The sequence below is a fragment of the Mus caroli genome, unplaced genomic scaffold (assembly GCF_978045245.1).
Source record: "Mus caroli unplaced genomic scaffold, Mus_caroli_1 scaffold_2, whole genome shotgun sequence".
Classification (NCBI taxonomy): domain Eukaryota; kingdom Metazoa; phylum Chordata; class Mammalia; order Rodentia; family Muridae; genus Mus; species Mus caroli.
In genome coordinates this window covers 70,243,583-70,387,761 of record NW_028227257.1, presented here as the reverse complement: position 1 = coordinate 70,387,761, position 144,179 = coordinate 70,243,583, and the positions used below count along the sequence as shown (strand labels likewise).

The following is a 144,179-nucleotide window of genomic DNA, read 5'->3' as shown; positions in this document are numbered from 1 at the left end:
TTTCATCACAGCTACGAACTTTGTCTCTGTAACTCCTTCCCTGGGTGTTTTGTTCCCAATTCTAAGAAGGGGCACAGTGTCCACACTTTGGTCTTCATTCTTCTTGAGTTTCATGCGTTTAGCAAATTGTATCTTATATCTTGGGTATCCTAAGTTTTGGGCTAATATCCACTTATCAGTGAATACATATTGTGTGAGTTCTTTTGTGATTGTGTTACTTCACTCAAGATGATGCCCTCCAGGTCCATCCATTTGGCTAGGAATTTCATAAATTCATTCTTTTTAATAGCTGAGTAGTACTCCATTGTGTAAATGTACCTTAATTTCTGTATCCATTCCTCTGTTGAGGGACATCTGGGTTCTTTCCAGCTTCTGGCTATTATAAATAGGGCTGCTATGAACATAGTGGAGCATGTGTCCTTTTTACCGGTTGGGACATCTTCTGGATATATGCCCAGGAGAGGTATTGCTGGATCCTCCGGTAGTACTATGTCCAATTTTCTGAGGAACCGCCAGACTGATTTCCAGAGTGGTTGTACAAGCTTGCAATCCCACCAACAATGGAGGAGTGTTCCTCTTTCTCCACATCTTCGCCAGCATCTGCTGTCACCTGAATTTTTGATCTTAGCCATTCTGACTGGTGTGAGGTGGAATCTCAGGGTTGTTTTGATTTGCATTTCCCTGATGATTAAGGATGTTGAACATTTTTTCAGGTGCTTCTCTGCCATTCGGTATTCCTCAGGTGAGAATTCTTTGTTCAGTTCTGAGCCCCATTTTTTAATGGGGTTATTTGACTTTCTGGAGTCCACCTTCTTGAGTTCTTTATATATATTGGATATTAGTCCCTTATCTGATTTAGGATAGGTGAAGATCCTTTCCCAATCTGTTGGTGGTTTTTTTGTCTTATTGATGGTGTCTTTAGCCTTGCAGAAGCTTTGCAGTTTCATGAGGTCCCACTTGTCAATTCTCGATCTTACAGCACAAGCCATTACTGTTCTATTCAAGAATTTTTCCCCTGTGCCCATATCTTCAAGGCTTTTCCCCACTTTCTCCTCTATAAGTTTCAGTGTCTCTGGTTTTATGTGAAGTTCCTTGATCCACTTAGACTTGACCTTAGTACAAGGAGATAGGTATGGATCGATTCGCATTCTTCTACATGTTAACAACCAGTTGTGCCAGCACCATTTGTTGAAAATGCTGTCTTTCTTCCACTGGATGTTTTTAGCTCCCTTGTCGAAGATCAAGTGACCATAGGTGTGTGGGTTCATTTCTGGGTCTTCAATTCTATTCCATTGGTCTATTTGTCTGTCACTATACCAGTACCATGCAGTTTTTATCACAATTGCTCTGTAGTAAAGCAGAATTGAGTTGGAATTTTGATGGGGATTGCATTGAATCTGTAGATTGCTTTTGGCAAGATAGCCATTTTTACAATGTTGATCCTGCCAATCCATGAGCATGGGAGATCTTTCCATCTTCTGAGATCTTCTATAATTTCTTTCTTCAGAGACTTGAAGTTTTTATTATACAGATCTTTCACTTCCTTAGTTAGAGTCACGCCAAGATATTTTATATTATTTGTGACTATTGAGAAGGGTGTTGTTTCCCTAATTTCTTTCTCAGCCTGTTTATTCTTTGTGTAGAGAAAGGCCATTGATTTGTTTGAGTTCATTTTATATCCAGCTACTTCACTGAAGCTGTTTATCAGGCTTAGGAGTTCTCTGGTGGAATTTTTAGGGTCACTTATATATACTATCATATCATCTGCAAAAAGTGATATTTTGACTTCATCTTTTCCAATTTGTATCCCTTTGATCTCCTTTTGTTGTCGAATTGCTCTGGCTAGGACTTCAAGTACAAAGTTGAATAGGTATGGAGAAAGTGGACAGCCTTGTCTAGTCCCTGATTTTAGAGGGATTGCTTCAAGCTTCTCACCATTTACTTTGATGTTGGCTACTGGTTTGCTGTAGATTGCTTTTATCATGTTTAGGTATGGGCCTTGAATTCCTGATCTTTCCAAGACTTTTATCATGAATGGGTGTTGGATCTTGTCAAATGCTTTTTCCGCATCTAACGAGATGACCATGTGGTTTTTGTCTTTGAGTTTGTTTATATACTGGATTACATTGATGGATTTCTGTATATTGAACCATCCCTGCATCCCTGGGATGAAACCTACTTGGTCAGGATGGATGATTGTTTTGATGTGTTCTTGGATTCGGTTAGCAAGAACTTTACTGAGGATTTTTGCATTAATATTCATAAGGGATATTGGTCTGAAGTTTTCTATCTTTGTTGGGTCTTTTTGCGGTTAGGTATCAGAGTAATTGTGGCTTCATAGAATGAGTTGGGTAGAGTACCTTCTGTTTCTATTTTGTGGAATAGTTTGTGAAGAACTGGGATTAGATCTTCTTTGAAGGTCTGATAGAACTCTGCACTAAACCCATCTGGTCCTGGGCTTTTTTTAGTTGGGAGACTATTAATGACTGCTTCTATTTCTTTGGGGGATATAGGGCTGTTTAGATCATTAACCTGATCTTGATTCAACTTTGGTACCTGGTATCTGTCTAGGAACTTGTCCATTTCATCCAGGTTCTCCAGTTTTGTTGAGTATAGCCTTTGGTAGAAGGATCTGATGGTGTTTTGGATGTCTTCAGGATCTGTTGTTATGTCTCCTTTTTCATTTCTGATTTTGTTAATTAGGATGCTTTCCCTGTGCCCTCTAGTGAGTCTGGCTAAGGGTTTATCTATCTTGTTGATTTTCTCAAAGAACCAGCTCCTTGATTGGTTGATTCTTTGAATAGTTCTTCTTGTTTCCACTTGGTTGATTTCACCCCTGAGTTTGATTATTTCCTGCTGTCTACTCCTCTTGGGTGAATTTGCTTCCTTTTGTTCTAGTGCTTTTAGGTATGTTGTTAAGCTGCTAATGTGTGCTCTCTCTAGTTTCCTTTTGGAGGCACTCAGAGCTATGAGTTTTCCTCTTAGAAATGCTTTCATTGTGTCCCATAAGTTTGGGTATATTGTGGCTTCATTTTCATTGAACTCTAAAAAGTCCTTAATTTCTTTCTTTATTCCTTCCTTGACCAAGGTATCATTGAGAAGAGTGTTGTTCAGTTTCCACGTGAAGGTTGGCTTTCTATTATTTATTTTGTTATTGAAGATCAGCCTTAGTCCATGGTGATCTGATAGGATGCATGGGACAATTTCAATATTTTTGTATCTGTTGAGGCCTATTTTGTGACCAATTATGTGGTCAATTTTGGAGAAGGTACCATTAGGTGCTGAGAAGAAGGTATATCCTTTTGTTTTAGGATAGAATGTTCTGTAGATATCTGCCAGATCCATTTGATTCATAACTTCTGTTAGTTTCACTGTGTCCCTGTTTAGTTTCTGTTTCCACGATCTGTCCGTTGGTGAAAGTCGTGTGTTGAAGTCTCCCACTATCATTGTATGAGGTGCAATGTGTGCTTTGAGATTTACTAAAGTTTCTTTAATGAATGTGGCTGCCTTTGTATTTGGAGCATAGATATTCAGGATTGATATTTCCTCTTGGAGGATTTTACCTTTGATGAGTATGAAGTGTCCCTCCCTGTCTTTTTTAATGACTTTGGGTTGGAAGTCAATCTTACCAGATATTAGAATGGCTACTCCAGCCTGTTTCTTCATACCATTTGCTTGGAAAATTGTTTTCCAGCCTTTCATTCTGAGGTAGTGTCTATCTTTCTCTCTGAGATGAGTTTCCTGTAAGCAGCAAAATGTTGGGTCTTGTTTGTGTAGCCAGTTTGTTAGTCTATGTCTTTTTATTGGGGAGTTGAGTCCATTGATATTAAGAGATATTAAGGAAAAGTAATTGTTGTTTCCTGTTATTTTTGTTGTTAAAGTTGGCATTCTGTTCTTGTGGCTGTCTTCTTTTAGGTTTGTTGAGGGATTACCTTCTTGTTGTTTCTAGGGCGTGGTTCCTGTCCTTGTATTGGTTTTTTTCTGTTATTATCCTTTGAAGGGCTGGATTCGTGGAGAGATAATGTGTGAATTTGGTTTTGTCGTGGAATACTTTGGTTTCTCCATCTATGTTAATTGAGAGTTTGGCTGGGTATAGTTGCCTGGGCTGGAATTTGTGTTCTTTTAGTGTCTGTATAACATCCGTCCAGGATCTTCTGGCTTTCATAGTCTCTGGTGAAAAATCTGGTGTAATTCTGATAGGCTTGCCTTTATGTTACTTGGCCTTTTTCTCTTACTGCTTTTAGTATTCTATCTTTATTTAGAGCATTTGTTGTTCTGATTATTATGTGTCGGGAGGTATTTCTTTTCTGGTCCAGTCTATTTGGAGTTCTGTAGGCTTCTTGTATGTTCATGGGCATCTCTTTCTTTAGATTTGGGAAGTTTTCTTCTATAATTTTGTTGAAGATGTTTGCTGGTCCTTTGAGTTGAAAATCTTCATTCTCATCCACTCCTATTATCCGTAGGTTTGGTCTTCTCATTGTGTCCTGTATTTCTTGGATGTTTTGAGTTAGGATCTTTTTGCATTTTACATTTTCCTTGATTGTTGTGCCGATGTTCTCTATGGAATCTTCTGCACCTGAGATTCTCTCTTCCATCTCTTGTATTCTGTTGCTGATGCTGGTATCTATGGTTCCAGATTTCTTTCCTAGGGTTTCTATCTCCAGTGTTGCCTCATTTTGGGTTTTCTTTATTGTGTCTACTTCCCTTTTTAGGTCTAGTATTGTTTTGTTCATTTCCATCATCTGTTTGGATGTGTTTTCCTGTTTTTCATTAAGGACTTCTACCTGTTTGATTATGTTATCCTGTTTTTCTTTAAGGATTTGTAACTCTTTAGCAGTGTTCTCCTGCAATTCTTTAAGGGATTTTTGTGCTTCCTCTTTAATGTCTTCTACCTGTTTAGCAGTGTTCTCCTGTATTTCTTTAAGTGTGTTATTAAAGTCCTTCTTGAAGTCCTCTACCATCATCAGGAGATATGCTTTTAGATCCGGGTCTAGCTTTTCCGGTGTGTTGGGGTGCCCTGGATTGGGCGAAGTGGGAGTGCTGGGTTCTGGTGATGGTGAGTGGTCTTGGTTTCTGTTAGTAAGATTATTACGTTTACCTTTCGCCATCTGGTAATCTCTGGGGTTAGTTGTCGTTGTCACTTTTTAAAGATTGGAGCAGAAGCTGTGTTCCACTCACCAGCAGTCTCAAAATCCTGTGGTGGGGGTCGTGGGTAGCTGGCGGGTGTCAGCCGACCCTGCGCTCTAGCTACCCTGGTGCTGGTTCGGCCGGAAGAGGCCTGTGGTCCTACTCAGGCCGGTTTTCTGCTTCCCTAACTAATGCAGTCTCAGGTCCTGCCCGCAATTGGATTGGAGCAGAAGCTGTGTTCCACTCACCAAAAGTCTTAAGATCCTGTGGCGGGTGTTGTGGGTAGCTGGCGAGTGTCAGCCGACCCTGCTCCCTAGCTACCCAGGTGCTTTTCTGATCGGAAGAGGCTTGTGGCCCTACGTAGGCCGGATTTCTGCCTCCCCACCCAAAGCAGTCTCAGGTCCCGCGTGATTGGACTGGAGCAGAAGCTGTGTCCCACTCACCAGCAGTCTCAAAATCCTGTGGCGGGCGTCGTGGGTAGCTGGTGGGTGTCAGCCGACCCTGCGCTCTAGCTATCCCCTTGTATTTATTTTTATTTTATCTTTATTTTCTTTCTGGAGAGGAGATTGCAAGGACTAAGGGTAGATACAAAGGACAGGGACATAAGTGTGATTCAGGAGCATGATGTGAACTTCAAAAAGAATCAATAAAAAGTAAAAATAAAAGTCTGACCATCTTGATACTACGGTGTTGAGAAGCCTAAATTAGCTTTAGAGAGAAAGTCTTAGAGAAATAGACATGGGAGGTGCCCCATGGATAAGTGAAGCCATTTTGAATAATCTAACTGAATATAGCCAAGGAGTGACTCTACCCTATACAATGTGGGCCTCTCAGTTGAGCCTCACCTGAACTTTAGGCTGCGGAATTACAAGGAAGTATGTTAATGGTTGGCAAGGTGAAGGTTTAGGGATATTCTGTGTTGCTATTGTAGATAATTGAAGCATCAGGGGACAACAATGGCAGCTCAGATGAGCCACAGTTTTTTTTTTTGTTGTTGTTGTTTTTTTTCTCCCTGGGCTGGGGATGTTGGAAAACATGGATCATCTCAACATTTGAAAATTGATGGCTTTTTCTGTGATACTGTTTGATATAGTCAGAGGACTTTTGGTTTCCAAACAACATCTTCACTGGTTTATCCCAAGCTAGAAATAAACATTATTCATGTATTTATTAAGACAGCACCATTCAAAAGAAGTATGTCTAGTGGCAGTAGCAACAATTTTTAGAGGTCCTCTACTAAGGAAAAGGTCATGTTAAGTCTGTTCATTGGTGAACAGATGCAATCAGTCAAGATGCTTAGTTATAAATAGCAGAATCTACTGAAGGAAAAGGATGTATTAAAAGACATCCACATTTAAGAGAGCATATACAAACCACGACACTGAGAGTTCTACATTTGGATTGCAAGGCAACAGGGAGAGAGAGAGAGAGAGAGAGAGAGAGAGAGAGAGAGAGAGAGAGAGAGAGCAGGATAGTGACACTTGGCCTGACTTCAGCATCTGAAACTTCAAAGCCCACCCCCCAGTGACACACTAACACACTTACTCTAACACAGCCACACTTACTCCAACAAGGTCATACCTCTTTTTTTTTTTTTTTTTTACTGCAAAGTCAATTTTGACAGCTTTTAATGACCATTGTCTTTTATACTTCACAGAGACTTTGTGATAAACTTAGAAGGTAATAAATATAAAAGCACTTTGAAAAGCTTTTTTAAGTGAAAGGTCCTTGTTAATATTATTAATTACTATTAAGGAAAAGTCAAACTGAAGCTATAAATCTAAAACTGCACTCTTTACAGCCAATGAATCAAAGTTACATTAAGTAATAATAACTACAGTTTTTACATTTTATAATCACCCAAGTAATTATACTTTCATTTTCTAATCTGATTTTCTAAAAACGGATGCTGTACTAGGACTATTTCCATTTTTTTTAAATTTTTAATATTTTTATTACATATTTTCCTCAGTTACATTTCCAATGCTATCCCAAAAGTCCCCCATAGCACCCCCCACTTCCCTACCCACCCATTCCCATTCTTTTGGCCCTGGCATTCCCCTATATTGGGGCATATAAAGTTTGCAAGTCCAATGGGCCTCTCTTTCCAGTGATGGCCGACTAGGCCATCTTTCGATACATATGCAGCTAGAGACAAGAGCTCCGGGGTTCTGGTTAGTACATCATGTTGTTCCAACAATAGGGTTGCAGATCCCTTTAGCTCCTTGGGTACTTTCTCTAGCTTCTCCATTGGGAGCCCTGTGATACATCCAATAGCTGACTGTGAACATCCACTCCTGTGTTTGCTAGGCCCCGGCATCGTCTCACAAGAGACAGCTATATTTGGGTCCTTTCAGCAAAATCTTGCTAGTGTATGCAATGGTGTCAGCGTTTAGAAGCTGCTTATGGGACGGATCCCTGGATACGGCAGCCTCTAAATGGTCCATCCTTTCATCACAGCTACGAACTTTGTCTCTGTAACTCCTTCCCTGGGTGTTTTGTTCCCAATTCTAAGAAGGGGCACAGTGTCCACACTTTGGTCTTCATTCTTCTTGAGTTTCATGCGTTTAGCAAATTGTATCTTATATCTTGGGTATCCTAAGTTTTGGGCTAATATCCACTTATCAGTGAATACATATTGTGTGAGTTCTTTTGTGATTGTGTTACTTCACTCAAGATGATGCCCTCCAGGTCCATCCATTTGGCTAGGAATTTCATAAATTCATTCTTTTTAATAGCTGAGTAGTACTCCATTGTGTAAATGTACCTTAATTTCTGTATCCATTCCTCTGTTGAGGGACATCTGGGTTCTTTCCAGCTTCTGGCTATTATAAATAGGGCTGCTATGAACATAGTGGAGCATGTGTCCTTTTTACCGGTTGGGACATCTTCTGGATATATGCCCAGGAGAGGTATTGCTGGATCCTCCGGTAGTACTATGTCCAATTTTCTGAGGAACCGCCAGACTGATTTCCAGAGTGGTTGTACAAGCTTGCAATCCCACCAACAATGGAGGAGTGTTCCTCTTTCTCCACATCTTCGCCAGCATCTGCTGTCACCTGAATTTTTGATCTTAGCCATTCTGACTGGTGTGAGGTGGAATCTCAGGGTTGTTTTGATTTGCATTTCCCTGATGATTAAGGATGTTGAACATTTTTTCAGGTGCTTCTCTGCCATTCGGTATTCCTCAGGTGAGAATTCTTTGTTCAGTTCTGAGCCCCATTTTTTAATGGGGTTATTTGACTTTCTGGAGTCCACCTTCTTGAGTTCTTTATATATATTGGATATTAGTCCCTTATCTGATTTAGGATAGGTGAAGATCCTTTCCCAATCTGTTGGTGGTTTTTTTGTCTTATTGATGGTGTCTTTAGCCTTGCAGAAGCTTTGCAGTTTCATGAGGTCCCACTTGTCAATTCTCGATCTTACAGCACAAGCCATTACTGTTCTATTCAAGAATTTTTCCCCTGTGCCCATATCTTCAAGGCTTTTCCCCACTTTCTCCTCTATAAGTTTCAGTGTCTCTGGTTTTATGTGAAGTTCCTTGATCCACTTAGACTTGACCTTAGTACAAGGAGATAGGTATGGATCGATTCGCATTCTTCTACATGTTAACAACCAGTTGTGCCAGCACCATTTGTTGAAAATGCTGTCTTTCTTCCACTGGATGTTTTTAGCTCCCTTGTCGAAGATCAAGTGACCATAGGTGTGTGGGTTCATTTCTGGGTCTTCAATTCTATTCCATTGGTCTATTTGTCTGTCACTATACCAGTACCATGCAGTTTTTATCACAATTGCTCTGTAGTAAAGCTTTAGGTCCGGCATGGTGATTCCACCAGAGGTTCTTTTATCCTTGAGAAGAGTTTTTGCTATCCTAGGTTTTTTATTATTCCAGATAAATTTGCAGATTGCACTTTCCAATTCGTTGAAGAATTGAGTTGGAATTTTGATGGGGATTGCATTGAATCTGTAGATTGCTTTTGGCAAGATAGCCATTTTTACAATGTTGATCCTGCCAATTCATGAGCATGGGAGATCTTTCCATCTTCTGAGATCTTCTATAATTTCTTTCTTCAGAGACTTGAAATTTTTATTATACAGATCTTTCACTTCCTTAGTTAGAGTCACGCCAAGATATTTTATATTATTTGTGACTATTGAGAAGGGTGTTGTTTCCCTAATTTCTTTCTCAGCCTGTTTATTCTTTGTGTAGAGAAAGGCCATTGATTTCTTTGAGTTAATTTTATATCCAGCTACTTCACCGAAGCTGTTTATCAGGCTTAGGAGTTCTCTGGTGGAATTTTTAGGGTCACTTATATATACTATCATATCATCTGCAAAAAGTGATATTTTGACTTCATCTTTTCCAATTTGTATCCCTTTGATCTCCTTTTGTTGTCGAATTGCTCTGGCTAGGACTTCAAGTACAAAGTTGAATAGGTATGGAGAAAGTGGACAGCCTTGTCTAGTCCCTGATTTTAGTGGGATTGCTTCAAGCTTCTCACCATTTACTTTGATGTTGGCTACTGGTTTGCTGTAGATTGCTTTTATCATGTTTAGGTATGGGCCTTGAATTCCTGATCTTTCCAAGACTTTTATCATGAATGGGTGTTGGATCTTGTCAAATGCTTTTTCCGCATCTAATGAGATGAAGGTCATACCTCTTAATAGTGCCATACTTCCTGGTCACCAAAGCATTCAAATCTAAGAGTCACTGGAGGCCATTACTCTTTAAATCACTGCAGTAGCGATATCTCTACTCTGTAGGACTATTATGAAGATTACATGAGAAAATGCAGAAAAATAGTGTGCACCAAGTAATATAATTACCCTAGTCTCTTTAGTGTTGCTATCACATAGACCTGTCACTGGTTTGTTTATTAAGAACAGAATTTTTTCCCCCTCACTGTTATAAGACCCTGACAAGTTCAATGTCAAGGGACTGCTAGGTCTGGCCTCTGGTTGCTATGTCTTTCACATGGCAGAAGAAAGAGCCCATTCCTACAACTCCCTGTTGTAGCGGAGTCCTTATTAATGTTATTACTAGTTGTGATGGTTTGTATATCCTTGGATCAGGGAGTGGCACCATCTGAAGGTGTGGCCTTGTTGGAATAGGTGTGACCTGGTTGGAATGGATGTGTCACTGTGAGTGTGGGTATAAGATCCTCACCCTAGTTGCCTGGAAGTCAGTCTTCCACTAGCAGCCTTTGGATGAAGACATAGAACTCTCAGCTCCTCCTGTGCCATGCCTGTCTGGATACTGCCATGCTCCCACCTAGATGATAATGGACTGAATCTCTGAACCTGTAAGCCAGCCCCAATTAAATGTTGTTTTTTTAAAAGACTTGCCTTGGTCATGGTGTCTGTTCACAGCAGTAAAACCCTAACTAAGACACTAGTCCTCATTAATATCTCCAAAAACCCTACCACCTGACTTTGTTGCTTTGGGGGATTAAGTTTCAAATGTGTTTGTAGCACACATTGGGAACATAACAGCAGCACTCCACAGTTGAGAGTTTACAGTTGGAGAGATTGGAGACTATGTCAGTGAAGCCCTTTGTCTTCCTGTGTCAGGAGCCCTGCTTTTGTAACTCAGCTTTTTTGGATTGATTCTTTGATCTGTCTATTTCTTGCTATTTAGTCATCTTTCATTAGAAGGATGTATGATCAATTTTCACCTTTAGATTGATCTGTACTTACAAACAGAATTTGGGATTATGTTGGTCCTCACCTGCTCTGCCACAAGGCAGGACAGCTTAGAGAGGTGGAAAGTGAGGAGTTGGACTGCCCTTATGCTGCCACCCTGGCGGGTGCTAGGCTATAGGGAAGAGTCTAGGCACCATTCCGGGGATGGGAAAGTGCAGTCTTAGGTGTGGGAAAGCTTGTGCTGGTTCGGGGGTTCCTGGACCTGTGACAAGGCCAAGTCAGTGGGCTTCTCAGACTCTTCGGCATCCAGGCACACCTGGGACTCATGGAAGAGCAGAGAACATAGTCTGGGGCTCTCAGGCTGGGGACAGCCTCTAGCTCAGGGCGGAGAGGGTGGGGGAAGGGGAGCTCTGGTTTATCTCAGTTGGGTGATTGGCAGGGCAGGTTCGGTGGCTGTTGTGACTGGGAGTGCAGAGAGGCCTTCTAAGGGAGGTTAGGTTGCAACTCTGTAGGCAAAGGCCTTCTTCATGGCTCTCCACTGCAGATCTTGATGAAAAGAGACAGTTTTAAACAGTTTATTGTCATGGTAGAAAATGGATGCATAAAACCATACCCTACTTCTCAGGGTGGGCCTGAGATTAAATGCCTTTTTCAGGGAGGAATATCTGGGAACGGAAGCTTATTGGCTAAGCCCTCTGGACCTCTAGGTGCCTCATTAGCATGGAGAACTCTTGTCTGGGGCCTATGTGACAATAGGACAAGTTTCTTTTATGTGAGAAGCATGGCACGTGTTCTAAGTCAAGAGTCTGAGGGAGCTGGGAGTCACCTAAGCCTCAGGTGTGCCCACCAAGTCTCTGGGTCTTAACCTGCTCTACCTTACCCGGCTTCCTGGCATGGTTTTACATCCCATAGGATGTGTGTTTTTTAGGATCCTGATGTTCTTTCTACATCACTGACTTTATGGGCTAACCTTCCCTTGAGCTCAGGAGTCTGGCCAAATTACTACTCCTAGGCTGTGAATCTACAAAGAAGTGATATGGTCTTTTGTGCCAGGAATAGGTGGGATCAAATATTGCCAATAATCGTTTATTTGGTCATAAGTAAATCATTTTGCTTCTGAAAATCTTGCATTCACATATGAAAGGGAGATCTTAATACTCCATTCAAGAGGCTTGAAAACCAGGTGTTGCAGGGTGTTGCCTTGCATGAGCCTCAGAGCCTAACAGTGTGTATTGTAGCGAATTCCACTCTGTGAGCTGTCTTCTCTGCCAAGGTCAATGCTGCCTTTATTCTTTGTTTTAATAACAGGAGTGGTGGTAGGGGGTGGAGGCTGGATGTTTGAGTTTGTTCTGGCCCCAGAAACCCCCTGGATGTTGTTGTTTCAGTCTCTGTTTTAGGTCAAGGGAAATAAATTTCACCTTGTTCCCTCACGTGCTTGTTTTCTCAGAAGCAGACGCAGCTCAAATTCTTAGAACAGACTGTTTAGCTTAGCAATGTTCTGCTTGAGAGGGTGAGCTGTATCTCTCCATTGAGCAGCTTTGTTCCAGGTCTCTTGCATGGGTAGATACTTAACTTATTGTTAATAGGTTAACAAGTACATTTCCCTCAGTGTGCCAAAAGACTTTGTATAACTTCCAAGATTCTAAATGAAACCCTGTATGGTTGCATAGTTATAGCATAATAATTATTGTAGTGTTGTTTTTTTTTTAGCACAGAAATCCCAAGAAGTCAAATTTTGGTGCCCAGAAAATGAACAGTTTAATACTAAACAGTGGAAAATTGAGACAGTTATATCAGAAGTTTTAAATGTACCTTGAAACAGTTCACTAATGCTCTCAAGTTTTGGGTGTCCAGACAGTGCCTGAATGGCCAGTAACTCCCTCTCATATGGTTTCCTATGGCATTCCTAATGGCAATATGTACAGAATGATATCCTGATTTCTACTTGTACCTTGTCATAAGCCTTGTGCTCTGCATCAGTGGAAAGATAATAACAATAGTATTTGCTATGAAAGTAGAAATAATTGGTATATACAAAAAGTTCACAACAGAATTCATTACCCAGTAGCCCATGTGAGCAACTATTGCTTTCAGCTATAATTTGGATGTAGCTATAATCTACAAAAGGGCATTAGTAGATATTTGTAATCTGGATAATGATCCAATACTATGTTATTTGTTGTTCAGCTTCTCTCGGCTTTGGTTGCTCCGTGCCCCTCCCCCACCCCCAGGGTGACTGCTGCGTATTAAACAGATTGCTTTGCTTTCTGTGTTCTCCCTTATTTTTTTGCATCAAACATAGCTCCAGGCTCACCTTGTATTTTCCCTGCTCTGGCTCTCAAGTCACCACTTTTTAGAAGATATCCTGATTCCCTCTGCAAAGAATACAGTTGGAGATGAAGGCATACGTTCTGGATGAGCTTACTTGTTTCAGAGACATCAGCATTTACTAAATGAATCACTGAGCGGCGCTGGTCTGGAAGGCACCACCCAACAATGTATAGAATAATGGCATCAAGCTTGAGTCAAGCAAAATGCAGGCACTGACTGGAGCTTGAGTATGCCCCAAAGGAAGCCCTAGAGAGCAGAATCGGTAGAAAAGATGGGGGGGTGTATGTACAGATAGTGTGAGACAAAGACTTTATATTGAGTAACAGTCAGATGATTCCTGGCTTGTTTGGAATTAGATGCTTACCACTATAAAACAGATTGTTCCAGAACTGAGTAGTTTGGATGAGGAGGATAATTCTTTTTTTCATTTATTAATTTATTCACTCCACACCCCAATTTCAGCCCCCTCTCTTCTCAGTCCCCCACCCCTACTCCACAGCTTCGTTCCCCATTTCCCCTTCCCCTTCTCCTCCAGGAAAGGGACCCCCCCCCAGCAACCCCCCACCCCTGGTACAACAAATCACTGCAGGATCAGGTGCACCCTCCTACACTGAGGTCAGACAAGGAAGCCTAGCCAGGGGAACAGGATCAGAGACAGATCCCCCATGTCCAGTTGGTGTTAGTCTCTGGGATCCCCTAAGGGTTCAGGTTAGTTAACTCTGTTAGTCTTCCTGTGGAGACCCCAGAGGATGATAACTGTTTATCACTCTTTTGTTTAGAGTGGGTTAATGATGTGGGGAAAGGCTCTACTAGATGGTTCTAGCATCTTTCATGGTGTTTAAGGCATTGCTGGGTACAGTAGGGCCTAGATAGACAACTTTTTCGCTCATTTCCTTCCTGCCTATAGACTTTAAGGCAGGGTTTCTCTGTGTAGCCCTGGTTGTCCTGGAACTCACTCTGTAGACCAGGCTGGCCTTGGACTCAGAAATCCGCCTGCCTCTGTCTCCCAAGTGCTGGGATTAAAGGCGTGCGCCACCACTGCCCGGCCCTGCCTATAGTCTTAAGGCTTCTCTATGTGTCCCCTTCATGTGGACTAGTCGACTTCATCGTCACATGACAGCCTCAGAACATTAGGTCAGTTTACTAGTAACTGAAGGCCTCAGTGCAGGCCTTCCACTGGGCAAACCAGGTGGGAACTTCCCCCTTTTCTGACCTAGCTTTGGAATGTAATTGTATAGGAATCTGTTGGTTAAAAGTGAGTCACAGATAACTGCAAGCCACAGGGAGAAGGCAGAGACTATCAGTTGGTGGACCATCATCTCACACTTGAGCAAGAGGGGTAATCTTGTCTTAGTCATCTCTGGGAGAAAAGTTCTGCCGCAAGCTCACCTACGATTCCAAAACAAGTGCATTTGTGCTTCTTAGACTCATAAAGGCTGAAAGGTGCAGCCTAAAAGTAAACAATTGCCATTCGCCATCCTTCTGCATCCCCTTCCTCTATTTTCATTTTCTGTTCCTTTTCTATTGGAGACATTTCTCTGCTTCTTTGTCAGGCTTTTGTTCTCTTTTGATTCACAGATGAATTTTGGCATAGGCCTTTAAGCTCAGCACCTGGGAGGCAGAGGCAAGTGGATCTCGGCCAGTTCTAGGCCAGCCTGGTCTACATATCACGTTCTAGGCTAGCCAGTGCTACACAGTGAAAGCCTGTCTCAAAACAAAATGCTCAAAATAAAAAAAAAAGTGCTGTTTGCATTTGATATGATTTAAACATTCCAAGTAAAGAGAGAATAAGATGGAAGAAAAGAGTGAACATCTGACAGCACAAGGACAAATGGACAAAATTGGGACAAACAGCCAGGGGTACTGAGTGTGGGAGAGTGCACAGGAAAGACTGGAGAATGTTTAAGTAGAGATATGAGGAACAAGAGTGGGAAGCTTCACCAGCATAAGAGCTGCCACAGTACAGGGGATTTAGGGATGGTGACAGACTTAGGAATATCCTTAAACCACTGAGAGTACATGTAAGGGGGGTGGTGGCCATAGCACTTGCCAGACCTGCAGTGGATCATGTGACTAAAAGGACTCCTGCAGACACATGCTAAAATCCTTTTGGTTCTTGAACACTTGCTCAAAGCTACACGCTGGTATAAGCAAGCAGGACTCTGGAAACTAGTGTCTCTCACACAGGACTGTAAATTATGTGCACTAGACTCGATCTGTAGCCTTTTGTCCACACTCTGGTCCCTGGTCCTTTGAGCTTCTATGCCGTTCCCTTTTCCTGCTACTATTCATTCATTTCCTGTTTTTCCTATGCCCGTATCCATTTTCCACCGCTGTCTATATTTTACCACTGAGCTTTCTCTATGTACACAGACACAGACACAGACAGACAAAGACACAGACAGACACAGACAGACACACAGACAGTCACACACACACACACACACACACACACACACACACACACACACACACACACACACACCTCTCACAGAGAGAAAAAGAGAGAGCACCAGCAGGCTTTGTTCTTTTGGCTCTTACTATCTGAGTTTGTGTAAGGAAGCAGAGCCCTACTTAATAAAGACTGTGGGCTAATATTCTATCTCAGCCACTAGATGGCGTCCCTGCCTAAAGAAGACACTGAGAGACTCCGTTTCTCCAGTCAGTTGTTTCCTCTGCCAGAGCAAACATCAATCGCACTCCAGGCAAACGCCACCCATGTCTATGCAAAAAACCTCTGTAAACTTTGCTGGGGACACGTAGCTTCAGTAATTTCCATTTTCTTACCAAGGGACTACCTCCACTGCCTTCACAGTGAATTCCCCCCAGTACACGGTCCTGCTTAATGCCAGAACGGTTTGTTTCCTCATTATCTTCCATTTCTCCAGCTTTAGGTATTGTCTATTCTTGGAAGAGTTGTTTGATCCTTGATAGGGTTTTTTTTTGTTGCAATAATTCATGATAAACTATAAACAAGTGCTTTTGAAATGCCATAAATTTAATGCTATGGTTTATAATTTAGAATATGTCGCTGTCTTAATAATTTATCATAGACAACTATGAATAAAACATGCAAGGGAATCTTGCAAATCCATGTGATGCTGGTGATATGGGATTTTGAACATAAGCAGGCAGTCTTAAACTTCCTTTCTGGAGGTGGAGTTGTTCTTCTGGCTAATATTTATATACTAGATCAGGTAGCACATTTATTCTGAAGATTACTGGATACCAGTGTCCGCTTACTATGCAACTAAAAGACCATTTATTAAACATAATGTAGATCAATTTAATGAACTATAAACTTACACATATTTATTTGCATCAAGTTCAGCCTCACTCTGGGGACACATGGGCTGGCTAATCATTTGCAGGTTTTGCTTGTCTTCTTTATTTTTGTTTGTACAAAAGCAATAGATTTGCATTTGACAATGAATGACTTGTTTTCCAGCTCAGCTACATGGAACATTGAGCCAGCCAGCTTATGTTAGCCTTGGGAAAGCCAGACACTGAAACAGCCTCTGCTGTTCTGCTCTTTAGACAGGCGAAGGTCACGGAGGCTGAAGGAAAATCAGTGAGTTTTCTCCACACTATCCTGAGCACAAGGTTGTGGTTCCTGCCAGTGATGTTTAGTGTTCCTTTGTCTCTGCACCTCTTGCATCTGAAACAGAGGGATAGAGAACAGTCTGCCTGCCATCTTGGCCATATGCTGTCGTACACCTCAAAACACACTCTTACCTCAAAGGGTAGGAGATAGTTTCATCTAGAGCCAAATAGAAGTGGACACGGGCCAGAAATGCAGATGTAATTTACTTCTAATTCCATATGACAACAGTTTTGTGAAGTTTCGTAGTTAACACAGTAACAACATAAAATAAGACACATTTTAAATGCATTGACAGAAACACCAGGTGACTGGTTACAGTAAATGAGGCAATCTCTGTTATAGGCTGTAAAGACCATTTGAACAGATTCTTAAACTTTTGGTGGAAGCTAGTGTTCTGTGAGGTTGGTATATTTCAAAGATTTTCACCTAATAGTCACAGACACAGAATTGGGCAAAGACTAGCTACTAAGGGGATTAAAGATGGCCCCAGATAAATTGTAAATAGGCCCTGGATCTGGAACATTTCAAACTCCATAATTATTGAGTTTCTAATAGTCAGCCAGCCTGAAGAAGGCTCAATGTAAGGTGCATTTTATTTCTGGGAATTTTGTTCATGCTGTCAAAGACTGGAAAGAGGATATTAAGCTACTGTACGGTTGATTAGTCCAACAGTGCATAGGCTCTGAAGGCTGTGAGATGAACAGTGAGAACCAGCTTAAGTCTATTTTTCCTATTGTCTCATTTTAGGCTTAAATATTTAAGGCACAGTAGATGGTCCCTTAGAAAAAGCACCAAGTCCAATTTCCTTTCTGTAGATCTGTAAAGTGAGATGGATTTTGAAGAAAAATTGATCACTTGTGCTATAGGAAATATAGGTAGGAAATAGGTACAAGAAAGCATGGGGCATGAGACAAAGTGAGGTAGAAATATATTTTGGGGGTTGTAGGTAAGAAAAATGTGGGCAGAACAGAATAGAATAGGTGTAGAAACAGAGAGAAAAAAAATCTTAAAATCCAAACAAGTAATATAAAATGAAGGCAAGAAATATTTGTGCTTCACTGTTTCTTAAAACCTGAAAGTTAGGCAGTGGTAGTGCATGCCCTTAGTCCCAGTAATTGGGCGACAGAGGCAGCTGATCTCTGAGTTTTGATCTCTGCCTCTGAATGAGGCCAGCTTGGTCTACAGAATGAGTTCTAGGATAGTCAAGGCTACAAAGAGAAACCTTGTCTCGAAAAATCACATGAATGAATGAATGAATGAATGAATGAATGAATGAATAGAAAATTCAAAGTTGATTCAATGCAAAATAAAAATAAAATAAAAAGTCTTATTGTGTCAGCTTCTATTTCTTCCTTGTGAGAACCTTGTTTGATTTCCCCCCACCCCCTTCCTGAAAGAGCTTGAGCAAGCTCTTCTGTTTGCTCTCCAGAACAAAGAGATCAGACAGATTTTTAGATGTGTCGAGTCTCTGTAGAGCTGCTGGTTAGGCTGAATTCAGGCATCAGCGGGAATCCAAACCCCTAAGGATTTTCCTAGCACTCTAGGGAAATGAATGTTTCAATTGTTTCCCTGTGTGTCTGAGGGGGTGACTGCCTTTCGTGAATGTCAATCTTCAAGACTCTCACATGGCCATGCCCCTTTTATTTTCCTTTTGCTGAGTAAAGTCAGTGAATCCTTGCTCGGATTGCCCATTTGGTCTCATGTAGGTTTGGTTGTGACGTTCTAGTTCAGGTCAGTTCACCCGAGGTGTTCACACAGTTCTGTGGGGCTCCCAAGAGATCCACATTATCATCTTGTGGGTGGAGGATGAGCTTAGGGCTTTGTGTGGTTGTAGTGAGTTTCTCTCTTTCCCACTCTCTTCCCAGCAGTTTCTCTTGGGTTTTCTCCTAACCACAGTAGTTTCGGTAATGACACAGGATGGCTGCCACTGGGTAATTTCCTCACATCCGTAAACTTTATGAAGCTTGTGGATTTTTCTAGATTGATGTTTAGTTATTTAATTATTTAATTTTTTTTCTGTGTCTTTGCTTCTAGGGTTTCTATTTCTCTTTTGTTTAAAAACTCTGAGCTGTTTGAGTCAGGATTGTCCCAATCTCCTATGATTTTGCTTAGTGTTCTGGGATAGTTTATTGTTTTTCTTTCAAATATAGTATTCTGTATTTCTGTATTCTCTAACTTCCCACAGTCTGCTGATGACTGTCACTCACCTTTCCATGCCTCTCCTCTCTGGTTGGATTTAAAGAGCAAATGGTTTCTTTCAGATTCTTGGTGATACAGAAGAGAGGTGTTTATCTCTCTTCTGTCATCTTTTTCCTCACAGACAAGAGATCTATCTATCTATCTATCTATCTATCTATCTATCTATCATCTATCTATCCATCTATCCATCCCCACCACCATCTATCTATCTATCTATCTATCTATCTATCTATCTATCTATCTATCTATCTATCTATCTATCATCTATCTATCTATCTATCTATCTATCTATCTATCTATCTATCTATCATCTATCTATCCATCCCCACCTCTATCTATCTATCTATCTATCTATCTATCTATCTATCTATCTATCTATCTATCTTTTATTCTACTCTCTCTTATTGTACCCCAACCACAGTTCCTCCTCCCTCTTCTCCTCCCACTCCATTCCCACCAACACCTCCTCTCTCCCCCACATCTATTCCTCCTCCACTTTCCTTTAGAAAAGGTCAAACCTCCTAGGGATATCAAGCACACACAGCATATCAAGTGTCAATAAGACAAGGTACCTCCCTTTATATTAAGGCTAGACGAGGCAATGTTAAAAATAACATCAAGGAAAAAAGAGAAAACACGTGGGACAAAAAGGAAGAGAAAGAAGAAAAAGTGAAAGAAAAAAATTGGTAATAAAAATTGCACACAGGGAATTAGAGGAATGTGTGAAAGTGAATAAAGAAGAAAAATTAACTGTGAAATGCAAAAGTATTGTTAAAATTATATAAAATTCAAGAGTATGTGTGAGATAAAAGGGTAAAAATTGGGAAACAGGTAACAGAAGACTAAAGGATGAGTTGCTGGACCATGTCTTTTCTAGGTCCTTGGAAATCTTGGGGCAGGAGATTACAAGCTTGAAGCGGTAGAGAGATCATCGACATTGCCTGTGGATTACACTAACACTGAGCCTCTACTGGACAAATGGTAGATGTTTACCAGAATTCCTTCCCCTTTAGTAGCTTCCATTCCTTGTACACAGAGGCAACTGCTGGACATTCTTTTTTTTTTCTTCCTGTTTATATTAGATATTTTCTTTATTTACATTTCAAATGTTATCCCCTTTCCTAGTTTCCCCTCTGAAAATTCCCTATTCCCCTCCCCCCACTTCACCCACTCCCAAACCCTCTCACTCCTGCCACCTGGACCTCCTTTCCTAGTTTCCCCTCCGAAAATTCCCTATTCCCCTCCCCCCACTCCCCCCACTCCCAAACCCACTCACTCCTGCCACCTGGACCTGGCAGTCCTCTATACTGGGGCATAGAACCTTCACAGGACCAAGGGCCTCTCCTCCCATTGATGACCGACTAGGCCATTCTCTGCTACATATGCAGCTAGAACCATGAGTCCTACCATGTGTACTCTTTGGTTGGTGGTTTAGTCCCAGGGAGCTCTGTGGGTACTGGTTGGTTCATATTGTTGTTCCTCCTATGGGGCTGCAAACCCCTTCAGCTTCTTGGGTACTTTCTCTAGCTCTGTCACTGGGGACCCTGTGCTCAGTCCAATGGATGGCTGTGAGCATCCACTTCTGTATTAGTCAGGCACTGGCAGAGCCTCTCAGGAGACAGCTTTATCAGGCTCCTGTCAGCTAGCTCTTGTTGGCATTCTTAGCTTTGCAGTCTGTGGACTGGATAGCTTCTTCCATCCTTTCAAGACTTTGTCACAATATGCAGCTCCCTGGAGTGGGGTTGGGGCAAGGTAGTAGTTTAGCTGGAAGGTGTCTCTCACCCTCTCAAGACCTTCCTTACATTGCTATACTTTCTAATTTCTGCAAGTGCTGCACATACTGCTGACAGATGCAGCTATGAATATCAAATAATCCCCTGCAGCATCAGAACTCTGGAGCCCTGCAACAGTGACTGCAGGTAGGTGGCTCCAGAGGTTGATCCAGTGCTAACCTCAGACTCAGCTCTGTAAAACTCCTGGGTGATTATCAGTTGATAGCAGGACTGCCTTTCCCTGTGCACTTGACTGCCTAGGAGACTTGTGCCTGTGGTTTTTAGCTTCTCGGCTTCCTGCCTTTCAACTCACCATTACTGCCCCCAAGGGCTATAGCTAGTTAAATTCAGCCTATCTGATCATGTCCTAAAGATTGACAAAGTAGATTCTTGTCTCCAGTTGTCCTTTGCTGGAGAAATCACTGTTTCTCCAAGATCCACAAATAGATTTGAAGCTTGTGGCTCATTGAGGGATAGACAGTAGAAAGCAGTGTGTCTTTACAGGGACTACATATACACATATATACATACATATATATCATATATACATATATATCATATATATATGACTTGTTGTTAGATATATTTATTTTATATATATGACTGCTCTATATGCATGTACACCTACACACCAGAAACCAGAAGAGGGCATTGGATCTTGTGAGCCACTATGCGGTTGCTGGGGATTGAACCAAGGGCCTCTGGAAGAACAACCAGTGCTCTTAACTGATGAGCCATCTCTCAAGCCCCTACATAGTTTATATTTTCAATGATTCTTCTGCTTTCCCTTCTCTTGATTGGCAGCCTTTTGGCTGGAGCTGTGTTTGGCTTGATTTACTTATTTTCTGTGTCTCGGTATTTTCTTTGTCTTTTACAGGCATCTTATCATAACCTTCCTGCATTAGTAAAGCTCCTTCCCACTCTTTTTGGGATAATCTATTTTTTTTTTCTTATTCTCAATGTCCTTCAATGGGTTACATGAGGACAGCTTTCTATTTGTCATCTTTACCTGTTCAACATGAATCATTGCCAACATTGTAGAGTTCTACCTTCTAGTCTAAGATGAAATGCAAATATGGCTTCCATTCATCGTTTATATTTTATTTCCCACTTCAATTTCCACAATATTCCTATGTACTTGAGAGTTTGGATCTGAAGTACCTTTATTCTATGTCAGGGTGCACCTATGATTACTCTGAATATAGAAAGGAATGGGATTTTTTTCTTACTCTTCTAAAATGTTGCCAGAATGAAAATAGGTCAGTTTGATAAGCATTCCATTCATTACATCAAAATAATTTGTTGTTGTTGGAGTGACACTAGGTCATATTGTATAATCAAAAGTTCACGTAATTTCTAAGTAAAAGCAATATATTTTATTTATTTGGAAGACATTTATTGTGTGTCTGGTACAACTGAGGAATTCTGCTAGAGGAAAGATTTATAAGGACTTGAAAAACATGCCTCCGTATAGACTCTTAGGGGAAAAATATGTATATTGATGAGCCATGCTAATATCGCTCACAGAAGGCAACTCTGGCAGACTGAAGAGGCTAAGGAAGCTGCCCTTTGAGTTAGGTGATGAGGCTAAGAGTAGTTTTGCAAGAAAAGACTGGAAAATAACTCTGTAAATAAAAGACTAGAAGAGTCACGGGAACCAAGGCAGGCTCTGACTTCCAAGTGAAGAAAGCAGACTGTGGCTGTGATGTAAGTTCTGAGGTTGGAATCCTGGGGTGAAATCACTAAAATAACATTATACTTTTGTATTTGGACAAATAAGCTCCCTATTTTGTCTTATTGACCTCAGTAAGTGAGAATCACAACAGTTCTTATTTCATCCAACTTTATGAGGACTAAATGAAACGGTAAACAACCAGCAATGTTTTCCCAAATTCCGCAGATGATAAGTTGCATCCACAGAACTTAGAAAAAGTATAGCTTACAAGACAATTCTTTGAAGACTATGATTCAATAGGTCTGGGATTAGGACCAGACTTTATATTTATGGCAAGAACCCCAGGTAATATGCATCGTTAGGAAAGTTTGGAAAATGCTGATACATAATATTAGCATAGTTCCAGGCTCAAGGTGAGTACTCAAAAGACTTATAATCACAGAGGTTATAGAGCAAGGGAATGCATGAGGCAGAGAGGGGTATATGAGACTAGAGATGGAGACAGGGCCAGGTCATGCAAACACTAAATGTATTCCACATTATAGAATTGGTATTTTATCTTAAAAGCAAGGAGAAATTATTTTAAAGTTGATAGGACTAAAGTGCCTTGACCTGACACTCATTTTAAAAGATTTGTCTGTCTTCATTGAAGAGGAGATTGTATATGAGCAATACCAAAAGCTATAAATCTACTTACAAAGTTGCTTCAGAAGCCAGATTGGAAAAAAAAAAATCAAGGATTGAGTTCAAATGCTGGGAAATGAAATGGAGAGATACTTACACTATAAATGGAGACTTGGCCCACTGAGGCTCTCCCTCAGGTCAGGTTAGAAGAAAGGGGTTGTGCAGAAGGAAAGAATCCAAATAGCAGACTTATGATTGTCCAGTGAGAAATAATTTTGAACAAATTGAGCTTACGTCATTCCTGACTGAGTTCATTTGACAGTTGTAGATTAAACACATGTAACTTGGGACAGAGGTCTGAGTAGGAGATCTACATGTAGAAAACATATAGATTAGATCATAGTTGAAATCGTCAGTTTTCCTCAGGACATTCAATGGTGTGACCATAGTCAAAGCCTTTATGATTTGACAATAAACTGATGTTATTGACTGAGCTTATGGAGTCAGTCAAAGGAAGAGACTATTCAATGTGGGCTCATATTAAAAAGACAAACATCTTATGTATTGCACTGTTTCTCCAGAAGACAATTTCCTAGGCTACCACTCCAAAGCCTTGTGTTTTCCCGCAGGCTAAATGTTCCTGCTCTGGAAAGGAGGGATAAAGAGATAGGATGGAGTTGTTAGCATTTTCAGTGATATATACAGCATGACATATTATGGGCTATATCTGCTGGTTCTGAGTAAAGATGATTAAGTTTCCTGAATATAATCATCCAAAGAATTGACTTCCCTCCAAACTCTTAATATTGTCTTATTGTCAATAGAGATACACACTGTATTCTGTATCTCTGCTTTGATTTGAACAATGTTAACTGCTTGGCTAGTTAATTGAAAAGACTCCACAGGTCATCAACATGACATAACACATGATTCCCTCATCCATCTCTATTCCTTCTTCCAGCTAACCACTAAAAGGTGAACAAATGAATACCGAGAGAGGATATTTAAAAGAAAGAAATTATACACAAAGGTAAGCATTACTGAAAGAAGTTTCTCTTTGTGAAACTATGAAACAGACATATTTATAAACTGAAATATTTCCTGTGTTAAACATTGTTTGGGAGAACAGATTTGAACAAAATGTCCTTAAAATGAAAATATTTTGTGGTTGGACTTTATGGATTAGTGCATACCTCTGAGTCTCTGAAAAAATTTTCAGCTATCTGAAATCCAATTTTATGTCTATAAATTCCTTTTCTTCCTTCAAAATTCAGTTCAAAATTGGCCAACTAGATGGGGGATAAGATCTTCTATTCATTTCAATCAATGTTCAATACTTTGATGCCCAAAGTACTTTCCTTAGAACTTTAGAAACTGTAGAAAATTTTAAATTCCTAATGGAGGTTAAGAACTAACAGACCTATTTTCAGAAGGCAGTAACACCAACTATGGCTCTAGTCAAGACCCACAAAACAAAACAAAACAAAATATCACCTTGTGGACTCAAATATCAACATTTATGACCTTCATCCTGCCATGACTAGTATTTGCTGCTGGATCCAGAATGTGTCATTTCTTTCCCTCTCATGTTGTAAGTAAACCTGTCAAGCTTGAGGATTCTGAAAGGACTTCAGATGTAGCTTCAGCTAAAGTCCAGTGGCATCTTTGCCTATGGAATGATACAACAGGAGACACACTTGCTCTGCTCCTGTGTGTAGACTTGCTGGCTTCAGTCCCATAGTTGATCTTGAAGCAGTTTTCTTACTTACCTCCCTCTCCACCCAGTACAGAAACAATCAATCATTTCAGCAAAAAGGGAAGATACAAATCAGCTAAAAGATCAGTGGTCTGTCTATATACCAACAATAAACACACACTGAGAGATTGTGGACATATCTCCAACTACAATAGCCTGAAATATAATAAAATATCTTGGGATAAACCTAACCAATGATATGAAAAAATCTCTAGTATAGAAACATCAAATCTCAGAGAGGACATTAGAAAATGGAAGGATTTTACATGTTCCACTATGTTCGTAGCAGCCTTATTTATAATAGCCAGAAGCTGGAAAGAACCCAGATGTCCCTCAACAGAGGAATGGATACAGAAAATATGGTACATTTACACAATGGAGTGCAATGAATTCATGATATTCTTAGGCAAATGGATGCATCTGGATAATATCATCCTGAGTGAGGTAACCCAATCACAAAAGAACACACATGATATACACTCACTGATAAGCAGATATTATCCTAGAAACCTAGAATATCCAAGATACAGTTTGCAAAACACATGAAACTCAAGAAGAAAGAAGACCAAAGTGTGGATACTTCTTTCCTTCTTAGAAGGGGGAACAAAATACCTATGAAAGGAGTTACAGAGACAAAGATCAGAGCTGAGATGGAAGGACGGACCATCCAGAGACTGCCCCACTTGGAGATCCATCCCATAAACAACCACCAAGCCCAGACACTATTGCATATGCCAGAAAGATTTTGCTGACAGGACCCTGATATAGCTCTCTCTTGTGAGGCTATGCCAGTGCCTGGCAAATACAGAAGTAGATGTTCACAGTCATCTATTGGATGGAACACTCCTCCTAATGAAGGAGCTAGAGAAAGTACCCAAGGAGCTAAAGGGATCTGCAACCCTATAGGAGGAACAACAATATGAACTAACCAGTACCCCCAAGAGCTGTGTCTCTAGTTGCATATGTAGCAGAGGATGGCCTAGTAGTCATCAATGGGAGGAGAGGCCCTTGGTCTTGTGAAGATCATATGCCCCAGTACAGGGGAATGCCGGGGCCAGGAAGCAGGAGTGGGTGGGTTGGGAAGTAGGGCGAGGGGAAGGTATAGGGGGCTTTGGGGCTAGCATGTAAAATGTAAATGAAGAAAATATCTAGTAAAAAATGAAAAAAAAAAAAGAAAATGGAAGGATCCTCCCACCATGTTCATGAATCAATAGCATTAATATTGTGTAAATGACCATCCTATCAGAAGAACTTTATGTATTCAGTACAGTCTCAATAAAATTGCCACAGAATTTTTACGGAAATAGGACAAAATTTTAAAATTCATATGGAACCAGAGATGACCCTGGATAACCAAAACAATTAGCAAAATTGATAATACTGTCAAAATTACTATCCCAGATTTCAAGATATACTATGAAGCTATGATAATAAGTCCAGTATGGTACTGTTGCTACAAAGTCAGAAATGTGGAACAATGGAGCAAAGGAGAAGAATGTATGTAGCAGTTGTCATCTGATAATCAACAAAAAATGACAAAAACATGCATTGGAGGAAAGAAAACCAGTTTCAACATCAGTACTGGAAAAACTTAATATCTATACACAGAAGAATGAAATTATACCAGTATCTATCACTCTGTACAAAAATTAACTCAAAGTGGAACAAAGATTTCAATTTGAAAACCCAAACACCAAAACTGCTACAAGAAAACATAGGGAGCAACGTAAGAAACAGTTGTAGTACAGGACTTTGAAAATAGAATTCAGTACCCAGGAATTAAGGCCAACAATTGAAAGATGGGAACTTATAAAATTAAAAAGCATCTGTACAGTTAAGGAAACAATAAGTTGTGTAAAGAAGAAATACTGGAATAATTAGAATAGAAAAACTTTGAACCTATGATCACTACATGGAAGAAAAAAATAACATAACATGCAAGAATGAATGAATGAAATGCTGGCTAGTTTTTCTTTCTTCCTTTCTTCCTTTCCCTTTCTTCCTTTCTTCTTTCCTTCCTTCCTTCCTCTCTCTCTCTCTCTCTCTCTTCCTTCCTTCCTTCCTTCCTTCCTTCCTTCCTTCCTTCCTTCCTTTCTCCCTCTCTCCCTCTTTCTTTTTTCCTTTTTTTTTTAAAAAAGATTTATTTATTTACTATATGTAAGTACACTGTAGCTGTCTTCAGACATTCCAGAAGAGACATCAGATCTCGTTACAGATGGTTGTGAGACACCATGTGGTTGCTGGGATTTGAACTCAGGACCTTCAGAAGAGCAACAGATGCTCTTAACTGCTGAGCCATCGGGCCAGCTCTGCTGGCTAGTTTTATGTCAGTTTGACATAAGCTAGAGTCATTTGAAAGAGAGAACCTACATTGAGAAAATATTCCTATGAAATTGGCCTGTGGGCAAACAAACTTGTTGCAGTTTATATGATCACACCGTGAAAATTGAGATTGTGTTATTTACTGAAAACAAACAAACAAACCTGTTTCTAGTTGTGGTGTGGTTAAGCCCTTAGTATACATCTTCTGGCTGGTATATTATAGACATGCCCTTTGTACACATTTTTAATCCCAAGTAATGAAGGTAAAGTTAGTTTGTAGGAGTATCCATGTTTGAGAGTGATATCTAATTGAGTAGCAAAGTGATGAAAAAAAAAAGTGAGAAAGTTTTGAAACAATAGAATATGCCCAAGTCTCATGAGAAGAGAATGGAAAGGGAAGGTACTGGAGGGGCAGTGCAGAGAGAAGGAGGAGGCAGTTTTATTGGGAGAGTTTTACAGAGATAGGTTGAAAAGAGAACAAGATATACACAGGTGAAGATATAACAAGACAGAGAATGAGAAGAAGCCAAAAGGTCAGAACAGATTGCTAGAGTTAGTTTGAGAACAAACAGAGTGATGAAGTCAGAGGCCAGGAGAGAAGCCAGATTGAGTCAGCCAGCTTGAAGAGAACTTTAGACAGAACAGCTGAGTTGAACCAGCCACCCAGAACTTGGAAAGAACTAGGATGGCGTGAGCTTATTCAGAGTTCTATAGTCTGAAAGCATTCTAGGCCTAGATTATAATGTACAAAGGCTAGAGGCTTCCAGGATAAGGCCTACGTTAGCAGAGAGAGGCAGTAAACCTCAGAGATGTGACAATTACTTCAGGTGAGTAAAAGATACTTTTACACAAACCTGTGGTCCATTTTTTTTTAGGCATAGGAAAAACCTTTCATTTGATTAAGTATCCCTTCACAATAAAAGGCACAAATAAATTACATATAGCAGGATTGTATCTGTATGTAACAAAGGCTTTATATAACAAATCCATAAGCCAGCATCATACTGCACAGGGCAAAACTGAAATGTTGAAGTTCATACAAAAGCAAAAAGACTTCACATAGACAAAACAATGCAGTGGAACTGAGCAGAGGATCCAGAAATAAATACACTTTTGGCAAACTGATTCCCAATAAATGTAGCAAAACATCTCTCAGAGAAAGGACATTCTTTTTAACACATTGTTCTGGGAACACAAGTTATCTGCATATACAGGAGACAATCAAGGCTCTTGTACCTCTTGCACAAAAAAAATTATTCTAAAACAATTTGATTTTAAATTTAGGATTTAAAACCTTAAAAGTGCATAAAAATATGAGGGAAATAGTCCAAGAGGGAAATAATTCATGTGTAATGATTTCCCAACTAGAATGTCAATAGCTTAGGATACAAGCAAAAGTTGACAAATAAGATTATAACATATTAAAAACTTCTGCAAAGAAAAGGAACCAACAGAGTTAGGAGGTATGATAATGAATGCTAATTGTCAACTTCATAGAATCCAGAATCAGCTATGAGATGGGGCTTCTGGGCATGCCTTTGGAAGATTTTTTTTTCAAATATAATATTTTCTTAAAATACAGTATTTTAAAATACATGTTCTTAAAATACAATATTCTTAAAATAATAATTTATTTATAATATTAAATAATATTTATTCTTTGAGAATTTAATACATGTATACAATGTATTTCAATCATATTCACTCCCCAGTCCTCCCTTCAAACTCTTCCTAGATCATCTTCCACATCACCTTCCCCATTTTATGTCCTCATCTTTTTAAAGTAAGCACTGGGACAGTCCAGTTTGTGCTGCCTATACACACACACACACACGGAAGGGGGAGGGACTCACTGGAGTATTGTCAGCCTATCAAGGACCATATCCCTAAAGAAAAATTACTTATCCTATACTAGCATCCATAAGCTGTCAGTAGCTCCTCACCTTGTACTGTGGTCTCTCATGGCCCTCCTTCAACTATGCCACAATGCTGACTGGACTGCACACACAACCTGTGAACTCATAAGTGCTGTGACTCTGTCATGTCCAGAAGACACTGTTTCACCTGAATCCTCCCAAACTCTGGCTCTTAAGATCTTTCTGTGCTCTCTTCTTTAATGCTTTCTGAACCTTGGGAAGAGGGTGTGATATACAGATGTTCCAATCCAAGCAAACCACAGACACTTGTTTTCTGCACAGGTGAGGCATGGGATTTTCTTGTTATTTTATTGTGGTGGGAAGATCCAGTCAACGTGGGTGAAAATTGTTCTTGGGCAGGAGTTTTCTGGACTGTATAAGATCCAGAAAGTGAGCTTAATGCTAGCATGTATGCATTTATTGCTCTGTTTCTTGATTGTAGATGCAATGGGAAGAGTTCCCTTAAGCTCCTGCCTTTGTAACTTCCCCACCAGGAAGGATTATAGAATGAACTGAGAGGTAGAATAAACCCTTTCTCCCTTTTGTGGCTTTTGACAGATTATTTTGCCACAGCATCAGGAAAGAAATTATGACAAGGTGCAACCTCCAGAATGGGAGAGTATATTTGCTACCCGTGCATTTGACACAAAATATATAAAAACATAAAAGTTTAGCAAGCCCTGCCACAATAATTAATAGCTGATATTTTCAGTTTTGCTGCTTTAACTTAAAATAGTAGTAGTTGTAAGATTTTTCTGAATCTCCTCAGAAAATTGGACATAGTACTACCGGAAGATCCAGTAATACCTCTTCTGGGCATATACCCAGAAGATGTTCCAACTGGTAATAAGGACACATGCTCCATTATGTTCATAGCAGCCTTATTTATAATAGCCAGAAGCTGGAAAGAACCCAGATGTCCCTCAACAGAGGAATGGATACAGAAAATGTGGTACATTTACACAATGGAATACTACTCAGCTATTAAAAACAATGAATTTATGAGATTCTTGGGCAAATGGATGTATCTGGAGGATATCATCCTTAGTGAGATAACCAAATCACAAAAGAACACACATGATATACCCTCACTGATAAGCAGATATTAGCCCAGAAACTTAGAACACCCAAGATAGGATTTGCAAAGCACATGAAACCCAAGAAGAAGGAAGACCAAAGTGCGAATACTTCATTCTTCCTCAGAATGGGGAACAAAACACCCATGGAAGGAATTACAGAGACAAAGTTTGGAGCTAAGACAAAAGGATGGACCATCCAGAGACTGCCCCACTCGGGGATCCATCCCATAATCAGCCACCAAACCCAGACACTATTGCATATGCCAGCAAGATTTTGCTGAAAGGACACTAATGTAGCTGTCTTGTGTGAGGCTATGCCAGTGCCTGGCAAATACAGAAGTGGATGCTCATGGTCATCTATAGAATGGAACACAGGGCCCCCAAAGGAGGAGCTAGAGAAAGTACCCAAGGAGCTGAAGGGGTCTGCAACCCTATAGGTGGAACAACAATATGAACTAACCAGTAACCCCAGAGCTTGTATCTCTAGCTGCATATGTAGCAGAAGATGGCCTTGTCAACCATCATTGGGAAGAGAGGCCCCTTGGTCTTGCAAACTTTATATGCCCCAGTACAGGGGAATGCCAGGGCCAAGAAGTGGGAGTGGGTGGGTAGGGGAGCAGGGCAGGCGAGGGTATAGGGAACTTTCAGGATAGCATTTGAAATGTAAATAAAAAATATAATAAAAAACCAAAACAAAAAACAAACCAAAACAAACAAACAAAAACAACAACAACAAAAAACTTTTTCTGAATCTAGACACATGGCTCAGTGGATAAGAGTGTGTACAGCTCTTCCTGAGGACAAGAGTTCAGCTCCCAATACTCACATTGGGAGTTTGCAATCTCCTGTAACTGAAGTTCCAGAAGATCCCAAACCAAACCTCCTTCAAGTGTATACACACGCACGCACACACACACACACACACACACACACACACACACAGACCGAGAGAGACAGAGAGACAGAGACAGAGAAACACAGAGAGACACACATAGAGTCATACACAGAGAGAAATGAAAAGTAAAATAAAACTTTAAAACAAATATGATTTTTCTATTGCAATTAGCATTTTCTATTGCATAGACTTGATATTAAGAGGACACTAAGTTTTGTGGGAAGAGAAGAGAGAATGGATCTGGAAGGAGTTAGAAGAGGGGTAAATATGGCCAGAATATATTGTATGAAATTCTTAAGTATGAAATTCTTAACTAATAAAATACTTCTGTAGTGATAGTAAAAAAAAAAAAACAAAACACACACACACACACAACAACAACTAAGGTTATTTATAATGTTAAAATGGAGGGTAGATGATGAAAGAAGAATGGAAACAATAGAAGACAGAAAGATAGATGATTGATAAATACACGTGTCTTAGTTAGGGTTTTACTGCTGTGAACAAACACCATGACCACAGCAAGTCTTATAAAAAACAACATTGCTCTCCGGTCAGTAAAGCGCCGGGGTAGCTAGGGCGCAGGGTCGGCTGACACTCACCAGCTACCCACAACACCCGCCACAGGATCTTAAGACTTCTGGTGAGTGGAACACAGCTTCTGCTCCAATCCAATTGCTCGCGGGACATGAGACTGCATTAGTTAGGGAAGCAGAAAACCGGCCTGAGTAGGACCACAGGCCTCTTCTGGCCGGACCAGCACCAGCATAGCTAGAGCGCAGGGTCAGCTGACACCCGCCAGCTACCCATGACCCCCGCCTCAGGATTTTGAGACAGCTGGGGAGTGGAACACAGCTTCTGCTCCAGTCCAATCATGCGGGACCTGAGACTGCTTTGGTTGGGGAGGCAGAAATCCGGCCTGAATAGGGCCACAAGCCTCTCCGGTCAGAAAAGCGCCAGGGTAGCTAGGGCGCAGGGTCGGCTGACACCCGCCAGCTACCCACGACCCCCGCCACAGGATTTTGAGACTGCTGGTGAGTGGAACACAGCTTCTGCTCCAATCTTTAAACAGTGACAACGACAACAACTAACCCCAGAGATTACCAGATGGCGAAAGGTAAACTTAATAATCTTACTAACAGAAACCAAGACCACTCACCATCATCAGAACCCAGCACTCCCACTTTGCCCAGTCCAGGGCACCCCAACACACCGGAAAAGCTAGACATGGATATAAAAGCATATCTCATGATGATGGTAGAGGACTTCAAGAAGGACTTTAATAACACACTTAAAGAAATACAGGAGAACACTGCTAAACAGGTAGAAGACATTAAAGAGGAAGCACAAAAATCCCTTAAAGAATTGCAGGAGAACACTGCTAAAGAGTTACAAATCCTTAAAGAAAAACAGGATAACACAATCAAACAGGTAGAAGTCCTTAATGAAAAACAGGAAAACACATCCAAACAGATGATGGAAATGAACAAAACCATACTAGACCTAAAAAGGGAAGTAGACACAATAATGAAAACCCAAAATGAGGCAACACTGGAGATAGAAACCCTAGGAAAGAAATCTGGAACCATAGATACAAGTATCAGCAACAGAATACAAGAGATTGAAGAGAGAATCTCAGGTGCAGAAGATTCCATAGAGAACATCGGCACAACAATCAAGGAAAATGTAAAATGCAAAAAGATCCTAACTCAAAACATCCAAGAAATACAGGACACAATGAGAAGACCAAACCTACGGATAATAGGAGTGGATGAGAATGAAGATTTTCAACTCAAAGGACCAGCAAACATCTTCAACAAAATTATAGAAGAAAACTTCCCAAATCTAAAAAAAGAGATGCCCATGATCATACAAGAAGCCTACAGAACTCCAAATAGACTGGACCAGAAAAGAAATACCTCCCGACACATAATAATCAGAACAACAAATGCTCTAAATAAAGATAGAATATTAAAAGCAGTAAGAGAAAAAGGCCAAGTAACATATAAAGGCAAGCCTATCAGAATTACACCAGATTTCTCACCAGAGACTATGAAAGCCAGAAGATCCTGGACGGATGTTATACAGACACTAAAAGAACACAAACTCCAGCCCAGGCTACTATACCCAGCCAAACTCTCAATTAACATAGATGGAGAAACCAAAGTATTCCACGACAAAACCAAATTCACACATTATCTCTCCACGAATCCAGCCCTTCAAAGGATAATAACAGAAAAAAAACCAATACAAGGACAGGAACCACGCCCTAGAAACAACAAGAAGGTAATCCCTCAACAAACCTAAAAGAAGACAGCCACAAGAACAGAATGTCAACTTTAACAACAAAAATAACAGGAAACAGCAATTACTTTTCCTTAATATCTCTTAATATCAATGGACTCAACTCCCCGATAAAAAGACATAGACTAACAAACTGGCTACACAAACTAGACCCAACATTTTGCTGCTTACAGGAAACTCATCTCAGAGAAAAAGATAGACACTACCTCAGAATGAAAGTCTGGAAAACAATTTTCCAAGCAAATGGTATGAAGAAACGGGCTGGAGTAGCCATTCTAATATCTGATAAGATTGACTTCCAACCCAAAGTCATTAAAAAAGACAGAGAGGGACACTTCATACTCATCAAGGGTAAAATCTTCCAAGAGGAACTATTAATCCTGAATATCTATGCTCCAAATACAAAGGCAGCCACATTCATTAAAGAAACTTTAGTAAATCTCAAAGCACACATTGCACCTCATACAATAATAGTGGGAGACTTCAACACACCACTTTCACCAATGGACAGATCATGGAAACAGAAACTAAACAGGGACACAGTGAAACTAACAGAAATTATGAATCAAATGGATCTGGCAGATATCTACAGATCATTCTATCCTAAAACAAAAGGATATACCTTTTTCTCAGCACCTCATGGTACGTTCTCCAAAATTGACCACATAATTGGTCACAAAACAGGCCTCAACAGATACAAAAATATTGAAATTGTCCCATGCATCCTATCAGATCACCATGGACTAAGGCTGATCTTCAATAACAAAATAAATAATAGAAAGCCAACCTTCACGAGGAAACTGAACAACACTCTTCTCCATGATACCTTGGTCAAGGAAGGAATAAAGAAAGAAATTAAGGACTTTTTAGAGTTCAATGAAAATGAAGCCACAACATACCCAAACTTATGGGATGCAATGAAAGCATTTCTAAGAGGAAAACTCATAGCTCTGAGTGCCTCCAAAAGGAAACTAGAGAGAGCACACATTAGCAGGTTGACAACATACCTAAAAGCACTAGAACAAAAGGAAGCAAATTCACCCAAGAGGAGTAGACAGCAGGAAATAATCAAACTCAGGGGCGAAATCAACCAAGTGGAAACAAGAAGAACTATTCAAAGAATCAACCAATCAAGGAGCTGGTTCTTTGAGAAAATCAACAAGATAGATAAACGCTTAGCCAGACTCACTAGAGGGCACAGGGAAAGCATCCTAATTAACAAAATCAGAAATGAAAAAGGAGACATAACAACAGATCCTGAAGACATCCAAAACACCATCAGATCCTTCTACCAAAGGCTATACTCAACAAAACTGGAGAACCTGGATGAAATGGAGAAGTTCCTAGACAGATACCAGGTACCAAAGTTGAATCAAGATCAGGTTAATGATCTAAACAGCCCTATATCCCCCAAAGAAATAGAAGCAGTCATTAATAGTCTCCCAACTAAAAAAAGCCCAGGACCAGATGGGTTTAGTGCAGAGATCTATCAGACCTTCAAAGAAGATCTAATCCCAGTTCTTCACAAACTATTCCATAAAATAGAAACAGAAGGTACTCTACCCAACTCATTCTATGAAGCCACAATTACTCTGATACCTAAACTGCAAAAAGACCCAACAAAGATAGAAAACTTCAGACCAATATCCCTTATGAATATTGATGCAAAAATCCTCAATAAAGTTCTTGCTAACCAAATCCAAGAACACATCAAAACAATCATCCATCCTGACCAAGTAGGTTTCATCCCAGGGATGCAGGGATGGTTCAATATACGGAAATCCATCAACGTAATCCAGTATATAAACAAACTCAAAGACAAAAACCACATGGTCATCTCGTTAGATGCGGAAAAAGCATTTGACAAGATCCAACACCCATTCATGATAAAAGTCTTGGAAAGATCAGGAATTCAAGGCCCATACCTAAACATGATAAAAGCAATCTACAGCAAACCAGTAGCCAACATCAAAGTAAATGGTGAGAAGCTTGAAGCAATCCCTCTAAAATCAGGGACTAGACAAGGCTGTCCACTTTCTCCATATCTATTCAACATTGTACTTGAAGTCCTAGCCAGAGCAATTCGACAACAAAAGGAGATCAAAGGGATACAAATTGGAAAAGATGAAGTCAAAATATCACTTTTTGCAGATGATATGATAGTATATATAAGTGACCCTAAAAATTCCACCAGAGAACTCCTAAGCCTGATAAACAGCTTCGGTGAAGTAGCTGGATATAAAATTAACTCAAACAAATCAATGGCCTTTCTCTACACAAAGAATAAACAGGCTGAGAAAGAAATTAGGGAAACAACACCCTTCTCAATTGTCACAAATAATATAAAATATCTTGGCGTGACTCTAACTAAGGAAGTGAAAGATCTGTATAATAAAAACTTCAAGTCTCTGAAGAAAGAAATTATAGAAGATCTCAGAAGATGGAAAGATCTCCCATGCTCATAGATTGGCAGGATCAACATTGTAAAAATGCCTATCTTGCCAAAAGCAATCTACAGATTCAATGCAATCCCCATCAAAATTCCAACTCAATTCTTCAACGAATTAGAAAGTGCAATCTGCAAATTCATCTGGAATAACAAAAAACCTAGGATAGCAAAAACTCTTCTCAAGGATAAAAGAACCTCTGGTGGAATCACCATGCCGGACCTAACGCTGTACTACAGAACAATTGTGATAAAAACTGCATGGTACTGGTATAGTGACAGACAAATAGACCAATGGAATAGAATTGAAGACCCAGAAATGAACCCACACACCTACGGTCACTTGATCTTCGACAAGGGAGCTAAAAACATCCAGTGGAAGAAAGACAGCATTTTCAACAAATGGTGCTGGCACAACTGGTTGTTAACATGTAGAAGAATGTGAATCGACCCCTTCCTATCTCCTTGTACTAAGGTCAAGTCTAAGTGGATCAAGGAACTTCACATAAAACCAGAGACACTGAAACTGATAGAGGAGAAAGTGGGGAAAAGCCTTGAAGATATGGGCACAGGGGAGAAATTCTTGAATAGAACAGTAATGGCTTGTGCTGTAAGATCGAGAGTTGCCAAGTGGGACCTCATGAAACTGCAAAGCTTCTGCAAGGCTAAAGACACCATCAATAAGACAAAAAAACCACCAACAGATTGGGAAAGGATCTTCACCTATCCTAAATCAGATAAGGGACTAATATCCAATATATATAAAGAACTCAAGAAGGTGGACTCCAGAAAGTCAAATAACCCCATTAAAAAATGGGGCTCAGAACTGAACAAAGAATTCTCACCTGAGGAATACCGAATGGCAGAGAAGCACCTGAAAAAATTATCAACATCTTTATCATCGGGGAAATGCAAATCAAAACAACCCTGAGATTCCACCTCACACCAGTCAGAATGGCTAAGATCAAAAATTCAGGTTACAGCAGATGCTGGCGAAGATGTGGAGAAAGAGGAACACTCGTCCATTGTTGGTGGGATTGCAAGCTTGTACAACCACTCTGGAAATCAGTCTGGCGGTTCCTTAGAAAATTGGACATAGTACTACCGGAGGATCCAGCAATACCTCTTCTAGGCATATATCCAGAAGATGTCCCAACCAGTAAGAAGGACACATGCTCCACTATGTTCATAGCAGCCCTATTTATAATAGCCAGAAGCTGGAAAGAACCCAGATGTCCCTCAACAGAGGAATGGATACAGAAATTAAGGTACATTTACACAATGGAGTACTACTCAGCTATTAAAAAGAATGAATTTATGAAATTCCTAGCCAAATGGATGGACCTGGAGGGCATCATCTTGAGTGAAGTAACACAATCACAAAAGATCTCACACAATATGTATTCACTGATAAGTGGATATTAGCCCAAAACTTAGGATACCCAAGATATAAGATACAATTTGCTAAATGCATGAAACTCAAGAAGAATGAAGACCAAAGTGTGGACACTGTGCCCCTTCTTAGAATTGGGAACAAAACACCCAGGGAAGGAGTTACAGAGACAAAGTTCATAGCTGTGATGAAAGGATGGACCATTTAGAGACTGCCATATCCAGGGATCCATCCCATAATCAGCTTCTAAACGCTGACAGCATTGCATACACTAGCAAGATTTTGCTGAAAGGACCCAAATATAGCTGTCTTTTGTGAGACGATGCCGGGGCCTAGCAAACACAGGAGTGGATGTTCACAGTCAGCTATTGGATGTATCACAGGGCTCCCAATGGAGAAGCTAGAGAAAGTACCCAAGAGCTAAAGGGATCTGCAATCCTATTGTCGGAACAACATGATGTACTAACCAGAACCCCGGAGCTCTTGTCTCTAGCTGCATATGTATCGAAAGATGGCCTAGTCGGCCATCACTGGAAAGAGAGGCCCATTGGACTTGCAAACTTTATATGCCCCAATATAGGGGAATGCCAGGGCCAAAAGAATGGGAATGGGTGGGTAGGGAAGTGGGGGGCGCTATGGGGGACTTTTGGGATAGCATTGGAAATGTAACTGAGGAAAATATGTAATAAAAATTTTAAAAATTAAAAAAAAACAACAACATTTAACTGGAGCTGGCTTACAGGTTTAGAGGTTCAGTCCATTACCCTCAATGTGGAACACGTTAGCATCTAGGCAGGCATGGCTCAGGCATAGCAGCTTTCCTCAGCATGTATCCCATGGCTCTGGCATCTTTAACATGTTTGAGTCTCCAAGGCTATTTCAATGTTACAGCTTCTTTTTTCAGTGTCTGAGATACCACTTGATCTTTTGGACTCCTCCTAAGGGCTGGCATCACTTCTCCAGCTCTGCCCTCTGTAGCACTCTTAAGCTCAGGTTGATCCACTCCACTATGGCTGCTGTTCTTGGTGATCATCCCATGGTACTGACATCTCCAATACACTGGGGTGTTCCACTCCAACTAGGCTTCACCAATAGCCTCTCATAGGCTCTCTTCATGGTGCCAAGCATCAAATCCTTTGCCTGACCCCTTCAGTCCTGGGCCATCAACTACAGCTGAGGCTACACCTTCTCCAATGGCCTTCCATGACCTCTCACAGTGCCAAGCTTCAGCTGTTTTTCATGACACCATCATGCCTTGAAAACCAGTACCACCTGGGTGACTCTTACATATTACCAAGTCCAGCTGCAGCACAAGGTACAACCTTGGCTATCTCTGAAACACAGCTTCTTTGTGCTCCCAGAAAACAACTTCCAGATTTCAACTCAGTGATGCTGGTCTCTTCTTAATCATTGCTAATTTCTTAGCTCCAGATAACCAGCATCAATTGTCCCAATAGTTGCTTGAATTCTTAACTCCAAGCCAGAGCCACATGGCTGAAGCTGCTGAGTTCTGCTGCTTACAGGAACTAGAATATGAACCCCTTGTACTATTATATGTACATTATCACTGGCTTTATGTTTTCTAAATCCTTCACTGCCTAAGCTTAGCTATCCTGGTTCTTGCTCTGTAGATTGACTTTGAGTGCAGGGATCAGCATGCCTGTCTCATGGGATTAAAGGTGTGTACCACCATGCCTGGATCTAAATTCATCTGGGTAGGATCTTGCCCCAAGGTCCCACTCCCTTAATCTGTTATTTCCTAGAACACAGGATTTTGTTCCATTTCACTTCCTGGTATGCTTTTAATACTCGAACCATATATTTTATATTTTGCCTTTCTAAGCTTGCTATGCTTGTTCAAACTTCTCTTTGTGAGACTTAACCAGAGAACAAAGTCTCTGCTGGGCTTTTTTGAAAGTTCCTTTGTCAATGCAATTAATACAATTAATCCAAGTCTCTTCACCTTAGCCTCACGCAGACTTTTCAGACAAGGGCATAAAGTAGCCACATTCTTCAGCAAAATACCACAAAAACAGTCTTTATGTCACATACTGAAATTCTTCTTCTTTGAAATCTCTTGGGCCAGGTCAACACAGTTCAAATTACTCCCAGCATCAAAGTCTTCCATATTCTTACTAGGATGACCCATTAAGCCCCATTTAAAGCATTTCACTGAGTTCCAAATCCAAAGTCCAAAAATCCACATTCTTTCAAATAACAGCATGGTCAGGCCTATCACAGCAATACCCCAGTCCCTGGTACCAACTTCTCTCTTAGTTAGGGTTTTACTGCTGTGAACAGACACCATGACCACAGCAAGTCTTATAAAAAACAACATTTAACTGGGGCTGGCTTACAGGTTCAGAGATTCAGTCCATTACCGTCAAGGGGGGAGCATTTTAGCATCCAGGCAGGCATGGCTCAGGCAGAGCTGAGAGTTCTATGTCTTCATCCAAGGCAGCTAGTGGAAGACTCCTGTGGTCCATTTTTAAAATTAGTGATTGATGTGTGTGTCCAGACCATCGTGGGTGGTTCTATCCTTGAGAATGTGGTCTGTAGCAGGACTTTCCCTGTTCAATTAATTTAAATATGAATACAACAAGAAGCCTGTGATTGTATAGTGAAAAGGGATTTTCACCCACGGTTCAGAACTACAATAGGGAAAATTAGTCACTGACTCCAAGTAGAGAGAACAGTGATAATTCCCTGCTATGATCAGGTATTAATTATAAATGTCTGTGACTCCAGGCAGAGAGCTGAACAGATAGATGGTATAACAACTTGGCTGCTGTAGGTAGAGAGTTTAACAAGTAAAAACTACCTGCTTCCTACAGGCAGATGTTAGTGAAAGTTTGAATTAATTGCTTTAAAGATGATATAGAGGTATATTGCTCTAATACACCTTACAGGATACTTAAATTCTGTCTAACGTGGGCTCCACATGAATCTTGGGTTATTATTGTGCATGGAAAAATAGAAAAGGCCTAAGAATAGGCACATACAGTATTTTAATTTATTTCATTTGTTATAGATTGTTTTATTTTTCAAAATGGGTGTGATTTTGAGTTTTGTGGTTATACTATTCCTCTGGAAGAAAGGTCAAAATACAGGTTTTTCTGGTTATTAGCTCAAGGATCTGCTGATTTGGGAGAAAGATTTTGTCTCTGAATTTTTAGAAAAGGTGATTAGTATCTATCCACCTTCCAGAGTAACATGGATCAGATATGATGAAGGGAGACCCCCTGAAGAACTAGATTACAGAGACTCAAACAACAAAACAGTTACCTTCATGATACTAAAATTTTGTTTTGAGATTTGTTTATTACTGAATATACGGCCTTGGTGAATCTCATCGTCATACATGCTGAACTGCTTGAACTCCTGATGTTTTGGATTTTCATCCAGATCTAGTCAGGAGACAGACATCAGAGACTAATACAATCATTGGCGTGGCCTTCTTAAGACCAACAACTCCTCCATTTTCCCCTACCTTTCCCCCCATCGCAAATATCTCAACACCCATATTCAGCTTGAAGAAATTATGAAGAGTTGTCATCCCAGTTCTTTGGGCTGGGACTAGTGGTGGTTATTCTAAGGTTGCCTTTCTTTCTAGGGAGTTTAGAAATGGTCATAATTGGAACAGGGAGGAAATAGCTACAATTGGTTGTATAGCCATAATCTCATTTGGTAGAAATCTTTATAATTGTTACTAAGTTGAAGTCATAATATCTTATTTTGGTAAAGAATTTATTTTGATACAAAATCAAGGTTTTCATTGGTATAAATTTCTTTTTTTGATACAAAATTTTATAAGTATAAGGCTTGAACTCAGTATTTCTATAAATACCATTATAAACTAATCTGAGATGTTTAAGCCTGTGAGTTAAGGGTCAAATAGCAAATTAGTGGTTCTGAGTTTATTGTTAGTGTGTTTCATTTTTTTTTTTAATTTAGAAATGGCTGAGGGTAACTAACTACCAACAGTCCAGATTACTTTACAAAGATAGTTGGTTTTCAAAAACATCAGAAATCCACAGAATGTGACATTTAATGTTATTTATTCACTTGTTGTTGAGACAAATCTATTCCTAACAGCTTCCCATTCCTGGATTCAAAGAAGCAACAGAGGTGAGGTGATACATGGTGGCTAGGTGGCCACTGAGCAGAAATTGCCTATCTCTCCTGCAGACCTGTACTGTTCTTGAAAGAACACAACTTACAGGTTAGGGAAGATTAATTCTGATGAGATAGGATAGGCTAGTCCTTAACAATTCCTGTTGTTCCAAGGTCTGTCAGGTAATCCTGTACCAGAAGGCTGAAGCCTGATGCTCCAACTTCCTGACTTATTGGGGCTGTATAGGTAGGCAGCTGTCTCTACAGTGTGTCTCAGTTCTGGAAGCTGTGTTAGTCTTCCTATATCTTCAGATAATGTTGGTCATTCTTGAATTCCTGACAGGGTTGAAAGCACTTACAGTCGCATAGCCAACCCAGGCTATTTAACATTGAGAGAACATATTTGAGAGGATGGTTTTCAGATGGCATACAATCTAAAGCCAGGACATAAGTCAGGTGTAGAATTGTAAGTCTTCTAAGTTAGGACAGATGACAGAGTATTTTATGTTAATTGACAAAAATGATGGACTGGGTGTTAGGTCTATCTAACCTAACTATTTAAAAAAGCTAGTGCAATCGTTTTTCATTGTTTCCTCAATGTGTTATATTTTCCTAGACTCCATGTCTTTAAAAAGCATAAGATAATTTGATATTTGTGTTCAGAGGAAATCCTTCATATTTCTTAGAAACAAATTTGTTACAATTCCAGATTGGGTATGGGAAGATTTTTCTCAGAACTTTATTCACGGCACAAATAGCTTGCAGAGCTGCCAACAGGGCGGAGTAGCATTTACAAATTACAAAATGGTAATAGTGTTCAATTTATACTTGAAGAAAAGCTTTTTTATATAAATATTTTTTTATTACGTATTTTCCTCAATTACATTTCCAATGCTATCCCAAAAGTCCCCCATACCCTCCCACCCACTCCCCTACCCACCCACTCCCACTTTTTGGCCCTGGCATTCCCCTGTACTGGGGCATATAAAGTTTGCAAGTCCAATGGGCCTCTCTTTCCAGTGATGGCCGACTAGGCCATCTTTTGATACATATGCAGCTAGAGTCAAGAGCTCCGGGGTACTGGTTAGTTCATAATATTGTTGCACCTACAGGGTTGCAGATCTCTTTAGCTCCTTGGATACTTTCTCTAGCTCCTCCATTGGGGGCCCTGCGATCCATCCAATAGCCTACTGTGAGGTTTTTGTTTTTTATTTGGACAGAAAGGGTGATATATAGCAGGATTTCCCCTGTCCAATTAATTTAAATATTAATACATCAAGAAGCCTGTGATTGGACAGGGAAAAGGTAGGGGGAGCTAAGAGTTGCAGAGACAGGGAGCGACACAAGAGAAAAGAAGTAGGAAAATGGAGGATGAACAGGCCAATTCAGATTCTGCATGGCTTTAAATAACCACAGGCTGCTATAATATAGAGATTGAAAAATTGGGATAACTTGCCTAAGCTAGGTGGGCAGCATGTATCATTATCAATTGGCTCTAAAATTACTGTGTGGGCATCTCGTGAATTGAGAATTTATTCATATATAAATCTGACTGATTAATTATAAGCTTCTAGAGTTTTGATTTTATCGTGTTACTGGAAATTGTGACAGCCAACTGTGAGGTGGGTGGTCACTGCATGGGGCTAGTGTGGCAATGACCCACCAAGAGAACTTAGAGAGTCGGGTGGAGACATCTTGGGAGCTCCAGGCCAGAGAGTCTGACGAGATGAGAACACCCCACTGGAGCCATGTGGCCTGCTGGTGCCCAGCATAGCTAGGGAACTTGCCATTCTTTTTAATATTTCCTGCAATAGTGGTCCTGGGGTGTCTAAAAAGTAGGCTGAGCAAGCCATGGAAGCAAGCCAGTCAGCAGCATTTCCCCACGGCTTACATGTATCAGTTCCTGCCTCCAGGTTCCAACCTTGAATTTCTTCTCTGACTTCCTTAGGTAATGAAGTGTGATCTGAGAGTTTTAAGATGAATAAACTCCCTTTCTTAAATTGCTTTTGGCTATGGTATTTTATCACAACAATAAAGACCCTAATTAGGACAGATGACATAAGCAGAAAGATAGAAAATCACAGAAAGAATCAAATAGAAAGGCTAGAGGTAAAAATCACTGCATGGGACTAAACCACCAACCAGAGAATATGCATGGATAGGACGGCTCCAGCTACATATGTAGCAGAGGATTGCCTTATATGGCATCAGTGGGAAGAGAGGCCCTTGGTCCTGTAGAGGCTTCTTGCCCCAGCATTGGGGGAGGGGTGCTAGAGGGGTGAGGTGGTAGTGTGTGTGTGTGTGGGGGGGGGGGGGGAGAGCACCCTCTTAGAGTCAAAGGGGAGGGGTGATGGAATGGAGGGTTTGTGGAGAGGAGACCGGGAAGAGGGACAACATTTGAAGTGTAAATAAATATAATAACCAATTAATAAAACAATCACTACATAACAGAAACTGAAAGGCTCATGAGTGAACTGGACATGACTAAAGAAAAAATTCTAAAGTACAAGTATGACAATAGAAACTCTATAAGTTAAAATTAAAGTGAGAAGAAAAATCAAACAGTACACAAGAACTGTGGAACAACTACTAGCCATGCAAGATTTCTCACATTAAGGGTGCCATGCAGACCAGACAAACTGAAGCAATGCTTGAAGTAATAATTACCAATAGCTCTCAAATTAACGTCAGTGCTTAGAGACATGAAGTAGGACAGGTGGTAAAACTAGAATCAAACAAAAATCTAGGCATAGCATATCCAAGCTTCAGAAAAATAATGACATTAAAAAGTAGTGAGTACCTTTATTACAGAGAAGTAAGGATATTTCCATTAGATTTAAGAATTCATGCAAGCCAATGAAATGAGTAGTATTTTACTCTAGTAAAATATTTAAACGATGAAGCAAACCCCACCAACCTGTAATTCCATATTCTGAAAATTAAGAAATACAATTCCTACCAATCTAGAACTCCATATGAAATATTTTTTTCAAGCATGAGAAAGAAGTAGATTTTTTTCAGACACATGAAAACTGGTGGAATGGTATGTCAAAATATGTTTCATTTCATATGTGTACCATGCGGTCTTCTTAGGAGATCAAAACATATAAGATTCCCATAGGTAATCGGGATCAGATTACCTTTGAAAAGATTGTCAATTCTTTCTACAAAGATCTTCATGAACTCCAAGGAAACAAAAGAAAACAAAACCCAATCCAACCCAATCCAACTTAAACCAAAACAAACTGTCTTAGTATTCTATTGCTGTGAACAGATACCATGACCAAAGCAACTCATATAAAGGAAAATATTTAATTGGTGCTGATTTACAGTTTCAGAGGTTTAGTCCATTATCATCATGGTGGGAAACATGGCAGCATGCAGCCAGTCTTGGTTGCTGGAGGAGCCCAGATTTCTACATCTTGGTTGGAAGACAGCAGCAGGGGATATCTGGTCCTCTGCATGTGCTGGCATCAGGGAACTATATTCCATGCTGGGTGGAGTCTGAGGACTAGGAACCCTCAAAGTCCGCTTACACCGTGACACACTTCTCCCAGCACAGACATATCTTCTCCAATAAGACCTCCAATAAGACTAATAGTGTCACTCTCTATGGCCAAGCATCCAAACACATGAATCTGTAGAGGACAAATCTATTCAAATCACCACACAAACAAATAGAAACACACACACACACACACACACACACATCAAAGCATGAAAACCCTTTTATGTTTTTCTCCTTTTTACAGCTTAAAATAACTTTCAATCCACTGGGTGTTATGGTTCATGTTATTTGGTTTTAGACCCATGGGCAAGAGACTGAGGAGCATATTGTACATACTGAAGCAGACCTGGCCTCCAGGTTCTCTCAGCATCCTTCAGTCCCTACTTGATATACCCTACCCCTAACCATGAACTTTCCAGTCCAGGGACTAGGTTGACCTTCCCCCAGAGGCTCTTCCGCATATAATCTAGACATTTTAGTCTTGAAGCTCTCCTCTCCTTCTCTCTCCTCTCCTCTCATTCAAGCTCTTTCTCTCTTTCTCTTCTCCTTCTCCTCTCTCTCCCTTCCCATAGCGACTTCTCTGGCCTCCTTCTTTGGGGCTGGTGAACTCCTCTGAGAGCAGCTTCCCAATAAACCTGAGTTTAATATAATTTAATATGGCTTGAATTGGCTCATTTCACCTGCAGCAGAGTAATAATTTTCATACCCCATGAAGCCCAGCACTTGGGAGGCAGATTCAGGGTGATATCTGTGAGTTCAAGGCTAGCCTGGTCTACAAAGAAAGTGCCAGGACAGCCAGACGATGCAGTGAAATGGCTGATTCAAAGTAAACATAAATAGCTTCCTTCCCCCCAAACTCTGAAACTTCCAAAGTTTTATTGGAAATTTTGCTTATTTTTATAACAGGTGTCTGAAAAAGCCAAAGTTTGTTCAACCAACCCAATAGAAGAGACACTATTTTCATCCTGTGTGTGGAGAACTGTATATCAATGAGAGAGGACTTTGACTGATCTGCAGTACTCCTGGTAAGCAAGGAAATAAATAATTTACACAGCAGGAGCTGTTCTTTATGTTCGCTAGTTTTTATAGCCTCACCATGAATGAGCCAATTATTTTCTTATTCTGTACATGGAAGCACAGCATATTCTGCTACTGATAATCACCGTGGCTAGTCTTGGCAGAAACTTCTCATTTTTCTTCAGAGGTAAACCTTCTGCCTAAAACAGCCCAAGTCCCAGACAGAAGCTCCAAATTAGAAAGCTCTTCTAGGAGGTACTGCTGTGAAATTATTCACCACACACCCACTTTCCAACATTTCTCCAACACCAACGGCTAGGAGCCAATGCACAATGTGTGTAATCTGAGCTGACAAGGAATTTCACTAAAATTGTATTATTTTGCCTAATTCTAATTTAGTTTTAAAGGTTTGGAAAAATGAGCAGATGGGACTGTCAGATATCATTAAGGGAGAAAAATATCTATTGCTTTAGACTGTATACATAACAGGAGCATTTAACTAAACTGTTCAGTACTAGTAAAGGATAATTTTTGGGAGGAAGAACTCTTTTTATTATTTTATATTGTTATGATGGGAGTTTTGCCTGATAATCACCAAAGGTTGAGTTTCCACAAACTTCCCTATAAGTCTGGAATTTGTTTGCTGTTTCCAAAACAATGAAACAGTATTCCAACAAACACTCCAATTTATTTTTTCGAAAGCTGTCTTAAACCACATTCAATTCACTATTTCCTGAAGTATAAATAGCAATATCATTAAAAGCAGATGAAATTATTTTCAAGCTTCTGAAATACTTATTATGGTATGATTTTTGTGTATAGGTGGTGCACAAACCACACTGTGATACCTTGGTCCAAAGGAACCAATTGCTCCTGCCTGAAACATCTCAGAAATGTTTAACACACATGCAGTATCCACTCTTGCTTCATTCAGCTAAGATTTCTCTTGTTTATCCGTGGTCCTTCAGTAACAAAGAGAAGACCCAGAGAATCTACCTGATTCTATATTCAGGGCTGGCAAACAGATTGCTGTGTCAGTCCCAGTAAAACATATTCTTTCCTCAGCCTCTTGCCTACCACATACTTTCCTTATAAATCACATCTTTTCTGTAAGCACTGGGCACAACTGTCTTCAAAAGATTTCTGTATAATTAATCCTCTGTTTTTCCCCTTAGGCAAACATATGGACATTTGAAATATCATAGTCACAGTGCCTGATGTACATGGTATGCAGCTGACATTCCCTAAGGCACTACCAAATGAACAAGCAAAGCACTAGTTTTGGATGCAGATCTTTTTTCATTTAGAAATTATCCAAAATTTGTAGTTGCTAAGTAGAAGAGAATGAATTTTCCCTTCTTTCTATTCTTGGAGAAAGTGATGTTTCCAAGTGTTCATTCCATAATGTGGCCAGAAAGATACTGATTGTAAATGTTCCAAGATAACTGAAATGAGTTTAGTGAGAAGACATTAGCAGTAAGGACAAAAATGTATGCGGGGTATAGTTATGTGTAGGGCATGTGAAAGCCCGAGCTAAACTTTCCATTCTCAGGAAGACACACTGAGAAGTCACCATTGTCACAGATGCTTGATGAACCCAATTATCACTCTGATTTCCCCAAGAAAGCCAGTGCAGAGGATTTGTACAATTGTACAGGTATAAATCACAAGGTTTGCCTTTCAGTAGGTTTATGACGATTTGTCAGTTTTACTGCAAGAGTTGCTCTGGGTTAGTGATACAGAGATACACATTTGTTTGATGGTGGGGCCACAGGTGCAGAAGAGTCAATAAACATTAACATACTATTTTATTTTAGGACACATAAGTTTTATTTTTTTCTTTAACACACCTATAAAAACCTGCAATTCTTACCACCTCGGTTAATTTGAAATATATCATACATGGAAAGATCTCACACTCAGTCCACTGGAGGGGCAAAGGCACAAGAAGAACAGAATTCAGTGGATCTAAATATGCACATGAAAAGAGAATATATTTCCCAATTTCTATTCTACCCCATGTACAAAATTGCTTTCAGATTTTAGGCTGTGTATTTAACATGTTGGGTGTACTTGAGTGACATTGAAATTACTTGTGATAGCGATCAGTTATTGATGTCTAAACAGTCTTGACCTTATTTCTGGTCACAATCCAAAGTATTGATGGTGGGGACTAATATTTCTCCTTTCCAGGAATCTAAGTACAACCTGATATCTATCTTGAAGAAGCCATACCCATAGTGATAGGAATTTCCATAGCAATTAAATAGTAAAATAACAGAATCATAATCCAAGCTACATTTTCTTAGGTAAGACAGTATTAGATATCTGCTTTCACTCATCAGTTATCGTTAATTATGTAGCTTTTAAAAAGCAGTGTTGCAAGGGCTTTGCCGGAGCATCTGCAGGAGACATCTTGGTTCCCAGATCCTGCCAAGACTAGTCTGCACAGGTGAGAGTGTGGACTACAGAAGCTAACAAATTCTGGGACAGGCAGGAGCCACAGAGCTTCTAAGGCAGGCCCCATTTCGGGTTCCAGACATCCAGGCACCTTCCCTGCCAGAGGAGAGGTGTCCAACCCACCGGGGAGGGATTTGTCGGAGCATCTGCAGATGACATCTTGGTTCCTGGATCCCGCCAATACCAATCTGGACAAGTGAGAGTGTGGACTACAGAAGCTAACAGCTTCTAGGACAGGCCCTGTTTTGGGCCTTCATCTTCTGCCAGGAGGCAAGTCCAAACAACAGATATCTGTGTACCTTCTCTTCAAGAGGAGAGCTTGCCTGCAGAGAGTGCTCTAACCACTGAAACTCAGGAGAGAGCTACTCTCCCAAGTCTGCTGGTAGAGGCTAACAGAATCAAAAAAGGAACAAGCTCTAACCAGAGACAACTATAAAAACTGACTCCAGAGATTACCAGATGGCAAAAGGCAGACATAAGAATCTTACTAACAGAAACCAAGACCACTCACCATCATCAGAACACAGCACTCCCACCTCAGCCAGTCCTGGGTACCCCAACACACCTGAAAAGCTAGACCAGGATGTAAAGGCATATCTCATGATGATGGTGGAGGACATCAAGAAGGACTTTAATAACTCACTTAAAGAAAAAGAGGAGAACACTGCTAAAGAGTTACAAGTCCTTAAAGAAAAACAGGAAAACACATCCAAACAGGTGATGGAAATGAACAAAACCATATTAGACCTAAAAAGGGAAGTAGACACAATAAAGAAAACCCAAAGTGAGGCAACGCTGGAGATAGAAACCCTAGGAAGAAATCTGGAACCATAGATGCGAGCATCAGCAACAGAATACAAGAGATGGAAGAGAGAATCTCAGGTGCAGAAGATTCCATAGAGAACATTAGCACAACAACCAAAGAAAATGCAAAATGCAAAAAGATCCTAACTCAAAACATCCAGAAAATCAGGACACAACGAGAAGACCAAACCTATGGATAATAGGAGTAGATGAGAAAGAAGATTTTCAACTTAAAGGGCCAGCAAATATATTCAACAAAATTTATAGAAGAAAACTTCCCAAACCTAAAGAAAGAGATGCCCATGAACATACAAGAAGCCTAAAGAACTCCAAATAGACTGGACCAGAAAGAAATTCCTCCCAACACATAATAATCAGAACAACAAATGCACTAAATAAAGAGAGAATATTAAAAGCAGTAAGGGAGAAAGGTCAAATAACATATAAAGGCAGGCCTATCAGAATTACACCAGACTTTTCACCAGAGACTATGAAAGCCAGAAGAGCCTGGACAGATGTTAGACAGACACTAGGAGAACAGAAATACCAGCCCAGGCTACTATACCCAGCCAAACTCTCAATTACCATAGATGGAGAAACCAAAGTATTCCACGACAAAACCAAATTCACACATTATCTTTCCACGAATCCAGCCCTTCAAAAGATAATAACAGAAAAAAACCAATACAAGGATGGAAGTCACACCCTCGAAAAAGCAAGAAAGTAATCCCTCAACAAACAAAAAGAAGACAGCCACAAGAACAGAATGACAACTCTAACAACAAAAATAAAAGGAAGCAACAATTACTTTTCTTTAATATCTCTTAATATCAATGGACTCAATTTCCCAATAAAAAGACATAGACTAACAGACTGGCTACACAAACAGGACCCAACATTCTGCTGCTTACAGGAAACCCATCTCAAGGAAAAAGACAGACACTACCTCAGAGTGAAAGGCTGGAAAGCAATTTTCCAAGCAAATGGTCTGAAGAAACAAGCTGGAGTAGCCATTCTAATATCAAATAAAATCGACTTCCAACCCAAAGTTATCAAAAAAGACATGGAGGGACACTTCATACCTCATCAAAGGTAAAATCCTCCAAGAGGAACTCTCAATTCTGAATATCTATGCTCCAAATGCAAGGGCCGCCACATTCATTAAAGACACTTTAGTAAAGCTCAAAGCACACATTGCACCTCACACAATAATAGTGGGAGACTTCAACACACCACTTTCATCAATGGACAGATCCTGGAAACAGAAACTACACAGGGACACAGTGAAACTAACAGAAGTTATGAAACAAATGGACTTAACAGATATCTACAGAACATTTTATCCTAAAACAAAAGGATATACCTTCTTCTCAGCACCTTATGGGACCTTCTCCAAAATTGACCATATAATTGGTCACACAACAGGCCTTAACAGATACAAAAATATTGAAATTGCCCCATGCATCCTATCAGACCACCATGGATTAAGGCTGATCTTCAATAACAACATAAATAATGGAAAGCCAACATTCACGTGGAAACTGAACAACACTCTTCTCATTGATACCTTGGTCAAGGAAGGAATAAAGAAAGAAATTAAAGACTTTTTAGAGTTTAATGAAAATGAAGCCACAACATATCCAAACCTATGGGACACAATGAAAGCATTTCTAAGACGAAAACCCATAGCTCTGAGTGCCTCCAAAAAGAAACCAGAGAGAGCACACACTAGCAGCTTGACAACACACCTAAAAGCTCTAGAAAAAAAGGAAGAAAATTCACCCAATAGGAGTAGACGGCAGGAAATAATCAAACTCAGGGGCAAAATCAACCAAGTGGAAACAAGAAGAACTATTCAAAGAATTAACCAAATGAGGAGTTGGTTCTTTGAGAAAATCAACAAGATAGATAAACCCTTAGCTAGAGTCCCTAGAGGACACAGGGGCAGCATCATAATTAACAAAATCAGAAATGAAAACGGAGACATAACAACAGATCCTGAAGAAATCCAAAACACCATCAGATCCTTCTACAAAAGGCTATACTCAACAGAACTGGAAAACCTGGATGAAATTGACAAATTTCTAGACAGATACCACGTACCAAAGTTAAATCAGGATCAGGTTAATGTTCTAAACAGTCCTATATCTCCTAAAGAAATAGAAGCCATCATTAATTGTCTCCCAACCAAAAAAAGCCCAGGACCAGATGGGTTTAGTGCAGAGTTCTATCAGACCTTCAAAGAAGACCTAATCCCAGATTTCCACAAACTCTTCCATAAAATAGAAACAAAAGCTACTCTACCCATCTCATTCTATGAAGCCACAATTACTCTGATACCTAAACCACAAAAAGACCCAACAAAGATAGAGAACTTCAGACCAATTTCCCTTGAGAATATCGATGCAGAAATCCTCAATAAAGTTCTCCCTAAAGGAATCCAAAAACTGATCAAAACAATCATCCATCCTGACCAAGTAGGTTTTATTCCAGGGAAGCAGGGATGTTTTAATATATGGAAATTCATTAACGTAATCCAGTATATAAACAAACTCAAAGACAAAAACCACATGATCATCTCGTTAGATGCAGAGAAAGCATTTGACAAAATCCAACACCCATTCATGATAAAAGTCTTGGAAAGATCAGGAATTCAAGGCCCATACCTAAACATGATAAAAGAAATCTACAGCAAACCAGTAGCCAACATCAAAGTAAATGGTGAGAAGCTGGAAGCAATCCCACTAAAATCAGGGACTAGAAAAGGCTGCCCACTTTCTCCCTACCTATTCAACATTGTACTTGAAGTCCTAGCCAGAGCAATTCGACAACAAAAGGAGACCAAGGGGATACAAATTGGAAAGGAAGAAGTCAAAATATCACTTTTTGCAGATGATATGATAGTATATATAAGTGACTCTAAAAATTCTGCCAGAGAACTCTGAAACCTCATAAAAAGGTTCAGTGAAGTATCTGGATATAAAATGAACTCAAACAAGTCAATGGCCTTTCTCTACACAAAGGATAAACAGGCTGAGAAAGAAATTAGGGAAACAACACCCTTCTCAATATTCACAAAAAATATAAAATAGCTTGGCGTGACTCTAAGGAAGTGAAAAATCTGTATGATAAGAACTTCAAGTCTCTAAAGAAAGAAATTAAAGAAGATCTCAGAAGATGGAAAGATCTCCCATGCTCATGGATTGGCAGGATCAATATAGTAAAAATGGCTCTCTTGCCAAAAGCAATCTACAGATTCAGTGCAAACCCCATCAAAATTCCAACTCAATTCTTCAACGAATTGGAAAGGGTAATCTCCAAATTCATCTGGAATAACAAAAAACTTAGGATAGCAAAAACTCTTCTCAAGGAAAAAGAACCTCTGGTGGAATCACCATGCCTGACCTAAAGCTGTACTATAGAGCAATTGTTATAAAAGATGCATGGTACTGGTATATCAAGAGACAAGTAGACCGATGGAATAGAATTGAAGACCCAGAAATGAACCCACACACCTATGGTCACTTGATCTTTGACAAGGGAGCTAAAACCATCCAGTGGAAGAAAGACAGCATTTTCAACAAATGGTGCTGGCACAACTGGCTGTTATCACATTGATGAATGCGAATTGATCCATTTCTATATCCTTGTACTAAGGTCAAATCTAAGTGGATTAAGGAACTCCACATAAAACCAGCGACACTGAAACTTATAGAGGAGAAAGTGAGGAAAAGCCTCGAAGATATGGGCACAGGGGAAAAATTCCTGAATAGAACAGCAATGGCTTGTGCTGTAAGATCAAGAATCAACAAATGGGACCTCATAAAATTTCAAAGGTTCTGTAAGGCAAATGACACTGTCAATAAGACAAAAAAAGCCACCAATAGATTGGGAAAGGATCTTTACCTATCCTAAATCAGAGAGGCGACTAATATCCAATATATATAAAGAATTCAAGAAGGTGGAGTCCAGAAAATCAAATAACCCCATTAAAAATGGGGCTTAGAGCTAAACAAAGAATTCTCACCTGAGTAATACTGAATGGCTGAGAAGCACCTGAAAAAATGTTCAACATCCTTAATCATCAGAGAAATTCAAATCAAAACAACCCTGAGATTCCATCGCACACCAGAATGCTAAGATCAAAAATTCAGGTGACAGCAGATGCTGGTGAGGATGTGGAGAAAGAGGAACATTCCTCCATTTTTGGTGGGATTGCAAGCTTGTACAACCACTCTGGAAGTCAATCTGGCGGTTTCTCAAAAAAAATTGGACATAGTACTACCGCAGGATCCTGCAATACCTCTCCTGGGCATATATCTAGAAGATGTTCTAACCGGTAAGAAGGACACATGCTCCACTATGTTCATAGCAGCTTTATTTATAATAGCCAGAAGCTGAAAAGAACCCAGATGCCCCTCATCAGAAGAGTGGATACAGAAAATGTGGTACATTTACACATGGAGTACTACTCAGCTATTAAAAAGAATGAATTTATGAAATTCCTAGGCAAATGGTTGGACCTGGAGGGCATCATCCTGAGTGAGGTAACCCAATCACAAAAGAACTCACATGATATGTACTCACTGATAAGTGGATATTAGTCCAGAAACTTAGAATACTCAAGATATAAGATGCAATTTGCCAAACACATTAAACTCAAGAAGAATGAAGACCAAAGTGTGGATACTTTGCCCCTTCTTAGAATTGGGAACAAAACACCCATGGAAGGAGTTACAGAGATGAAGTTTGGAGTTGAGATGAAAGGATGGACCATCTAGAGACTGCCATACCCGGGGATCCATCCCCTAATCAGCCTCCAAAGGCTGACACCATTGCATACACTAGCAAGATTTTGCTGAATAGACTCCGATATAGTTGTCTTTTGTGAGACTATGCTGGGGCCTAGCAAACACAGAAGTGGATGCTAACAGTCAGCTATTAGATGGATCACAGGGCCCCCAATGGAGGAGCTAGAGAAAGTACCCCAGGTGTTGGGGGGTCTGCAACCATATAGGTGGAACAACAATATGAACTAACCAGTACTCCCCCAGAGCTCATTTCTCTAGCTGCATATGTAGCAGAAGTTGGCCTAGTAGGCCATCAGTGGAAAGAGGCACATTGTTCGCACAAACTTTATATCTCTCAGTACAGAGGAACGCCAGGGCCAAGAAGTGGGAGTGGGTGGGTGGGGGAGTGGGTGTGGGAGGGTGTCGGGGAATTTTGGGATAGCATTTGAAATGTAAATGAAATAAATACCTAATAAAAGGTAAATAAAAAGCAGTGTTGCCGTCATGTGATAGTGAAGATGGGGTAGGAGATATCAGTATTCTTGACTTTTCAAAGACTTAGAAAAACTCACAAGGGAGAACTGCAGATAAAGGGCCTCTGGAACGCTCACTTAGCAGAGGTTTGGAGATGGGCCAAATAAACAAGAGTGCCAGAGGCTATCTGCACATGCCATGTCGAGTGCCATCATGGTCACTTGTAGCCTGGAAAAAGGAGATTACTGCACTAGGATCTAAATAGTCCCATAAACTGCATGCATAGCCCCCTACTGTTTATAGTGTTCATCACTGTTTACTGTATGGCTTGCCCTGGAGAAAGTGCCGGGAGCTTTTTACCAGTAAATCACTTCTGTAGACCTCTCCAGAGGAGGAGATGTTATTGATGCCCCTACACACAGACATGTCCCATGATCAGTACTGCCATCAGCCATTCCACTTATGGTCCAGACAGCCATTGTGATGTCACTAAACACATGTACTTCAGATGATTTTACAGGCACTTTGTACATATCCTTATAGAGTAGGATTCTAAGACTGCTCTGTATGCATGCCTATCTCTGATAGCAAAGCTATTGCACTGTAGGCTGTCCTGTGATTCAGGGGCCACACCTATTCTCTCTCTATGCGCACACATTATCCAGACCTCTAAAACATAACATCTTTTAGGCCACAGATCTTAACAAATACAAAATAATTTAAATAATTTCTCATATTTTATTAGATCATAGGAAAACAAAACTAGAAACTAATAAAAGAAAATCTATAAAAGCTATACACATACTCAAGGATTAAACTGCACTTTGTCCATTTTACCATTGAGGAAATTAAAGGGGAGAAATTATAAACTAATTCTAGAAGCAAATAAAAAGTATAACTTATTAGAACATTGAGATATAGCTAAGACCTAAGAGAAAATGTTACAGATGTAAGTGCTCACATTTAAAAAATTAACAATGTAATGATGCACCTTATGGCTCTAGGAAGGGAAAGAGAAGTCAAATTCAAAATAAAAAAAAATTGAAAAGGGGCTGTAATATAGATCAGTAGCTAATATCATAATCTACTTTTTCAGAGAACCTGGTTCAGTTTCCAGTACTCATGTTATATGGTTCACAGGTGCCTATAACTCCAGCTCCAGTGTATCTAACTTCTGGATTCCAAGGGTACATGCATGCATCTATATGTACACAGATCCACAAATACATTCCAGAAAAAGAAAATAAAGAGCAGGGTAGAAACTGATGAACTGGGGACCCAAACTAATAAAAATAGGGATGACAAGAAAAATGTTAAAATAGATTCCAATGAAATAAAATATTGCAACACCTTTAGCATTGTGTTAGACATTCGTGGTCTTTTGTGCTTCCATATGAATTTTAGGATCCTAGTGAAAACTCTGGTAATTTGCAATCCAAAAATACCTGGAAAGTCTAAAAGAAATGGATGATTTCTAAGACATATCTGACTTACCAAAATTAAACCAAGAAGACCTTAAACGGATCCACAGAAAGTCAAAAGTTGAAGCGGTAATAACAAGTGTCACTATAAAGGTGAGTCTAGGGCTAGAGGAGGCTCTGCTGAATTCTATCAAACCATTGAAAGAAGCAAATACCAGTACTTCTTAGATGGTAGACAAATTAGAAAAGGAAGGCATGCTAACAAACTCTTGGTAAGCCAGTATTATCCTGATATCAAGACCAGATAATAATAGACAAATAAGCCAAACAATAAAAATACTACAGACTAATTTTCCTGGTGAACATAGATGTAACTTATTAATAATTTTTAAGCTTAATTAAAGAACTTTTAAAAAAAAGATCATACATGGGGGTGAAGTTGGTTTTATTGTGGGGATGACAGGATGCTTTCAACATATACAAGTTGATAAATGTTAATACATCACACACATAAGTTATGGCAGAAATCACAGTCATCTTAATAGAGTTAGAAAAAGCCCATGAATTCCCTCATGATAAAAGGTTGGAAGAAGTAGGAGGAGAAGAAAAATACCCCTCCATATTAAAGGCCAGATATGACAAATCTATAACTGACATCATACTTAATGGAGAAAGACAGATTTCCCTTTAAAATCAGAAATGAGGTAAAAGTGATCACTCTTTCCATTTTTATTTAGTGCCGTGCTAAGAACCTCGAATGTCCAGATGGGACATAGAGGAAAGCAAATACGGATAACTATGTATTAAGATGATGTTGCCACAATGAAATCCCCTCCTTTACATAATAAATAAAGTTACTTAGAGATTTCTATAAACACAAAGTTTACACAGATTCAAATGTCTGCAAAATGAAATATGTAGGCACTATCAGAATCTCAGCAAATTGGAATTCCAAAGCTTCTTTTCTCATCCGTATGGGAGGCTCAACAGATTACAACTTCATGCTGTGCTCTGACATCTGAGTTCTATCACTAGGGGAGTGGCCATGCAAAAAGATGAGACCAGCTGGTAAGACTGTCCAGAGGCAAGCAGACATCTTGTCTATTCAGGTAGGCTGACAGTATCTTTTAAAAATTCATGAGTTGAAGACAAGGAATGAAGAGGAGTGTTGTGTCCTTAGGTGAGGGCAACACTGGCAGTCTGTGGGAACATTTCTCTAGCCAAGACAAATTTAGAGGGACTAGATTTTTCTCTTCATTTGGCTTACTTGGGTTTACTGTCATGACTTAAGGATGACAAACAATGTTGGGATTATCAAGTAAATGAGTTCTCTAAGGATGGGCAACAAAATTCTGCAATATTAAAAAAAAATAAAACAGATCTTCGAAAATATGAACACTTTTCCAAGCATGCTAAAGACATGCGGTCATGAGAAATGAGATCACGTAGGCAACTGAGCAGGAACATATTTTAAGATCTTTTATTTGAAACACAAGCTTTATTCATGTATAAAACAGTTTCATTTGCCAGAAAGATTTGTTATATACAAAACTATTTGTAGGGGGTTTTGGTAATACTTGCTAATGTAAAGTCAGAGAGTTTATGCCATAGAAGGGATGCTTTGAGACTAACCCTTACCATGACACTAAATAAGAGATATTGAATATGATTGCAGGGAAGAATACCCTGATGAGAGAAGCTGCATGTTTAGTTTTAAAGAAATTATTATGTGAATGATGTTGATCATGATATGAGAATAACCAGGTTATAGATAGGAACATTCAGTCACTGGACTTGCACTAAAGTCTAAGGCCAGGAGATTCAGTTCCCATTCATGACTCTCTGTCTCAGAATACGAAGCCTTGACATCACTACATCCCAGTCAGCATAAGCTCCTTCCAGATGGCGGGATATCTCAGTTCCTGCCTCATAGCTACGACGTCCATGAAGCAAGCGCCAGTTGTCGAAGGTAATCACATCACCTAAGTAGGAGAATTTTTTTGACATGAATAATTTGTATTTATATGATTTACATAAATAGAACTTACTATTTACAAAGTAGAAATTATGCCTTTGGTTGCAAATAACAAAATTTTCATGTTCAAATCTGTTGCCCAACATAGTAATAATGAATAAGAATGAACTATATTCACTAAGAAACCAAATAACAAGAAAGTACAATATGCAAGATGCCACCATTACTCAGTTCACACACGCAAAAAAAAAAAAAAAAAAAATCCAGAATGCTTTCTTTTGTAAACATAACTACACAATTTCTTTTTAAACTAATTTTGTTCTTGGACAGTTTTTACATGTAGATAATACATTCTAGTTACCCTCCTCTCCACTCCCCCCTTCTTTCTCACATCTCCTTCCCATCTTTACCACTACCTACCACCATGATATCCAGTTCCTTTCCTAAATTCTTAACCTTTGATTATTTTGTGACCTCTTTAGTTTTATTAAGGCCATGTGTGACTATTGGGTTGTAGCTCTCCATGGAACTTGTCAGGGTCATCTGCGGAACACATCCATAGGTAATGGTTCCCCACATACATCATACCACTTACACTTCATAGTTTGATGGAGTTTTATGGGCATGGCTCTGTGAAAGATTTTTCTTTGTGTAAGGCTTTTGTGTTCTAATTTTTTGTTTTGTTTTGTTTTTGGTTTTTTGAGACAGGGTTTCTCTGTATAGTCCTGGCTGTCCTGGAACTCACTCTGTAGACCAGGCTGGCCTTGAACTCAGAAATCCGCCTGCCTCTGCCTCCCAAGTGCTGGGATTAAAGGTGTGTGCCACCACAGCCCGGCTTGTGTTCCATTTTTACAAATTTATTAATAATAGACATTCTGTCCCAGTTTAAGAGCTTTAAGTAACTGTAAGGATAGTGAAATTTTTGGCTGATAGCCTTCATATTTTATATACTTTTTTTTTTTCAAAAAGGAAATACTGAGAACAAAGCACCATTTCATCTCCTCATTTGTGAGAAAACTCAAATCAAGGCATTTACCCAGTTTGGATTCCAACTCCTATTATTTTTTGTATGTATATTTCCCATGATATTTCTGTTTTATATGGTGTTATTTCTAAAATAAATCTGCTTTGACTGCATGCCAAAGGCTTTATAGAGTTATCTAGTTCTATCTATGCACTTTATTATCTCAAATAAAATTTCTAAAAACAACTCAGTTAGGTTTGATGTGTGTGTGTCTGTAGCCCCATTTACTTGGTGAGTGAGGTAGAAATATTACTGAAGCCAAGTTCAGGAGCTAAAGATGAGTCTTTATGATATAGTGAGGAGAGAATAAGGGAAGAGAGGAGAAAGAGATGAAGAGGTTCAGGTGGCTTAAGAGATGTCTTGGCAATTAAGAGTATTGCTTTTCCAGAGGATCTCAATATCCAACACTCACAGTGTGGCTCACAGCTGTCTGTAACTCCACTCACTAGATATTTCATGTGCTTTTTGGGATGCTGTGGGCATTATATAATGTGTAGTATACAGAAATGCATCAGACAAACAGACACATGAAAAGGTAAATAAAATCTTAAAAATAAAGCAATTAATGTTCAAATACACCAAACCAACAGAAAGAGAAGTTATGCAAATAATTCTCTTTATTTGCAAATAACATGCAAATCTTTATGATCAGATCTAGTTTTCAACATGGTGTCTATTGTCAGTACAGATACTCTGTAGTCACTAAGAAAGGAGATCTTATGTGTTTGTTCCCTTTGTGAAAACTAATAGATATGCTAAATAGTGCACATATTTAATTAACTCAATTTCACTATTCCGTAACATATACACATCTCAAAACATATAAGCAATAAACATTCACAATTTTATTGTGAATTGAAAAATAAATAACAAGAAAAAAATGATACAAGTTTGGTGATATTTTAATCAGCAGAAATTGTCTAGAAAAAAATATTAATACTTCCATATGCACTTCAAGTCACTAGGATAGGCAGTCCTGATTTTTTTGTTATTACTGTTTTTGCTAGTTAAGATATATCAATAAACACTACTAATGTATTTTGGAGTGGGAGTTACAAAGATAATTTTGTTTAGCAAGAGAGAATTTTAAAATTAATTTCATTTGTACTCTATATTTTCACTATTTTGAGAAGTGATGCCTTTTTATGAGTGTGGGCAATCTTCATGTTAGAATCTAGGTTGTGCTCACGAAAATTTCATATAATACAACATTTGGTGTAAGGAAAGATAGCATTCTTTCTTGGATTTGAGCCAGGGTGACTTTAGTTAACAAAATCAGGAAAATCACACAGGTGGCACAGAAGAGTTTTCAAAAAGCTACCAGGACAGAAAATGCAAAACAGTTTTAATATTAAACACAGGCTTAATCTGGCCTCACTTTGAATGACTCTTAGATGGAAAGATCTTAAAATCTCCTGTGCTAGGATTTCCATGAGAGTTTGAAAACAGGACTATTTTTAAGTCTGGGGAGTCAGCAACTGAGAAGTAGAGTTGTCAAGAGCCTGCTTTTCGGGCAAATCAGCTGCTCATTAGTAGTCTGTAGTAGTACTAATCTGGATGTCATTTTAATCCACTGACCTGGATTCATCTTGAAGGTATACTTGTACTCTTTGCTGTTCATGAGGTCAACAAATTCTTTCAGAGCAGCGTAGAAAGGCTGAACTCTTTCGATGGGGACATCGAAGACTGTATCTCTGGTTGCATTGTTGAAGTTTATGCGAACCACTTGGCCTTTATCATCCAACCTATTTTATTTAAGAGGTAAAATTAACATCTAATAAGTATCAATTTCTTTTGGAAGATATGTTTGAAATATAGCATACATAAAAACATACAAATTAAACATAACAGGGTTACGTGCTTTAGATGCACATTCTCATCATGCATATCGTGACTACTTATAGCAAGCTAAAATACTAAACAGCATTTTTAAAAAGTAGTGTTTGAGTTTAACCATCAAGTTATAACTAAGACTCTTGATATGCTAAGTGCAATGGTACATGCTTGTCAGAGGGTGAGGCGTGAGGATCTCAGGAGTAAATACAATGTGAACTTCACAGTTTTCAGAGAGCAACTTAGATTTATTTTTATCTAAAAGTTATTCCTGAAACTTATTTTTTCTCCATCCTTCTCATCCAACCTATGTAGAAAATCTTCTATTTCTACCCATAAATTATATCTGTTAGTGGTTTGCTGAATTCTCACTTAGGGACCTTGACAATGCAAGTTTCATCCTCAGCAAGTCTTCAGAGCAACAGGTCCCCTTTATCATCAAGTTTGCCTTCCTTTTAGAACATGCAATGTTCTTTTTAAACATTCATTATAATTTGACGGAAAAAGTTAAACACCCCACTCTACTAATATAAGTTCTATAAGTATAGGGTTCTTTGTTTTTTCCTTTGATGCACCCCAAATACTAAGCCCCAATAAACACTTGCTGACTGAAGGAATGAAGATTATATGTCAGCCTATGACTTGATAGAGAGAGAGAGAGAGAGACAGAGAAAGAGAGAGGCACAGAGAGAAGTTAATTGAGTATGTAAATAACAAAAAGAAAAAAGGAAAGCATTCTAATTAAGAACAAGAAGAAACTCAGTCAAAAAAAAAAAAAGTAAGATGTTTCTTGTCCTGTACTCACAATGAAGTTTAAGGAAAAAAAAAACCCATAAAGTAGTCTATGTAGGACATGAATTATGATTTCTGCTGACTTAGAACTCTATGAGAGATGTTGCATTCTTAGTCCATGTGGCCAAAATGATTCTGCTCCAGAGATGCTCAGGGGATCCAGCTATGGCTAAGTAGTACTGTGCAATCTTCTAGTATGGTCCTTGTAGTTATGGTATAACGAATGGACTGAGACGTGTCTGGGCAGGGAGCCATCCAGCTGCGACACAACTTTTGCAAAACAAACACTATCCTTGCTAGTATGAAGGATGTTGGAAAAACTTGGGGCTGGTGAGAAGTATCTTTTAAAATGAGACCAAACCAAAATGACAAAGTTATGAAGAAAAAACAAGAGCTTCTGGTTGGCAGGATGTAACTCCTGGGTCATTTTCAGTTCTATTGTCACTTCCAGCTGTAGAAGCGCTAATGCCTATAATCATATCAATTATGACAAGGCATAGTTTATACTTAAAAAGTGAGTTCTTAGTTACAAAAAAATAACATTGATTGCGAACACATTTTATATCAGTTAGAAACTTTTTTTTAATGGAAAATCATACTTTCTTTTTTTTCTAGCACCTTATTAAGTCACAGCTTTGAACATAATGAAAGATTTCTGCTGTTTAACCCTCAGGCCAGTCGTTCCAATGACAGTGAATTTATAAGACTACTCACTCTATAATCTTGTGTTTAGATTGCACAGAGAAATCGCAGTAATCCACTCCAATGTCTGTAAAATCCACAAAGGTAGAGGATAGAATATGGAAAGCCTGAGGGTTCTTCTCCTTGAGCTTTTGGCACATGTTAAACCCATCCACAATTTCAGAGTCACCTCCTGTGACTGTTTGCTTGATACAGTGCAGAAGCTGAACCTGAAGGAGAAATGAGAAAGAGTTAAAGATGATGGCACCTACTTAAAAAAATCAGTAGCTTAAATATTTAAGAGATAGAAATTAAAAATCAACAAACTTAAAAAAAAACCCTATTTTCTTATGTCAGTATTGAGGGGAATTAACAATGAAAAGTTGCTTTTAACAGTGTGATATATGTCAAGCCTACTGCAGTTGAAGACATGGGCATAAGAATAATGCTCACTAGTAGGGCACAATTCACAGCAGTTATAGACAGGAAGCACAGCCTGCTGCGGCAGCCAGGGACGCCAATGACAGAGACAGGTTTAAAATGGGTAGTGGACTGTGGATAAGACTTGGGTTATGTTAAATAGGATGAGAATGCAAATAGGTGACTGAGCTGATAGGTCTGAAAAATGTGTAGTCTACTGGATAATAAAATCTTGGCTACAGCAGATGGTTACAGAGGGAGAGGTAGGCCAGGCTGGAAGAAGGATAACTGACTTTTGTCCCCAACAGTCTTAAATGTCAGATGATGGATTCTTGTACTTGTTGTTTTGCATAAGGATCATTCACTCTGGAGATAATATGGACAAAACTGAAAAATACCTTCTCTATTAGTCTCGTGGTGTTGCACAGGCACACTAATTTTAAGATGGGAACATGCCAAGCCATAGCTACTTGCCACTCTAATGAGACAGTTCACACATGAAGATGTAAAGGCAATGAATTAAGGTGGGACAATGGGAGGAAATGGTAAATCAAACGAGGAGAGTATTAATTGTTCCATGTGTTAAGAGAACATGGTGAACATATTACAATTTGAGAGACAAAACAAAAAAATTTGTTTTTGTGACTAGGGTGTTAATTGTTTCTGTGACTTCTTCTGGTGAGTGAGTTTAGGTTGGATGATCCTGAAGACCTAAATTTAGAGCCTGGTTTTCTGTTTGAAGGAACTAATGACATTCTGTTGGGAAAACTTTGCTTTTGCTGATTCTAATACATTTCAGATCATTGTCTCACAGATGTAACCAAATAGCCATACTTGGGCAGATATTAGTGTTAGTGAGAAAAATATTTGCTTTGCTTGGTTTTCTCCATAGGTGGTCTAGAACAGTGGCTTTTAAGGCTTTCTAATATAGTAATCACCAGTACCACATGGCCATTGTACACTTGAAGTATAGTTATTGTGGCAAGAGAATTTAATTTAAAATTATATTCCATATTTCTTTTTCCACATGTCTGCATATGGTTGTGTACATGTATGTGTTTGCATGCCTGTGGGTCCATGTCATATGTGAGTGTATATGAACATGTGCACATATTGTAGAGTCCTAAAGTTAGCATTAATGGTTTCTTTCCATTGCTGTCCACTTTATTTATTGATGCAGGATTTTTTGGTTGAACTTAGAGCTAGCCAAATAAGCTAACAAAGTAGGTTGATTGGAGGACATAGTGTATGTTTTATCTGTGCTGAAATTGCAGGAGAGATGCAATGTGGGGATACAAACTCTGGTCTTCACACATGCCTAGTAGGTGTTTTATCCACTGAGCCATGGGTTTTATATCAATTCTTATGATTTTATGCATTAACTGTTATAAAATAATTATTTTCTATATATTACATTTTATGATGGTATTTAGCTTTCGGTAAACTTGTCTTCAGTTTGAAGATGGAGACATTCAAGTATAGAGGTATCAAAGTATAGAAGTATAGAACAACATTCGGTTAATATGTGATAAATATGGTACTCAGTCTTTGGCTCATTTGTCACAAATCCAAAACACAGAAAGTCCCCCTCATTTCAGGGGATCCATTTACAGCAACCATAGAAATCCAGTCTTAGGTGTTTGTCTACAGATGCTAAAGGTCTATTCTTGGATGATAATTCAAGCAAATTCGTAATGATGGAATCTTTAAATGGAGCAACATTTTAACCTTGAAAAGTATGTAAATTTAACAAGGCATTTTTAAAAAGTTATCTCAGCAGGTCAAGGAGAGACCAGGCAACATGGCGACACAAAGGAGAAATAGCCATTTCAGCTACAAGTTTACAGAGCTCCAAAAGATACAATAAGAACACAATTTTGTTCTCAAGAGAATCACAGTGGTTAAATTCTTTTGAGTTTTCCCATAATGGATCCACCGACTCAAATATTAGTTTAAAAAAGGCCAGTTGATATCTTTTATATATGAGTAGGCCAAACAATATCTCCTTTTGTGTAGGAATGTTTTAACACAAGCTTATAAAAGAAAATAGATTATAGAGTCTGACAATATTTTCACCACTAATCCAAAAGCTAAATATACTCCTGTCATATATAAAACCCAATTTTGTTTCACATAAATCATTCAGAATAAAAAAAATTCCTTTCTAAATATTTCCTTATGGAAGCATGTGACTTTTGGCCCAGAGAAAAAAAGTGAGCAAAGCCACATCTGTGTGTCATTTAAGATGTGTCTTCTCATCCTGATCAAATTGAACCCTTACCAGGAAAGTAATTTTCCAGATCATTTCAAACATACTGAAAAGAACATTTACCTTTTCTATTTGTTAAAGAAAAGATCAAACTTTGGTATTAAAAGATTCTTCATAACTCAAAATGGAAGATTCACAATGACATAGAATATGTATGTTTATCTGCTAGAATGAAAACAAATCAGGAATTTGTTATTTAAAAACTATGCAAAGCCATTAGCTTTGGATGCCTCCTTTGGCTTACTGCACACTTCATGTCTTCTCTCGAGCAGATTGCTTGTGTTTCTATCATGCACAAGATGTCTTAAGTTTTGAGCTATAAAGAAGTGTAAGGTTCAGTTACTGTCCTTGGAGAGTTTGTAAATTATATTATGACAATACCTATAAATAACCTATCACATTTCATATTATGGAAGTTAGAACTCCACCCAGTTCTGACTCATCATGGTGTGTTAAATATATAGGCAGAAATGTAGGTTCAAGTCCAGGTTTTTCATCCATTAGTGGTTGTCATAGAAAACCTTATGCTTCATGTTCTTGTCTAAGATAGCAAGATACGATCAAGCTCGTCTACCCTAAAGGATTTCTAAGAGAAGTCACATAAAACTGAAAACTCTGAGAAAGCATAAAATACTGAGAAGATGCCAAGCATTTTATTATATTTTAAGTATATTTCAGAAACCATTGAATCACTTTTTTTCCTTATGATTTCAGTTTTTACTTAGAAACAAATTCACAAAAAGCAAAACATAACTTAAAAGTTCAAGTTGGACTTTTAGTTATCCAGATCCATTCTTGTAAGTTGTTCTACATTCGACATCTCCAAGCAACTGCTAGGAGACAGAAAGTGTTGAGCGCTTTGGTGTCTGTACCACATTCAGAATAAGCCTCACTGTTCCTTTCCTTCCCCAGCTCCTGCCCCAAAAGGCGATCAGAGGAGGCATTTCTCTATCATCCTTTGGTTCAGAGAAATCATGTGGTGTTTTACAATCAACATAATAATTTAAAACATATGAAGTCAGATACTAGACTAGCTTAGCTAACTTAATTTGGCAAGAACAATGGGTAAGAACCAGGGCACAGGGAAAACACGTTCAGTTGAGATGATGGCCAAAAGTAATTCCTTTTGATTTTGGCCCATTCATTCTTAATTAAGTCAAGAATTGCCCAACTTTTTATCCATCTCTGAAGATATGGATTTGTATGTGGTTGTTTCAGCTCAGTTCACTTTAGTTAAAAACTGAAGGCTACACTGTCTTTAATTTTCTAACTATCTGTTTTTTGGTTTAAGAAAATAATGATTTTGTAAAAATGTGTTTGGTTTAGGAAGATGATGATTTGTAAAGATGAGGAGGGAAAGACAAGATTCTCGTGGGTAAAATTGCTATGCACAATGCTTCTTTTTTGGCAAGTAATCTTGTTGGTGTGATAGGAGAGAGCATCCAATAAGAGCATGGTTATTCTGTTTCTTATGCTGATATCCCTAAAATACATTTTCCAGCTTTTCATGAGAGCAATCCACTTTCTTATCTACCCAGTCTGGGCTAGCCTCATTAATTGCTTAGATAAATAAAACATCACTGAAGAGACCTTATGCTGATTACTGGCCTAGTCCCAAGAACTCACACATGCTTTGGCTTGCTCACTGAAAATGTTGCCAGTTGTCATGTGAGAAAGACAAGGCTAGCCTGTTGGAAGATAATAAACTAGGGGGAGCAGAGGCAAACCATCTCAGCTCCATCTGAAGTGAGCTGTTTCCTAGCCAACTTGGCAGCTGACAAGAGCCAGATGACTGAAAACAATAACCACTTAGCTGAGCACAGCTCAAATAATAAAAACACATGTGCGGAGTATCTAGCTGTTTATTATGATAATAATATTCGTTATTATTATTTATCACTACCAGGGTTTGAACAGCCTAATATGTGCAGGTCAAGCACTCTTACCATTGAGCGACATCCTCTGGGAATATTTTGTTAAGCTTTTCGTTTCACATGTACTGCCCATCAGTTCAACTTTGTGTGTTTGATGCATGCATGTGAGTGTGAAGGTGTGTGCATACCCATGTGCATGCATGATGAGGAAGGGGCAAAATGTCACGGGTCTTCCTATACTGATTCTTCTTTTAAGCTGTTAAATTGATGAGGGATGTGTGTGTGTGTGTGTGTGTGTGTGTGTGTGTGTGTGTAAGCAACAGGCCAACACTTCCTCAATTACTGTCCATCTTATTTTAGGAACAGAGTCTAGCACTGAACCTGGAGCTTAACAATTAGTTGCATCAGCTGGCTAGCATGCCCTGAAGTTTTTTTCTGCCTTCCCAGAGCTGTGTTTACAGACACACACACACACACACACACACACACACACGCCTTTTTACCTGGGTGACAGGTATCTGAACAGAGGCCTTTATGTTTGTGCAGCAAACATTTTTATCAATTGAGCCAGCTCCAAAAAACCCAATTTGGAAAGTTTTTAATTCATTTGCTGATACAAGGGATCACCATATGACTGCACACTATCTACATTTCGTTCTTGTTTAATTCTTGTGGGAGTGATATATGTGCAGAAAAATCTCAAGATATACTGCTGTCTTAAAATTTGTCTTGGCAAAGCAAAATGCTCCAATAGTTATATCCAAGAAGAAAGATGAGTGAAAAATGTCCTTTTCCCTTTAAAAAGTGAGGACATTCAGAACTTAGGCATAAGAAGTTTGTGAGTTTAGATTGCGTTTCAGAAAAGAAGATGGACATAAGACATATCCAGCAATATAACATCCAGATATATAATCTAGACTCGGCCCAGGAGAACATTTTTTTCTTGGCCTGGCTTGTGGAAAATGTGTTGAAGCTCACCTTACCCCAGGTGGATGGTGGAGGGCTGGGTAGTCAGTGTGGAAGCTGAGCTTCCCAGTTGTATAAGCCACATTGTTGGCATCAATCTTGTCCTGCACTTGCCAAGTGTGTCTGCAAAATACAAGAAACATGTGTTTTAAAAGGTTGACGCTAAGCCAGAGGAAATGTGTTACAATGCATTTGCTATGAGAGGGGAAATGGAAACTTTCCATTTAATGAAATAATTAACATAATGACTAACAGCCAGAAAAATCTTAACCTTTCTCTTAAGTGACTCTTTCTGAACTGGCACTTCTGTATTTCTCTTGTCAAGACACCGAAGAATAACACACACGCTAGCCTCTCCCACAGGATGGGTAGAGAGGTACATATTGGGATTATGAGCCATTTTTAAAAAGTTTAATCCATTTGATTTACTGCAGAAGATTCATACAATATAAAGTGACCAGTTTTAAGTGAACAGGATAGTGACATTTAGGACATCTAGATGGCAGCAGCACCTCTGAGTAGAGCTATTCTAAAACCATGCTCATCCATAGCAAAACCCTTGTAGGGGTTTGAATGAGAATGTTCCCCATAGGCAGAGATGTCAGAACACTTGGTGTCCAGTAGGTGACACTGTTTGGGGAGGTTTATGAGGTTTGGCCTCATGAAAGGGAATACATTACTGAGGTAGACTGTGAGAGCTTCAGGCCATACTATACTAGCAGATTTTCTCTTTATGCTTGCAGTTGAAGGTGCAAGCTCTCACCTTCCAGCTCCTGCCCACATACCTGCTGATGCTGTCATTGTGAATTCTTACCCCTCTAGAACTGTATGCTTGAATAAGCCTCTCCTTCTATAAGTTGCTTTGGTCATGATATGTTATCACAGTACTAGAAATGCAGTTTAAAATTCTTATCTACAGTTTCTTCTCATTCTGTTTTCTTCTAGATCTTTGAGAATCACTGATCAGCTTTCTGTCTTATTTGTTTACCTATTTTGAATATTTACTACACATAACATTGTATATTGTTTGTCCTTTTGTTCATGGCTTTTTTTCACTCTGCATAATGTTTTCAAGATTCATTCACAGTGTTAAAGCACATGTTTTCATATCACTTCCCTTTACAGCTGATAACATTCTACTGTGTGGAGCCGGGTGTCTGAATTCTGCACTGTTTGAATGGAGAGAAAACTGTGTATTTCTCTACTTTTTCAGTAGTTTGTCCATTTAGGCTCTTTCTACTTTTTGTCTGTTACAAATAGTGCTGATCTGGACATATGTGTACATGTATTTATTTGAGCATCTATTTCTAATTTTTAAAATGGATTCATAAAAGTACAATAGGAGATCAAATGATTGTTCTGTGTTATACTGTTTGAGGAATGGACAAACTATTTCTATAACAGATGTATCATTTTAATTCTAACTAGCAATGTTTCAGATTTTCAAGTCCCTCACACCTACACCTACATTTCACAATGCCTGATTTTTCAAAACTGTTATTATAGTCTACTCACTAATGTTGTGTTATTGTGGTTTTGCTTTGTACCTTCCTAATGATCAATTATAGTGAGTATCTCACAATGTACTTGCTGGACACCTATGTGTCTTTTTAGAATCATCTATGCAAATCTCTTATTTTAGATTGACATAATTTTTTTTGTTGAGTTATAATAGTGTATTACATAGCTAGCATTCTAGATTATTGATTAACCTGATTTGTGAAAACTTTCATGTATTCTATGAGCTTTTTCTTATAAGTTTTAGGAAGATTTGTTTCTATTATGTATATGTGTATGATGCATGTATTTGAGACTATGTGCACCATGTGTATGCAGTGTCTTCAGGGTCAGAAGAGGGCATCAGGTTCCCTGGAAGAGATGTTATTAACAGTAACAGAACTGGAATTTCAGGTGGTTGAGAACCTCCCAGTGTGTTTGCTGGGAACTGAACATGGATCGTTGGCAAGAGCAGCCAGTGTTCTTAACTGATGAGTCATCTCTCCAGCCCTATGTGAATGAATGTTTTTTGATGCTCATGGGTTTTCAATTTTTGTGAAATCCAATTTATCCACCTTTTCTTTGTTGCCCATATTTTGCTGTAATAGCTACAATCCCATTTCTCAAGTCATGATCATTCAAATCTACGTATATGCTCTCTTCTAATGTACTGGCTGGTTTTGGGTGTCAACTTGACACAGGCTGGAGTTATCACAGAGAAAGGAGCTTCAGTTGGGGAGATGCCTCCACGAGATCCAGCTGTAAGGCATTTTCTCAATTAGTGATCAAGGGGTAAAGGCCCCTTGTGGGTGGGACCATCTCTGGGCTGGGAGTCTTGGGTTCTATAAGAGAGCATGCTGGATGAGCAAGCCAGGAGAAGCAAGCCAGTAAAGAACATCCCTCCATGGCCTCTGCATTAGCTCCTGCTTCCTGACCTGCTTGAGTTCCAGTCCTGACTTCTTTCACTAATGAACAGCAATGTGGAAATTTGTAAGCTGAATAAACCCTTTCCTCCCCAACTTGCTTCTTGGTCATGATGTTTGTGCAGAAATAGAAACCCTGAGTAGGATATCTGAGGATGTTAAGATTTATAGCTTATTTTTAACTGATTGATCCAGTTCATTTTTTGTTGTTGTTATAGTTGTTGTACAGAATTTGAGTTAGAGAATCCAACTTCATTCCCTTACCTGTGGATGCTCATTTATCTCAGCTCCATTTAGTGAAGACACAACTATTTCCATACTGAATGTCTTTGATATCTTTTCTGATAGTCAGTTGGCTATAAAGAACAGGTTTATTTCTGAACTCAATAATTTCTCTGCTTTATTTGTCTACTTTTATTCCAGTAGCACCAATGTGATTATCACAAATTAGTTTTGTTTATTTGTAGCCCTTGAAATTGTTTTTCCATTTGTAAAAGAGAAGGGTAATTTTGGTGGATATTTCATGACTTTAGACTGGTTTGGGTAGAATTAACATCTTAATAAAAAGATGATAAAAGTCTTGGAAAGATCAGGAATTCAAAGTCCATACCTAAACAGTAAAAGCAATATACAGGAAACCAGTAGCCAATATCAAACTAAATGGAGAGAAACTTGAAGCAATCCCACTAAAATCAGGGACTAGACAAGGCTGCCCACTCTCTATCTACCTATTCAATATAGTACTTGAAGTCTTAGCCAGAGCAATTAGACAACAAAAGGAGGTCAAAAGGATACAAATTGGAAAGGAAGAAGCAAAAATATCACTATTTGCAGATGATAGGATAGTATACTTAAGTGACCCCCAAAATTCCACCAGAGAACTCATAAAGCTGATAAACAACTTCAACAAAGTGGCCAGATATAAAATTAACTCAAACAAATTCGTGGTCTTCCTGTACACAAAGGATAAACAGGCTGAGAAAGAAATTAGGGAAACAACACTGAAGAAGTAACAAAATTCTAGGCCTTTAGGATGAGGCTTGGGAATGTGACCTTTGTGACTCATTGCTCCAAGGTATGCTAATCATACCTTGATAGCGACATTCCTTCCTCCACCTACCTGCTTCCTGGGTTCAAAGAGTGTTCATTCAAAGAAAGTCACCCTGACCAACACCGGAAACTGCCATGCAAATGTGCTATTGTTAGGGGCTCTTAGAAACTGAGAGTTAACCAAAACAATTACCAGGTATTCTCTGTGACTCCTGTGACTTTACACTTCCTTGTGACTCTTAACTGGTATCTTTGGTATTTTTCCAACAATGCCCTCCCCACTTCCTTGAGTTGTGGTTTCTTCCTTTAAATACCCCCTTATACAGCTACTCGGGGCGCCATAGTCCTCTACCCCTGCGTGGTGTATGACCATGGGCCCGAGAACGCTCTCGAATAAAAAATCCTCTTGCAGTTGCAGCAAGATCGTTTCTTGTGGGTGATTTTGGGGTGTCGCCTCTCCTGAGTCAGAACGTGAGGGAGTCCTCACGTTGTGGGTCTTTCAAACACCTTTCACAATAGTCGAAAAGAATATAAAATAACTTGGTGTGACTCTAACTAAGGAAGTGAAAGATCTGTATGATAAGAACTTCAAGTCTCTAAAGAAAGAAATTGAAGAAGATCTCAGAAGATGGAAAGATCTTCCATGCTCATGGATATGCAGGATTAATATACTCAAAATGGTTATCCTGCTGAAAGCAATCTACAGATTCAATGCAATCCCCATCAAAATTCCAACTCAATTCTTCACATAGATAGAAAGGGCAATTTGCAAATTCATCTGTAATAACAAAAACCTAGGATAGAAAAAACTATTCTCAACAATAAAGGAACTTCTGGTGGAATCACTATCCCTGACCTCAAGCTATACTACAGAGAAATTGTGATAAAAATGGCATGGTATTGGTACAGTGACAGGCAGGTAAATCAATGGAATAGAATTGAAGACTCAGAAGTGAACCCACACACTTATGGTCACTTGATCTTTACAAAGTAGCTAAAACCATTCAGTGGAAAAAAGAGCATTTTCAACAAATGGTGCTGGCTCCACTGGTGCTTAACAAGTAGAAGAATGCAAATCGACCCATTCTTTTTTTCTTTCTTGGATGTTTTCTTTATTTACATTTCAAATGTTAAAGCTTTTCTTGGTTTTCCCTCCAAAATACACCCTCCACCATCCCATCCCCCCACCCCTGCTCACCAACCCACCTACTCCCACTTCCTGGCCCTGGCATTCCCCCACACTGAGTCCTAGAGTCTTCATAGGACAAAGGGACTCTCTCTCCATTGATGTCCCACTAGGCCATCCTCTGCTGCATATGCAGCTGGAGCCATGAGTACATTCTTATCTCCTTGTACAAAGCTCCAGTCTAAGTGGTTCAAGGACCTCCACATAAAACCAGATACACTGAAACTTATAGAAGAGAAAGTGGGGACTAGACTCAAAGATATGGGCACAGTGGAAAAATTCCTGAACAGAACACCAATGGCTTGTGCTGTAAGATCAAGAATCGACAAATGGGACATCATAAAATTGCAAAGCTTCTATAAGGCAAAGGATACAGTCAATAAGAGAAAAAGGCAAGCAACAGATTGGGTAAAGATCTTTAACAATCATAAATTCGATAGAAGGCTAATATTCAATATATACAAAGAACTCATGAAGGCAGACTCCAGAGAACCAAATAACCCTATTAAAAATGGAGTACAGGGCTAAACAAAGAATTCTCAACTGAGGAATACTGAATGGCTGAGAAGCACCTAAAAAAGGTTCAACATCCTTAGTCATCAGGGAAATGAAAGCAAAACAACCCTGATATTCTACCTCACACCAGTCAGATTGGCTAAGATCAAAAACTTAGGTGACAGTAGATGCTGGCGAGGATATGGACAAAGAATACTCCTCTGTTGCTGGTGGGATTGCAAGCTGGTACAACCACTCTGGAAATCAGGCTGGCAGTTCCTCAGAAGATTGGACATAGTACTACCTGAGGATCCAGTAATATCACTCCTGGGCATATACCCACAAGATTCACCAACATGTAATAAGGACACATGTCCACTATGTTCACAGCAGCCCAGCCTTATTTGTAATAGTCAGAAGCTGGAAAGAAACCAGATGTCCCTCAACAGAAGGATGGATACAGAAAATGTGGTACATTTACACAATGGAGTACTATGCAGCTATTAAAAACAATGAATTTATGAAATTCTTAAGCAAATGAAGGGATCGGGAGGATATCATCCTGAGTGAGGTAACCCAATCACAAAGGAACACACATGGTATGCAGTCACTGATAAGTGGATATTAGCCCAGAATCTTGGAATACCAAAGATACAATTCCCCAAACACATGAAACTCAAGAAGAAGGAAGAACAAAGTGTGGATGGATACTTCGATCCTTCTTAGGAGTGTGAACAAAAATACCCGTGGAAGGAGTTACAGTGACAAAGTGTGAAGCAGAGACTGAAGGAATTAGTATCCAGAGACTGCCCCACCTGGGGATCCATCCCACAAACAACCACCAAATCCAGACACTATTGTGGATGCCAAGAGCTTGATGACAGGAGCGTGATATAGCTGTCTCCTGAGAGGTTCTGCTAATGTCTGACAAATACAGAAGTGGATGCTCATAGCCATCCATTGGACTGAGCACAGGGTCTAGAGAAAGTACCCAAGAAGCTGTAGGGGTTTGCAGCCCCACGGGAGGAACAATAATATGAACTAACCAGTAACCCCAGAGCTCCTTGGGACTAAACCACCAACCAAAGAAAACACATGGTGGGACTCATGGCTCCAGCTGCATATGTAGCAGAGAATGGCCTATTTGGTCATCAGTGGGAGGAGAGGTCTTTGGTTCTGTGAAGGCTCTATGCCCCAGTGTGGGGGAATGCCAGGACCAGGAAGTGAGAGTGGGTGGGTTGGTGAGCAGGATGAGGGAAGATGGGATAGGTGGTTTTTGGAGGGGAAACCAGGAAAGGGGATAACATTTGAAATGTAAATAAAGAAAATATCTAATAAAAAAGATTTTAATAACAAATACAAAAAGAAGAAATGCAAGACAAAGGAACAGAACAAATGGAAAAAATTCAAGGAAAAAACAAAACAAAACCTTGTGATTTTAAAGGAAAGCTTGCAACTGCTCATTGAAGAACTGACCTCAGAACAACCCACACCAAAACATGACATGAAAAATGACCAGACATCAAGAAAACCTCACTGTCCAGGTAGAGATATTACATTACTCATAAGGAAAATAAAATCTGATTACCAATAAAAGTCTCCTGACTTGTTAAACATGATGTGAACCAAGAATTCTTTATTTAGCCAGGCCAATTTTCAAGTAGAAGGAAAAGTCTTAAGCTGCTGTCAACATTCAAGAATCCAGAGAATATTGTTCCCGTGGGTCTTCCCTGAGAAATTTACAAGAGGCTGGGTTTCAGACAGGCAAAATAAATACAGGCCCAGTGACAAAAGACTTTCGCTAACCAGCAAATTTATGTTTACTCAAACTAATGACAGCACATGAAAAAGATAAAAACAAACAAACAAATTGGGAAATTGAGACTGTAAGTAGACACTCCAGGAGAGCACACGAGGACTGACAGCACTAAACTGGGACAGCAAAGAAGCAAACACTGTGGTCCTAAAAGTTTGGTTTTGCTTAGGACATGTGGTTGGGGTTTGTGGTGGCTGCAATTGTCTACTTTTTGACATTGACCTTATTGAAGAGCATTTGCTTGATAACAATTAATTTAGCTGTGCACTTATTTTGTGTGACTTTATGTTATATTATACCAAGAGAACTCAGTAATGGGGAATAGATGATACCCCTTTAATACTTAAACCATATATTTTGTATTTTTCCTTTCTCAGCTTGCTATGCTTGTTCAAAATGCTCTTCATGAGACTTAATCAGAGAGTAAAGTCTTTGCTGGGCTTTGTTGAGACTTCTTCCTTTGTCAATGCATTTAATATAAATCTCTTTGTCTTAACCTCAGGTAGATTCTTCAGACAAGCGCAGAAAGCAGCCACATTCTTCATCAAAATACCACAAAACAGTCTGAAGGCCACCTACTGAAATTCTTCTCTACTGAAACCTCTTGGGTCAGTTCTGCACAGTTATATCACTTTCAGCTACAAAGTCTTCCATATTCCTACTAGAATAGCCCATTAAGCTCCACTTAAAACATACCACAGCTTTCCAAATTTAGTGCCTCCAAATCCACATTCTTCCATACAAAAGCATTGTCAGGCCTATCATAGCAATATCCCAAGTGGTACCAACTTCTTTCCAAATTTGTGTTGTGTGTGAGTATGTGTCAGTGTGTTTCTCTGAGTATATATATGTGAGCAAGCAAGCCTCAGGGCATCTTTGTGCCTCTGCCTTCCCAATACTAAGATTATAGGAGCACACTTTCTTCTTTAGGTTTTTTTTTTTGTTGTTGTTTTGTTTTTGTTTTTGTTTTTTTTTTTGTGGATTCTGGGGATCTAAACTGAGGCCTTCATGTTTGTTTGGAAACAACGTTACCAAATGAGCTATCCCCCCCCCCCCAGAAAGCATACTTGACAGTCCAACATTGCAGCATTATAACCCAAATTAAAGTGCTGCAAAGAAAACAGAGTGGGATGTTGAGGCAAGTAACTCTGTTTGGCTCTGATTTGTACCTGCAAAATGGGGATAATGAGTATTATTGGATTTGTGAGGATTCACAATACTGATTGCAGAGAACTGCGTTTAATACTTAAAACATAAAAGATTTCTTATCAAGATCACTTCTCTTGACTCAGAGACAACAGCTTGCCCTGGTTGTATAGGATGTTACCAAGGTGGCCATGGGCACCAGAGAACTTTCAGAGAAGTGGCTGCCTAAACAGGCTACCTCAAATGATTTCTAGGGAGAATGAGGCACAATAATTACTTTTTCTTCCATTCATGAGATGACCTCATAGTCACGTGATTTTACTGGCAGCAGCATTAATTACTATGAAACTTAATAAGAAACCCCAGGGACTGGCTCTTGGCAGATAACACGAGCAGGGGTCACAATGTCTGTAGGAGCAGAACTCCATGTTACCCTGCCTAAGACACCTTAGTACTTAGTAGACTACTCATTTTTAAGACTTTCCTCAGCCTCAAATGCTATAGTCAATGGTGCATTTAAAACAACTTATTATGAAGTTCCAGTGGTTCAGTCTTTTCAACATAGGTTAAGATTATGACTACATTCAGGACTCAGACAAGTTTTCTTTGTTTTTCTCTCAAGTCTGAATCACTTCTAGGTTGGTTTCCATACCCCGCAAACCATTTTTCTTCAAGACAGGCTATGTAGTCCAGTCTTCCCCAACCCCTCCCAAGCTGTTTCTTGGCGAGACATTTCAACAAAATGGGTTAGCTGTTTTTTTCTTTTCCCATGTTGTCTGTCCCCACACTTCAGCAATATTTTCTGGTAATATGCATGTCAAGCAAGTAGGTGTTTTAAAGTCAGACTTGAAGGCAGTGCTAATGGTGGGAACAGTTTCTGAAAGGATGGATGCCAGGGACTGTGGCTGTTTCACTCATACATCCACAATCTCTAAGACAATCTAGTTTGTGACATATTTCTGGCCTGGTTTACAGATAGCCTTTGAAGGACCATCACAGTCCAATGGATGATGGGAAGGCTCTTAATCCCTAGACACTATTTCAGTGTTCTAGTTCTTAGCTCTCTGGCTAGTGTACTTGACAGACAGCCCACTAGAAACATCTATTTTTTTTATTTTTGTTTGATTTTATTCATCTGATGAGGTCTGCATGCAAGGCACTCGTACAGATGTAAAACGGGGCAGGGCTGGCAGTGTTTTATTCTCTTTCCAGCAAACTTTCATCCTAGGATCTCAGAAGGCCTGGTGGGGATTAAACCACTCTAGAAGGGTGAGGCCAAGGCCTCAGCTGAGGAGAAATAGAGCTATGGGAAATTATACAACAGGCTTAGCTGGACTTATTTACAAGTAGCCCAGAGCAAATCTATGATTAAACTCTCTGTTCTGGGGACTAATTTTATATGAATGCCCTAGGGTGTTCAGATCTTAGTTTGTTTCTAAAGTCTTTAGAAAAACTATGCCAAAGTATTTATACATTTTAATTATGATGAGGCTCTTGTAAGTGTTGTTTGGCAATAGAGAGCTTTGGATAAACATCAGGATCCGGTTTTTTTTCTTTTTTCTTTTTTTTTAAACCACTTTTCTCTCTGTGCCTCATCTTCTTAATTTATTCCTTTCAGAATGCTTTGACTTCCAGTTCATTCCTCACACAGTCTAGCCCTTATGCCATGTACCTGTTCAATATGCTTACCTCAGTGAGTAAAACATTTTTAGAGAAACAAAACCCCCAAATATAAACCTGCATTTCCGGCCTCAGTCTAGAAAGGCAGTCGTGCTGGCCTTTGCTCCTTGGGCTTAATTCTCTGATGAAGAGTTACCATGAGTCCCTCAGGAGGATTAACTTTTGAAATCAAGACAGTTGCCAGTAACACTAAGAAAGAAGTTCTGGACTTGATGGAAGTCCTAAGGCTTGAAAGCTCACTTAGCGGGAACTTGTGTGTCAGATATTTATTTGTTGCTGATGGTATGGTCCTGATCAGGTCCCCACTTTGACTAGAAAGGTGCTCAATATGAATAGGACAGTGATATCTACACGTTTCCAGGATTACACCAGCGTGACTGGTTAATTGTTCAAACTCGACCATTTTCTTCCTAATTCTTCTCCCTCACTTTGTGATGCACCAATGCATTTATGTAAATCATTCTGCCCCGGCACAGTCAGCTAGTTTATGAACTCATACAACTAGTAAGATAGGAAAATTTGAGGGTTTGATATTTTTCCTTACTTGAGATCATTCAGATTTCTCAGTATTGTCTTAATAAAATTAAAGTTTTAAACATTGCACAAGCTAGCAAATAATCAGTAGGGATAGCTTACAGCTGTGTTTGTTTATTTTATATACTGAACTTATTGAAAATAAAACCAGACCATTCAACAAAAAAGTAGAAACTATTTATTGTTATAAATTAACGGGGGAGAGGAGAATTTACATTTCTTCTTTCCTCCTTGGCCACTGAGAATAGAAAATTTGTTTATTTGTGTGAGAAGTAATGAGATGTTATTTTCTTTCCTAATGCCTGGATGTTAAAAGGAAGTAAAGGTTCTAATCTTAAAGAGCAGGATTGGCTGAGGGAGTTTCCTTCCCAGCAAACGAAGAGGCATCCAGATGAAGAATCATGCACCAAGAACAGTTGTTGGAAGAAAAGATTAAAAAGACAAGAAAAGAAAATCCAACTAATCGGCCAACCAGCCAACCAACCCAACCCCAAAGCTGACTAAAACACACAAACAAATATAAAAAGCAAACCAAAACAAAATAAAAATGAAAATAAAGCCAGTCCTAAACAGGCTTGGAATGAGTTGTCTGCCAAAAGAAAATACGACAGGGGACAGAAAGCCAGCATCATGTGTTCTGTGAAAAGAGTTTAGAAAGAAGGGAGCAAAGCAATTCTGAGAAGACAACTGAGGCAAGGAGTATATCTACTATCATCTCTTAACATGCTGACTCCATCTCAGGCACTAAGCTGGTCCTAAAACCATTCATTACTTGATTACCCAACATTTCCAGAAGTCAGGACTTCTGAATGACAGTGGTAATAAAATACAGATGTCTCAGTTTTACTAGTCCATGACAAGCATGAGACAGAATGATGTATGTCTGAGTTGAATTAAAATAGGGTAAGGAAGAGATACCACATAACATAGTACGGTCAATTAAATAGGTATTTATGATGTCACACACACACACACACACACACACACACACATATATCATACACATTTTTTTCACTTAAAGATAAAATTATGCATATTTGTGAGTCTGTGTGCGTGTGGGTTTATGTATATGAGTAGAAGTGGCTGTTGGCTCTCTTGGAGCTGGAGTTATAGATGGTTGTGAGCTGCCTAACAATGAAGGCTCTGGGAACCAAATTCTGGTCCTTTCAAGAACAGTATATGCTCTTAACTATTGAGCCATCTTTCTGTCCCTTAAAGTAGTTTCTTTAAAGGTCATCTTGTTAGTTAGATACTGCGCCATTTTGATCCTACCTTGCACTGTGTTGAGGGAGAATTTGACCCCTTCAAACTTCTATTGGCATTTGTGAACTGAAATTTGCAATGTGAAATGTCCCTGGATTCTTTGAAATCTGAACTTTGGTTTCTGTGGAATTATTATTTCTTTACATTATGTAGGGAAAGTCAAATGAAGTGTTTCTATTAACCAGAAAACATCATTTTCTATAAGATAAAAACTCAAGCCCAGTTTAAAACAAAGTGCCAGGCACGGTTCCTTACACACATTAATATTCAGGGAAAACATTCTGTTTTATTGGCAGTAATTGTTTCTTCAGGATTTAATATAATTTACTCTAATTTGTAATTATAGAAGATGGCACCTTTCAGGAAAAGGGTCAAATTATATCATGAAGTTAAAATAATTTCTTCATTAAAAATTTCTTCAATTTCCAAGGGGTTTCTGAAAGTTCACTATTTTGCTTTTGTTAGTAGGTAGGAGTGAGAGTCTTTTTCTCCATTCTCTATTAAATTCATTGTTCTAAATCAAAATCTAAATCCTGAAAAATTACAATTTTTTATGTTCTTCTTTCTATATTCATGCATAACTGATAAAACTGAGAGTGGGGGTTTGTTTCCCAGCTCTTGGTCCTTATTACAGGAGCACTTTCATCATTGGGGCATTAGGATTGCTGAGTGTTGCCCATGGTTGCATGAAATAGGATTGTACAGAAGATGATGGCCTGGCAGAATAATGACAAATAACTGAGAAAGTGCAGCTATGGAAACCAAGATGTGTTTTGTCCTCAAATTAATTATCATTTTGATTTAGTTGAACATAAATTAATAATTATAGAATGCTCTGATAATTACTGTATTCATATTCTATTTGGTAACATTTAAAAACATCTAGGTATGAGTCTGTTCAATAAGCACTTATCGCTGCCTCCTCTATGTGAAAAATGCCTGAAATTCTGGAGTCTATTGTTTTTCTATTTTACAAATCAATCAACCATTGAGATGCTAGCCAAGAACTAAAAATAGCTATCCTGACATCTCAAGCATTTAAAATTCTCTAAGCTAGTAGCTATATTTATGGAAAAGAACAGGTGCATATTTGTTTCCTAAGAGTCTAAGAGATGTTCATGGCAGATAGCTGTGAGAGTTTAGAGGTTATATAGCACTGGAAATTCTCCTGCTACGGAGACCTGTATGTCTGGCAAGGCCCATTTCTCCCAACCAGAACTCAACTGTGACTGCACAGGAGAATCCTCTGCTGAGTTCTTAAAGTCCCAATGCAGAGGTCAAATGTCACTCTTGATAAAGAAACTCCCTGAAGTTAGACCCCAGCCATCTGTAGTTGTTAAATGGCCTACTCCAACATGTTGGCTGAGACGCACTACTTTAGGTGCTCTTACAACACTAATAAAATCCGCAAATATTTTTTAGAAAATCTCATGTAACCCAAACTTCAGTATCTCAACATTTCTGAGACAGAGAGCAGAAGAGAGGACTAATATCAAGGAATATATTCAATCTATCCCATTCTCCCTTAACACCAAGGTGATAGCCATGTCTGACATAGGCGAGCAAAACAAAACCAGCATGGCAGCAAAACCCCCTGCTAGTTGCGGAGCTCAGAGAATTAAAAACTGCAGAGAATGTGGCAGAAACTCTGGTAATACGTGGTGACTGTTGTGGTGATGTGGTAAGAAAGGGCTATATTAACATATGTGCACTGTGAGGGATCCTGGCAAGGCTTGATCATCTGGGGAAGATGTGTTGGGATAGCATCAGACCCTCTGGCTGGGTGCAAAGGTCTCAGATAAATGGAATCAGGAGGAGTGGCAGGTCTGATTTGTTTTGTCAGTGGTCCTTTACTATTTATTCTGAAAATTTTCACAATATTAGATCAGTGGCCAGGTTATTAAGCCCTATTATAGAAACTGTAGAAACAAACTGAAGCATGTGTCAAAGTGTAAATTAGGATTAAGATTCTGACCCTCAATTAGATGGATGTGTGGTTTTGGCTCTACTAGGAAACTCCAAAAGACATGAAACTGCTCATGGTTATGAAAATGTGAAGTGCATTCAAATAAATTCAAATGTTTGTTATTTGTAAATGGAAACTAAGCAACACAACTTATAAGACATTTATTTTGAGTAGTTCTGTTTAGTTCAATCTCAAAAGCACTTGCTCATGTATTTTCATCATGGTAACAGTGACGTAGACTTAGAGCATAAGGAGGTGATGTACATGTATACTTTGCCTCCTTTATTATTTCTTGTGTGAATTTGGATTACAAATTGATTCTTTGAGCTTGATATTGCCTTCGTATGAACTGGAAGATAACCTCTGTTTTAGAGATTTTAAAACAATTAAAAATATAAATTTGAGGCTTTTAAAAAATTTTATTAGATATTTTCTTCATTTACATTTCAAATACTATCCTAAAAGTCCCCTACCCCCCCCCCCCCCCCGCCGCCCTGCTACCCTACCTACCCACTCCCACTTCTTGGCCTTGGTGTTTCCCTCTACTAAGGCATATAAAGTTTGCTACACCAAGGATCCTCTCTTCCCGATGATGGCCAACTAGGCCATCTTCTGCTACATATGCAGCTAGAGACCTTGGTCAAGGAAGGAATAAAGAAAGAAATTAAAGACTTTTTTAGAGTTTAATGAAAATGAAGCCACAACATACCCAAACTTATGGGACACAATGAAAGCATTTCTAAGAGGGAAACTCATAGCTCTGAGTGCCTCCAAAAACAAACTAGAGCGAGCACACTAGCAGCTTGACAACACACCTAAAAGCTCTAGAACAAAAGGAAGCAAATTCACCCAAGAGGAGTAGACAGCAGGAAATAATCAAACTCAGGGGCAAAATCAACCAAGTGGAAACAAGAAGAACTATTCAAAGAATCAACCAAATGAGGAGCTGGTTCTTTGAGAAAATCAACAAGATAGATAAACCCTTAACCAGACTCACTAGAAGGCACAGGGACAGCATCCTAATTAACAAAATCAGAAATGAAAAGGGAGACATAACAACAGATCCTGAAGAAATCCAAAACACCATCAGATCCTTCTACAAAAGGCTATACTCAACAAAACTGGAAAACCTGGATGAAATAGACAAATTTCTAGACAGATACCAGGTACTGAAGTTAAATCAGGATCAAGTTAATGATCTAAACAGTCCCATATCCCCTAAAGAAATAGAAGCAGTCATTAATAGTCTCCCAACCAAAAATTTTCAAATGTTTTATTCCCACTTATTGGTCTACTATTATTGAGAAATCTACAGAAGCACCAATTCGTACAGAATGAACTATTGTATACATTTTATACAAAACAACCTTACTAATAGTGTAAGTAAATTCATATGGTTGGGAGTAGGTTGTCTATGTTCAAACATGACGTAGACTTTTGCTATGAGTAAACTCACTGAAATGATTAAAGGTAGATGATTTAATGTACCTGGTCATTTGTACAGCCTACTCTAAATTAGAAACAACCTACTCCTATGTTATCACACCATAGCCTTGCAGTTCTGAGGAGGGAGAAGTCTTCAGCAAATGACTCAAGGTGCAGCTGTTTATGCTCAGTAGATTGTTGGCATGCTAGGTTTAGCCTTAGTGTTGCTAGATCTGGTTTTTCAAGAAAAGATAAGTCCGCATAAATTCCAAGCCTCTGAATTTTAAAGTGTTGACAACTAATTCTATTTTCTTTCAACATCTTGTGGGCCAAACCAAACACATCTAAATAAACCTGTGTGCTACTAGTGTGCAAACTTCAGCTTGTTAAGGTCTCTTTTACTTGTAATGCTCTCGACAATACAAGCTCAAAATAATTTCATTTATCTTGCAATCAAAGTTCACTCTCTCTTGGAAATAGATCCAACTGTATTTGTCATGGCAGAAAGCAAACTGCCTGAAAACTCACCCATAAAATGTGAGGTACAGGAAGCCAATTCTTTTCCCAAGTTTTATGATCTCACCACGTTTGTCAGCTGCTCCGGTGAGTCTCACAATGCCTACTTTCTTGAGACTGGAAAGCCATTTGTATGCATGGTCATCATCATTTAACACATCTTCAAAATTCAGAGTTGGCAGCTGGAGCTCTGAGCCCCAGTACTGACATTCTGTGGATTAAACAAAATGAGGAAAAAACTAGATTATGTTGTTTTTAGATAAGACAGTAAGTAACAGTAAAGGAAAACACGGTTCATTGGAGTTTGCCTTTGATTTACAGTGTTTACTAAATGTTGCTCATATCAGGGATACTGGCTACCAAGTCATTCTTCCTTGACACTGTGCCTATTATATGACTCTTGCCTACAATGTGTCTGTTCTACAATGGTATTCAGTATATCCAGTGTATTCAAAGGGTATTGATTAGCTGATGACATGATGGCCCCTGATATCTGTAACCTTAAGACTTCTCAACCCAGGCCCTGTCTAGAAGCAACCATGAGATATTGTGTGCATAATAGGGAAGTTATATCATCTGAGTGCAGTGGTAAAATTAGGTTTCTGCACTAGAACAACATTATGACTCTTCTGGTGAGAGAGGAGGTACAGATTCTTTTTCATTTATTTCATTTCTTCTTGGAAGCTGTCTCTGTGATCAAGCTGTTCCTTAGGGTCAGCATAATGAAAGTATGTCCCTGGAATACACAGACCCTTGGGTGGCAGTGCCAAAGCAGATAAGGGTGGGATACCTTTCTTTTGTTCTCTCATTTGTGATGATGAAGTGCTCATACATATGTTTGATTGAGAAAATAGACAAAAATTATGAATGTGCAAACCACAGTCTCCTACGGAAGTGGAACTCAAAGGGCATGCGCACTGACCCACTAATGCTCTTTCTTTACTGGGAAGGAAACAGCCTCAGCATAGCAATCTCTCCTGACAAGTAAAAGGATGAGAGTCTCACTATCATTCTGAGCAATGATATTTATCCAGCTAGAAATCATGTTATGTAAGGAATCATCCATCCCTAAAGCCTTTAGTTTAAGGATAAAGAATTAAACTTTACCTCTTTGAGGTCAACATGGCTATTTCTATTGTAATAGAAACCCTTTTTAGGGGATAGTAGATTTGCATGAGTAGATACATGCAAATGCAGAGAACCACTTACTGCACTAATAAGGGTTAGGGTTAGGGTTAGGGTTAGGGTTAGGGCTAAAGGTTTGGGTTAAGGGTTAAGGGTTAAGGGTTAAGGGTTAAGGGTTAAGGGTTAAGGGTTAAGGGTTAAGGGTTAGGGTTAGGGTTAGAGACCTCTACTTTCCAGTTCCATGGAAATCCCCAAGATGTTCAGTAATTTCTACATGAGCATACATTATAATTTTTAGAGAAATGGTTTGTATTGTGATAAAAGCTGCATAAGCAGATGCTTAGCTTGATCATGTTAAATAGAACTTTCCAAACCTATCTGTGTGTTCCAGAACCAGAGCTACTAGCCACATATTGTCCTTTGATATATGGGCCATATAATAGGGAAATAATTTTTTCATTTATTTGCTTTTAATTTTTAGCTAAAATTTGAAATCTTGTATGCAACTGGTGTTGTCTTTGATGGGACATGCTGAGGAGGGAAAGGAAGCAGAGTGGCCTGGCTTTGAATCATTGTTCTGTCCTTTACCAGCTTGTTGCTATGAGTCTGAGTTTCAGCTTGCTTCCCTAAACAGAGATTCTTACCTTCTCTCTGCAGCTCATTTGTAACTGTGTCAGGAGACTATACAGAGAATCTAACATAGCAAGCGACACATAGTGATTTATAATTATAATGCATCCACTAACATTTGCTGATGATTTCTAAGAGTCATATAGAGCTCGATGCTTTACAGTTTTATTTCTTTTAATCTTCATAACAAGTATGTGCAGTAGATGCTTTTAGTACTGCAGAATTCAAAGCGAGAAGAGTAGCCCAAGGCATGCAGCTAACAATTTTCAGTGCTAGTTTCCCAAATTTATGTGACAGATCCCAACGCTTACTTGAACATATAACTTGAAATACTATCATCATGAACATGTCTGAAGTTATAATTACATTTACTATCATAGTGTGATGATTATTTTTCTTTGCTTTTCTGTGGTGCTAAAATTGTGTCGAGAGCTCATTTAGGACAGGCAAATGCTTCATCTAACTTTTATGTTTAGAAATTTTAAATCAGATTTCTCATTTTGAAATACCTACAAAACACCTTGCTGCAATCAGAGACCAAAGGCCAAAGGCAGTCATGAACAGGTAACAGAATATAAGCCACTAACAAGCTTCACTGTTTAAAACGTGATTTGCAAAGATGGCGCTATGAGTAGCTTGTTGCCAAATTCAACCTATGAACTTGAGTATAGATTAATTTAATTATCAGACAGGATACTGGGTTTCACTAAACATGCCTTACAAAGCATTCTGTGATGTTTGCACAGAATAATTAAACATCAACATCTAGAGAGTGATTTCAAAACATGTTCCCGCTTTCCTCCAATTGCAAAGGAGAACTGTCAGGGGATGCAAAAGAAAATACATTTGACTAGAGTCAAACATTTGTCCAGAGAATACATTAACAGCAAATGTAAGTTTCACACTTGGGTCTGTGTACATAAACAGAACAGAAATGATGGAATACTTAAGGTATGGGCCACCCTTCCTCATTTAACTTATGGCCTTACTAATGAATACTTCCTTGAACATGCGCTTCACACATCATAAAATTTATGATTGGGCTCCATGCCGGGTTTCAAGGAACTGTTTGTATAAGCATTCCTACTGAGGGCTAAACATCACATTCCTGGGCCCTGAGTTATGTTTCAGAAAGGAAAAGACACAAAGAAGGTCTTTAGTTAGAGATTCATGAGCACAGAAAGCTGGTTTTCGAATGTTATTTAAAAAATTTAGGACCTCCTGTCCACCTGCACCATGCTGGGCTTTTGGCTCTGAAATGGATTCTCTAATGTACACAACATTAGTCAAGTTTTTACTCTTTTCTCAATATCTTCATGGTATGTTAATTATATTTCATTTTATAGTAATGTATAATAAAATGACAATCATTTTATTATATTTCAGGGCTTTTTTCTTATGAGTAACTTTTAACGGCTCCACAAAGCATAATTGTGATCCCTAAAAGAGAAGTCAGAGGAAATAAACAGGAATTGAGTCTTTTTCCTTCACTGGATGGATGGTGTCCATCATCCTCACTTGTCCTCTCAACATTCATAGGAGATGAGGATTTGAAGACAAGAAGGTAATGTGGTAATATTGGAATCACTAAGAGGGAGGGAAGCCTCTGGAAGGACTGCTAGTGTATGGCTCGCTGCTGCTAACACCGGTGGTCACCAGTGTGGGACCTTATGGAGACACTTCTGTATACATCTGTAGTGTCTTGGCTATGGAACAAATATCATAGCACTCTTGGTAGCCTGACAGCTTTTTTTCCTGGCATCCACTTCTGGGTCTTTCCAGATAGGAATATACTTTCATACCAGAAAAGAGCCTGGTAGTTTCAGAGTATGACAATAGTGACATTTGTAGATTGAAGTGTAGCTTCTGATATGGCTTGCTTCTGGAAATGTGCTGGGTCTGCTAAGCAAGGGTGAGGTGTTTTCTTCTTGGCTCAGACTTGGTACATACCACAGTGTTTATCTGTTAATGTTGAAATCTTATTCCATGTCTTTATGTTAAAAATATTACACTTGTGCATAAAGATTGCATACATGTAATGTTTGTAAGAATGTGTAAGTATTACAATTGAGTTCCCTGTTTGGAAAATTGGGTAGATAGGTAATGAAACAAATACAAATATATAATAATAAAACTATTGTGCCAAGTGTTTATAAAGCTTGTAATAATGGTAAACAGTTGCTGGGAGTGGAGAGTGAACTAGTTCAGACACAGCATTTCATCTCTGCCTTTCCCACTAGATAACAAGAGCCTCACAAACAATGAAGACCATACTATTTGTCTTTATTTCCCTATTAATAACATCGTTTCCCCTCCTTCTGCCTAATAGGCATGTCAGGGAGAGGATCAAGTAGATTTTATAGAACAAATCGTGTTCTGTACCTTTAATCTTCCCTCTCTTGACTTCAACTCGGGGCATAGCTAAGTCTTTTATTTTTAAGATTTATTTATTTTTCTTAGACAAATGGATGGATCTGGAGGATATCATCCCAAGTGAGGTAACCCAATCACAAAATAACACTCATGATATGTACTCACTGATAAGTGGCTATTAGCCCAGGAGCTCAGAATACCCAAGATACAATTCACAAAACACATGAAACTCAAGAAGGAAGACCAAAGTGTGGAGAGTTTGATCCTTCTTAAGAGGGGGAACAAAATACCCATGGAAGGAGTTACAGAGACAAAATGTGAAGCAGAGACTGAAGGAATGGCCATCCAGAGACTGCCCCACCTAGGGATCCATCCCATATACAACCACCAAACCCAGACACTATTGTGGATACCAACCAGAGCTTGCTGACAGGAGCCTGATATAGCAGTCCTGAGAACCTCCTGAGAGGCTCTGCTGGTGCCTGACAAATACAGAAGTGGATGCTCACAGCCATCCATTGGACTGAGCACAGAGTCCCCAATGAAGGAGTTAGAGAAAGTACCCAAGGAGCTGAAGGGGTTTGCAGCCCTGTAAGGAGCCGCCTTCACATTTGCCATTACAAGATGGCGCTGATGGCACTGACACCCGTGTTCTAAGTAGTAAACAAGCAAGCTGCGCATGTGCCGGGGTAGCTTTCCACGCCATGTGCTCTGCCTTTCCCATGACGACAACTCTGGCTGATGGGCTGCAGCCAATCAGGGAGTGACACGTCCGAGGCGGAGGACAGTCCTCCATAAAAGGGAGGGGGCTCCGCCATATCTCTCTCTCTCTGGCTCTTTTCTCCACTGGCTCCTGATGGGGTAAGCAATAAAGTTTGTACTGCAGAAGATTCCCGTTGCCCTGAGCGTGTTCTTACCAGGGGGACACACAAAAGCGGCGGGCAATAAATGGTGCCGGAACCCGCGAGCTACTGCATCACGGAGAAGGAGCGGTTAATGAAGTGTTCCCGGAAACAGACTGTTGAGAAGGACCCGGTGTAGGTTCAGAACTCTTCAGCTGGGGGACGGCGCGTTACAGCTTTACAAGGTATGTCTGGTCTTGAACTTTCTCTAGTGTTAAAAGCCTTTTTATTTCTTTTCATATGTCAACAAGCGGTTAAGACAGGGTGGAGAATTCTGAACGAAATTCAAGACAGTCTATCAGAAGTAAAGCGGGGAGAGAGAGCAGGAAAAAAGAGAAAGCATGGCGCGCGAAATAAGTATACAGGCCTTTCCACGGGTCTTGAACCCAAGGAAAAGTTAATGTCAGGGAAGAATACCTGGGGAGAAATTAGAAGGAAAGAGGAGAAAAAACAAAGGAAAAAAGAAAAGTTAATGTCAGGGAAAAATACCTGGGGAGAGATTGGAAGGAAAGAGGAGAAAAGAGATGAGTTTAAGGAGCCAGTTCTTAATAGTTGTGAATCAGATGAAGAAATTAGCCCTTCTGAGGAAACAGACTTGGAGGAGGAAGCAGCTTGTTATGAGAGAGGAATTCGAGCTTTTAAGTCAAGAAAAAAGCCAAAAGCGGCTGGCAAAGTCCAGCTTGCTGCTCGGCCTCCAGGCAGTCGGCTTCAAGGTCATAGTGCACCTCCGCCCTATGTGGAGCCCCCGCCCTGCGTAGTGCGTCAGCCCTGCGCAGAGAAGCAGTGCGCAGACTCGTTCATTCCAAGAGAGGAACAAAGGAAGATACAACAGGCATTTCCGGTCTTTGAAGGAGCCGAGGGTGGGCGTGTTCAAGCTCCGGTAGACTATACACAGATTAAAGAGCTTGCTGAATCGGTCCGTAAATATGGAACCAATGCTAATTTTACCTTGGTACAGTTAGACAGGCTTGCTGGCATGGCACTAACTCCTGCCGACTGGCAAATGATTGCAAAAGCCGCTCTCCCCAGTATGGGCAAATATATGGAATGGAGAGCACTATGGCAAGAGGCTGCACAAACTCAGGCCCGAGCAAATGCTGCCGCTTTGACTCCAGAGCAGAGAGATTGGACCTTTGACCTGTTAACGGGTCAGGGAGCTTATACCGCTGATCAAACAAATTATCACTGGGGAGCTTATGCCCAAATTTCCTCCGCGGCTATTAAGGCCTGGAAGGCGCTCTCCCGAACAGGTGAAGCCACTGGACAATTAACCAAGATCATCCAGGGACCCCAGGAGTCCTTCTCAGACTTTGTGGCCAGAATGACAGAGGCAGCAGAGCGTATTTTTGGAGATTCAGAGCAAGCCTCACCTCTGATAGAACAGCTCATTTATGAGCAAGCCACACAGGAGTGTCGAACGGCCATAGCCCCAAGAAAGAATAAAGGCTTACAGGATTGGCTCAGGGTTTGTCGAGAGCTCGGGGGACCTCTCACCAATGCAGGCTTAGCGGCTGCCATCCTCCAATCCCAAAAACGCTTCATAGGCAGAAATGATTGGAGGACATGTTTTAACTGTGGGAGGCCTGGGCATTTTAAGAAAGATTGTAGAGCTCCAGACAAAAAAGGGGGGACCCTCACTCTTTGCTCTAAGTGTGGCAAGGGCTATCATAGAGCCGACCAGTGTTGCTCTGTGAGGGATATAAAGGGCAGATTCCTTCCCCCACCTGATAACCAATCAGCTGATGTGTCAAAAAAACGGGCTATCGGGCCCTCGGTCCCAGGGCCCTCAAAGATATGGGAACCGGTTTGTCAGGACCCAGGAAGCAGTCAGAGAGGCGACCCAGGAAGACCCACAAGGGTGGACCTGCGCGCCACCTCCGATTTCCTACTAATGCCTCAAATGAGTATTCAGCCGGTGCCGGTGGAGCCTATACCATCTTTGCCCCCTGGAACCATGGGCCTTATTCTCGGCCGGGGTTCACTCACCTTGCAGGGCTTAGTAGTCCACCCTGGAGTTATGGATTGTCAACATTCCCCTGAAATACAGGTCCTGTGTTCAAGCCCTAAGGGCGTTTTTTCTATTAGTAAAGGAGATAGGATAGCTCAGCTGCTACTCCTCCCTGATAATACCAGGGAGAAATCTGCAGGACCTGAGACAAAGAAAATGGGCTCCTCTGGAAATGATTCTGCCTATTTGGTTGTATCTTTGAATGATAGACCTAAGCCCCGCCTTAAGATCAGCGGAAAAGAGTTTGAAGGCATCCTTGATACCGGAGCAGATAAAAGTATAATCTCTACACATTGGTGGCCCAAAGCATGGCCCACCACAGAGTCATCTCATTCATTACAGGGCCTAGGATATCAATCATGTCCCACTATAAGCTCTGTTGCCTTGACATGGGAATCCTCCGAGGGGCAGCGAGGAAAATTCATACCTTATGTGCTCCCACTCCCGGTTAACCTCTGGGGGAGGGATATTATGCAGCATTTGGGCCTTGTTTTGTCCAATGAGAATGCCCCGTCGGGAGGGTGTTCGGTTAAAGTAAGAAATATCATGGCAAAGATGGGTTATAAAGAGGGAAAAGGGTTAGGAAATGAACAATTAAAACTGGGCCATATTGAACCATCTACCTCACCTTGGAATACTCCAATTTTTGTAATTAAGAAAAAGTCAGGAAAGTGGAGACTGCTCCATGACCTCAGAGCCATTAATGAGCAAATGAACTTATTTGGCCCCGTACAGAGAGGTCTCCCTGTACTTTCCGCCTTACCACGTGGCTGGAATTTAATTATTATAGATATTAAAGATTGTTTCTTTTCTATACCTTTGTGTCCAAGGGATAGGCCCAGATTTGCCTTTACCATCCCCTCTATTAATCACATGGAACCTGATAAGAGGTATCAATGGAAGGTCTTACCACAGGGAATGTCCAATAGTCCTACAATGTGCCAACTTTATGTGCAAGAAGCTCTTTTGCCAGTGAGGGAACAATTCCCCTCTTTAATTTTGCTTCTTTACATGGATGACATCCTTCTATGCCATAAAAACCTTACCATACTACAAAAGGCATATCCTTTTCTACTTAAGACTTTAAGTCAGTGGGGTTTACAGATAGCCACAGAAAAGGTCCAAATTTCTGATACAGGACAATTTTTGGGCTCTGTGGTGTCCCCAAATAAAATTGTGCCCCAAAAGGTAGAGATAAGAAGAGATCACCTCCATACCTTAAATGATTTTCAAAAGCTGTTAGGGGATATTAACTGGCTCAGACCTTTTTTGAAGATTCCTTCTGCTGAGTTAAGGCCTTTGTTTGATATTTTAGAAGGAGATTCTCATATCTCCTCCCCTAGGGCTCTTACTCTAGCTGCTAGCCAGGCCTTACAAAAGGTGGAAGATGCCTTACAGAATGCACAATTACAACGTATTGAGGATTCGCAGCCTTTTAGTTTATGTGTCTTTAAGACAGCACAATTGCCAACCGCAGTTTTGTGGCAGAATGGGCCATTGTTGTGGATCCATCCAAATGTATCTCCAACTAAAATAATAAATTGGTATCCTGATGCAATTGCACAGCTCGCCCTTAAAGGCCTAAAAGCAGCGATCACCCATTTTGGACGAAATCCCTATCTTTTAATTGTACCTTATACCGCTGCACAGGTTCAGACCTTGGCAGCCACATCTAATGATTGGGCAGTTTTAGTTACCTCCTTTTCAGGACAAATAGATAACCATTATCCAAAACATCCAATTTTACAGTTCGCCCAAAATCAATCTGTTGTGTTTCCACAAATAACAGTAAGAAACCCACTTAAAAATGGGGTTGTGGTATATACTGATGGATCAAAAACTGGCATAGGTGCCTATGTGGCTAATGGTGAAGTAGTATCCAAACAATATAATGAAAATTCACCTCAAGTGGTAGAATGTTTAGTGGTTTTAGAAGTTTTAAAAACCTTTTTAGAACCCCTCAATTTTTTAGAAGTGGCTGGAGTGATTAAGCCTTCCAGTAAAGTTGCCAATATTTTTCAGCAGATACAATTAGTTTTGTTATCTAGAAGATTTCCTGTTTATATTACTCATGTTAGAGCCCATTCAGGCCTACCTGGCCCCATGGCTCTGGGGAATGATTTGGCAGATAAAGCCACTAAAGTGGTGGCTGCTGCCCTAACATCCCCGGTAGAGGCTGCAAGAAATTTTCATAACAATTTTCATGTGACGGCTGAAACATTACGCCGCCGTTTCTCCTTGATGAGAAAAGAAGCCCGTGACATTGTTACTCAATGTCAAAGCTGCTGTGAGTTCTTGCCAGTTCCTCATGTGGGAATTAACCCACGCGGTATTCGACCTCTACAGGTCTGGCAAATGGATGTTACACATGTTTCTTCCTTTGGAAAACTTCAATATCTCCATGTGTCCATTGACACATGCTCTGGCATCATGTTTGCCTCTCCTTTAACCGGAGAAAAGGCCTCACATGTGATTCAACATTGCCTTGAGGCATGGAGTGCTTGGGGAAAACCCAAACTCCTTAAGACTGATAATGGACCAGCTTATACATCTCAAAAATTCCAACAGTTCTGCCGTCAGATGGATGTGACCCACCTGACTGGACTTCCATCTAATAAAACAGAAAGGGGGAATCGAGGAGGCTTTTCCCCGAGTACCAAGAGTGTCTGTGTCTACAGCACTCTTTACACTCAATTTTTTAAAAATCTTGATTCTCATGGCCATACCGCGGCTGAACGACATTGTTCAGAGCCAGATAGGCCCAAAGAGATGGTTAAATGGAAAGATGTTTTAAATAACAAATGGAAAGGCCCGGATCCTATTTTGATAAGATCCAGGGAGCTGTTTGTGTTTTTCCACAGAATGAAGACAACCCACTTTGGATACCAGAAAGACTCACCCGAAAAATCCAGACTGACCAAGGGAATACTGATGTCCCTCGTCTTGGTGATGTCCAGTGCGACAACAACAAAGGGAAAGCAGCGTTGGGAGATACAGAATTGGACGGCTAAATTTGAACAGACCCTTTGAAAATTGAGACTTGCCCCATGCACTTGGACCTGTCCCTGACCTAAGGACTATCTTTTCAACATTTTCCTTCTTTAAAGAATGGGTGGGGGTGGAATTATTTGGAGCTGTTCTTTGCTGTGGATTAGTGTTGCTTCTTTGATTGGTCTGTAAGCTTAAGGCCCAAACTAGGAGAGACAAACATGGTGGTTATTTCCCAGGCGCTTGCAGCACTAGAACATGGTGCTTCCCCTGATATATGGTTATCTATGCTTAAGCAATAGGTCGCTGGCCACTCAGCTCTTGCACCCCACGAGGCTAGTCTCATTGCACGGGATAGAGTGAGTGTGCTTCAGCAGCCCGAGAGAGTTGCATGGCTAAGCACTGCAGTAGAAGGGCTCTGTGGCATATATGAGCCTATTCTAGGGAGACATGTCATCTTTCAAGAAGGTTGAGTGTCCAAGTGTCCTTCCCCCAGGAAAAACGACACGGGAGCGGACCAAGACCCCTTTGGGTGATGAGCCTGGGAGGAGGTTTTGTGTAAAGCCCCTATTTTACACACTGGGGATTTGACCTCTATCTCCACTCTCATTATTATGGGTGGCCTATTGCTCTTATATAAAAGAAAAGGGGGAGATGTAAGGAGCCGCCTTCACATTTGCCATTACAAGATGGCGCTGATGGCACTGACACCCGTGTTCTAAGTAGTAAACAAGCAAGCTGCGCATGTGCCGGGGTAGCTTTCCACGCCATGTGCTCTGCCTTTCCCATGACGACAACTCTGGCTGATGGGCTGCAGCCAATCAGGGAGTGACACGTCCGAGGCGGAGGACAGTCCTCCATAAAAGGGAGGGGGCTCCGCCATATCTCTCTCTCTCTGGCTCTTTTCTCCACTGGCTCCTGATGGGGTAAGCAATAAAGTTTGTACTGCAGAAGATTCCCGTTGCCCTGAGCGTGTTCTTACCAGGGGGACACACAAAAGCGGCGGGCAATACAGCCCCATAGGAGGAAAAATAATATTAACTAACCAGTACCCCCAGAGCTCCCTGGGACTAAACCACCAACCAAAGAAAACACATGGTGGGCCTCATGGATCCATCTGCACATGTAGCAGAGGATGGCCTAGTCGGTCATCAATGGGAGGAGAGGCTCTTTGTCCTGTGAAGGTTCTATGCCCCAGTATAGGGGACTGCCAGGGCTAGAAAGCAGGAGTGGGTGGATTGGTGAGCAGGGGGTGGGGAGGAAGGGCTTTTGGAGGGGAAACTATGAAAGGGGATAACATTTGAAATGTAAATAAAGAAAATATCTAATAAAACAAAGAAATGGAAAAAATTTCTTCATTTGTATTTTATGTTTAGAAATGTTTTATTTCTATGTATGTAAGTGTATCATATATTGGCAGTGCCTGCAGAGGTCAGATGAGGGCATCAGGTCCCCTAGAATGGAGTTACAGATGGTTGTGAGCCACCATGTGGGTTCTCTGGAAGAGCAGAAGCACAGAGCCATCTCTCTAGCCCATCTCTAAAGTCTAGAGTGAACTGCATGTGAATATATAAATGTGGCTTCTACACAAATCTAAGCTTTCTGGAAGAAAAGAAACACATTTTTTTTAAATTTATGACACTAGAATATTGTATATCCATAGCTCCGTGATAAGAAGGTCTAACACATAAAACGTCCAAGTGGCATGTGTAGGACATCTAAAGGTGAAGGAGCACTTAGGATTCCAGGCTCTCTTCTAAGCACTAGACATCAATCAATTCATGAACGTTTTACAACAACTCCATAATGTGTGCACTATCATTCCTTCAGTTTATAGATAAGGACATGGACACATGAGCTTAGATAAGAGCCCAACATCACAAGATAACCTTTGTGTCCAAACTGGAGCAGCTAGCCTCTCAGACAGCAAACATTCAGCAGAGAGAGTTGCATAGTAAGGAGAAATCAGCTCAAAACAATGTTAGGAAACAGGATTGCTATTCAAGATCTAGAGTAGACCAAGAAAACAGGTAATTCCATCTTACTCTATGCCCTTTCTGTGGCTAACCTGGAAGATGTACAAAATAAGGTTACTGAACACTGTCTTTCTTGACCTTAATTGCCTGGCATGCATATACATATGGAGCAGCTAATTGAAGATAAATACCAAATTTCACAGACTTCAGCCTTCTGCCGAGGCATAATCTGTTTGCCACCTTTCTTGTAAAGATTATTTTTAAGCATGCGTATGTGTGTGTGTGAGTGAGTACGTGTGTGTGTGTGTGTGTGTGTGTGTGACATGTGTATGACTTCCTACAGAGGCAAGAAGTGAGTGTTGAGTGTTAGAATCCTTTATGCTGAAGTTACACTTGAGAGCTGCTCAATTTTGGAGCTGGGAAGTGAACTTACGTTCTCTGGAAGAGCAATATGCACACTTAACATCTATGTCAGATCTCCAGTGCTGCCATCTTCCTTTAAGAACTCCAGTTGTATATTTAGCATCACACTGAATATGGACATCACAGAGATGTTATAAGGTCAGCTGCTATGCTATTTTTCTAATGAGACTAAATTCCTTTCTCCTCATATGACTTCATGGTCTGTGAGACCCTATCTGCAGCATCCTCTTTTCCTTTGGATGTTATGTCTTAATGTGTAAATGTTCCACGATTTCCTCAATGGAATGCAATTATAACTGGTCCAGACCATGCCCCTGCAGTGAACTCACTGCTATATTTTTACTAATAAGATCATATCTCTTGGGCAGCTTTAACTTTATTGGCTCATCTTAGTTCTCCTGTTAACCAGAAAGATAAGGACAGAGTGTTCTCCAAGCATTCTCTCATTGCTCACATACTTCATTTCTGAAACAGGTTCATTGCAAAATCCACAAGTTCACCTAGAAACAAGGATGCAGGTTCCAGCTGAACAGGGACCTTGTGTCAAGTCAATGACTTGAGATTTGAAGAGTCATTTTTGGGGTCAATGCTCTCTGTCTGCATAGACTTTGGAAGGCAAGAAACTCTGTGTTCGGGCTCTGTCTAGATAACATGGTATAGAAATAAGCAACCAAGCTGTGGAACCTGAATGAGATCATACCAGTGAAGAGCGCAACAGCTCCACTGCCTAATTGAATCTGCTTTTGTGCTGCAAGTACTGAATATGTCGAGATGAAAAGAGACCAGAGTAATTGCTCTCACTCCATGGCCATGCATCTAGATTTAAAAATGCAGACTCTTCTAGCTCTTTATCACAGTCATTTGTCTCAAGGTTTCACACAACCTCCTCTATTTTGGTCTCAAAAAATGGTGTTACTAATTTCAGTGTAAAATAATGCAAAAACTCAAGAAATCTTGTCCACTCTCACCTTCACACTCACCAACTTGCTTGTGTTTATGTATTTATTAGTCTTTGAGGAACTGTGGGTAAGTCAGTAACTTTTTCTTTCTTTTTTTATTTTGGCCTCTTTCACCACAATTTCTAAGGGCTTAAATTCTTTTCCTGTTTTTCTCTCTATTGCATTTCAACCTCAGTGTATGGTGGCCGTTCACCATATATTCAACAGGATAATGAATGAATAAATGTCCAGTGTGTGGTAAATACTCAGTCAGCTAAGTCTGTTGCCAAAATGGTTATTTATGAGGATTTAGTTATCAAGTGGGTTAGATAATGACCAGTCAGTGTAACATCTGTAGTGGCAGATGGGTGCACACACATAGATTACAGTGGTCACAGAGAGAGGAGGAAGGTGTTTATTAATGCAGATACTTTCCGATCAACTCTTGGCTCTGTTGCACTTTGTTACTCTTTGAACTAGTTTTTAATTTCTACCTACCTCATTTATTGCTGACATTAAACAGGTCAAAACTTAATAAACAATCTCAGTGATTCATATGGTAAATGCTTAAACACAGGAGGAAGGACATATGGTGGCCATAGAGTCTACATAGAGTTGGTAGCAGCTCTGGTAAGATGTGGCTATGATGGTTTATTTTGATGATAGAACAAATTCAATGGTGCAAATACCCTTATTTCATCAAAGACTCCCACATCTGGTCAAGAATGGTTTTGGCTTAAATCACATGAGTTAGGCTATGAGCATTTCTTGCTAATAAAAAAGAAAATTCACACATATGTGTTTCTTGCTTTTTGACAAGGGTTTGTAAATACATTCTCTGCACTAAACTAACTTTCCAGCATTATAAGAAACTTAAGTAAGCACATAGTTCTCCTTGAGAAAACTAGTTTTGTACAAATCTCTTTCTATATGAAAGGCAACTAGATTTGAGAAACTGACAGTCACCCGTGAGTTTTCACTTCTTGAGGCATGTGCTTTGCAAACAAAGCAGGGCTTCTAGCTATGGGCAGAGAAGTCACGATCTGATAAAGTGCATGGCAAAGAAAGGTTCTGCTGTAAAAGGGGCACATGTGGTTGAGACTAGATGGGTTTTGGTGTGCAATGTCCTTAGTTTTCATTGATGAAAAAATGACATGGACTGGCTCAAGGGGGAGATTTTCTTTAAATTCTCTCATTTTTAAAAGAAATTCAGTTTTCAATAACAAAAGTCATTAAATTCAGAGAGTAATGTAAAATATTTTAGCAACAAAGAGATAGGAAAAGCAAGGATTCATTTGCATTAAAACTAATTATAAAACCAAGAAATTCTAGGTTCTTAGATATCCTTGTACTATGTTGTGTTTTTTTCCATTTTATCTCAGTCAATTGAAAATTTTACAATCCATAAAATAAAAATGAGTGCATAATTATGTAAAATTTCACTTGTACATTAAGATATGATTACATAAACACTTCACATTTTATTCAAGAAAAGTAAAATTTATTAATATTGTGTGTGCACATGGTATGTATGTGAATGTGTGTACCACAGCACCCCTGTGGAGGTCAGAGGATAACTTGTGGACTCAGATATTTCTTCCACATTTATGTGGGTTCTGTAGACTGCACTCAGGTCTTGAAACAAGTACTTTTATCCACTGATCTATTTTGCTGGCCCAAACTTTATTTTTAATAAATATTAAACTTTGTTTCAAAATTTTCTCATTTATTTATCTGGGAAAGCCACATCCCAGGAACTGAAAGTCAAGCTTTAAAAATGACAGAGATTAGAGAATATGGCCTGCCATCTATTATCCTACTAACAAATAATATGTTTTTCTTAAATGCAAATTCTATACCCATCTTCTCTGCCTCATAAGCTCCCATTGTCTTCCATGCAATGTTTTATAGAGCATCTTATGGCCATCCTTATTCCCTTCCCTTCTCATATGGTCCACTCAACAGAAATTCAACACATCCATGACTAAGGCCATTCTACAGGATAAACTTGACCTTTCTACTTCTTTTTGTAGAGGAGGCAGGTTACAATAAAAGAAAAGTCAAAGGGTATGTAGGAGGTATTCATGGATTTGGAGGGACTTATGATAATATACTAATTTAATCAAATTCAGTCAGAAAACCCCTAAAATATACAATGCAGAGAAAAAACTTATAGCAATAATCTCAAACCTGTAAGGGTCTTGAACTTATTTCTTTAGTTTCCCAATAGAGAATAAGCCAAGGGATAAAGGAAATGGTATACCGAAACTCTATGTTGGAAAACACCTCATCCTTGCCCACAGTGGACTGAGCAGCATATGCAAATTATTTCTCACTTTGGCCTTTGAGTCTTCTCGGTTGCCTAGCAATTTTAACCTCCCAATATCAAGCTCAATGTACTTTCTGAAATTCATCCTTCTATTTTTCACTTCTGTGGTTTCCTGTATGTCCTTCTGTCTGTGGGGATTTCCTTCTATCTCTTCCTGACAAACTATTCCTTAAATCTCAGTGTGGGTATCAACCTCTCTTTTCTTCATATTCTTTGCTTTACGTCACCATCAGTCTTCAGCACATGGTCTTAATGTACTTAAGTACATTAAGTGTATTACATGCCCAGGCCTTCTTTTTCACCTTGGTATTTCCTTACACAGTTCCCTGAACAAAATAGATGCCAAATGTCTGTGCAGCTAAATGGACACGCATGAGAGAAATGATATTCTCCACATCTTCCTTTCAGCTCCAAGGGAAAGTCTGGTCCTGTGCACAGCTTATTGTCATTTATCTTTTCATTTTGTGTTTGGCAGCCTGTGCCAAAAGAAGGAAAGTGGTGTGCATCTGGACTCCAGATTTTCTAAGCACTGTAGCCCTCTTTCCAAGGGAGAAGCAGATGAGGAAGATTGCTACGGAGGTTAAAGATGCAAAGAGTGTTTCAGTGGAACTCGCTTTGTTTACAGGCTCTGGAGTACTAATATTTGAAAACTCACATTGGACTAGGTATCAAATTCTATAGGCAAAAAAAGCCATCCAATCAATACTCTAAAATTTGCACAACAGTTTCTTCTTTTGCCAGTCAACTGCACAGCTTGGAAATATATTTAAAGATGAACTTTGTTTTAAAGTATTAAAATACTTTCCTGTGTCTACCTAGCAGCCAGTTCTTATGTTATTCATGCTCGCAGTCCATCGAGTACTACTCAGTAGAGTGTAGTATCGTTTTCATTTTGCTACTGCCTGATAGGACTGAGGAATGTTAGCTATGAAAAAGAAAAAGCTTCACCTGTCAGGAAATATTAATGGAGGAGGTGTGGCCATTCCTCCTTTAGCATTTAAAAGCTTAAGCTGTGATAATAAAAATGTTGACTTTTACTTCCTGAAATGACACAGAGAAGAACTTACGGACAATGAAAGCAAAATCCGAATGGATTGTAAAACTAGGGCAGAGTTAAAGAAAAAAAGAAAACCTTGAATACCAGAAGAAATCTAAAATTAAAAAATTCAACATGTTGCTATTTGACCCAGATAATGGCTATGAAATTATGTTATTGTTGATTCCCCACTTCAAGAATTCAGAAACATACTCTGAAGGAATGTGGATGAATGGTTTTCCTATAAACTCATCTATTTTCAACCACCTAGCAGGGATAGATAAAGGAAAATTGATTCTTGGTTCAGACACAGCAATGGAACAAATCCTTATCAGCTGTCACAGTGGTGAGACCACACACTTAGAGAAACTGAATTCTTGACAAGACTGGCCTGTGCTTAAAGAAAGGGGAGACTCTGGTACCTTGTGATTGATATCCATAGGTAGAAGGAATGTGGCCTGGTAAGTTGATTAGTAAGTAACATCTCCACTTCTAGTGAACTGCTGTAAGGCTAGTTTTAAAATCCCAGACAGTTATTACACATGAGGGAGTTTCAGGTTTGGAAGAAGGAAAGTAGAACCTCGTTGAGTATATGACTCAGAGTTCCTGAGAGAGGCAGCAAGGGATTAGCCAAGTAGCCGCTTCCTGAAAGGGGCAATGATCTTATAGATGGGGTTGACAGCGGAAAAGGGGATTCAGAAAATGTGCCTGGCTTGTGGGAGATAGGGTTCTAACCAACAGGCAAAGTTCACGTGTGTTAGAGTTTGCCTTTGACCACACAACCAAATGTAATCTCTAGAACATATGTAACCATATGTAATCAGTAGAACAATATAGAGTAAATCGGAGACCTTTCGACCTCACAATGCTCCCACTTCCTGTATTATTGTGTATCCCTTAGAACTTTCATTTTAATTGCCCATTTATTTTGCCTATTATCTGAGAAATGTTATCAGCTCCCTTTGCCACTAAATTCATCTTTTAGTTATCCCTAAACATTTTTCTGCTCACAGAATCTCTGGAGACCCATATAAATGCTCGAGAAAGGGGGATTGCACTTGGCCTAATTGCGGATTCAATTCTGTGCTCCTTGTTTTACAGCTTCATTGCTCACATAATCTCCTGGATACTAGCACAGGAATTTGTGCTTTGTTCTGTTCTGACTTTAGATATCATTAAAGAGGGTGAGCTACCTCTGGTTGATGCCACTCCTTTGCAGAGAGTGTGGAGCAAACAACTTGGACTCTCAGCTTTTACTTTAGATAATGCAGGCTCAAGTCTACTGTATCTTTCTCTGCCAGTATTTTAGAATACCAACATCTGCTCTGTTCTCCATTTCAGTTTTGGACAAATGATCTATATTGCTAAAGTTAAGCATTTCTCAGAAATGACAATATTATTTTAACCAAGATAGAAGGGATTGAATTTGCTCCTGAGCACATCCTTAGAAAATGAGAAAGAGATATAAATATTGATTACATTGATTTGATCAGCTTGTAATATATGTGTGTTAACTCAATGGACCATGTCCTGTAAATATAGTCAATTCAAATAATAGTATTCTCTCCAATCAATTCTCACTATAAGTTTTTAGTGTAGAATGAAGAGCATTGCAATGTTACCTGGTAAAAACAATTCTCCTTGGAGCCTTGCTCTGGCCTGTTGAGAAAAGCATCTTTTCTTCAGCCAATTAGCTTCGAATTCACTGTAATGGTCATTGGGCCATGTGATATAAACCTTATAAGAGAGAAATAAGAGTGGTATAAGACAATTATCATCTACTTGTATGTTGCACAGCTATACATTTCCGTCTTCAGCGATTGCTTTTCTTTTTTAATACTACTGAATTAGAGTGATTAGAAATAGAATTTTACTAGCATGGCATCTCTGCTTTACACACTGTAGATATGTAATACTCAAACTTCCTCTGAGAAGGTCTGACTACTAAGGGTGAGAATTGAGAATAGAGAAGAAAGCTGAGAGGACAGAAGACTGGGGAAAGACAGGCATTTCTGTCACGTTTGTCCTTCTGGGAAGGATTTGGAGATAAGGAATAGAGAAGCAAGTTTGACAGCACATGTGGTTGGCACTGAGACTGATGATCTTAGGATGTGATGCCTGATGCACCTAGGCAGTACTTTGGATAAATAGTGCTAATCAGTAAGATTTCTGAGCGACTGCTGTAGGATACACATTTGCACCCAGATTATCTCAACCCCTGACATTTCTTTTCCTGTTTTTTTTAAATGAATATATTTTTAATGGTTATTTTATTTATTTACACTTCAAATGTTATCCCCCTTCCCAGTTTCCACTCCACATGCTATCTATCCCCTCCTCCCGTCCCCTGCCTCTATGAGGGTGCGCCCCCCCCCCTAATTCACTCCTGTCTCAGCGGCCTATCATTCCTTTATCCTGGGTCATCAAGCCTACACAGGACCAAGGGCCTACATTCTCAGTGATACAAGATAAGGCAGTCCTCTGCTACATATCCAGCTGGAGCCATGGGTACGTACTGTGTACTGTTTGGTTGATGGTTTAGTCCCTGGGAGCTTTGGGGGGGGGATCTGGTTGGTTGATATTGTTATTTTTCCTACGGGGTTGCAAACCCTTTCAGCTCCTACAGTCCTTGCCCTAACTTCCCCATTGGGGTCCCCACACTCAGTCCAATGTTTGGCTGTGTATATCCACATCTGTATTGGTCTGGGTCTGGCAGAGCCTCTCAGACGTTTGGCATTTCTGTGGACAAATTCTGTACTTTTCTAGTTTGATAGAGCAGCAAACTGAGTGCCAGATGCACCATTTTCATGGTATAGATTGCATGATTGTGTTTCAAGCCTGCTTCCCCCTAAAAGAATAAAATATGGAAATTTGCATATGGTATTAAGATGGTAGTAGTTTTAAAATCAAAATATTATACATTCTGAAAAGAAACCAGAATATATCAGCAGGCTATATTTATATGTTTATTTATGTGTATATGCAACAATATTAAAGGGAAATTGACCACTACTTTGAGAGGGAGTGAGGAGGATATGGAATGAGTTGGATGAAGGAGAAGGAAAAGGTGATGTAATAAAATTTCATTTAAATAAAAAGTAAGCCTATTAAAAATAAAAATATAAAATGTTGTAGTAGTGATAACAACAGTAGATTTTTCCACTGAATATGCCTACCCTATCAAACAATGTACAACCATGTCCATGGAGGGTTTGCTCTATATATGACAAGTTAAAAAGAGTTACTTAAATTACTATAGACTAACCCCTTGATCTAACTCAACAGAGAAGGGGAAGAGCATTTAGACGTAATTACCTTTTTCCGGTCAAATGTCAAATCATCGATTCTAATGTTTACATCAAGAGCTTCCAGGAGAAGTTTCCGAGCTTTTGCAGAATGTAGGTAGCAGTCTGAACACTGACAGTTGTCTCTCAGCCATACTGCTGGGTAGAGGGACTCTGCCCCATCGTGCCAAAAGATCTGCATCAAATGAGCCCCATCCAGTGCTTCTGCCTTTAGGATGGCACAGTGCATGTTTCTGGTCTTTGGTGATAAATCCTACCAGCTACCTGCTAGGACAAATCAGTGTTAATTGTAATAGGCTGGCAGATTGTACCTGAACCTGACCTCTACAATACTGCAAGTGGACTCTGGCCTCTGCCTACCACTCAGCAGTATGAGCCTACAGTTCGCCCCATGCCAGGACCTTTGTTCTAATTAGAGTATTTCACATGTTGTAAACAGAAGCACAGTGACTAGCTGTAAGATAAAAATGCCACATCGAATCCAAATCAAGAGAATTCCTTGTTCTTTTAACAGAAATTTTAGGTTATAAAATAAGAAACAAGGGCAAACACATTGATATAATCACGTTTGCATAAACACTGTGGGAAAACTGCTACGCAAATGGAAAATGTTAAGTTTGCCTCTCTGTTTTGGTGTTTTAGTGAGCCCAGGACTTTACACACGTGAGACAGGCATTCTACTGTTGAGCTTCAGTCCCAGCTCACAACATGCCTCTGTTGTTTTAACCAATGACAGAGGCATCTGGCTTTTGAAACAAAAACTGCTTCAATGATTCACAATTACCATCAAGGGAATATTGATGCAATTAGTTTGCTTAAAGGGTAATTCGACTTAGAACATGGTACTATTTCTGGTCTATTTTTACTTTTTACTTGCATAGTATATTTCTCACTGGAATATAAAAATACCAAAGTCCTTTAAAAGCTTACTGGGTTTGTTTTCTGCCTTTGCTTGTTTGGAATGTCTTACTTTATCTGGAATGTTTATGGGGGGAGTTTTATGAATCTACATTTTGATTGGATTGTATGACTCCTTTTTATTACAAAATCCATCAAATTTGTAGCAATGCAGTAGTTATAGGAGAAGAAATCTCGTGAAAGAAAGGCACCAGGGTACTTACACTGGGCAACTCTTTATTTCATTAGTGACCGTATACCAGACATTCAGGAATAAGGGAATGTTATAGACTTAACCTTTCACATTTATCTAGGGTTCTCAATATATATACAAAGAGTAGACATTAGTAAAAAGATAAAGTTTACATGAAATTAAAACCAGAATGCTTTGTGTTTTCATAGGACCATTAACACTTCTAGCTCTTCTAACAGAAGAGAGCAGAGAGGACAGTGCTACCTTGTGATAAGAGAGGAAGACACACAGAGCACAGTGACTGCTTACACACACCTTCACTGTATCAGATACTGAAACAGCACCAGGAACCTACCAAGCAAAGCAAAGACTTTTGGCAAACTGCTGTCACCTACTCAAACCTACACATAGGCATACATATATACACATAATTAAAAACAAAATAAACCCTTTGACAAAAGAGAGAAATAGCACTATTTAAAAAAATCTGACAGGAGTCACCAAATAATTTTTACAAAAGGGTTTCTAGGCTATTAGGTTTGTAGAGCATATATAATTTCTCATTTGTCATCTTAATTTTAAAATTCCATTCAAAATATAACAAATATTCTTAGCCCATGGTGTGCATAAAAGTGGTCCATGGGACATTTTTGGCCAAGAGCAGTAGTGTGGCTGTCCTTTATAAATTTGTTCACGATTTCTTTAGCACAGCGGTATCATGTGATGCTTTGATTCAGAAAGCAGTACTCTTTCACTTGCTTGGGCATTGAGCAAAAGTTAGCACTCATATGTAACAATATCTTCTTTTGTAGATGTGGTATTACAAGATACAAAGATTACCATACCACAATGGAAACAGAGGATTACAATGTAAAGAAAAGTCTGGGGTCAAATGGTCTCAATTATTTCTTAGAAAAAAAAAAACGTATTTAATTTACTCTAGAAAGATCTGTGACTGATATTGGGCTACATGTATTGATTCTACCTTATTTTGCTTCCTTACTAATATAATACTGATTTTTAAATATGGGACATAGTTATATTTCCAGCTTCCTCTATTTCTATTTCATATACTGTGTATTATGTTAGTCTGTCCAGTGAAATATTTTTTCCTTTTTCCACATAAGGAACATTTGTTAAAAGGAGATAGGAAGATTTCAGGATACAAAACCAGCATAGGAATATTCATATTATAAGAGCAAAATCCTATTTACAGCATCATCAATGAAACGACTTGGGATTAATTTAACATAGGAGACAAAACATATACACTCAAACTGTTAGGACAACTATGAAATTATTTGAAGACAACTATAAGAAATAGTATGTACTCATGAATTAGGGTAATCAATATTGCTAAAATATCCATGATACTGAAATAATCAACAATGCCAATAACATGATTCAAGGCAATAGGAAAGTTACTCCTGACATTTGTATGTCAACAACAACGGTTTCTAAATAGCCAAGCCACCAACCAGGAACAAGAAACAAAATTGGAGGCATTATAATACATGGTCTCAAAATATATTGTAAAGCAATAGGGGCAAAAGTAACATAGAGCTGATATGCGAAGTGAAAATCTAGGGAGACCAGAAGTAAACCCATGTATCCAATGTCAATATATTTATGTAAAGTTTCAAGATACTAAAAAAAATGTCCTCTTCATATTGCTGGGAGTACTGCCTATCCTTATTTGGAAGATTAAATTTGGGTTCTTCATTCAGAATGGAAAGGCAGTTATATTTGCAAACCATACCTTAGGCAAGGGTCTCCAAGCAAAAAGTGTAAAGAAAGCATACAATGCAATAAGGTCTCTTAAAGTGAAAGGGACTCTACACAGACAGTTCTCAAAAGGAGATGCAAAAATAGCCATCATGTCTGTGAAAAAAAAACTTGACAATTATTTTCAGAGAATACAAAGCCAAACCACTATGAGAAATCTCCTTGTCCTTGTTACAATCAATATTACAGAATGTCTTCAAGTGTTGGCAAAGAAAAGTAGAATGAACAGTGAGGGGTACAAATTTACCAAGCAAAATAGTGTAGAATCTGCTTTTCAAAAAGTTAAGACTAGAAGTGCTTATGATTCAGCTGTTCCCCTGCTTGATATCTATCTAAAGGAAATGAAATCAGTGTGCAGAAGAGATCGTTACACTTCAGTATGGAGAACCAATCACCATAGTCAGAATGTTGACTCAGTTGAAATGTTCACAGATGGATGGATGAAATTTTAAGGAAAATGTGAGATCCACACACAGGAATCTTATCTACCCATGCAAGGGAAGGACATTTTGTCATTGTGATACCATGTATGAAATATAATGGGCACTGTGCTAACTGAGGTAAGCCATACACACAGACACAAGTATTGTTTAATCTCACTTATTTGTAAACATATTGAACACTTATTGGCTAAAAGGAGAATGGAGACCTAGAGGTGAAAATGCGAGCTACTAGTCTGAGACAGAGATTTAATTGTGTACAATAAGTAACTTCTAGCTACCTAATATAGCATGGCAAGAACATGTAAAACTTATAGATGCTGGAAATTTTATAAGAAATATATTTGGAATGCTCTCAGTACACACACACACACACACACACACACACAAGCACACCTGGGCGCGCACACACACACACACACACACACACACACACACACACACACAGAGTCACACAGTGATGAGTATGGGAAGTATTAGATAATCATTAATTTGATTGTGAAAGTTATTTGAAAAGTTACAGGTAGATTAAAATATTCTATTTACTACTTTAAAGTAGAATTCTGTCAATTATAATTCAGCAAAACTCAGAAAAATCAAATCAAATAAAAAAGAATAAGTTTTAAGTATGCTGACAGCAAGGGTACAATAGTGCTTAAGGCACAGAATTGCTTCTACAGCTCCGCAAATAATTTGTGTTTAGTGAATACTTTGTGTCACTAAGAGCTCTGAACTGCATATACAGGAACTCTACTTTTAACCAACCCGTTGCATTCCTGCAGTCAGCAGTAGAAAACATAGGCATGTCCGACACACGTTCACTCCAGGATAACTGTGACCTTAGCCCAGTACATTTATAGTGTCTACAGATAATCTGCTTTTTACTGCTGTGAAAAAATCATGACCAAAAGCAGGCTGAAGAGGAAAGGGTTTATTTTATCATATAGTCCATCACGAATGGAAGTCAGGGCAAGAACTCAAGGCAGGAACACAGAGGCAGGAATTAAAGCAGAGGCAATGAAGAACCCTGATTGGTGGCTTGTTCTTCATGACTTTTTCAGATTACTTTTTAAAAATATAACTCAGGACTTCCTACGTAGGTAGGCTGGGGCTTCCCACACCAATGAGTAATCAATAAAATGCCCCACTGACTTGCCCACAGGCCTTTTCTCCATAGAATTTCTATCTTCCCAGGTGATGCTAGCTTGTGTTAAGTTGGAAATCAAACAACAAGCAGATTGAAACATCATGTCACAATAGCAAAAGGATGGCCCCTCTTGATGATAGTGAAATCTGCCTTAAGAATAAAACAAAAGTCTTCCCATTTTGTTTTATCATCTAGGTTTCCTGTGTGCTGGCATGTATTCTAATCTCAGTTCATCTCTATTATATGTTCATTAATATATTTATTTAAAATGATTTATTTTTGTATGTGTATGTATAAATACCACGGAGACCAGAAAGGGGCCTTAGGTCTCCTGGAGCTGGAGCTACAGGTATTTTACAAGTGGTCTGATGTCCTGGGATGTAACTCTTGTCTTCAAATACATCAGTAAGCCCTCTTATGTGCCAAACCATGCCTCGAACTTCTGTTTAAAATTTTCTGATTGAAATACTGGGAATTCCATTTGGCAATTGAAGCACTGTTACTTAATGGATACTTATGTAGGACAGATTTTCCCATCATGATGAACATGGTTTCTGTACTCAAAAATGGCATGGTACCCTGCTGTCAACTTCCACAAAAAAAGAAAACCCACCAGAGAAATGTTCATACCTGTAGACATCGGCATAATGCATAGTGATCTCTTCCCAGCCTATTTTGAGATTTTCACTTGCCTCTTTCTAAATTATTTTTCCTTCTCCTCGACTTAGAGCATGTGGACTGAAGAGCTTTTTCTCCAGAACCCATCTGGTTAAACAGTACATAATCTGGGGAGAAAAGAGCCCTGGACGCCAGTACTGTGAAGCGTGGAGGCTACCTGGGGGAGGATGGGAAGAGCCACTAAAACTTAGGTTTTACTAAAATAATCTGGATGTCTATGTAGGAACTTGCTGGGGCACGGCTACTCTTCATAGTGTCTTTCTCAGCTTCCTGGTGAATGTAAACGACAGTTTAAACAGGGACGAGGGGAAACGGGCGGGCACTTGTTTTTTTGACTTTAACTTTGCTTCACTAACATCAAGTTTTGATGGAGTAAATAAGAAAACCTTAAAAGAAATAGGGCAGGAAGGATCATAAATATTTAAAAGAAAGTGTCCGGAAGAGTCACATGCTTGTGACACACTTTGGATTTGTTGACCTCTGTTTCTATCTCACCCAGTTTACAATTGGACATAGTAAGGCATCGTGGGAATGTACTTAGTGACACATCTTTATGTTTTCCCAAAGAAAAGGAAAACAATAGACACTCCACCTGGAAAATGAAAATATTTATTTTATGCTTATTTATATTTTGTTTTTTTAAAAGGAATTATTAGCTTATGAAACATTATTTTGGGTGTGGTGGGAAAGAGCAGTTCTGCCTGGCCGGTAAAACGGCCCTTGGGTCTTGGCAGCCTCTTATCTGATGGAGTTTTCTTTATACTCCACAGTGTTACCTTGTGTGTGTTCCCTTCTTAATTATCTGCTGAAGTTTCCCTCTTCAGACTTTACCTGGGAATTCTGTTTGGCCCAACTAGATTGCTTTTGATGTGATATTATTTCAGGCATACATGTGAGTTTTGTCATTTTTCTGTTTCTTAATTTTATATATTGAAATTTATCACCAATAAGTGAAACCTAGTTTGTGTACTGGTCTAAAAAATAAAATAAAGGCTAAAAATAAACTCTAAGAGCCAGGGAGAAGACATCTGTGTGTTATGCTTTCAGAGTCCTTTTAAGGTATAGAACCAGACAAGAAAATGGAGGCTGGGCGATCATCTGTGTGATTTATCCACATCCACTTCGTTAGTGAGAGAGATTGCCTCAGACATGTGAAAAATGTTTACTCTGCAATAACTAATTTAAATAATAGTCTTTAGAGAGGATTGAAAGGATGATGCAGGGACTTCATAGTAACCACACATAAAATTACAGGGTAATAATGTGGACCACTGAGCCCACAGGACAGTTTAGTTGCATCAGTGGAGAGCATCAAGGATGCACCATATGTCAATGTCTGTTAATTTCTATCTTCTCATCCTCATGGTAGCTTTGACTTGCTATTGTGTCATGAAAATTTTATGTTATTATCATCTTCTAGAGAATAACTTCAGTTTATTAACATGATACTATTAAAACAGTGGCTTGTTCTCAAGGTCTTTGCTTAAAGAACTTCACTGACTATTTTTGGAGAAAAGAGTATGAAGAGGTGGGTTTCTTAAACTTTATATTATTGAGTCTTAAAAATATTATCTACTTATAATTCAAACTTTAAATCATATAGTCTGTATCCAAAAAGGTTGTCATAGACTGGGCTGTGCTCATGGTTCCTAAATAATATTAAAGCTTAATAACATTGGAATACATACTCTCTCTAGCTCATGATATTTGCTGCTTATAGACTTTTAACTTAAGGGCTTCAAAATTGCTAAAATTCATTTCTAGTATTAACTTGGTTGAATTAAGTGGCGGAGCCATATGATCATCCCTGAAGGTATTCCCATATAAATAATGAATTCCATGGAACCATTAGAAAAACCACTTGGTATTTTTGAAGAAGTTCTCTATTCTGCCTGCTGGATTTCATCCAAAAATTTCCTTCATACTTTATAAAAAGGAAATGTTAAGTTCGCCACAGCAAATTTACCATAGTTCAGTAAGAACTGAATTATGAATCCTCTTGTTTACTAATGTAATAAGTACAAAAATTATAAATGTTTTTAACCACATCACATACTGAAAAACTTAAATTTTATTCAGATATATTCAAATTGCATACAATATTTTTTGAGCTGTATCAAGGGAACACAATAAAACTGTGCAGGCTGGTCTGAATTGACCAACATTTTAGAGATGCGTGCTAATTTCAGCTCTTTTGGTTCAACAAAGGGCCAAGGAATAATATGCATCACCTTCCCTTTGACTGGGTTGTGGATTATTCAAAGAACTTTTCAAAAAAGAAATCTCATTAGAATTTTCCATTATGGGCAATCAGCTTTGTAGACAGAGCTGTCTCTGTCCCTTCTACAGACATCCTGGATCACTTTGGGGATTGCAAAGTAATTTGACGATCAGACTAAGCCAAACATAATTGGAAAAGACTAGCTGCCAAGAAGCAATCAGATCCACTACATTCCAGAAATCAAGCCTCTTCCAGATGCTGATGGTGCATCCTACTTCAGCCCAGGGCTGTGAATGACATGTGCCTGGAGTTTGATGTAGATGCTTCCTTTCCCCTGTACACAGAGATTAATCCAGGGGCCAGTCAAGTAAGAGAGCTGAGTCCAGTCATCCCTGTTATCATATATTCTCTGGGCACCAAACCACACAAACACTCCAAATAGAGGAAACCACAGCTTTCTTTGGTCCTAGATATCCTTTGGAGCAGAAACCTCCTTGCTCCAGACACATTTCAGGATTGATCTGCTTGGTACGCTAAACCTTAGAAGCCATTATGCTCCTTGCAGCCCTGCTTTGACCCTGTCTGTATACACAGTTGAGGTTGGCAAAGGAGGAAGGTTATAGCTTGATATGAAGGTATAGCTATTTCTTTGTTTGGACATTTAACAACAACAATAACAGCAACACTAAAGCAAAGAGCTCTTGTGGCTCTTAGGTTTTCAGAAACCATAAAATCCCATAGCTCAAGCAGAGTTTTGCCCCATTTCTGAATCAACAGAGAAGAGGAAAAGCATTTCTCACCTGTCGTGTCTTCTGCGCCGGAGGCAGCTGCTGCCACAGGAACAAGCAGACAAGAGCTTTTACCTCTCTTCCACCTGTTCACACTGACAGCGCTTCTATTGCAAAACTCTCTTGAAGAAGCCTGTGCATTCTGCAGGGAGGAGCTGTCGGCTTTCACCTGAGCATAGGCGCAGTGGCGTCTACTTGGCCATTGAATATTCCAACAGAAATGTCTTTAAAGAGCTTTTGATTAGTTGTGTGTGTGTGGGGGGGTCTTCTCTGAAGGCTGGGATTGGCTTCCCTTTGCTAGATATTCTTCCCTTTCTCCAGTTTTGTTTGGAATAAACAGTAGCTGCTAGAGAGCCTCTTGCTCTGCTGAAGATGGTTGCCCAGTGATTTGACTCACAACACACGGACGGCCCTGAGGGCAACAAAAGGGAAAGACCAGGGCAGGCCATATGCCAAGGATCCGGAGCTTGGCTTACAAGCTTCTGACTTGAGGGAGGGCCTAGTACATGGGGGATTTGTTGGGCAGTTCCCAAGACCCAGTTCCTTACAGTGTAGCTATTATGTTAAAATAGTCTTTGGGTGGCAACTGAAATCTAGAAAGTGATCTGCAGTCTGCTGGCCTCCTTCCACCCACACCACCCTTCCTAAGAAGGTACAGCACATCCCAGCTTGCAACTTGTTGCTTCTTGCCTCAAGGACTCGGTGTTGGGAAACAAAAGTAAACAAAAGCCGTAATCAAAGAGAGAGAGAGGCCATGCTGCCCAGCTCCCAGGTGACCTCTGGATCTGCAATGTCACCTACATTCCCCAGCAATGCCCTGTCAGCCGATTTCATAGTAAAATATCAACTGTGTCCCTGTATCACCTTCACCATTGACTTCCTTATTCAACTCTACTCCAGGAAAATAACAGCAGGTTTGGTTTTCACACACAGGACAGTATAGATGTAGACTGCAATACTACATGTTGTCAGCCTTGAAAACCACAGGAACAGAAGTTATAAGATGCCAGAAATAATCAACTAATTATACTTTAATTATTCATGACACAAAGGAAATGGGCATAAGCGACCTTTCCTTCATCTTTTGTGCTGTAGTTAACTATTGTTGGAATAAATTTGGTAAATTCATCTGTAGCTTAAAATAAAAGGGGCTGTCAATGTAAAAGAAGCCATGAATTTGAAGCAAGAAGAAGGGGTATATGGGAAAGTTTAGAATGAGGGGAAAAAAGGGAGAAATGATATAATTATACTGTTCTTGAAACAAGTAATTTTAAAAATATAACAATAAAAATACTTACATATGAAAAAAGTTGTTGAGAACCAGTAAGTTACAAGACCATGGTTTCTAATAATATGAGTGAATAAAATAAACAACAAATCTGTCAGTAGATAAAGTTAAAAAATTTTAAGTAAAGAATTAATCCTACAAACAGGCAGAGAAGCAAAAACAAGCTGGCAAATAAAACTCCAGTCTACCCTGGAGGGGTTCTCCCAAATGAACCCTGAATCCAAATGTCTTTGAGACTTAATGATTTCTTATTAGTTGGCTATATACCCAGTAGTGGCATTGTGGAGTCACGTCACAGTTCTCTATTTAATTTTAAAATCACCTCTATCCTGTTTTCCATAATAGTTGCCCTTTTTCATAGCCTCCCTAAAAGTGTACAACAGATCCCCTTTATCAACAGTCTCTCATACACTTAGTTTTAAATCTTCTGGACAAATCCCTCTACTAGCAAGAAGTGACATACCATTGTGGCTAAATTATTATATCTTTAATTAGTAGACACTTTTGAAGCAGTGTTCACCTGCCTATTGTCCATGTGTGTATCTTCTTTTGATGGACTTCTATTCCAGCCTTTTCTCTCTCTATTGAACTTGTTACTGAGTTGAGGCTCATATACATTTAGATATTAATCCTTAATTAGTTGTATGTTGGTCTGGTTTTCTTTTGTTATGATAAATACCATGATCAAAAGCAACTTGGTTTATCTTAGCATATGCTTACAGGAAAAGTTCCTTATTGAGGGAAGTGAGAGTAGGAAGTCAAGCAGAAACCACAGAGGAATGTAGCCTGCTGGCTCACTCTATGGTTTATGCTCAACTTTCCTATGCAACCCCTGCCCAGCTGCCTTGGGATGGCCCCACTCCATGGTGTTCTGGGCCTTTTCTATCACTCATCAATCAGGACAATCTCTTAAACACTGCTGATCTAGTTTGCTTTCTATTGTTGTGGTAAAACACTAGCCAAAAGCAACTCAGGAGACAAAGTTCACTTTATTCTGACAGGTAACAAGAGTCAGTCATGGAAAGGAACAAGGCAGCAACTCAAGCAGGGCAGGCACCTGCAGGCAGACACAGAACCAGACACTCCTGAGGACACTGCTTACTGGCTTGCTTTTATGGCTTGTTCAGCCGGCTATCCTATAGAACCCCTATAGAACCCAAGAAGAGCTGTCTAGAGGTGGCCCCTTACACAGTGGGCTGGAAACTCGTTCCCATGTCAATCATTAATCAAGAAAACTCACAGTCACCTAGAGACTGATGTTATGGGAGCATTTTCTCAATTGAGATTCCTGTTTCCATATGACTGGCTTATAAGGTTGACAGAAAAGTAACAGGGACTTGAGGGGACAAGTCAACTCTGTCAAAGCAGTTATTCAATTGAGATTCTTATTTCTCAGGTGACTTTAGGTTGTGTTAGCTTGACAATAAAACCTAACCAGGACTTGCTTACAAATATTTTAATATATTTCATTGGTCATATCTTCATTTTTTAGAAATTATTTCCTTGGCTGTGCAGAAATTTTTTAGTTCGATATACTTCCAATTGAATATTCTTGTTTGTGTTGACTGTTTTCTGTGCTATATCAAAAAGTATTGTATAAATAGCATTGCAGCACTATTTACAATGGCTAAGATAGAAATGTTTGTCAACCGATGACAATTAGTTAAGAAATTAAGAAAATGTACCACATACACCATAGAATATGATGAAATGAGATCTTTGTCAATGAATTTGTAGAACTTTGTGTTAAATAATGATAGGTGGGCACACAAAAATAATGCATAATCCCAATGACCGGGGGTCAAAAGGCCAAGATCATAGATTCACAGAGTAAAGAATGATGGTTGCCAGTAGATGGAGATTGTAGAAAGGACTTTACCAGAGGTAGTTAGTTATACTTAGGAGACATGAGTAAGTTCAGGACATCTATCACATAATAACCCTTGTTAATAAAGGGTTAATAAATCTATCTACTTGAAGATAGCTAAGGCAGTAGATCTTAAATGTTCTTAGAAGAAAAAGTAGATATGATAGGTAGTAGAGAAATTAATTTAACAATTTCAGTATATATATAGAAAACAAAATATGCAAGACAATAACAAACACAAGAAAACACACACACACACACACACACACATGCGCGCGCATGTATGCACGCACAAGCATAATTTGTAGTATAACCAGTAACTTAGCTAAGATAAGTAAATTAGTGGTTCTTGGGATTAAAAAGCTTACTTTTCAAAAACTTGGTCCTTTCTACATTAACTCGTTTAAGTCTTTAGCTTGATTTCATATGTGTCTTTGAGTTCTCTTCTGATATTAGCGCTGTGAATTTCAGAATGAGAAGGAGCCCAGTGGTTCCTGATCTAAAAGAGGAACACAAATATGTAAAGTCTGCCATAGGCCTCATAGCAGCACAGCTGTCACAGCTACCATGTCATCCACGGGCTTCAACCAGGAAAACAGAGGGGATATTCTCAGTTGTCACGGGGACATAAGTGAAGAGTAAGGCCATCCAGAATTTGCCTAAGGATTCTGCTGGGACAATGGTAGAGGTAGTTCTGCCAAAAGGCCAGTGTAAGCCCCTCACAATCCCAAAGACCTCCAACTGCCAGGTTGCACTCACAGAACACAGCTCTAATGGCTGGACCCAGCCTCAACCCTATAGAGTAAAAAGCCCAAGCTCAAGATTTGAAATTCCACCAATCTCTTGGTTTGCCCTAAGCTCTCAACTTGAAATCTCACCAATCTCTTTCCTGGAAATACCCCCACCCAGGAAATCCTATGTAAACTGTCTTTTGCTCTGTTCTCTTGCCCAAGCAGAGGCAGCCACCCTCCTGGGTTCTTTTCTCCCAATAAGTCCTTTGTATGAGGTTTGGTGTGTGGTATGACTTTGTGGTATTTCTTGGCTCACCATTGATAGGATACTTTACCCTTCAGAGTTGTAATTCTTTGGGGAAACCTTCCTCAGCTGGAGCAGAGCTGTAACACTTTGGAAAACTTTTTACCACCTGGCCTGGAGCAGAGCTATAACCAGGGAAGCCTTAGAGCTGTAACACTTATCAGAAATACCTTTGAGTCTTTCCAATAATAATTACTTAGTGATCAATAACTGTTAGTAGTTATTTTTGAGAATTAAAACTTAATAAGTAAGTTCTGAAATTTTAGTCATTTAACTTTGAAGAATTTTGTGAGAAAAAAAAAACAAACAAACCCCAGCAAGCTGCTAATGAATGAAATGTATTGATATTAGGGTTAAAATAGACAATTTGATGTTTAAAATAGTTTTTCTATATGCAGAAATGGTTGTCTAGGTTATCTGTCTGTGGACCAGGACTTCCACAAGGGCCTTGTGCAGATTTGGCACTATTCTTACATTAAGCACTCACAACCAGTAACATGGACCTTGTTCTTCAGCAGGATTCCATCACACCATGACAGAAAGGCTGATTTAATCTGTTGGCCCAGAGTCTACACCACCTCTCTACTCTAGGTAATGTTATAGAATACAGAACAAGATACACTAGATTTCTAAAGACTTGTGTATGCTTCTCTGGTCTGTGAGAATTCATTCCCTTTCTTCTGTCCACAGAAGTTCTACACCTTTAGTAGATGTGTGTAAGTGGATGGTCAAGGCCAATCTATATTTATGTGTTATTTAGATAGATGAAGTTAGAGGAATATGGACTCATTTGAACTTCTTAGTGTGTGATGGAAACTGGAATGTGAAGAGATGTGGAAGAATCTAGGATTTCAGGCTGCAGTCTGAGGACTGGGATCTAGAGAATGGCTCCTTCACTACTCTGACAAATTTTGGTCTAGAACAAAAAGAATCTTGGAATAAAGGTTATAATGAAGGTACTTTTCAACTTTAAAGGATGGAACATATTCAATAGTCATGTTATATAAACAATGCCATACTAGTAAATGCTTAACTAGAGTCTCTTGGAAAACAAACATGAAAGCAAACATTCACTCCACTGTAGTGTTTGCTGTTTATTGTGATCAAAGATCAAAATGAGGCTAGGCTGACTTATTTTAGTCTACTAACATAATGTTTCTAAATGGAAATTTGGGAAGACTGGTGTATAATTAGTTTTCTCAAACATGTAAGAAATGACTCCAGAGCATTAATGTTTATAATTGTAAGCTTTTGTCCATATGGTATAATGACCTTAATCAGTACTCCTATCCTGGGCTCCTAATGGTCTGCCCTAGTGCATAGAAAATACCAGCACACAGCACACTCTTTTAAACACCTCTCATATAAAAGGTCTGTTAATCATGTGACTCGGCACATCATCAATCTACAAATTAATCTGTACTTCACATCTTGCTTGACTAAAGGAGAGAAAGCATTTGAAGAAATCTAGCACAATTCTTGGCACTTTATTTACAACCAATAAATGTTGCTGAAAGAATGAATCATAGGCATCAAGTAAATTTTAATTTCTTTTTTTTTTATTATCATCTTTGGGGAAAATTCAAGCTTTTTAGTTTAAGCTGTTCATAGATGTCTGCAATTTTCTGCATTTGCCTTTAAAACAGAGCCTTTTCTTAGAGAACTCCTGTGGTAGACATCTCATTTTCATGAAGTCCCCAAGGGAGCAAGGCTCACACTGCGTTACTCTTTTTAGAAAGATTGGTAAAATTCCACTTGGCTACGTGTCTGTTATCTGAGTCCAGGGAAGGAAAGTTTGTTTTTAGGCTCTGACTTTTTTCTCAGCTGTATTTTGTTTCCCAAGACAGTAACAGAAAAAGGGCTCTGAATTAAAACTTGAGATTTAGTTATTCCGTATGTTGCCCTCTGTGAGGAATGTTTTAAGTTTTGAAAATGAGTGTGTACAAAACAAGGAAGTGCAGAAGATTCAGTAGTGCTCTCAGCAATTTGTCTAATTCCATAAAATTTTCTTGGTGAGAAGCAATTTCTAGGTGCAATTTCTAGTCCATTGGTTGGTGACTTATATAAGCATTGCTGTTTTCTTTGTCTTTTATAGCTGCAGGTATCCAGCTTTCAGAGAGGTGTTTCCTCCTAAACTATTATATTTCATGGCTGCTTTTCCAACCTTATATGAGGAGCTTCTTCGTCCTTGATATTTTACCTGACACATAGGAGAATGAATGGCTTCTAAACACGTCAAAGCTCTTGTCTGCGAGTCTTACTTTGCTAGTAAAAACTAGTAATTTCTCCAAAGGAGCTTCAAAAAAGGAGAACCTATGATGAGAAAAATAAACATCTTGAAAACTCATTTGGATAGATGGCTGAATGGAAAAGCAGATTTGTAAATATGAACATAATTTTGAAGACAGTCAGGGGAAATCATCAGCAGGTTCACAAATATGATTTGTGACTTGGAAAAGCTTAAGATATTTTCTGATTCAATGATCTGATCTTATAAATGATGAGCATGGGATGCTTGCAAGCTAGCATAAAACCAGATGCCATAAGGGAACAATCTAGACATTCCTATTTTTAATATGAGTTAGAATAGGTTGGATATGGTGATAACAGTGATACTGAAACAGCTTAGGGGCTTACCACAGTGAGGGCATTGTTCACATAAGCCTCATTCCCGACACAGGAATCCTGGAGAACCTGCATGATTCCCAAGGTTGATGAACTCTCAGTACTTGTGACAGAGCTTGGAAAGCAAGCATGGACAATTATGCATGACATTTGTAGACTCACACTTGCAAGTGACCCATTACAGATCCATCCTCAGTTAATCATGCTTTTCTTGAAGGAGATTAAGACTCTTCCTTGTGTTTTTAGAAGGAGAAAAGCTGCAATATTTTTAAATGGTCCAAATATTTGAAAGCCCTTATTAATCATATAATCATAAACAGACTTCAAATGTATTAAATCATAAATAGGAAGAGCAAACATGGAACACATTGAGATATAGTAAAATTTACCTTAAAAATAAGATGCTTTGATCGTTTGAAAGATTTAGCGGGTCAAAGTGTAGTCACCAACTTACCATGGGATACTCACCCCAATTAATACATTTGTAACACAACCCCTACATCTAAGGCTCAGAAAGCATTGTGCAAGGGGGCTCAGAAGGATTGTAAAAGAACATCTTATTTCTTCTAAAGACAAGAGAACATAAAGTGGGGGGGGGGATAGTAGGGGCGGAGATAGATTTGGGTGAGTTGGGTGGTTGATTATAATCATTATACCTTGTATGAAATTCTCAAACAATTAATAAACTATTGAATTATTTTTAAAGATATACTGATGATTTGGTTAGATAATTTGATTATGGAAAATACATTATGGAATCATGACTGAGTAGTCAAAAATATTTCTCTCATCCTGGAGACCACATTGTTACCTGGCTGAATTAGTAAGAACTATGTTGTTATAGAATATTTATATATCTAAGGAAAGGCCTAGTTGGGATATAGAAAAACATTGACATAATTAAAAATGAGTTGGAGGAATATAACAGCATTTTTTTTTTCTGCACTAGTACAAGAACCTGGCAGTACAGGTAGAAGCATTCTTCTTTACGGGACAGATCCAATGGCAGTTTCTTTTGACTAAATCATTAGAGAGTCCAAATCCAACTTGGATTTGATGGGGAAATCAAAGGGAAAAGTGAGCTCACCAGCTTGCTCTGACTATTTGACATTTGTACATTGTATTCTTACCACAATTGAATAAACTTTCCTCAACTTTATATACTTCAAATTATATATTGTAAGGCAACCCCAGTAAATGTCATCAACTCCAGGAAACTGACATTTTCTGTTCTTCAAATAGACAGTACGTGATTGTGGTAAATTCACCCAGGAAAGGTTACTGAACAAGTCCTTCCATTCATCAGCTTGGGGAATTTCTCTTGGTAACCTTTGACCTCTAACACCCTGCCAAAGATCTTTTATTGCTTGCTTTTTCCATTGGCGTAGTTAAATTTAAAAATCAGAAGTCCACTCCTGAATGCATTCTTGACCATACAGAGAGCTCAAAAAGTATACCCTGAAATGTATAATAAATTAATAATCAATATAATAATCAATAAATGGGTAAGTGAATTGATCAGGTTTCTGAAGAAGAAATACAAATATACAATAGAGACAAGAAAAATCTTCAATATTCATAAACATCAGAAAAATGAAAATTAAAATTGCATTGAGATTCCATCTTATCCTGATTCCAATGGCTATCATAAAGAAAACAAATTCTATTGAGTATGTAGAGAAAGAAGAATCTTTATATACTGCTGTTGGCAATGCAGCTAGAGTGGCCACTATCGAAATCAATATGAATATTGAAGCAACAACACAAAATAAACAAACAAAGAAACACCAATCCAAAATAGTCCTACTACTCTATGATAAATCTGTATCACTTTTGAGTACCTACCTGTACTGGCTAGTTTTGTGTCAACTTGACACAGCTGGAGTTATCACAGAGAAAGGAGCTTCAGTTGAGGAAATGCCTCCATGAGATTCAACTGTAAGGCATTTTCTCAATTAGTGATCAAGGGGGAAAGGCCCCTTGTGGGTGGTGCCATCTCTGGGCTGGTAGTCTTGGGTTCTATAAGAGAGCAGGCTGCGCAAGCCAGGAAAGGCAAGCCAATAAAGAACATGCCTCCATTGGCCTCTGCATCAGCTCCTGCTTCCTGACCTGCTTGAGTTCCAGTCCTGGCTTCCTTTGGTGATGAACAGCAGCATGGAAGCGTAAGCTGAATAAACCCTTTCCTCCCCAACTTGCTTCTTGGTCATGATGTTTGTGCAGGAATAGAAACCCTGACTAAGACACTACCTGAAGGAATCTACCAGGAATCTGTATCAACATACTGCAGAGACACTTGTGTACTCATGTCCATTGCAATAGTATACATAAGAGCCAAGCTGTTGGGACTATTCTAGACAACCATCACCAAGTATATACATAAAGATAATTAGTGATGCCCCCCAACATGCCCATGTGTGTGTGCACATGCACACGCGTGCACACACACACACACACACACACACACACACACCATATAGTTTATTCATTCATAAGAAAGAATGAAATTATGTCATCTACAGAGAACTGAATAGGACTGGAAATTGCATACTAAAAGAAATGAGCCATAGACTTGAGTACTTGAGTACTCAAACGCAGTACTCGAATACTGCATTTCTCTCTCCTATATGGACTCTAGATTATGTATGATACTATATACATATAAAAATAGACAAAAAAACTGAGTAAGGAAGGGCAGGTTTGTAAGTGAAGGAGGAGACAATAAAAGAGGATAATCTGAAGAAAAAGACAAATGTGTACTGACATTTGTGGAACTTAGATTTAAAGTTGACCTGAGAGGAGAAGGAAGATTATTTTGTGAGAGGAGGAGAATGCACCAAGTGAGGATGGTGAAGGGTGAATATGAGCAAATCATAATGACAAGTATATGAAAAATGCCATCAAGAACTCACCATTTTATATGCTCAGTAAACAGAACAGATAAGGGAAGGTTTGGTCTCTCCTTAAGATGGTTTCAAATACAATCATCCTCCGGAGAAGCAGGGTTTTCTCTTTCCTGGTTTTTGAACATTTATTTGGGACACATTTTTTTTTAAATTTTTTTCTTTTTTTTAAGATTTATTTATTTATTATATGTAAGTACACTGTAGCTGTCTTCAGACACACTCCAGAAGAGGGCATCAGATCTCATTACAGATGGTTGTGAGCCACCATGTGGGTGCTGGGATTTGAACTCAGGACCTTTGGAAGAGCAGTCAGTGCTCTTAACCACTGAGCCAACTCTCCAGGCCCCTGGGACACATATTTTAATCAGTAGTTTATTTTTTCATGTTTAATTTTCATAAAACCCAGAGGTTAATGCTATTACTTAAATTGAGGAACCTAAAATTTAGAGCTGTTGAGTAACTTGCTCAAATTCTCAAAGCTAGTAATAAATGGGGCTGGAATTCAAATGAAGTTTTAGCTTCAAAACCTGAGCCCCCTTCACCATTATGTAACAATGGAGAAAACAACTGTACCTACCATATCCATGCACACATACACAATGGACATGCACGGGAGTACACTACATACCCTTGAGACACTCCTTATAGAGCTTCTGTGTCACTGAGGGTCACAGACCATACAGAGTAGATGTATGGTACGTGCTTGCCCTAGAAAGAGTAAGAGCTAGTGTTCCATCACTAACAATGAGAATAAATAAGCATTTAGCTTGATAACTTAAATTAGAGGAAGCTATATAAATAATAAGGCACCAGAAAGGAACAAGCTGGTTTTTTAAATCAATTTAAATGATGAAAAAGCTGAGCTAAATAAGCAAGGAGAAGGACTGTATCTTTGGAACTTGGAAACATTCCAGGCAGAGAGAACAGCAGGATTAGTGAGAGGGTGTGAACATTCCAAACAAAAATGAACAGAGGTCAGTTTGCCAGACATGAGGGACACACAGGCCATGGTGGCAGTTGGATGATAGGTGAGAGATTAAGGTAGAAACAAATAATGTAAGATCTAGTGGAGGCTGGAGAGATGGCTCAGAGGTTAAGAGCACTGGTTGCTCTTCCAGAGGTCGTGAGTTCAATTCCCAGCAACCATATGGTGGCTCACAACCATCTATAGTGGGATCAGGTGTGTCTGTACTCACATACATTAAATAAGTCAACCAATCAATCAATCAATTAAAAAAGGTCTAGTAGATTAGGAAAAAGAAATACCAACATCTATCCATGAATTCAAGAAGTATATGGAAGTCGGGGGGATCAAACAGTTTTGAAAGATGGAAGTTTTTCTTCCTAACTCTCCTTTCCATGAGTTGTCTCTGCCTAAGTTATTCTACCCTTTATTCTCTCCAAGACCTGGTGCTATACAAATTTAATTTTAGATATGAAAACTACAGCATTCTTTTTACACTCTGCTGATCACAAAGTTAGCTGTTCTCTATAAAATGGGCTGCAGTTGTAGCAGACATGCCTTCTCAGAAACAGATGATGTCAGCAGACACAGCACACGTATGTCTCCAGAGGTCAGTGTACAGAATTTTGACCATCAGGAAGATGTGTAATTAACATTTGGTGGTCCAGAAAACTCAGCATTCGAGGAACAAGGCAGAAAAAAAATGCTACCTGTGAATTATAGGACATGATGCATCCTGTAATCTTCTAAGGAGTTTCTTAGTCTGTTCAGGAATATTTGCCTGACATCTAGGGGAACATCTCAAGAGTCATTGGTCCCTTGTTTATCTTCAGGCAAAGTTCCAAAAGTTCAAAGGTCCAAAGGTTCAATGGATTAGCAACAACAAAAGACTTATATTTAGGATTTGGTGATAAGATGTAGAAGTTGAATTTAGAATATGAAAAGAAGAAAATATGCTCTACGGTCTCACAAACCTGCATTTGTCCATTGCATGCAGTATATTTGTGAAAATGTGTTAATGTCTTTTGCTCATTATAAGCTGCATCCTAAATCTCACATTCTTTCCTCCCCCAGATAGATTTACAATTCTTTTTTTATTTGCTCTTAGTTTTAAAGGGCTTTGTAGCCTTCTCCCTTTTCGCTCTTGATTGTTTTCCTAAAAAGTGCCCAGAGCTCTTGGCATATAAAGAGTAACTCACTCCTCACCCCATAACATTAACAGTGGGAACAAATACTGGCACACTTTATATAAAGAATTTGAAAAAAGGCTGATCTATGAGCTCATTATTTGTCTAGCCACATCTAAATTCCTCAAAATTATTCTTTATTTTTTCCAAATGAACAATCATTCCATAGAGAAAATGAGAAGCCACTCAGAGATGGTTCATCCTGGTCTGTACTTGACTTGCAAAAGAAAAGTTTAATGTTGAAATTCCCTAGAGAGAAACTGGAGTTGAGAAAGGATCCCAGTGGGAAAATTGTTCATTCTCTTAAAAAATTACTTAAGAGGGTTTAGGCTGGCCTATTAATGTCTCTGACAAATTGATAAGCATAGACATCCGAGACTGAGAACCTCATGAAACTCTAATGGAGACTCGGAATGCATTTGTTTTAGAGAAGAATGACGTTACTTGGCTACTTTTATGAACCAGTGATAGATACACTTGGTGGTTAAATTTTTTTTCTCTTTAATCAGTAAGAGGCACTATCACCATTTGTCTTATTCCAATGATGTTGATTTTTAAAGTTTTTAACTTATAATATTTGATATTACTGAACTAAGTGGCAGAGATGGCATCACATACACACAGAATATGAAGCATCACATTCATTTATTTTTTGATGAAACTGGAAGTGAAAAAAAGTAAGAGGCAGATATAGCTGCATAATTGAAGATAGTGAACAGTTTTGCTTTATAATTAAATGCTTCGTATCTGTTTCATTTTCTTCTACTATAAATTATTACATGATCATAAAATTTAAACAACTCAGAAGCATAAGAAGTAAACAAAGTTCTCCTCATCACGTCTGTCAACTAGTCTGTCTGAGAAAATCATGGTAACAGTTTAGGAGGTGTATTCTGAGACTTTTAATGTTTATATAGGGTTACACAAGGCTGGCTCCCATACAAAGATATACATGAAGCATGTATGTTTGTATATAAGAAATGAGAGCATATATATGTATTCTTGCATTTAAAATTCCAGTTGTATTTCAATGGTGAATTAGTCCTCCCCATTTAAAATTTTAATTGACACATAATAACTGTATATATTTATGTAGTACAGTGTGATAAATATACATAACATGTAATTATCAAATCATGGTAATGAGTGTTTTTCAGCAAACATTTGTAGTTGCCTTATGCAAAGGCCCTTTGAATTTGTCTTTATTAATTTTTCTTTCTATACATTTTCCTCTTTTTAAAATTTATTCTTTAATCTATTTTTACAGCCCAGAGTTTATTCTCCTCCAGGTCCACCCTCTGACTGTTCCACATTCCACCTCTCCCCTCCAACTCCTGTTTCCAAAAGGATGTCCCCACATCCCCACCCCTAACCCACCAGACCTTCTCATTCCCTGGGGCCTCAAGCTTCTTGAGGTTAGCTGCATCTTCTCTGACTGAGTCCAGACCTGACAGTCCTCTGCTGTATATGTGTTGGGGGCCTCATATCAGCTAGTGTATTCTGCCTGGTTGGTGGCTCAATGTCTAAGAGATCTCAGGGTCCAGGTTAGTTGAGACTGCTGGTCTTTCTATAGGGTTGCCTTCCTCCTCAGCTTCTTCCAGTTTTTCCCTAATTCTACCACAGGGGTCACCAGCTTCTGCCCATTGGTTGGGTGCTAGTATCTGCATCTGACTCTTTCAGCTGCTTGTTGGGTCTTTTGGAGGACAGTCATACTAGGCACCTTTTTGTGAGTACACCATAGCATCAGTAATAGCGTAAGGCCTTGGTACCTCCCCTTGTGCTGGATCCCAATTTGGGCCTGTCACTGGACCTCCTTTTCCTCAGGCTCTTCTTCATTTGTGTCCCTGCAGTTCTTTCAGACAGGAACAATTCTGGGTCAGAGTTTTTGACTGTGGCATGGCAACCCCATCCCAATGGACTCAACTCATCTTTCTATTTTTTTAATTGAAAATATTTTTTCATCCAATACATTCAGATTTCACCTCTCCTACCTCCTCTGAGAACCACATGACTTCACTTACCACGGGGAACCACACCCTTTCTTTCTTTCCTAAGACAAACAGACATCTAAAGAATAGTAATGAAATAAGAAAGATAAACAAATTTGAATAGGAAAACCCAACTAAACGTAAGAGTTAAAGAAAAAGCACAAGAAACTTAATAGATGCAGACCTACATGTTCATACATAAAATGTACCATGTAAACGACAGTCACCTTAGAATGCAGTCTAGCATTAGAGCTTATTTTTCCTATCTGACTTCAGTTTGTTACCTTACTATTTTTTACCTGTTGATATTAGAACAATGAAATTCCCTTCTATATATGTTTGAAAAGTTTAAATTTGTTAGTTTTATTTCTCAAAGGAAAAAGAGAAATAAACTCTACATATAGAAAGTAAGCGATGTAAACAGTCATGGGATAAGCAGCTATAAGATCTTTCCAGGCAATAAAGTCTGTGTGTTAGTCATAGTTTCCCAAGAGAGCCAATAGAATGCAGAAACAGTGCATGGCAAATTTGTGTTGGAATCATGGTGTTTGAGCAGTAACTGCAGAGACAGGGAAACCTTGTAGTATAGTTCAGTACTTAGTCAAAGAGGACACATTGGGACATTGGTGGTGGTTTTAAAGTGAGATAGCTGCTCTGTGTGGATACTAAAATTCCAAGAACCAGAAACTCTTATGTCTTGAGTGCAGGAGTTAGTGGATGCTCAGCTCAAGAAGTAAGACATGACTCACTCCTGTCCTGCATCCTCTCCTTTTGAGCTCCCACTGCATCGGAGGATGCCAATATACACTGGCAAGGGTGAAGCTTTATTAGGTGTTCTGGTTCAAACATTTATCTCTTTCAAAAGCACCCTCACAGATACTCTTAGAAATGCTTTATCTACTTTCTGAGAATCCCTAGTAGACAAAACCCACTAATTATCCAAGTAGTATATAGCAAAGTTTTAATGTGCAATGCCATTGATCCAGAAATACTTCTGTTAAGTTAATAGAAGTAACGTCTCATATACATGATGGCATAAGAAAAAAATATGTTCACCACAGCACTGTTACAAAAAGGAAAAGATAATCTAATACTTATGAATAAGACAGAATAACTAAATTAGTTTACATCTGCCTGTACATTTGATACATGTGATGCAATGGTTGGAATCCAGCTGTTGTCAGTTGGGCATGGCTAAAGCTTGTGAATTGAGTTTATGTTTACTCCATATAACTTCCATCTGCCTTGTGCCAGAGACTGTTGGAAGAATCATGTTTCTTTCATGGTGAAGAGCAGGACAAGAGGGCTTGCCAACCCAACAAGTACTATTAAATCCCTGATTACATCAGGGCTGTCACCCTATGTGTCAAAACAAGCCATATGTTCAGGACCAACATGAATAGGCAAGAAGCTTACTCTTCTTTATGGAGGAATTCAGGGTGACTGGAAGGGATAACTATTTTTCAGTAATATAAGGGCATTTAGCCATCAGTATTTCACCTACTTCCATTCTAATTTAATGTTTCAAAGTTGTATTCTGATTTTACAGCTCACATCCCATTCTCCTGAATCTAACTTCAGATTTGAGGCATGGCTTCAGACAGAGCATAGAAACACAGGCTCTTTCTTCTCTCTCCTCCTTTCCTTGTTTTTTATATTATGAAAGTAGAAACATTAAGCCAATCATCTCTACCTTAGCTGGTCACAGCATTTCTACATGTGTTTTTTGGCAGCCTCCTCATGAAGACTAGGACTGACTGCCCATGTCACCCACCCTATGACTAACATGTTGGCACAGGCTATTTCTGTTGTGGGATACAATAGGACTCTGTAAGATTTTCTTATTGTCAGATTCTCTGATATGAAATTCCTCCTAGCCTAATGTTCTTGAATCCTTTCAGCTTAGACTCTCGATTATCCATCCTATAGTCTCTTGAAGCTGTTACATATATTAGTATACTCAAAGCCTCTTGGTTGTGTTCCAAACAAGGTCTTTCCTGTTTAACTACCTTTTGTAGATTCATGTTACCTGGCACAATCAAACATCTTTGCCTATATTCACCATTGGTGCTCCTTCCTCCAATCCCTTCTATCCTGCTTCAGTAGTCATAGAAGGAAGGTGAGTGCTAGCCGTCCCTAAATACAGATTGAACTATGGAATGAAACAGAGGTTCCCAGGCTAGTATAGAGAGCTCTGATGCCTTAAAGTGGACACCGAGTGTCTTTGTTCATTGGGTTTGACCTGGAGTTAAGAATATCTTTCTCCATCTCACAAGAAGCGGGGGTTAAGAAAAAGGCACAGGAGTTTTATGGACTACTGAACACCACTCCCGGGCCTTTTTGGTTCTCTAACTTCCTCTTTACAAGAAGAGAAGAGAAGAGAAGGGAAGGGAAGGGAAGGGAAGGGAAGGGAAGGGAAGGGAAGGGAAGGGAAGGGAAGGGAAGGGAAGGGAAGGGAAGAAGAGAAGAGAAGAGAAGAGAAGAGAAGAGAAGAGAAGAGAAGAGAAGAGAAGAGAAGAGAAGAGAAGAGAAGAGAAGAGAAGAGAAGAGAAGAGAAGGGAAGGGAAGGGAAGAGAAAAAGCTTATTGAGATATGATTAGAAAATCCAGCCCTACTTATTCTAAATAAGCTTCAGTCACACTCTGGCCCACAGCTGTTCTGTCTTTCAAACATAGCAACAACAAAACCAAATCGCATTAGCATTAGATAACAAGAGTGAACTTGAAGAAGATAAGAAAAAGTTTCAGATTAGATCAGTATTATGTAGTATGTAGTTAACTGGAGTTTCCAGCCAAGACCAGTCATACTACTAATAAACTTGTAATGTCTAAAGGGCGTAATGTGAGTGGCCTGACTTGGTTAAAAATGGAAAGCCTTAAATATTTTTTTTAAACAGGTGGGAACCTAGGAATAAGTTTATGTCTACAGTGACTAAACCAAGAAAATCTTAATCCTTTGTATTATGACTTCAGCTATCTGCCACTTGTGCTGTGGTAAGCCAAAATTGGGTTAAATATTGGGATGCCAGACTTCCTAGAGATAATGTTCTAGCCAAATTCAGAACATTTCCATTCTTATTGACATTGTAAATAATAGCATTACCTCTAAGATAGACTTTGAATGCTCATAATAATAGAGAGGAAAAGTGTGGCTGAAAGAGGAATTTGTTTTGTTACTTCCTAGGTACATGCCCATAGACAGTTTCAATGCTCCCAATTTCTATACTTTCATCTGAGAATTGAGAATCCCAATAACTACTTTATATTCTCATTGTAAATAAATATATAACCAATTTTCTATCTTTAAGCAGATTCATAATAGGTGTTCAACAGCTATTTGTCTTAGTTATTATATATGTGTGTGTGTGTATTCTCCTGTGAAGAAACACTATGGCCAAGACTACTCTTATAAAAGAAAGCATTTAGCTAGAGGCTTGCTTATAGTTTCAGTTTCAGAGGTTTTTTTTTTTTTTTTTTTTTTTTGAGACAGGGTTTCTCTGTGTAGCCTTGGCTGTCCTGGAACTCACTCTGTAGACCAGGCTGGCCTCCAACTCAGAAATCCATCTGCCTTTGCCTCCCAAGTCCTGGGATTAAAGGCGTGCGCCACCATGCCCGGCTAGCTTCAGAGAGTTATTCCATTTTTATCATGGTTGGGAGCATGGCAGGTGTGATGGAAGAGAATTAGCTGTGTACTAGATAGAGTGTGTGTGTGTGTGTGTGTGTGTGTGTGTGTGTGTGTGTGTGTGAGAGAGAGAGAGAGAGAGAGAGAGAGAGAGAGAGAGAGAGAGAGAGAGAGAGAGAGAGAGAGAGACTGGACCTGCAATGGGCTTTTGAAATCTCCAAGCTCACCCCAACAAGGCCACACTTGTATGTCTATGGGTGCACTTCTATTATAAATATGCTTGGCTAGGGAACATTTACTGCAGTTTTTGACCTAGACTCTGTTCAGAAACTCCTTTGAATAACTCTTGTTTTTTATAAGCCGTAGTTTCGGAAAGTCTGGTAAGGGAACTCATGTTTTGGATTACAGCTGTCTAATAAAAATAGAAAGTAAATAAAAGAAGGTGTTCTATTTTTGGAGGTAAGGTCCAGCAAATATTTTGGACAACACCTAAAAAATGCTGATATTTTAATTGCTCCCATAATTTGTTGTTTTTTTCTTCTCATCCTAATGAATTCACACACTATACCATCACATCCCTCTCTTCTATGATTACCAGTTGAAGAGTAGTTAGCTCTGTGTGGATGCTGCAAGTGTTGATGGGTATAAGCATAATCAGGAGAAACTTCACATTGATTTGTTTGGAGTTTTATGATCTGGCAGTGAAATGGTATCCTGGGGTGCAACTCTTGTCTCCAGCTGTTGGTGTTCTTCTGAAAGATTTTGGTATACCTTTGAGAGACTGCTTGATTGTGGGATGTTCCGATAGGGGTCAGTGAGCAGGGGATCTCAGTGAAAGAACAATGAAACTCAGTTTGCCCTGATTTACATATCCTGTTCTGGGCCAAGATGTCTTGGAATTTGACATTAGATCATATATATTTGCCATATTTAAGCACAGCACAATTTTGGAAAAAAAGGTTTCAGATAACAACTAACTCAGCCCTATGAGTTGAGCAAAGCTTAAGACATGTTTACATTGAAGCTCTTTACAAATTACATATGGCTTCATCCCTAAGATGAGTTCTTGTTGACTTAGAAGCAATGCTCAAGATAAGGGTCTTGAAAGAGTGATGGAGGTAAACACAATCCCTGAGGGGTCAGGAGTTATCCTGACCCTAAGGTAACACAGAGTCACTTAGGCTGTTGTGAAATACAGATGGCATCTCTCACAAGGATGAGTTTTATGGCCTAGAAATAATGTTCAAGGTTTTCAGGGGAAGGAGTCTGGGACAAGTAAAACATAAATTCTGGAAGATATCGGTGGAACCTGGTCAGAAGACAGCAAAGTACCACTAGGTTGTAAACTGCGTTCACTTCCAGCATTCCAGGAGGAGGGCAGGTTGCATATCTTTCCTTTGAAGGATGCCTGCAAGTTTAACCTTCCTGGTTTCTCCAGTGCTTCTCCATGTACATCAGCACTTTGTGCCCACTATAGTTGATGACAAAGATGCCATGCATTTGAGGGAGAGCAGGGAGGGCTTAGAGTGAGAAAATGGAAAAGAGAAATGCAATTAAAATGCAATCTCAAAAATAAACAAACAAAAAACGTAACCCTGCTTTTTTATTCAGTTCGTTCATGAGCAGGTATTGCAGCACAATAAAGCCAAGTGAAAATTTCACATTGCATAGCTTTTTAAAAAAATTTTAAAGCTCTTATAACAAAATTACTATTTGATTAAAAATACTATAGATTTAGAATATATTTATAGAGATATATTTTATATATGTTACAAAATCAAATTGTTTTCTCCTGAAACAAGACAAAGTATAATGTTATATTAACTCATTATAGAGTTAAAAATATCTATTTATACCATAAGGTCAGAACAGAGTTTCCTGTATTTTCTACTAGAACCTTTCATTCTCACATCAGGCCTCTAGTTTGTGTCAAATTGATTTATTTTTAGAACATCTGAAAATCTAATTTTACTTTTTCCCATATAGATTATTAATTCCCATGTTTTGGGATTTTTTTAGTCATATCAAAGGATTTCTGGAATGTAAGGTTGGTATTCAACTTAGATGATGGTTCTTGTGTGGTACAACAGAGGCGGAATCCGTTGTCTCAGATACTTGTTGCAATCAGCACCACTACAGTCTTATATTTGTATTCTGCACAATTCATATGTTGAAACTTGGTCATCAATGTGTTAATTGATATTAGGGAGTGGAACAGTTTGGGTAATTAGTGCCTTTATAAAAAAAATGGAGATAAACATACCTTCTGCATTTTACCATGTGAAGAGGCAAAAAAAGTGCTGTCTATAAATCAGAAAATGACCCCTACAGACAGTGCTCTGTGCTGAGGTGATTCAGTTTGTGTCAGTGTATACTCTGATATTTGTGCAATGACGAAATTGTCTAACAGCACATTTCTCTCAATGGTATCTCTGTTGGAAGCCATATATGATCCAGGATTAAGTATTCCCCAAAGGTGTAGCAGGGCAAACTTTGTCAATGTAAAAACCTGCTGAAATGGCCTTTCTTCATTAGAGATTTGCTCAGTAGATGTTTTTGACCTCACTAATTAAATCCACACTTACTGTGATTAGCAGTAACTCCTGGTTACAATAGCTTGTCTCCACACAGACAGGTTTACCATTTGACAGTCTGTAGTTCTGTTTTATTTAACCCTTTAAGCCACATAAATACTAGCTATTGTTTAAAACCAGTGTCCATCCTACTTATTTAAGGATCATCTTATTCAATAGATTGCTAAAGAGGAAGAGTTGCCCAGAAGCACAAATTGTAATGTCTTATTTTACTTAACAGACTTCAATAACTTCCAAATAGAATTGACCTAATTTAGAATTAAAGGGGTAGAACCCAGACACAAAGCAAGAAAATAGATTTCTTCTTGTTCCACAGAAGAAAAAATTACAACTTTCAGCATTATATGTAGTTGTTATTTAGTAAGGACTCTTCCATTTTACTCTGCAAACAAGTGTGGCTGCTGATTGGCTGGCTCTGGTTAACTCCGTGGCTTGACCCAACACTGCAGTCAATTTCAGCCACTCCTTGATGACTTACCACCTACAAATGCAAGCAATTGGTTTGGAGTATTCAACTTGCAGAAACCTGCCAAGATATCTAGTAATAAAGAGTGACACATTATTTTTCAAGGATGTATTTAAATAAGGAGTTGCTGAAATCTTATTTGTCAAGAATTCAGAATTTTTATTTTGAGACCACAATTATTTGAATGGTGAAAAGATGTTGTAGATTTATGTGAGTAGAAAAAGAAATTCTGGTTAATTCAGGCAAATTAAGTTCAACCCAAATATAGATTGTAAATACTTAATGTCTCATGGTACAATTATGCAGACTTTACAAAACATCTTTATATATAAAGTACTAGTTAAGGAGAGATGATGAAGTCAATTTATGCTGCTTACAATCTACTTAGGCAGGAAAATCTCGATAATGAGTATTAAACACTTTCTTAACTGCATGAAGAAATTTGCTTCAATGGTGGGACTACAGGGGCTAACTGGATCAAAAGATAGTGGTGACACATTATGGTTTGTCTTTATGATGATCTAAGTAAGACTGCCTTGCACAGGCTTGCATACTTGAATACATAGTCTCAAGTTGGTGGTAGTATTTGGGATGTTATGGGAAAGTACAGCCTTGTTGGAGAAAGTACATCACAGGTGAGCCAAATAAACTTTCTTCTGTAAGTCAATTCTGCTAATGTATTATATAATACAGTAGCAGAAAAGTAACACATACAATCTTTGTTGTCAACTTACCTGGACTTGGAATCACCTAGAATCACTTGGAATCATCTCTTGGATACCTAGGATGTCTGGGATGGACTATCCAGAGAGGATTAACTCAGGGTGAAAGGCCCACCTTGAATTTGGGAGACAGAATCCAATGGGCTGGGATTCTGATCTCAATACGAAAGTGAAAGGTAAGTAGCTGTATAAACCAGGGTTCCCCAGATATTCTGGGAAATATCTTTTTTACAGCAATGGCCTGATTATTTCAAACCATTAGCCAAATAAATATTCCTTCCCTTCCATAGCTTTTGGTTATTTTGTCACAGAAATTATGGCAGTTACTAATCCAGGATGTCAAGGTTTGGATGAGAGGAAACCAAGCTAGTTACCCATCTATCATCTAACATGTCATAAATATATAAATTAACAAATTATACAAAAAATTTCAAGGTGACAACTATTAGTCTATTTTCACTTTTCTACATATCAACAGCCAGTTAGACCAGCACCATTTGTTGAAGATGCTTTCGTTTTTTCCATTGTATATTTTTGGATTCTTTGTCAAAGATCACCTGTAAGTGTATGGTTTTGTTTCTGTGTCTTCAATTCTATCCCATTGATCAACTAGTCTGTCTCTGTACCAATATAATGCCATTTTTATCACTATTGATCTGTAATAAAGCTTGAGGTCAGGGATAGTGATTTCTCCAGACATTCTTTTATTGTTAAGTATTTTTTTTTTTTTTTTTTTTTGCTATTCTGGTTTTTTTTGTTTTGTTTTGTTTTGGTTTGGTTTTGGCTTTTGCTTTTCCAGATGAATTTGAGAATTGATCTTTCCATGTCTTTGAAGAATTGTATTGGGATTTTGATGGGAAGTGCATTGAATCTGTAGATTGCCTTTGGTAAGATAGCCAGTTTTACTATGTTTATTCTGCCAATCCATGAGCTTGGGAGATTGCTCCATTTTCTGAGATCTTCAATTTCTGTCTTGGGAGACTTGAAGTTGTTGTACATATCTTTCACTTGTTTGGTTAGAGTTACCCCAAGATATTTTATATTATTTGTGGCTATTATGAAGGGAGTTGTTTCCCTTATTTCTTTCTCAGCCTGTTTATCATTTGTATAAAGGAAGATTCTACCTTACACCAATCAGAATAGAAAAGATCAAAACTTCAGATGACAGCACATGTTGGGGAGGATATGGAGGAAGATGACAGTCCTTCATTGCTGGTGGGATTGCAAACTGGTACAACCACTATGGAAATCAATCTGGAGGTTCTTCAGAAAACTGGAAATAGATCTTACCTGAAGATCCAGCAATGCCACTCTTGAGAATATACCCAAAGGATGCCCTACCATGCCACAGGAGCATGTGTTCCACTATGTTCATAGCGGCCTTATTTATGATTGCCAGAAGCTGGAAATAACCTAGATGTCTCACAACAGAAATTCTATTCAACTATTAAGAATGAGGACATCTGAGGTTTTCAGGCAAATGGATGGAACTAGAAAATATCATCCTGAGTGAGGTAACTCAGACCCCAAAGGACATGCATGATATTTACTCACTAATTAGTGGATATTAGCTCCCCCCCAAAAAAAAAGTGAAGAATACCCCCAAGATACAGCCCATAGAACTCAAAAAGGTCAACAAGCTGAATGGCCCAAGTGAGGATGCCTCAGTCCCACTTGGGAGGGAGAAGAAAGCAACCACAAATGGGGAGGGAGGGATTTGGGAGGGAAAGGGGATAGGAGGTGCAGAAAGGGGAACCTGATCGGGTATTGGGTGGGGGAAAAGTACTGAATCCCTGAGGGCCAGCAGAAAGAATGGAAGCATGCAACCTCACGAGGTAGGAGGTTGGGGGGACCTGCCAGAATGTACCAGGGACCTGGGAGGTGAGAGACTGTCAGGATTCAAAGAGAGGGACCTTAGATAAAATGCTCTACATTGGGGAGAGGGAACTTGTAGAGCCCACCTCCAGCAGAAAGATAGGGCATCAAGTGAGGAATGAAGTTGCCATCCCACAGTCAAAACTCTGACCCATAATTGTTCCTGTCTGAAAGAATTGCAGGGATGGAAATGGCAAGGAGCCTGAGGAAAAGGTCAAGCGACAGGCCCAAAGTGTGATCCAGCTCAAGGGGCAGTCCTAAGACCTGACACTATTATTGAGGCTATGAAGCCCTCCCAAAAAGGGACCTATCATGACTGCCCTCCGAAAGACCCAACAAGCAGCTGAAAGAGTCAGATGCAGATATTTGTACCCAGCCAATAGACAGAAGTTGCTGACCCCTGTGGTTGAATCAGGGGAAAGCTGGAAGAAGCTGAGGAGGAGGGCGACCCTGTAGGAGCACCTGCAGTCTCAATTAACCTGAACCTCCCCAAGATTTCTCAAACACTGGACCACCAACCAGGCAGTGTACACTAGCTAATATGAGCCCCCCAACACATATATAGAAGGGGACTGGCAGGTCTGGCTTTAGTCAGAGAAGATGCATCTAACCTTCAAGAGACTGGAGGCCTCAGGACATTTAGAGGTCTGGTGTGGTGTGGGTTGGGGCTGGGTATATCTTCATGGAGACAGGGAGGTGAGGAGGAGGTATTGGATGTGGAACAGTGGGAGGGTGGACCAGGAGGTGGACCAGGAGGTGGACCAGGAGGTGGACAAACAAACAAATAAAATTATATAAAATTAAAAAATTTAAAATGTCAATATTTAAGTATAAATGATCACTTTGGGTTACAGAGATTAGAAAGAGACAAAACTTCCAGAAAGATAGGATGTATTCCAGGTAAGTAAGATGGGATAAAACCCAGATTGAGCGTATTATCTTACTGAAAGAAAAAAAAATGGCATGATTTAAAAGGGATGTTGGTTAGCACAAGAAGTCAGACATAGCCAGGAGAGGAAGTGCCTTGATAGATAGAGGTCAACATACTCTTCCCCCAGACAGAAGCTTTGTCCTTATCCCACGGAGGAGGGCATGAGTCTCAATGAATCTGCAGTCCACAGAGCTAAGTAGCATAGATACAAGTCTTTACCTGTTTTGAGTATGGAAATTGAAATACCCTCTGATTTCTTCATCATTTTTACTTAGAAGAAAATGAACAACCAAGAGTAATAGCTTAATAGCTGCTGCCTCTTCCTCTTCCTCTTCCCTTTCCTCCTCCCCCTCACTCATCCCCCTCCCTTTCCTCTCCCCCTCTCTCCTTCTCTTCAACATAAGACACCCTTAGTAACATGAATCTTCATCTGAAGTATAATTTGTTCTGTAAAACTGTTAAACTGTTATTGTCTAGTTTCTGGGCTGCTATGCTGAGGGTGAGTACTTGGACTTTATTGGAGCCACCAAAGTAAATAGCAAAGAGAGGCCTCTTGATAGTTACCATGCTGATTTTCTAGCAACAAAGCCTGCTTTGCCTGCTTTATTTAGAATATATTTAAGAAGTAACTCTTGAGTAGAGTCTCTGAGAACACATTTATGGACAAAACTGGATGCCTGGGGCTCATAACATGGGAATATCTTAATATTCTTATAGTTGTGTTATATTTTACCCTTTTTGAGTGTTTCCATTTATTTTTACTCTCATATGAATATTTTCTGAAGGAAGCAATGGTTTCAGAATCAATTCAATGACAGGAACACTGACATCGGGGACTTTGTGATTTACAGGAGGAAAGAGTGTGGGCAGTGCTCTTCTAATAGCAGTCAGTCTAGGGTTTTATGGTTGTTTGGCATTTTGATATTTTGTTTAGCATTATGTTGCTCTTCATGAGCTTGCAAAAGATGAGTCATTGTCTTGCACATTCAAGAACAGTCAGTGTTAGAAAGCTGTGCTCTTATTTGGTAACAAAGTGTGAAGAGGGATCAACTTGCATTCAGTATCTCTATGTGGGCACAAGAACTGTAAGAGAGTAAGCAGACACAGTAGTAACCTTTGAAATCCAGGACATATTGGCTGTTAATTTTCTGTTTGCTACAGTGCCAAAGGACTGGGAAATTTCACCCTGTTATACACATACTGTGTAAAGTACAGTCAGTACCTGGACTTTATTGGAGCCACCAAAGTAAATAGCAAAGAGAGGCCTCTTGATAATTACCATGCTGATTTTCTAGCAACAAAGCCTGCTTTGCCTGCTTTATTTATCAAAATCCAAAGAGCCTTGGATTTTATATGCATTGGTTTAGAAGCTTGTGAATTGTATGAGGAAAAAGATATGAAAGTAGAGGAGGGACTAGTTGGAAAGAGGAAGGGAATCAGCCAGAGTGGGAGGGCATGGTGATCTCATTAAAAACAAACAAACAAACAAAAAAATAGAAGCTCATGTTAATGATGCTAGAAGGAAGATTTGCACATCAGAGTGTTTCTAGAGGGTTTTCAACTCATTTAAAATTTACTTTATAGGTATCTCCTTCTCTAGATGAACCATAAACTCTATGAGGAATAGGGGTAGTCATTGCCCCCTCCTCTGTAGCTCCACAGTGCAACCAACTTAGGTCAGGTTCTCTAAAATGGAGTATGAACTTAAAAGATTTGTCCCCTTAGTAAAATATTTTGAAATAAATTGTGTTATGCAACCACAGAAAATTTAAAATGATAATGTCATTTGTAAGAGAAGGATGGATGGAATAGTAATTAGGAGGAATATTTTCTGTTTGTATTTCCAAGATAAAACATAGACAGCCTTCATCCACAGAAACATTTTCCTCCTTAAACTTTCATTGAGAACTTCTTCATGATGAACTGTTACAGCAGCATCTATTTTTAACTTACCATCTCTGCTCTATTCAACTCTTCTCCTTATTCATGTCCAGGCAAGGTATGTCAGCAGGAAACAGCACCAGTAAGGTCCCTGTTGTCAAAAAAAGTTCTATTGGGCATCAAAGACAAAAGACAATTAAATAAGTAATTTTAGACCATGAATGTTATAGAAAAGATAGAACAGGATCCTATAAGAGAAAGGGGAGCATGGGGAGATTTGTTATGTACAAGGGACCACTGCATTTTGTGGCTTACAAAAGTTATAATTTAGATTTCCTTCAGTTCTTTGGGTTGGTTTAGTACAGCTGGCTGATGTACCTACTTCACATTGTGAAGACTAAGGTCACTCACATGCCACTGTTGGGGTAGATTTGTTGGCTCTGGCATGTCCTACATGGCTTCTGTCTTTCCACAGTCTATCTGCCTGTGAACCTTTCCATTCAATGGTCCAAACCAACATGCCTCACACCTTACTGGCTAGCATTCACAGAGTAAAAATGGAAACTTGTTGGCTTTGAAAGTTGGGCTCAGAATTGACCCAGTGTCACTTTCCCAAGACTATATTGGTTAAACAAGCCACAGATAATATGGATTCCAGGAAAGAAAGCACATGACATCTCTTTATGCCTGTCTTTAACTCATCACAGATTATATGGTATTTGCTTAATAAGCCTTTTCAGTAGACATTATGCTTTATGAAAGAGATATATTTATTGCTTCTCAAAATTTTTATACAATTATATACTGGAAACAACAGCAAAACATGATAGGATGATCCAGGATAGGGAAAGCACACAGGCATTCTCTTAGAATCGCCTACAAATAAGCTAGGGAAAACTAAATAACAGCTATCAGAAGAGAAGGGTAATGGTTGAAAAATTTAATCTAATAGCAAAGCAAAATAAGATATTAAGAAAGAAGCAGAACAGGGGAAATGCTATCTGCCTCAGAGAGAATGGCAAGTGTGGAATACAAACCTGTCCCAGTTAGAGGGAGCGACTGAAGCCATTCTTAGGATAGACAGATTAAAAGTTCAGGATTATAATTTCAGAAACAGATACTTTATAGAGAAAAAGTAGTGATAAAGGCAGTCCTGAGTCATAGTGGCAGCAACAGAGGAAAGAGGAACCAGGAACCGTGTTTCTGGGTACTAGGCTGGAGCGGTAGTGAGAAGATGACTCTTGCTCAGTGGGTAGCTTGGTACTCAGACTCTTCAGGAACCATATGCTATCAGGATGTGAGTATTAGGCAGAGGAATTGGAACATTCAGAAATAGACAAGGATAATAAGAAGGTAAGAGTAGGACAGTTACAATCGACATGGCACTGTAAAGATTAAGTCTATGAATCTTGGGTATATAATTTCAATAAAGTTACAGCAGTAAATTCCCATATTTGTAGAAACAGATTATCCAGATACAGGGGGCATTTAGGAGACCAAGGATACTAGAATAACCTCCTTTGTTCATGTTATTGTCAAAACACTAAGTATACAGAACAAGAAATAACAAATCATATATAAATATAAGAGTATAAGAATAATAGAAGATTCCTCAAGAGATCTTTAAAAGCAATATATAGTTTTTATTTCAAGTTCTCAAAAACAACTGCCAGCCTGGACTCAGCAAAAGTATGTGTGTAATATTGTTCCTTTACAACATTTTTAAAAAATAGGACACCCTCTGCCAGAGCCTTACTGATACAGATGCAGATGCTTGCAACCAACCATTGGACTGAGCACTGCGATCCCAATGAAGGAGTCAGGGTAAGAACTGAAGGAACGGAAGAGGTTTGCAACCCCATAGGGAGAACAATATCAACCAACCAGACCTCCCAAAGCTTCCAGGGATTAAACCACCAACCAAAGAATATACATGGAGATACCCATGGCTCCAGCTGCATATGTAGCAGAGGATGGCCTTATCTGGCATCAGTGGGAGGGGAGGCCCTTGATGCCCCAGTGTAGGGGAATGTTAGGGCAATGAGGGAAGAGTGGGTGGGTAGGTAAGGGAGCATAAAAGCAGGGGGAGGGGGAGGAGATAGGAGATTTTTGGAGAGGAAACTGGGAAGGGGAATAACATTTGAAATATAAGTAAATGAAATAACCAATAAAATTTAAAAAATATATAATAAAATTAGAACACCTTTTGGGTAAGTAAATTTAAAAGACAAAATACAAGGTTCCCTTTTGGGCTAGATACAATCTCTTCAACATAGTTGGATTTGTGACTGTGTAGAACTTCCCTTTCTTTAAGAAGATATATCCCTGGTCTGGTGACATAACTTTATCAAATACTATGAGGTATTGAGTACATATAGTTCCAGGGTCATTAGGCAGCTTTGATAAAAACATTGATCTTGAATCATTATAATGAGACATACCAGAAGTATATAATTATATTAATAATTCATAATTTAGAGCTTTTATTTTATTATTGAGCAATGATCTTTTGTGTTGAACATATGTACCTACAAAATTTTTTATTTTAGAACCAGTTAAATTTCCTATGTCATCAGCTGGGTTTACAGTGGTGTCTAGTTAGCACACCACAATAATTATGTTTGTCCATGTCAAACCACTAAGAGAAAAATGAAAGTACCAGTCAACCAGTTGTTTTGTCTGCATCATGAGCAACTATCACTTAGTCTAAACTGACTCTCTACATCCCTTTAATTGCCTTACTGAATTGTTCAGAAAGCTCTAATCAATGGGAAGACTAAGTTCTTTTGTTTGTTGATGCCAAAGAGATAAAATTAGCCCATTTGTAAAAGCTTTCAGTTTTAATCTAGGTATTGGTACACTGTATCTGCTTTACTATATTACATATGTAAATTTTCATGAAGATGCCTGTCTCTTCATATGTTTCAGCATGTTAATAACCCTCTGTAACACCAATCATCCACAGAATTATTTTCTTCATACATGCTATAATATGTTCATTATCTTTTTGAATAAATTTTATCTTGATATTCAAGATCCTCAATATAACTATGCTTGTTTTTTATATATTTGTGGCCAGGTTTAATATTCCTTATTGGTGGTGATTTTACTATACACTAAAGAAGGCTTAGCAACATCCCTATCCTTTTTGCTTTATGTGGGTTTCCTCCTGACTAAGCATTTTCTTCTTTAGGACATGGGTAGGTCATATGGTCTCTCCCTTTCTCTCAAGTGCCTAGGAGGGACAAAGTAAGACAAATAGAGCCTAAACAAGAAAGGCAGAGGGGAAAGCCTGTGGACTTAAGGTGTTTATCATTTATTAGTGATATATTAATGGGACAGACACTGTTTGTTATGCATTGTGTCAAACATAGGGCAGCAGTTTTAATATATGTACCAGGAATACCACAAGCTAGACTGTATCATTTGGGCCTTAAGAGCATATGAGCTGAATAGATTACCAAGTAGGAAACAGGCTTGGGAACCTCACTCACATGTCCCAATGCAAGCAGTCAAGAAATGAAACATGATTCAAAGCAACACAGACTGAGTCCCCAGCCCTGTTTTCCACTAAGTTTGAAGTTGCACTGATTTAGCTGTCAACCTTGAGACAGTTCGCTTGCTCTCATCTTCCTGTTATTGAAAGATGGATCACCTGGGACAAAACGCCAATGGAATTTCCACGGTCTCTGTGCATTTCTACTACCGAGCTCTTCCTTGCCTCTAATGAGTTTCTCAGACCCTCCTCACCAGGCACAGCTTCCAGCACTGAGCTCAGCTCAAACATGAAGCTTTTGGGAATGAATTAGGAAAGTCTACTCAGCTGTTTTTGTAGAAGGAAAAAACGATACATAGTACCTCTTCTCCGTTTCCCAAAATAAAGCAGCCCTTGAGCTTTCAAGTCTGCATGTGGCCAGACCTTTATGAAAACGTCCCAATTAAGCTTGAGCTAACACACACTGAAAAATCTTCTGTTGCTTCTCCTTTCCAAGTAGAGCACTGGGTTTGCATCCCAGAGATCTTTAGGTGGCTAGTAAACTATTTGCAAAGCAAAGCTAATCAGTTGTGACAGCATTAGATTCTTATTTGGGTCCTTTCCCATTCGATATTTCCTTACCCATCTGGCACACAGGATCTTTGCTATGTTTTCTATTCAGCCTACAAAATTCACTTATGATTGTGTTTATACCAACTGCCTGGCTAGGAGTTAGTTCATCCATATACACATTTAAGTGGCTTCTAAACAAGGTACTAGGGATGCTATGTCTATTGCTACATTTACTTAACCATAGACCTTGCAGAGTTGGTGTTATCATGGCTGATTTATGTAAAGAAACCCCAAATATGGCCATAGTGGACATACGTGTAAACACAGAACACATGCTGAGCCTTGGAGTTACTTTACCTGCAGGTCTCCCACTCATTGTAAAGCCTTCATTCTGACAATAAGCCAGAGCTTGGTGGGCTGAGTTATTGTTTATGTAATATTAAAAAAAAAAACCTTGAAGGAACTGAGCTTGTCATTTGCTGAGAAGGCGATCAAAGGCGATTTGATCAAGTTCCTACAGGAAAGGAATAAATTAGAGCTGAGTGTCCCTGAGTGGTGACAGGCATGTGAAGAGATATTACTATTAACAATTAAACAAACAAAGAAATTAAGGAGAGAGCGAGAGAGACAGAGACAGAGACAGAGAGAGAACACATGTGCGTGCATGCACACACACATACACACACACACACACACACACACACACACACCCCAACAGTTACGGTTTGGAAGATTCAATGTTACTAAAATGGCTGTACTGCTCAAAGCAATTCATAGATTCCATAAGGTAACTTTATCATCTTTACTTACCAATGATATTCTTTGCAATATTAGAAAAAAAACTATCTTAAAATCAGGATAAAACCAGTAAACAGGCAAAGAAATTTTGAGCAAACAAATATTGAGGAAATCAACACAGAAACAGAAGAAGCACACTGACTAATGGAATAGAATACAGACTACATCATGCACCTGTGGCCAAGTGACTTTGGACTAAGGCATCGAACGAGTGTCTTTAAATAAGTGCTTTCTCTCTCTCTCTCTCTCTCTCTCTCTATATATATATATATATATATATATATATATACACACACACACACACACACACACATATATATATATACACGAAGAGAGATAGAGACAGGGATGTAGGGAAGAAGGGAGAGAGAGAGAGAGCGAGAGCGCCGTTTCAGGATGGGTAAAAGGCTTCTCATGTAAGTCACCAAACTAGGTAGTTACTAGAAAGTTACTAGGAGGAAACAAAGAAGAATTGCTGCCAGACATCAGAATGAGTAAATTTGTTTTTTTTTTTTTGTTTGTTTGCTTTTACTTTCTTTTTGGCAAGACCTCCAATGCTTGGGAAACAAAAATGAAAATAAATGGGGTTTAATCAAATAGAGGACAAAGAAACAACAAAATGAAGGCCACGTCATGGGAGAAAGGATTTACAAACTGTGTATCTGAAAATGGGCAATATGCAAAATGCCTAAGGAACAATAGCAAAAACTTCAAGTGGAGAGAAACAAAGAACCCAGTGAGTAGCCAGGAAGCCTAAACAGAGGCTTTTCAAAAGAAAACAGTCAAACGACAAAAGCAAACACGCAGGTCCCAAATTGCAGATGGTCTGGGACACGCTAATCAGAGCTGCTGCTGGACTTCACCTCATCCCAGGAGGAGCGACTAGTAACAAGGAGGCTAACAAGATGCAGAACAGAGGAATGCTGGCACACAGTTCATGGTGACTTAACTGCATGTAGTTACATGCAAAACAGAATGGCAATTCTTTAGAAACACAGACTAGAAGTCCCCTGTGACCTGGCACTTTTTCCACTGGCACAAACCCAAAGAAAATGAATTCTAAATGTTGGAAAGTCCTTTCAGCTTTAATGCTTACTGCAGCACTGTTCATAGTAGATAAGAAATGGGGAAAATTCTAAGTGTTCATCATTGACAAATGGATAAAGAGAAGGTAGGCCACATACACCCACACAGACATGGAATAGTATTTAGCCATAGAAGAATTAGACCTGTGTCTTGTTATTTGCCTTAACATGGAAGAAACAGAAGATCGATACATAAAGTCAAGCAAGCAAGAATCGTATGCATGACTATTCATCCCCATTAAAGGGCAGCTGACTTTGTAGAAGTTAGCGGAGCATGGTGGTTATGAATAGAGAGGGAGTGATGTGCAAACGCTGAACAGGGGTTGTTAAGCGAAGGTTTCATAGGAGTGAGAATTTCCGTGTGCACAGTCAGAAGTGGATAGAAGTCAATACGATGGTGCACATTTGGAAAAGCTAGAACAAACTATCCTAAATGGACTTATTTGGCAAAAAGAAACTATATTCAAGGATATAGATGTGCTTAATGTGATTTAAATGTTAAATAATATACATGTACATAAAACATCGTACTGTATCTCATAAGTATATTTAATTTTTATATTTGTATGTGTAAATGAAAATACATTTTTAGAAAAAGCATAAAATATCCCCCTAGGACTTGAACTTCCTAAAGAGTGAGGAAGCCTACTAACCTAGAGAAAATTGTCTTTTAACTTGAAGGACTTCTGTGCTGTGGTCATGTGGCAGGCTGTGTTACCTAGAGAGGGTCTGGGCACTGAGGACAGGGTGTGGTCACTGGCTGGCTCTGATTGCATCTTTCTTCTTTCTACTTCAAATTATTTCTATGATTTAAGATGAGTCTCTTTATTCTTATTGCCAAACTTCTCCATTTGTTATTATTTCTGACTTCCCAGTAAGGAATGTAAATACTACAGTTTTTTCTTTCTTTTTCCTCCATCCCTCTCCTGCCTTTCTCCTATATCCACACCTATGGTTTTATTTCTATTGTGGCCTTTCATGGGTTATCTCAATGCTCATGTTCCATTCCACCCCCAGGTTGACTGACTCAATACTGAAAACTTTAACCCAATTCTAATTTTAACCCAATATTTGTTTTATTTAGCTTCCGGGACCACTGAAGACAAACCATGTAC

General features: G+C 39.1%; 1 protein-coding gene across 2 annotated transcripts; it reads right to left on the bottom strand.

Annotated features, from left to right (window-relative positions):
• Positions 1-57,151: 57,151 nt before the first annotated feature.
• Positions 57,152-111,623, bottom strand: Bbox1 (gamma-butyrobetaine hydroxylase 1). 2 transcript variants are annotated; one of them, XM_021149557.3, is made up of 8 exons: positions 111,199-111,623; positions 103,048-103,304; positions 101,355-101,469; positions 83,017-83,215; positions 67,525-67,630; positions 62,012-62,208; positions 60,251-60,417; positions 57,152-57,655 (listed from the first exon to the last, which is right to left on the bottom strand). In XM_021149557.3, exons 2-8 carry the CDS (start codon positions 103,264-103,266, stop codon positions 57,495-57,497), a joined length of 1,164 nt encoding a protein of 387 aa, XP_021005216.1. In that variant the 5' UTR covers positions 103,267-103,304; positions 111,199-111,623; the 3' UTR covers positions 57,152-57,494. The 2 variants fall into 2 exon arrangements, with proteins under 2 accessions (XP_021005216.1, XP_021005209.1); XM_021149550.3 differs by having other exon boundaries at positions 103,048-103,301; positions 111,199-111,622.
• Between the last annotated feature and the right edge of the window lie 32,556 nt (positions 111,624-144,179).

What these genes read in the sequence shown, in the direction of transcription:
- Bbox1 (XM_021149557.3), bottom strand. Translation starts at nt 103,266, where the DNA reads ATGCACTGTGCCATCCTAAAGGCAGAAGCACTGGATGGGGCTCATTTG. An exon ending in AGGAGAATTGTTTTTACCAG is followed by an intron (nt 83,216 to 101,354) that starts GTAACATTGCAA and finishes TTTAATCCACAG; the next exon opens with AATGTCAGTACTGGGGCTCA. An exon ending in CCCTCCACCATCCACCTGGG is followed by an intron (nt 62,209 to 67,524) that starts GTAAGGTGAGCT and finishes TTTCTCCTTCAG; the next exon opens with GTTCAGCTTCTGCACTGTAT.